Source organism: Lacerta agilis, chromosome 2 (assembly GCF_009819535.1).
Source record: "Lacerta agilis isolate rLacAgi1 chromosome 2, rLacAgi1.pri, whole genome shotgun sequence".
In the NCBI taxonomy this organism is placed as follows: domain Eukaryota; kingdom Metazoa; phylum Chordata; class Lepidosauria; order Squamata; family Lacertidae; genus Lacerta; species Lacerta agilis.
Window position 1 is genome coordinate 39,124,351 of NC_046313.1, and position 132,981 is coordinate 39,257,331.

Below are 132,981 nucleotides of genomic sequence, written 5' to 3' on the forward strand. Positions count from 1 at the left end.
GTGCAACCGGGCAGAGTGAAGCGCCACAGAATTCCCAGCCCCGAGGAATAATAATTTTTTATTATTATTATCGAGCACCAACAGCCTTAGAGCTCAAAAGTAACACGGTCAGTGGATTAACAGGCAGTAGAGCTAAATGCTTTCGCGGGCAATTAATTGCCTGACTGTTGGCAGTAGCAAATTTATCCACGGGGTCGGATTGGACCCTCTAGCGAGATCAGAAACGGGGATGTGGTGCATTCTAACGAGCCAAGTTTGTTCTGTCACGTTTCCGGGAATTTGTGCTGTGCGCGCGACGGAATGGGCGCGCGACGGAAAGGACTGGAGACAAGAGCGGCAGTTCCTACGTTCTTCAAAGAGCAAGCAGCACCTTTGTGGGGCAATAAGCCCCATCTCCCAAGCACCATTATTCGCTTGCGAGGCGTCAGCGGCGGCGGCGACGCAGCTTCCTTCCCTCTCCCGCTTGCCTTACGACAACCCTCACGCGCCGTCTCCCTCGCGGGACTGAGAAGAGCTCCTCCTCGCGCCCACTCACTCGAAGGGGCGTGGCCGTGAGGTAAGGGAACCTTGGATTCGAAGTCCTGTGCCCTGCGCGAGGCGTGGCTTGTTGCGTGGTGACGTAACGCGCTGCGTGGTGAGGTCAGTGCAGCCCCGCCGTTGCTGGTCCCGCTGCCCGTCGCTCTCTGCCCTGGTCTGTTCGCTGTGGTCCCCGACCCTCCCTACGGAGTGCGGCGCTTCCCCTTCACTCAGGGCTTTGCTGGATTTGGTCTGGTAGGAGGCTGGTGACAACGCGGCCTTCTCCGGCTCTCCGCCCGCCGTCAGGTAAGAGCTGGGCCGGGCCGGGAGAGGCTGCGGGGGTTGGTATTCTCCTTGTTCAGTTACGTTGTCTTGTCGGCGTAACCCGCATTGCGTAATGTGACCGTTGCGTCAGGCGACTTACGCTTTTTGCGTCGAGGCCTATTGCGCAAAGGTTTTACGCGAGCCTACGCTGCCTGGGGTCTCTGGTTTCCCGTGCCCGCGTGAGCAGGGCAACTTCTCCCACCCCACTCCCCTCTGCATTTTCGCGGTGGACGGCAAAGTTTCACGGTGGGTTAATCGGGAACAAGATGTGGCTCGCTATTTCGCACGTTTACGCGGATTGCGGTAGGTGGTGTGGAAGGCTTATGGTGGCTACGGCGTTTCCGTAAGCGCTGCTTCGCTGCTCCCTTTAAGGGTACGTGATTGCCGTAAGTATGTCCGTGCCCTCCGCCTGTACCGCTATGAGGCCGGGGTGCGTTGTGGGTGGCCCCCGCGCCGCCCTTGCACATCGGGCCTTCCGCTCGCTGGGGTGCCTTTTCGAAGCGGCGGAGGGCCTTCCCGCTGAGGGCGCCTGGATCCCGTGCGCGGGTGGCGCAGTAAGCGAACCTGGGCGGGGCGGGTGCTGATGGTACTTCCTGCCGCCGCCATTTTGTCATCGAGCAGGAGGGGGAAGCGGCGGTAGTGGCGGCCGCGGCTCCGGTAGGGAGAGCGGCGGGGCGGGCGAGAGGGAAGCGGCGGCGCTAGCGGAGGCTCCGCTGCGAGAGGGCGCCGGTCTGACCGGCTCCTCGGAGCAGGGCGCGCGCGAAGCAGGCAGCTCCGCCTCTCCGCTCTGTGCCCTGCCTGCCAAAGGTTGCGGTTCCTGTAGGCCTGGCTCGACCGCTACTCCTGCCCGGCGCCGCCCCCACCTGGCTTCCCCCGTGAGCGGGTCTGGCCGTGCCTTGGCCCCCTGCGAGTTGGGGGGTCTGTACCGGCTGGTCTCCTGGCTCGGGACCGGCACGTTTATTGGCTTCCTGTTGTGTAGCCTGATAGCGAAAGGCCCGGAGGATGCGCGGCAAGCGGCGTCCCGCCTAACAAGGCCGCAGTTGGCAACGGTGTGCAGAGGCAGCAGCGGATCTTTCGCTTGCGACCCGATTCGGAGCGTTGCCGGGGGCCGATTCCTTAACTGCCCGATTTAAGTACGTACAAACGGCTACGCGCTGTTTGTGCCTCTGTGAGGACCACACGTAATGGCTCTTTCTCCCTTCCCAACCTTTGCCCCCGCAGTCAACAAATCAACAAAAGCCTTAAAGCGGTGCCATGTAGTTCAGTGGGATCTAACGGTAGATGTGGATTATAACGCAGATATCTGACGGGTAGTCCAGTAGAAAGCCTTCACTTAATATGAGGAGCCTTTAGTGGGGTGGGGTTTGAGGGCTGCATTCTTAGCAGGTCTGGAAGCTTCACTAGGTAGAAGTGGATCATGATTAGAACAGACTACCGTTTGTTAGAACAACTGCAAAACTGAAAATTTTTATTTAGTCGACAGAGAGTGGCCACTTGGCAGTAACATAAGTGAATATTTAGTGATTGTATGTGTTGATAATGGTTTTTGTATAGCTGGGTCCTTACGTAATGTTGGGTGCTTTTTGTAAGTGTTCATATACATAGTGCGTGTTATGATAAAATCAGTGGTCATCCTTGCTTTCTTTCAGCTGAATGCTTGTCTTACTGCGTTTTTAATTAAAGCTAATAAAGTTCATAATAATTTCCAAAATATTTTGATCAACGTCGCTAGTAGGCTTCTTTGGGGGCAAAGTGATTATTCACCTTAAGTTATACAGTTGCAGTAGTGAAATAGGGACTAAGTCTGAAAATGCTAAATTGCGCATTTCAAGGTTAAGGGTGCAGTCCAAACTCAACGTACTTGGGAGTAAATCACACTGAATTCATTGGAACTTCTGAATAAACAAGCTTAGAATTGTGCTGTACAGTAAATCAGTGTGGATATAGCATGCAACCTATTACGTAGGCAGAGTCTCACACCAACCTGACCTGCAGTTGTTGTTTTTATTACTCTGTAATGATGGTAATTTCCCCTCTTGGTTTCTTGCAGAGGATTTTTTTTCCTGAGAAGGCATTTGCCACTGCTTTAGTAAAGTTGGAACTGAACAAGAACAGTTTATCACAATTTAATTAATATCCCTCTGGTCCCAACAGCTGCAATAGTCCCAACTCTATGAAGACTGGGCTCAGATATGTTATTGAAGCAGACAGTTATCCCTGGCTCTTGTTACCTCCTGGCTCTTGTGTAGTGCTTCCTGATTCTTCTTTATCCCTTCTCTCACCTGCAGCAGATTATAATACTTGTGGGGTGAATTAGTATCTATGGGACAGTCAAATAAGTTTGTTTGCTTTCAGGGGTATCTTTTATGCCTTGCGTTATACCAGTAGTTGTAGGCTACTGAAAGTGAACCTGCTGCCCCAGGACCATGTAATGATGATGTGGAAGGAAATTACCTGCTTCTATGGAGGGGAAAATATTTATGGAGTGTTTGGATTGGCCACTAGCCATTTTTGTTTATGGTTGTTAGACTTTAAAATTGCATCTGAACTCCATGGAGCATGCAGGTATGCATGAGAAACAGCTTAAACTAGCATTACAGTAGAACATTTCTTATGGTCACAGTTTGTTTCACAGTACATGAAATTTCACTATGGCTTTGCCTACACAAGATGTTCACTTGTACAGGTACAGAATTCCAGCTAATCAAAGGTGGTATTGCCTTTGATATTATTGTGCATCAGCCAAAGGCTGCTTCATACACGTTTTTTCCTGTAGAAGTGTAGAAATGGGATACATTTTCTTGTTTAAAAAATGCCCATTTTGCTTCATAAACACTTGCTTATAATTTTTTGTATATTTTCAAGAATGCATAAAGCCGTGACTTGTGAAAGTCAAAAGTGTACGTGTATTGTCAGTATGTCCATGTAGGAAAAATATAATGCACGAAGTGGACATGATGAAGCAGTGTTTGAAACTCCCATTGTTCTAGGCACATTTTGCGATGGAATTTCATTAGTGCAAGCAGTTTCTGAGCTCTGGGTGCAGTACTGTGCCTGAGATTTCAAATTAAAACTACAGAGTGGAAGAAAAGGAGGACCTTTTTCTGCCTCCCCACTTCCAGCTACTCTATGAAGACTAGAAAAGAGACCCTCTTAAGAATATTAGGGGGGTGAGCAGGGGGAGGACTAGACTGTGAAATATGAACACAATATTTTAGCTGAAGTTCATTCATTTTAGCTTTGTATTCTTGTTATAAAAAAGCATGCCTAGACATTCCGTTGTTGCGCCCATAACCTCGGTTTAAGGGGCCTTTTAGTTCCTAGCTTTCATATCTCAGTTTGTAACTCTGAGGTGAAGGGATGCTTGCCAGTGTACAATGTGATTCAAATCTACAAATTCTTGTATTTCCCACCTCCCCAGGTTAAATCATTTAGTTATTATTTCCTTTATTTATTTGAGGTTTCGCTTGGTTACATTAGCCACAATAAAAATGTCTAATGGTCAGCAATGGGGGTTGTAGTTCAACAATATATGGAGGGCATCACGTTGGCTATCTTTGTTGTTGTGGTTGTTGTTCAGTCGTTCATTCGTGTCCAACTCTTCGTGACCCCATGGACCAGAGCACGCCTATCTTTCACTGCCTCCCGCAGTTTGGCCAAACTCATGCTAGCCGCTTCGAGAACACTGTCCAACCATCTCATCCTCTGTCATCCTATTCTCCTTGTGCCCTCCATCTTTCCCAACATCAGGGTCTCATGAGGTGGCCACAGTACTGGAGCCTCAACTTCAGGATCTGTCCTTCCAGTGAGCACTCAGGGCTGATTTCTTTAAGGATGGATAAGTTTGATCTTTTTGCAGTCCATGGGACTCTCAAGAGTCTCCTCCAGCACCATAATTCAAAACCATCAGTCGCCTGGCTATCTTTAGTTTATTGCAAAGGGCTGGTAGTGAGGCAGTGATACAGTTGAAGCTCTTTTGAGTTCTTATATGCAGGTAGGGATGTAGTTCAGTCTGTATTAGCATTCTAGGAATTTGCTGGTGTGTGGAAGTGTGTCTAAAGTGCATCCTTTTGACATGCCAATTTATTATGGAATTTGTTACTTAAGAGCAGGCACCCCCAAACTCAGCCCTCCAGATGTTTTGGGACTACAACTCCCACCATCCCTAGCTAACAGGACCAATGGTCAGGGATGATGGGAGTTGTAGTCCTAAAACATCTGGAGGGCCGAGTTTGGGGACGCCTGCTTAAGAGTGTAAATCCATCTTTAGTTCCTACCAGTTGTATATCTTTATGTGGAACTTAGTGGTGGTCTTAGGAATATGGATTTTTGACTTAATGTATTTGAGATTGTCAAACTCTATGCACTAGACCTGCAACTTACATGTGATTTACTTATGATTGCAGCTTTGTGTGGGTGCTGGGTAAATAAAATGTCCCAGTCTGGTATGATCATGAGAACTAAGCATGGTACATTCCCACACAAGGCATTTCCACCCAGTTCTCCTGTTTTTTGTTTTTTGTTTTTTCAAGTTGTTCCCAATATTATCAGGTTGTTTTTTTAATGAGTGAAATGTGTTTTAAGACAAATATTTTCTCAATTTGTATTATGAAGACACATTTCTGCATAGGGTGTGCTACACTTTCATGTACTACAAATGGTCGTATTTGCTTGTGAAATGCTGCTTTTGGTAACCTTTGAAATAGTGTGGAGATAAGTAGAAGCAAGTATCCTGCAGCAGCTTTCTTTTTAACATGGCCTCTGCCTTATGACTGTCCTTTTCACTTCTCACAAACTGTCACTCCAGATGTTTGGGACTACAATTCCCATCACCCCTGACCACTGGTCCTGTTAGCTAGGGATGATGGGAATTGTAGTAACAAACATCTGGAGGGCCAGAGTTTGCCTATGCCTGCTTCAGACCAGAAAGGTGTGTTCACACCTAATGTTAAACCTTAGTAAATGTTTAACTGTGGTTTAATGTATGTCTGTGTAGGGGTATGGGTGGTGTTGGGGGAGGAGTACCTCTGTTGGGAGACATGTCGTCCTCCTCCTGGGGTAGTTTGTCCACCTTTGGTCTTCACCCTGCACTCAGTTTTCACCAGTGGCTCCTAGAAGCTGTCAGCATGCGGCAGCAGCTGCTTCCTGGGAACTGCTTTGACTGGCTGGCTAAACCTGGTGAGGGTAGCTGGTGAGTCTCAACCCTTAGGTGAATTAGGGGCTTCCCCTACATGTGAATTGAATGGACAAAATCAGTAGTGGGTACAGTGGTCAAGAATGCAGTTTCTACACCTGCTGTAGAGGGGAGTGAGGGGCAGATGGGGCTTTTCAACCTGGGAAGGTAGCCTGTCTCAGAGAAGTAAAACTCTGATCATAAATCTCTGCTTTCCTGTGGACCACATCAGCAAGGCTGCAAATGGGGGGGGGGCGTCTTTTCTTCTAGGCAGCCCAGCCCAGGATTTCCATACACACTGCCCAGGCTTGCACCCTGAGGAGATCACTTTGGTGTTGCTAACAAAGCGGTTTGATGTCACTAGTAGCATGCTAGTGGAGACAGTTTGCTCTCATGTTCCTGTTCATGACTCTGGGAGCAATAAAAACAAGCTTTTGCTTCTTGTGTTGTCTAAACCCGCAGTCTTAGTTTGTTTCCCCAAAACACACCATGAACAGTAAGCTAGGAACAAACTGCTATCACTTGTACTTTGTGCAAACCACAAGCTCTGGATTAGACAATACAATAGGCCAATATTTGTGGTTGTTCCTAGTGTGGGGAAGAGCAAAATAGCATGCACCATAATGTGAAACACAAACCAGGTCATACACTGCTACAAAACTCGTAGTATTTATCTTTTTGAGGCTCCAATCTTGTGTGTACTTACCTGGAAGCAAGCCGTAATCAAATGGCGGTCTTAATTCTGAGTAATCTTGTTTGCCTAGTAATTTTTTTCAGTATACATTTCTAGGAAGGAAAAGTAGAGGTGGAAATGAGAACGAGGAAAGCATCAGGAAGCAACCTCAGTCTAGGTTAGTAGTCAGCAGAAATAGAAGATGAGGAGAACTGGGAAAGGAAAGTGGAAGAGACTGGCTGAGCAGTCATTCAAAGGTTTGAGCAGTAAGTTGTTCCAGGAATTGTGGGGGGAAGCTTAGACTATCCCAGTTACCAAGCACTATAATTGAGAGTTGTAGGGGCTGAGGTGGGTTTCAGCCCTGCCAGTTTATTTTCCATGCCAGAGTTTCTCCTGTAGCAACTGTTAACTACACATGTAGAACCCAGCCAAGCTACTTGACCACTTCCTTCAGTCTCACCCCCTGACAGTATTGGCTCAGAAGTAAAATGAAGGCCACATGAATGAGAAAAGTGCCAGTATTGCCCAAAGTAGTACTAAGGGAAGCTTAGCTGGACACTATGCCTCTCTGAGGCAGTAACCACTTTTTTGAGATCCTGGGATTTAGAGGAACTCTATCCCTTAATTGTTTGGACTTACATTGTTCATCAGCTGCTCCAGTGTTGTAAATATATAACCAATATTTCCATTACCGTGATGAGTTCAGGGTCAATGAATGACTACATTTCTATCTTACAACTATCTCAAAAGTAGCTTTTCCCATACTTTCAAGCATCTGCCCATAATTTTTCTTAAACAGTCCCTGCACAGAGAGTCTATCATATCACTAAGAACTTCCACCAAAATTGTAAGGTTGGTGGGTTGTTGTAGTATATAAAGTGCAGCTGGTAAGCAGTGTTTGAAATTAGCCAGATGCCAGGCACATTTTGCACTTGACTATTGACCATTTGCGACCAACCAGATGCCAGGCACATTTTGCACTTGACTATTTTTTATTTTTTTTTGCACTTGACTATTGACCATTTGCGACCAACTATTGCCCAAGTGCCAGGATGGTTCCTGACATCTCCACCATCTGGAGGTACATGCCTGGGGATCACTGGATCCAGACTGTTTTCACACACTAATACCCCATCCTGCAGAATTCTATCACTTATATCTGCACAATCAGAATGAATTTATGGAACCAAAATGCTTTTTCTGTGCAGCCTGGGCAGGAGCTGTGAACAACGTTACACTTAATTGTTGTAGATTGTCTTCACTTACCCCACCCCACTGCCCTGCTCACAGTTGTGAAGAATATTTTTACATTATGAATAGTCTGTCAACATTAAGAAAAATAGGTATCAGTCCATATATGTGGACTGTCTCTGGATAAAGTAACATCTTTCAGTCCTCAAAGTTCTTAACCTAGTGCAAGATTGTCATCTGAACTAGCCAGATGTTTAACAGATAATAACAGTCAATCCATCATTTGAAAAAGAAAAGAAAAAAGACTTCAGAGCCACCTTGGCCAAAAATGGCACCTAGACATTTCATTTTGGCAACTGAAATTGAAGCTTTGGTTTAATGAGCTTATATACCTGAGTTTCTAACACTGCTGGTAAGATCCAGCATACCTCTTCAGTTGTTATCTGCTTTGTCGTCTGTACAGTGAGATAAATGATCAGTTTGACTCCAAAAGAGTTACCGGTAGTATTTGTGCTTTCTTAATCTGCATTTAGTCTATAGGAATTGCTTATCTTTGACCTCCATGCAGGAAGCCTTGGCATAGAATCAGAGGAATGCGACCAAAATCAGTATAATTTATTTCAATAAGTTAGTTTTAAGGAGATTGCTTTCAATTTTGTCTATATATGGCAAGAGTAATTAAATCTGTTAGGTAGAAGTTCATTCAAATGCAGTCTTGGAAAAAGTGGTTCTTACTGTACTTACATATTTCAATTTGTGATTGTGTTATAGTGTAGTTTGTTAAAGTAGAAGGTAAATACATAAAAGATTCCCATTAATATGGTTTCCACTATTCAGCTTCTTGAGAAGTGCCGTCTTGCTTTGCTGCTGTCTCCATACCTGCTGCTGCCAGCGCCACTTTTCTGCCCTTCTTGCAGCTACTGTCACTGGCAGAGGAAGTTGTGTTAGAAACTAGCCAGGCACCAGGTGCATTTTGCTACTGGTGCATTTCCAATTGCGACCATATGGAGATCTTTGGATGTCAAGTTGGTGACTGTCATACCCATCTGGCTGGCCTCTCCAGCTTTCCTAAGCAGAAGAGCTTATTTATTGCCTATATATCCCACCTTTTTTCTCCAAGGAGTCCATGTTTCAGTGTGTTGTAAACCGCCTTGAGATTTTTTTCTTTAAAATATAAAATGGCATACAAATGAAACAAATAATAATAACAAGCACCATTGAGAGAGCAGTCAAAATCAGTACAGTATTAGAAACTCAGATATATAAGTTAATTGCTAAATGCACCTTAAACCTAGGTTATGGTCCCCACAGCGGAATGTTTACATGCCTTCCTTTTCCTGGTGGGATTTATTATTATTATTAGTAATATTAATATTTTTCATTTCAATTTTGCTTCATATTTTAAAGAACAAAAACATTAAAATAAAAAATAAAAAAATCCAGAATAAAACATAATTCAAGCTTCAAGGAAAATATTTCAGATCCTTCTCTAAGTGACATTTTCCTTTCCCCATTTGCCCATCTGACATCCAGAGATCTCCACATGGTCGCAATTGGACACAACACAAGTCGCAAAACTCACCTGGCTCATTTCTAACACTAGTTTAAAAGTATAAAATAGTAGGAACACCATAAGACCCTGTTGGATTAGGCCAGTGGTCCATCCAGCATCCTGTTCTCACAGTAACCGTATCAGATGCCTGTAGCCCACAAGCAAGATTTGAGCACAAGAATACTCTCCCCTTCCAAGGTTTCTAGCAACTGGTATTTGGAAGCAAATGGAGGCAAAACAGGGGCTAGAATCTTAAGTTATGGGGCCTAGTTATTTTAAAACCTGTGTTTGCCAATATATTTTAAAACCGGGGTGCAAAGTATTTCTGATGCTTTCTGTTCAAGTCCTTTCTTTCACTGTGAAATCAGAGTGCAAGGTCCTTTACTGATGGAGACGCTATGTCCAGAAAGCAAAGAAATGTGATGGAATGCAGCTTTACAGAGAACCGAAGCATGACTTAGAAAGACGTGAGAATCGTGTAATAAAAATAACAACAATGCTTGTCTTCCTTGCAGGCAGCTGAATCTGGTTTTATACTCATATTATCAAGTCATCTACTGAATGTGTTTGGGATTGTAGCAGGGTAGGCTAGCAGCTACTATTGTTTTTCCCTGTTTATAAATGGTTTTGTGCTACCTGTCTTTATTTGCGTCTTCTTCTGCAGCCTTACCTCAGAAACCTACATCCTTTGCTTTCTTCTGTTCAGATGTAATCCATCCCTGTGGCCATGTTAATGAAATGCTCATCAAATAGTTACAGACTATTGCATAATTTTTGCTTTGAGATAAATGAATCCTTGTATAATGAGCAGAGTTTTTGTTGCTGCTTGCCAAGAAGTATAGAGAACATGTCCATGCTTCTCAGAGTTCTGCACCATCACTCAGTAGCTTTTTCCAGCCAGTATCCATGCTGTTTGTTTATTTCCATGTCCACATTCATTCTTGAGTAGTTGTTAAGCATATTGGTATCAGTTCCCAATATAAAGCATACTGGTTTGATGCGAGAGTGAAATTTGGATTAATTTTACATTCACACCACAAATCTCAGTGGTATTTAAAGCCTGCTATACTAGCTGCTGTGAAGTGGCTTATATCTATGCAGCTCTACAGGGCTGGGCATGTCTTGTGCTTCCATGCTGCTGCACAAATCATGGACCCCTTGCTGAGGTCCTCAATCGTCACGGCTATAGGTATATTTCACTTTGCTGCAGCCTTTCCACAGGCCACCCAAATGGTACTCACAGACCATGGTTTAAAAACCTCTACCTTAGTCCATAGTTAATACCATTTCCACTGTGTGTGTTTCTCATTCTTGCACACTGGGATAAGTGAATTGTTGTAAAAGGCAAGCAGTGTAAGTGACATCATAGAATCGTAAGAATTGTAGTGCTGGTAGGGAGTCCAGTGTTCGAAATTAGGCAGGCACATTTTGCAACTGGTGCGAGTCCAGTTGCAACCATATGGAGTTCTCTGGATGTCAGGTTGACGACTGGGGAAAGCAAAATATCACTTAGAGAAGGACCTACATTGGCTCCCAGTACATTTCCAAGCAAAATTCAAAGTGTTGGTGCTGACCTTTAAAGCCCTAAATGGCCTTGGCCCAGCATACCTGAAGGAGCGTCTCCATTCCCATTGTTCAATCCAGACACTGAGGTCCAGCATGAAGGCCTTCTGGCGGTTCCCTCACTGCGAGAAGTGAAGTTACAGGGAAGCAGGCAGAGGGCCTTCTCAGTAGTGGTGCCTGCCCTGTGGAACTCCCTCCCATCAGATGTCAAAGAAATAAACTATATGACATTTAGAAGACATCTGAAGGCAGCCCTGTTTAGGGAAGTTTTTAATGTCTAATGTTTTAATGTATTTTTAATTTTTTGTTGAAAGCTGCCCAGAGTGGCTGGGGAAACCCAGCCAGATGAGCGGAGTAGAAATAATACTTTATTTATTTATTTTCCTTGGAGGTTGAGTTAGTTTTATTCCAGATTGTTTTATTCAATTTTTTAATATGTTGTAAACCACTTTGAGATTTGTTCTTCAAAATACAAAGCAGTATGGAAATGGAATTAATCAAAATCATCATCCCATCGAGGGGGAACAGCGTCTAGACATTCCATTGTGGTGACTACAGCCAAGGTTTAAGGTGCCTTTTGGCAATTAGGTTATATATCTGAGTTTCTAACACTGGAAGGGACCCCAAGGGCCATCTAATTCAATCCTCTGGTGAATAGACCATTGTGGCAACTAAGCTAGATTTAAGGTGCCATTTGGTGCCTAGCTTATATATCTGAGTTTCTAACACTGGCAGCAGCCCACTTTTACCTTCTCCCAGAGCTTGATTGGGCACCCTCTTTGTCCGCATGCATACCGGTATTTCCATTTCAGAATTATAAGGAATAATGTCAAGTTGCTGAATATTTTTTGTTTTGAATGGGGTAAATGGTCAAAATTTAATCTTGTTACATGAGCAAGTTAATAAATTGTGTGTTTTAGTGGCATATTGTGTATCTGATTAGTGCTTTAATACATACTTCAGTTGCCTTTAGGCATGGGTCTAAAAAGTATGGCTGAATCTTGTAGGCAAGTGTTAGTTTCCACCAGCCAGCTGTGAAGTTGAGTCCCACCATGCTAGCACACCAATAGCATTGTTACTACATACACAGCATTCTATACTTGTTTTAGAACTATAGGGAAATGAAGTGTTAAGATGACAATATTAGCACTATCTTTAGCTATTTGTGATACCATACTTGTAAGCATAATGTTGGATTTTCATTGTGTAGGTAGTGATGCAATCTATTCATTTTTGTTGCAAACATTTCCTCCCCTCCTGCTACAGATTATTGCTGCTTGAAGAGCCACACGGCCCTATTTGGTGGAAAGTATTTGAGTTTGACTTTTGCATGGCCAGTTTATCTAAAACTTGTGCTATGATTTCTTTTATGGAAGTAGCTAACATACAACATAGTACATTGAGAGGAAGGGACAGTTCAGATGTATCACTGCTTATTACTTTAAAAAAATTAAAAATTTAAAAAAAATCCTTCCAGTAGCACCTTAGAGACCAACTGAGTTTGTTCTTGGTATGAGCTTGCACACGAAAGCTCCACACCCCATGTTAGAAACCACAGGAGGCATGACTGTTCTGACAGGAAGAGCTGTTTGGCAGTGGAACAGACTCCCACAAGAGGTGGTAGACTCTCTTTCCTTGGAGGTTTTTAAGCAGAGGTTGGATGGCCATCTGTCATGGATGCTTTAGATTCCTGCATTCCAGGGTGTTGGACTAGATGACCCTTGGATCCCTACCAACTCTTAAGATTCTATGATTCTTGTGCTCAGATTGTCATTGTGGGTTTCCCACAGGCCTTTGTTTGGCCACAGGAAGCTGGACTAGATGGGTAATTGACCTCATTCAGCAGGCTCTTCTTATGTTCCAATGTTCAAGTAAGGCTACTGTGTTCATTATTTGGGGTGTCGATGCATATAGCTGGCCCCCGTTATTAATGAATAAAAAAGAATGGGTGACTCAAGTAAGGATTTTGCTCATTGTGTGAGCAGAATGGCTTTTGCTCATGTGATGGAACTCCCCCCCCCCAGTTTCCAGATGTGCTCTTGAGGGTTGGGAAACCTCCGGAGCACTAAGAGCACATTTTGAGGGTGTGGAAGCATGGGGGGGGGAATGGGAAGGAAAGTTCCTAATGGGAGCAGAAGTTGTTCTGTTTGCACAATAGCTAGGTAACCACCCTAGAATTTTTCCACAGAACTCTTGGTTTGGGGGCATTTTCAGGTTTATGCATATTGTTGATTAAAAATGTGAATATTTATAGATTTAAATTTCTTTGAGTTGATGTCATACCGTTTTTTCTTGAGTCTAATGTGCTATTGAATCTAATGTGCACCTTAATTTTCGGAACGTAATTTGGCCAAAAAAGTGAGCATTAGATTTGATTAAATATTACCCAATTTGTAACCTAATTCTTGCTTCCAGTAAGTTCATTTGTCATTAATATCCATCGGTGAGTTTTGCATTGGGGTAAATGTTGATGATATGTTCCTGTAAAATGGGGGGAAAGCCTGGGGTTTTGAGTCGAGTCATATTTTAATAAATAGTGTGTATTCTTTCTCACACAATCACAGTGGAGGTATCTCTGAAGGGCGTAATAGAATTCTGCTTTACATCTTTCCTTTTTAATGTGTACAAGCAGAAGTCTTTGTGTGCCACTGTTAAGGAATTCAAGTAGATGAGTGAAGGAGTGGACAGGACATAGGAGGCACACACAGAGACCTCTCATTGACTGTAATGCTTAGCACCTCTCTTCCATTGTGTATGGAAGTGTGGGCAGGCAGAACACTCTGTTACAGCCTGTGGATATTTCACCCATGCAGGGTTGGAGCTTGCCCTCTGTTTCTGAAAGTCCATACAGGCTTTTTAAAAAACAAACAAACAAAACCCTTAGTATTCCCTTTCTTTTGTAAAACAGTACAGCTTTGGGTTTCTTAGTTGTCCCCTTAATGTGCAGCATTGTACTGAAACGGTTGACATTGAAGAGATGATGAAATGTGCAGCAATAGTACTGGTAAGGAAAACAAGTAGAACAACATTCATTCTGCCAGTAAGCTTGGACTGATAAGCAGTGCAAATATTAATTTGCAAGAAATCGAATTTTTCTACTACATCTTTAAAATTCCACTAACTTCCTTTGAGTAATATGACCTATTAGTTGGCAAGCTATTGAAAACTTGAAACATTGGATGCCAAGAAATTACTTTTAAAATCTGCAACTTCTATGGTGAGATACAAATCTTGGAAATAAGTGTCTTTCAAATAGAGCAACACAATTCAGTAACCTTGCACTTCTTTATCTTCTCTCTGGAATCACTGTAAGACTGACTTGGATTTATCTGTGAACTCTTTTAAACTTTTTCCATTGGTAGATATACTTGGTGTATTTCAACCTTAAAGATTGTTCCTAAGTGAAAGGCTGAACTATAGTTAACATTTTACAATTTATTTACATAACAGACTGGAGTTTCAGAGTAAATACAGAATGTATTTATATGACTAAAAAAATTAATACAGTACTTGAGGTTTTTCTAATCTGATTAAATTTAATATTTGTGTATTCCTTTTGAATGGGTTGCATCTTTTGTGGCGCTGAACATTCAGAATTGGAAAGAAAATTTAAAAATACAGGCAACTCCCTGTTTGTGTGAGGGTGGTGTTCTGGGTCAATGCATGCACAAGCCCGTTCTGCCTCCTTCCAGGACTGAAAACGGCACGTGTGTTGGTGGTCGTGCATGCCTTGGTCTTGAGCAAAATGGTAGTTTGCTGTGTTGTCGTATATGAAACATGTAAAGTAGTAAATCAAACACAGAAAGTGAGTTTACATATGCGGAGCTGTGGCTAGCTGTTAAAGGGATAAGTTCTCTTTCTCAGCACAGCCCACTTACTGAATTTCTTCCTGATTTGTAGAAAATCAGTTCATTGTTACAAGGAACTAACAAAACATGGCCTACATTTGCCCTGCAGACCAGGATCAGACCTCAGTTTACAATCATTTGCAGGACCAGCCCAAACCATGGTGGGTAACAGAAGTGTGTTGGGGAGTGGGCTAGCAGACTTTGTTTTCAGTCTTGTGAAGTGTTTACATGAGGTAGTGTAGTAATTGGTTCCCTTGTTTCCCTTGTTTATTCACTTAACTGATAAAATCAGTGAGATAACTAACTTCATCAGGATCATTGCCAATAAATGGTTAACTCAAGGAAAGTTTGTAACTGGTTCAGATACATGGAGACACAGTTGTGTGTAAAAATTATTAAAGAAAGGTGTTGATGAAAGAGTTTACTAGATCATTGTGATATGATGTTTGATTTCCTCCTTAAATAGAAGTCATTCACTATTGGCAGTTGAATAACTTTTATCCCAGGGCATGTGGTATACTTCTATAGGTCATTCATTGCCATGTTTGACAGCTCTGTTGAAAGCTGTTAATGGTGCTGCTCAACACAGCCATGATCGCCCAAATCATGTGTTTTCAATGCAGAAATAGTATTATCACCTAACAGACTCTGGGATAGGTCAGTCAGTAGAGCACGAGTTTCTTAATCTTAAGAGCCATAGGTTCAAGCCCACATTGGGTAAAAGATTCCTGTATTGCAGTGAGTTGGACTAGATGACTCATGTTCCTTTCCAACTCTACAATTCTATGGTCTTATGATTCTAGGAACATAAGAAATGGCATGCTGCATCAGGCCAAAAGTCCATCTTGTACAGCATTCTGTTCTCACCATAGCCAACCAGGTGCCTCTGGGAAGTTGCTGCTGCTGCTGCTGCTGCTGTTGTTGTTAATATTTATACCCCACTGATCTGACTGGGTTTCTCCAGCCATTCTGGGCTGCTTCTAGCAAAAGAAAAATAATAATAAAATGTCAAACATCAAAAAGTTCCCAATACAGGAACTTCAGATGTCTCCTAAAACTTGTGTAGTTCTTTATCTCCATCTCCTTGACATCTGGTTGGAGGGTGTTCCACAGGGAGGGTACCATTACTAAGAAGGCCCTCTGCCTGGTTCTCCAGTAAGGGAACTGCCAGAAGATCCTCGGAAGTGGACCTCAGGTTGAATGATTGGGGTGGAGACTCTTTCAGGTATACTAGCCTGAGGCCTTTTAGGGCTTTAAAGGTCAGGCACCAACAAGCAGGACCTGAGTACAATAGCATTATCTCGATTTGTGATTCCTAGCAATTGGTATTCAAAGGCACAGTGCCTCCAAGAGGGGAAGTAAAATACAGCTGTGGTGCGTGGTTGCTATTGTTAGTCTTATTCTCCATGACTTTGGCTAATGCTCTTTTAAAGCCATGTTGGTGGCCATCGCTAAATCTTGTGGGAGCAATTCCATAGTTCTAATATGTGCTGTGTGAAGAAGTTCTGTTTGTTCCAACATTCAACTTCATAGGATGGCATCAAGTTCTAGTGTTATGAGAGTGGGAGAAAAGGCAGCCAAAAATATCAAGTGGATGGAGAAACTCCCCTATGAGCAAAGGGGATAACATCTGGGGCTTTTTAGTTTAGAGAAAAGATGAGTAAGAAGTGTATAAAATCATGCACAGTGTGGAGAAGGTGAATAGACAAGAGCTTCAACATAAATGTTCAGGCCTCCCTTTCTGCTGTTAAGTAGAAACATGGGAGAAAAAAATGCTAATGATTTCCTCTTTGCTATATTTTCTCCAGCTCTGATCTGTTTGGTATTGGAGGAGTAAATCCGTTTTTTAAGCCTTTACCCTTGGTAGTTGTGTTTAATGTGTCAAATGGTGGTAACTGCAGGTGAACCGTAACTTCTAAGACAACACAAATAACCACAATGGTCAACATAGGATTGTCCTGCACAGAGGTTACATCCATCTACAGCTGCCTGCCAAAACAGCTATAACTCTTAATGCTGGGGGCAAAAATCAAGATATTGTGAATGTGTTCCTACCTTGCTTATAAGCTTTTCTAAAGGCATTTCACTGGCTGTTGATGGAACCAGAACACTTTTGGGCTGCCATAGCAAGGCAGTTCTCATCTTCATAACATCCCTTTTCAAGATAGTAAAAAACATGGAAATTACATGGCTGGATTTGAGCTTAAAGATGCCTCACAAGTTCATAAGCTAAACTTGAAATATTAAACTGTATTTTTGTTTCTTGATATTTTTTGTTTTATACTAATCTAATATTTTATTCTTTGTGCAGATTTACACTTCATAGTTAAGTGTCAAAAATGGAGATTAGAGAGTGAAAACAGGAGAGAAATCAGACAAGACAAGGATAAACTCTGCCTCAAGGTAATGTGTATTTTTTTGTATATATGTTACTTAATGTGTTTTTGTATATGAAAATTGGTATTCTGCTTTTGCGTGTCCACTCTGGGTTATCTTGTGAGGCAAGACTCGTGTATGTTAATGGTATTGGATGACTGATAGTTTAAAAGAGTTAAAAATAATTTTAGATTTGGTACTAGTACAATGACAGCTGAGTGAGTCATCTTGTACTGATTATTTACAGTAAAATGTTGTTTTGTTGTGTGAGATTCTAATGTTTCTGGGATTTAGCAAGCTGAGTGGAAACGAGCCAATCTTGGAAACATCCTGGGACATCTCTACCAAAAAAAACCTAAACAAAAATGGCCTCATAAATGCTCCAACTAATGTTAATATCCAACAGAACAAATTCCAACGGGGAAGATGATTGCATAGAACTCTAAACCAGCAAAAATTACATAATTAACCCCAAAGGCCTTTCGAAAGAGCCAGGTCTTCACCAACCACTTAAAGCAATATAATGAAGGGCCTGGGAGATCCCATTTGGCAAGACATTCCACAGAGTAGGTTCTTCTTTGTCAGGAAGAGATGTAATGTAGTTGACGTGCCAGCTAATGCTGAAAAAAACACACCTTACAGCCACCACCTGCACATCAAACATGAGTGCCAGATCAACAAGTACTCCCAAACTACCACCTGCAAGCATTTAAAAGCTTCATACAAAATATGAATATATTTGCATAGCTTCCCACAGCAACAGCTAAATATTAGGAAACATAAATTCACCCAGGTGGTTAAACAACCACCAGTGGTATCCAATTAGCGTGTTCCATCAGAACAAGCATTTCTGCTTGCACAACAGATCCCCCCCCCCCAATCTCTCCACAACTCCTAGGAGTTAAGGAAAACTCCTAGGAAAGACTAAGAGCACACATGAGGGAAAGAGGGGGAGGAAGTTCCATTGGCCAAACAAAAATCCTTGCAGTGGCAGGGCACAATAGTTGGATGCTGCGCCGTGTTTTACTTGCAGTTTAGCTACAGTTTTGTTTTTTAAAAAAATAAGAATCTTGTTGCAGGGCATTAATACTTTTTTTCTAGGGCTTCTTTTAAGCAGAAATCTAGGTTCCCTACCACTGACTGCATTGACACTAGGACAGTGTTTTTCCTCCAGCTAATGCAGGAACTACAGCAGTGTAACAATGACTGTTCAAGTGTCACTGTCACTTATAGTGTAATGGACTCACATTACAGGCAGCAAGTAATATAACTCTCCCTTTCTCTCACTTGCCTCATCTTTTACAAAAAAATAATTTTAATAATTACTTCCTTACAGGCTGAGCACTGTTCCACTGTATAACCCCAGTAAGGAAGGCCCTTTATCAGAGTAGCCACTCATCTAGTCACCTGTGGTGTGTAAGAATTTTCTTTGGGCTACCAGGCTTGGCAACATTACAAATGTTGGTTCTTCCTCCTCCACCCGTTTTATTTTACAACTAGCATGAGTTTGTGTAGGCAGGAATGCTAGTTATTTTTTATTGACACATCTGGCTGTGCCTGTGTTCCTAACTAGGTAGACGTCTTTTGAGGGAAGTGCCAAAGAGTGTTTCCAGTTAAGCTATTCTTGAATAAATTTTGGTCACTAACTCAGCACCAGTACATGGCACACTTGAGTGAATGATGGAACCCCAACAGGGGTCACTTCTACCACCATAGCATCATCTTTACTCACCACAACCTTGTTCATTATTCTAGTGCCATTCCCAACACATGTATGTTAGGGCCAGTGTAATTAGCATGGTGGTGGCTAGAAGGGAATGGAGGTGCAGCCTATTGGTGTTGCTGAGTGAAGCTCCTGGTCCATGCACCTGTCCTCCCCAGCACTACCCCAATGTAATCAACATTATGGCATGGGCAAGTTAATGTGTGCCGTGTGACCCTGGTACTTGTTTGATGCACCACCTGGGGCAGGCATGCACCTGTCCTCCAATTAGCAGGTGCAGGGGGTGGGCATCATTGAGAGGGAAACACTGAGGGTAGCTTGCCCTGGATCTCCCAAACTGGCCCCTGTTTGGTCAACTGGCCTACTGTCGAACATCCGCAGTATGTGCCTAGTTAGTGAATGTAGTTAAGAGGTAAGCATCTTGCTGTTCCTTAAGTTATTTGATCAGTATCAGGCAAGCTATGTAATGAACTGGAACAACTTGGAATGTGTACAGAAAAAGTTCCAAATTACTGCTTTCATCCTGGATGTTAATTGCCTCATGGTTCATTTTGTTCTGTAGTTCTCTTATTTGGATTCCACATTATCTGAACACTTGATTGTGATAGCTGTATTCCTGATTAGTCTTCCTGGAGGTGCTCCATTTTCTCCCTCATTATTACTTTCAGTCTTCACTCCTCCTCATCCCAGATGAAATATTTTCTGTATCTTCCAAGTTGTTGACTCATTCCATTCTTGTCTCCCCCTGGCTTGATTTACAATCTTAATGTATTATAGTAACCCTGATCTCTGCTGATTTTTGTCGTATTAGGCTTGCTTTTACATTTCAGCCACACAAAAACTCAGGCAACCTAGAGTCATTATCATAACTCAAAGACACTTTCAACTAAGTAAAAGTACTCAAGGAGGGTGCAGAGCACAGCCAGCAAGGGGTGTAGCCTGAAAAGGACTATGGCCTAGAGATAATCCTGTGGAGCGAATAGAGCAGCCTGGAAGGCCTCATTTGGCTATGGCCTGTATCCAGAGAAGTTATGCCATTGGCCCAAGTACTTCCACCTGTGCAATGGGACTTCTTCCCCTGCGGCATCCACAGATCTGCTCTGGAGTTTTCTCAAAACCTCTGGCTTCAAGGTCTCTCATTGCCCATTTTTTAAGGAAGTAAAATATCATTGTTAGAGATCACAGTTGTCAACAATTTATGCCCATTTATACAGTTTTGAGAACTTTTTCTAAAGGGAGCCATTCTTCTTTCTACTCTTCCTTTTTCATCCAGTAGTTGTAATCAGTTATGCACAAGCGCTTTTTGAATCAATGATGTACCATTGCACAGTTTGGATTAGCATTATTATGAAGCCATCCTCTTTTGGGGTTAAAAACTACACTGTGTGGTAGTGTCACATCATGGTCCAGGCTAGTTTCATCCTTGAGCAAGGATTTTTTTTTTTTTTTTTGCAGAATATATGACTAAGGGAATAAAAATAAAAGCTGATAATACTTAGGGTAGGCTAGGTGTTGCTGGTCAGATGTTTGGCTATAACCCCTGTCATTCCTGACCATTGGCCATGCTGGCTGGGTTGGATCAGTAGAGTCCAATAACATCTCAAGAGATCATGCTGGTAGCTGTTTAACTATAACACCTCTTCCATTTCTGATTTACAAATTCTGTGTTTTAACTGTTTTTCATGCTACACAGCCTCTGCTTAGTGTAGTGGTTTTTTGATGCCTGGGACATAATATAGAGATGCCCCTCTAGATGTTTTGGACCTGCTTCCTGAAGCTGATGGGAGGATGGCAGGTTTGGGAAGGCTGGTAGGAAGATGGCAGGTTTGGGAAGATCTTTGGATAGGTGTTTCGTGTATTAACAATTTTGGCATGTATCTAGGAGTTTTGTGGCTGGTGGGCAAGGGTCCTTAAGTTGGCACATTAATACTACCAGGAAGGTTATCCAGTAGAAAAACACTGGCCTAGAAGCACCAGAAAGGGCAGAACATTCTTATATATCTCTTTCTACTGGATTCCGGCAATTCAAGACTTAGCAGCTACCCTGTAACCTGCTAGACATTGTTTAACCACATGTGAGTTTGATATCAAGGATTACACTAGAAACCAATTAGTTGGAGTACAGTACTGTAATAGCATATATAGGGTTGTATCCGAAGTTAGTCTTACTTAGAGTAGGTCCATTGACATTAATGAACATAGCTTACTTAGATCCATTAATTTCTATGGAATGATGATATGTTTTATTGAATTAAGCTAAAGGTCAATCTAGCATTCAGGTTGTATGGGGGGGGAGGAAGCAGAAATCTTGTTGCACAAGTGGGAATCTGCTTGCATGATGCCTCGCTAGACGAAAAACTCGCTAGATGAAGGCATTCATCTAGCGGGAGGCTGCCCCGCTAGACGAAAAAGTCTATGGGGCTGCCTCACAAGACGAATTTTTTTCGTCTTTTTTTTCTTCCGTCTAGCGAAAGTGCAGCTGTCATTGCCGCTTCGCTAGACGAAAAACCCGCTAGATGAAAAAATTGTAGAACGAATTATTTTCGTCCAGCGGGGCACCACTATATTTGATTGAGAACTCCATAGAGCAGCTGATCCAAGTGGGGCTTGCTGTCAGCACCAAATTAGCATTTACAGCAAACCTCACTTGCAGAGGAACTATCAGGAGCACACCTTTAAGGCTCTCAATTGTTTCTTTTTAGCCTTGCTTTCACCTGCCCCTACACCTGAAATCACAGGTGTGGGGCTGGGGCAAATAGGCATTATTTCAAGGAGACAGCCTTATAGACCACATTAAGATTCCTGCAGCGCCTTGTCTGTGGGCTGGACCTCACTGCTGTGCTGTGTGGAGCCCATTGGAGGACCAAAGTGGCTTGTGCTAAGTGAGGACGTTCAGTACTTGACCGTTGTAATCACCCTTACTTTCTGTGTGTTTATAAGAGATTGCCAATCCATTTTCTTTTGGGGGCAGGAGATGTATTTGTAATCATGTAGGCTTTAAGAGACAATGGTTTGATTTCAAACTACAAATCAAGATCTGAAATCATTAAATCAGGATTAAACTACAGTCTCGACTTGGATATAACAGGAAATGTCATGGTACCCCTCCTTTTGTAACAATAAGAATGTCATGTTAGTCTGAAGTATTGATTTTCTTGATGGCCATGAAATCAGCACATAGGGGATGAATCAGCTTGTTAATTGTATGCACTTACTCCAGGGATAGTTAAGGAAAACAGGATTCTATAGAGGAGCCATGTAGTTTGACCGGGCAGAGAATCTGCGGTCGAGTATATCTCAAACTCTATATTTTAACAAGAAAAATTGGGGGTCGTCTTATACACCCAGTTGTCTTATACACCGGACAATACGGTAGTAATTATTCAGTCAACTCTTCTTTCTTGGCCTGGACCAGTGATCGCCAACTTCTGCATTTTCTGGTGCTGCTGTGTGTTCACAGTTAATGATTATGTGTGTTTGTGTTGGAATCATTACATACAAAGCCAAAGAAGAGATGCTACAGCAATAGTGTCAAATATACGTAACATGCATTGATTTAAAATGGATTGAAGCTGACAAAGGTTAAATAAAATAGTATAGTTGCTATCATTTCAGGTATGGAGCTAAGTAGACGAAAATAAAGGGGTGGAAGCAGGATCTTGTCACATAGAAAGATTTACCGGTAAAAGTTCCAAGAAGAAAGCAATATGATGAAAAAATAAGGAGCTTTTAGTCAAAGCTAAACCACTGAACACACACAGTGCATTGGTTTAGGGGACAGAGTGTAGAAACTTTCCATCCTTAAAACTTGTCTCAGAAGGCCTTCTCCTGCTTTGAGAACCATAATGCATTAATCAAAACAAAATCGAAAAGCTCATACCAGGAACAAACTCAGTTGGTCTCTAAGGTGCTACTAGAAAGAATTTTCGATTTTGTTTTGACTATGGCAGACCAACACGGCTACCCACCTGTAACTGGAATAATGCATTAATGATACTTGTACCTTATATAATTTGAACCTCCTATTTGTAAATTATTCACTCTCTGCTAAAAGTAGTTAATTCTGTAAGGCAGGGGTTCTTAACATGTGGTTCATGAATGAGCTTCAGGGGGTCTGTAAACTAGGTACAATTCCCCCCCCCCCCAATTGCAATTAAAGAAATGGTATGCAATATTTTGTGTTTATGTGCATTTTTCTGGGGTCCATAGCTTTAATCAGATTCTCAAAGGTGCCTGTGACCCTAAAAAGGTTAAGAACCACTGCTGTAAAGCTATAAGGCTGTGCCCACTTAGCTGAGAATAAGTTGTATTGAAAACTGTGAGTCATGCTTCCAAGTAAATAAACATAAAATTGCACTGTAGCTTCAACTCCCAGTGTTGTATTGTGGCCACAGGCCAAGCATCAAACTAAAAACAAGGAACAAGCACCTTGGCTTCACAAGCCTGATGTAGGCGGTCATAAGGAAACAGAAAGCTTGCAAAAGATAGAGTTGAGCCTCAGTACTGATAATAATGGTTTAGTGGTTTGTGCACAAGCTGGAATGAAGCCTCAGGCTTGTTTTGAAACTGAGTGTGATAAACCATAGTCCTGGTTGTAAGACAACATGATGAGAACGTAAAACTCAATGCTAGCAAAACCACCTAGCCATATGGGAGGATGGAGTGTGTAAACCTGAGGTTGAGCTCATTCCAGTTTACACATGTAGCACTAAACCATGCTTTGGAGCTATGTGCACAGGTCAGAGTAATCCATGGTTTAGCCTGTCAGGAACGAGCTTAGACAAGCTTTAGGTTCAATCACTTCCTTCCTCTTTTCATGTGGCATGGTTGCAAGTAGGAATTCAAAAGCTTCCGTTTTACTCTTTATTAACCACCCCTTGTCATATTGTCAAACCTGACAAAGGCCCAGTTCGCATGCAGTGCTGAACCATGATTTAGTACTATGTTCATGAGCAGAAAGCAGTTTGACCAAAGTTTGACCGAAGTCGCAGGCTCACATACTTCCTCATCACCCCAGGCCAGGAGGAGAAGTTAGCTAGCATTTAATTTATTTCCCAAAATCTTGGCATAGTGTTATACAGATAAACCAGAGATATAGACCACCATGGGCTCATTGGGAGGAAATTTAATAAATGAAACTGGATAGTTAAACTTCATAACCCATTATTTGAAGTTGGCTGATCATATTATTGAGCTCAGACATAACGCAAAACTGTGAGTTGTTGAATTTGGAAGCAAAAGTTTATTATCTTGTAAGCTACACCAGAGGAGAGGGAAGGGGCATAATTGGATCCCAACACTCAACTATGCTTGGCCCTGTCACACTGAAGCATAGTTTGATGTCTGAATGTAGCTGCGGCTCATGGTTTAAAGCAGGGGTAGGCAACCTAAGGCCCGTGGGCCGGATGTGGCCCAATCACCTTCTAAATGGTCTGGGAATCAGTGTGTTTTTACATGAGCAGAATGTGTGCTTTTATTTAAAATGCACCTCTGCATTATTTGTGGGGCATAGGAATTTGTTCATTCCGCCACCCCCCACCCCCCAAAAAATATAGTCCGGCCCACCACGTGGTCTGAGAGATGGTGGACCAGCCCATGGCTGAAAAAGGTTGCTGACCCCTGGTTTAGAGTAAGAGTGGCTAACTTGTTGCCATTCGATTCCCTTCAGCTGCAGCCAGCATGACAGGGATAATGGGAGTTGTAGTCCAACGACATTCGGAGAGCCATAGGTTAGCCACCCATGGTTTTGAGATCAAGAAGGCTTGGTGCTTCCCTGCTGCAAACGTCTCCTTTGGCATACAGGATTTCACTGATCAGTACACATCCACTTAGGGCACTGCTTCAGTTTCTTTCATTTCAAGTAATTTGAATAACCAATTCACAGTTGTCATTTATTAAAAATTACGTGTTCTTTATGGGAGGGCAGTTATGGCCCTAACAGCCTAGAAATAATAACTCAAATGCACAAATGATACACATAGCTTTTATAGCTTGTGTATATGAGATAAGAGACTTTGGAAATTTGGGCTAGGTTATCCTTTATGTGTTCCAGTATTTTAGCACCCTCTCCTGACTCTCCTTGTGTATTGCACTGGTTTTCGAGGCATTTCCTAAAAGAACATAAAAAAAGAGTTAAGTAGCATTTTTAAAAATTTGAGATAGTATTTGAAGAATTTTTCTGTTTAAGACTGAAAGTTGAAATTTTCCTTATTGCTTTTTGATAAAAGAATTGCAATGGTGTTATCAGATTATTTCTGAAATTTCATCATCACTTTACTAAAATGTAATCATGTTGTTTTACAAATGTTAAAACAATAATAAGGTAACAAATAAAAAAACAAAAATAGAAAACAGACAGCAATTATACATCCTTAAAAGCAATGTCTTGCAGAAACCTGTTGAACAAAAACAGTTTTTGCTTCTTCCCTAAAAGCAAATGGATACTGATTTAATTTTATTACTCGATTTCTTACCCACCCTTCATTATGAAGGAAGAATTTAAAAATATAAGTCAGGCCATTCCTTGAAGTGTTCTGCAGCGCCAGGTGAAGTTATTCACAGGGTGGAAGAGTGGGAAGCAATACTTCTGTTACCTTTTTCACCACTGATGCCACTTTTTGATATGACAGTAATAGCTGCTGAACTTTCCAACTGGTTCATGCTGATTGAAGGTATGGTAAGGGAAAGGGAGTAGAGTGAGAATCCTGCTCAATCAGACCAAGGATCTATCTGATCCAGCTCCTGTTTCCAACAGCAGCCAGCAACATCATTTTCTTTCTTTCTTTCTTTCTTTCTTTCTTTCTTTCTTTCTTTCTTTCTTTCTCTCTCTCTCTCTCTCTCTCTTTCTTTCTTTCTTTCTTTCTTTCGTGAAAACTCAAAAGCAGCACATGAAGGCAACAGCTCTCCACTATTGTTTGTTTCCCATAACTGCTATTTAATGACATGTGCAGTGTTTCTCAAACTTGGGCCCCCAGCTGTTGTTGGACAACAACTAGCTAGCATAATCCCTAGCTAGCAGAACCAGTAGTCGGGGATAATGGGAGTTGTAGTCCAACAACAGCTGGGGACCCAAGTTTGATAATTTTTTGTGGCAGAAAAATATATACATTAAATGTCATGTGAATAAGTGCTTTTAAAAAAACCCACAACCATTTTGAATCTGCTGCCATTTTAACCTAATGACCCTATTCTGGATTTTGAGAGGAGGAAAAACATCATTTTACATAGTGAAAGCTTTTATAAACCTGTTCCACTGTAGCCATCCAAAAAGCCTGAAGCATTTTAGCCTTTCCTTGTAAGTGAGGGTATTTTAACCTCCTATTCATTTTATTGCTTTTTCTTCATCTTTTCCAGTTCTAACTCTTTTGAGATGTGTTAACCAGAACTGAATACAATGTTCCGAATATGGCCAGTTTAACTTTAATGAACAATAGCTAAGTTTCCATTGTACAGGAGAAAATTTGAGATTTTGCCATGAGTAAACAACAGTCCAGAAATGCAAAACCAGCTATACATGGCAGTAGCAGTAAGAAAAAAGGGAAGCAGGGGCACTTCATTGGCTCCACTGAAAGACAAGTTCCATCGGATTCCTCCTTTTCTCAACTTCTTCTGCCAGCAGCCATTCCATAAATTTTCTGCAGAGGGAGAGATGAAAAGCAGGACCACTCAGTCGATTCTGCTAAGACCAGTTCAGTTTGGCTCCCTCTGTTTCTGAATTGTTTCCATTCCAGTTGGTCATTAAGGACTATTATGCAACTTTAAAAATTGTTTCCTGAATATGCTTGCCTTCCTCTTCCCTCCTCATTGCTTTCCTTTTGTGTCATTTCTTGACACAAGATTGCATGCCTGTGAGCAGAGACTGCCTTTTTTATTGATCTTATGTAAGCTACTCTGAAAGTCTTTTCATTTGAGGAGTGGGGTAAACATGCTTTAAAGGCATTTTTTAATGAAAGAGTTTTAACATCCAGCTATGGCATCCTGCTGGTGCTGTGAACTTGTGTAAAAGAACTTCCCTTTCTTTTGCTGCTTTCTGTAGCCCCTTGTATGCTGCCAAAATCTGTTTCTGGGGTTGGGGGAGTGGAAAGGAAGATCCTGGCATGCCTGTTAGCACAGTGTTGGATCTTGTTCATAGGGAAAACGTTTAGTAAAGTTTGGTGAAGAGAAAAGATGGATTATACTAGAAGACTCCACACCTGCTTTGTTCAGGGTGCTCTGATGGTTCGGTTGCTTGCCTAGTGTAGGATTTTACAAATTAAGAGTGTGAACCAAGCTACATACTTGAATGGGTGCATTTTTTTTTTTACTCTGTGCAAATGGAAGCACACACAAAAAATATGTTTTGTGCACAAATGTATAATTAACCTTATCTGACCCATGTTTAATATTGTTGCATTTGCTTTACAGAGTGCCTAGTGGAGAATGCAATGGGAACAATAGCATGTCTGCGGAGAGTGGCCCTGGGACAAGACTGAGAAATTTACCAGTAATGGGGGATGGACTAGAAGCTACACAAATGTCTACAACACAGGCACAGGGCCAACCCCAACAAGGCAATACTGCATCTAATAACCCACCTCCACCAGAGACCTCAAATCCTAACAAACCCAAGCGTATGACCAACCAACTGCAGTATCTGCTCAAAGTGGTGCTCAAGACACTATGGAAACATCAGTTTTCATGGCCGTTCCAGCAGCCTGTGGATGCTGTCAAATTAAACCTCCCTGTAAGTATAGACTTAAGAGAATTAAAGAAGCAGCAATGTATCATCATTTAGTGGTGTGAGAGAGCAAGGGGTGGGATGCTTGTGGAAGATGGGAGGTGAGGAGCAACCCAAAGGTGGAAAAAATGTGTGTGGCTGGGGAATTGGGTAGGGGGTCAACAGGAGAGGAATAGAAATGTAGTTTCATGAGGACTGAAATAAACATAAACGTTAGAGTTTCTTCAGAAGAGTTGAAGGGACTGGGAACAGGAATAAAGAAAGCATGCAGTCAGCTGAGATTCTAAAGTACTGAACATTATAGGACAAGGGGGCATCAAATGGGCCTGCAGTAAAGTTGAGGGAAATAAGGCAGATAATATGTAGTAAGGAGTAGGCATGGGGGAGAAAATGAAGCATGAGAGCAGCATATGTTATGCTCAGTGAACTAAATTTCATAGGAAGGATGCTTTATACAGCTGGAAGATGAAGAAGGGCTATCATCTGATGTGCCCATCCATATTTTCAGTTGCCATTGCTGGTCCCCAACATCTCTCCCCATATTGTGTATCTAATGTAGACATAATTTCCCTGGGTAGGAGTTGTATCACTTTGGGCTCTGTATAGCAGATATCACAGCATTTGCTTTTAATTAATTAATAGTGGCAGCAACATTTATTTGTATGGTAAGGTTATTTTATAATTATTGTATAGGACTATTTTTATTTGCTTGATGCTTAGCTTTCCTTGTATCAGACCTAAATAATTGCTTTGGTTGGCAAATGGGAGGTTTTATTTTCATATTTAGTTTTTGAGAAAGTACCTTACTCCTTCTGATAGCTTGTTAATACTTGGCTTAGATTAGCCATGCCTCCATGATTTATCTTGTTAGTTATCCAAAGGGTTCTTCTGTGGAAAATCTGAAAATAAGACCTCAAAGTGTACTCACTTGGTAACCAACAGGCCATAGTAATGTGAACAGTGATATGCTGCTGTCCCACCACTCTGGGACCATTTTATTCAGCTGTATTACTTAGGCAGTGTGACAGAAAACTTGCAAGCTGTTTGAAACAACATTCCTTTGTTGGAGCACTCCTAAATAGATTTCTCTGCATGCTTGGTCAGTGGTCAGCTTGTATTCTTCCTAGTCAGGATACCATGTTTCTCCTAAAATAAACCATAGCCATAAAATAAGCCATAGCAGGATTTCTATGCATTTGCGAAATATAAGCCGTTCCCCAAAAATAAGCCATACCCCAAAAATAAGCCATAGTGACGCGGCACCTCCCATTAAAACAGCCTGGAGAGGCGTGGCTACGCAGCGTACCGATGCAACGTGGTTAAAATAAAACATCTCCTGAAAATAAGCCATGCTGCGTTTTGTTGAGGGAAAAAAAATATAAGACGGTGTCTTATTTTAGGAGAAACACGGTATTAGGTTCATTTTAAGAACTGTGATGCCCAGTGTACCTATCTTGATTTCATGGGCCTGATCCACATCATTCCTGTGCTATATAGCACTGCATGGTGCTACAGGGATGCTTCTGACCATGAAATTTTTGAAAAATTTGTGTTGCCAAAGAAAGAACAATTAAATGGCTACCAGTGCCCATTGCAAATGTTACAGAGCATGCTTACAGGGCTACTTCATTCCCTGACTACTAAAGCTATATATGCAATTCAGGCAAATCCTTGTCTTTCAGTATGTCCTGTTGTTGTTAAAGACTAGCTAACTGAACTGGTGGTCTGAAAAGAGAGCTATTGAAAGGAATTGTGAGCTGCAGCCACAGAATCCTTCCCAACATTAGAAATGTTGTTTTAAAAGTTCTGGTTTACATTGTTTACTGGGTGCAGGTACCTTACTTTGTTTGAGCAGTCAGCTGATGGTTTTCTGTATTAATTGTTGTGAAATTTGGGCTCTATCAGCCATTAGGTGTGCGTCTGTCATTTGCATTAAAAATATGTTTTAAACCCAGTATCGCAGAGGAACTGAGGGTTGAACTAGATAGGACTATGTCTTGCCTTTGGTTAAAAGTAGCTGTGGAGGGATAAGATTTGAAATGGGTTTTTTTTTTACCCATGTGCCCCCACACAAGTCCCCCAGTGGATGTTGCATCTGAAGTTGCTATTACCCACAAAGGGTGTAAAAGATGTGAATAATACAGCACTAATGTGTCTCACAGTGTAGAAGCAGTTATAAATAGATATTACAATAGCTAAGGATCAAATGTTGAATGATTTCCCTCTTTGTCACTTGTTTTGATAAGACTGAATGCTTCTAGGTTTGTAATTATTTTATCTTCTAGACATTGTTACCAAATATGTTGACATTTTAATTAGTAGAATTGGGACAGAGAGAAATTATATTATTTAATCTTTTCTACCTGAAAGGCTTGAATGCAGTATGCCTGGTAAAATTTTCAGTTATAATAATTAATCCTCTCTGTTCCCACAGGATTATTATAAAATTATTAAAACTCCTATGGATATGGGAACAATAAGGAAACGCTTGGAGAACAACTACTACTGGAATGCTCAAGAATGTATCCAGGACTTCAATACAATGTTTACAAACTGTTATATCTATAATAAGGTATGTTGTCTTCATATATTTGGGCTTTTAAATGATGTGTCTGTGACATTGCATGAGACTTTCTCTCTCTCATGCAACAGTACTTTCCTCCTACCTGCCTAGAAGCAACATTTCTTTTAAAATATATTCTTTATTTAGAGAAGATAAGAATTTTCACTTTTGAACAGTTTTCAGAATTCAGATTTAGAACAAGCAGGTTCCAAATGTTTAACTCTGAGAAACTTGTCTGCCTTGAGATTTTTTTTAAACAACAACAAAAAGAAACAAGATATAAATCTCTACAACAAAAAATATGATTGAATCCATTTCAAAAGCATAAATAAGTATGTATGTTACTTTAGTTATATAATGAAATACAGTGAGTTGGGGGGCAAGAGCTGTATGCTGGCAAATACTTTAAATGGCCACATTTGATTTGGAAAAAGTCAAGTAGAACCCAGAAGTGACTACATTAGACACAGTGTAGAATATGAAGTGGTTAAAGGGAACCTGAAGCCACAGGGCTTTTAATGAAAGCATACAGCTTAGAAATTGCATGCTAAAAGCTCTGCATTATGTCACATCGCAGTAAATACATCCTTATCAAGGGCAGCATCCAGCCTTCATCTTAGGCAGAATAGACCTGTTGAAATTTATAGACATGATTAACTTAGGTCCATTAATTTCAGTGGGGTTGCTTCAAGTAGAATTTGGAAACAACCCCAGAACAAACATGGCATCCAACACATCCTGGTGTCATTGATACCAATTAGGCAGATTTATTGCCACGTCATTCTGTTATTTTCATGGTATCACAGAGTTATGAATGTGTGTAACCGCTTACATTTTTTGTTTGTTCAGCCAGGGGATGATATTGTTTTAATGGCAGAGGCTCTAGAAAAACTTTTTCTGCAGAAAATATCTGAAATGACGCAGGAAGAAACTGAAATTGTTATAGTCCAGACAAAAGGAAGAGGACGGGGGAGGAAGGAAACAGGTACTGATATTGGGACTGCCCATTCAAGGATTTTTTTTTCTTTTGGACTAGCCAATGCTCACTGTCATTACTTGTGTATTTCAGTAGGGTGGATGAACTTGTACTTGAAAGGAACTTGAATTTGTGTGTGTGTGTGTGTGTGTGTTTCATATAAGTTTAGTATCCATGTCGGGGAGAGAGAATTACCTAGTGTCAGCAAGTAACAATGCAGAAACATCTCTTAAACAAAGCATTGACATCAATCACTCCCTTTGTCTTGGGGCGGGGGGCAGAACCTATCCCTGCTAATAGGCTCTCAGCCTGGGAAAGTGGAGTACAGAAATCACTTTCTTTAGTTTTCCGATATACTGGGTAACATTACTTCCCATGCCTCTCACCCAACAAACCAAAAACTATCCAAATAAAAGGTGCTCACTTTAAGAAGAGGTAGGAATCAGTGTCTCCAAATTCATGTACTGTACAGCTTAGCCACAGAACATCACAATCTCTATAAAGAAAGGAAAAACAGTAACACGGGTAAGCAAAAATTCATTATTTTTGTGGGGGGTTATGCCCTGCACCCCAAAGGCAATCCCAGAAATAGCCACAGCAGTCACTCTGTTGCTCAGCTGATGATAATGAGCCAGGTAATTAGGCTCCCAGTCATATAGACAGTCTGTTTGCCCACCTCTCCAGCACCTGCAAGGCATAGCAATGGTTTCTCCTGGAGGGGGACAGGCAAAAGGCCTCCAACAGCCTCCACCTTTGTGCACACTCAACCAGTCATGCTCAAAGTCCTTGAGGAGCCCACAGCAGGTCTAGCTTAAAAAAAACAACAAACCAGTTCTGGAAGCAACACTGAGAATGGTCAGCCTGTTGCACAGCCAGCTGAAGATAATGAGCCAGGTAACGAGGCTTTCAGCCAGCTGAAGATAATGAGCCTGGTAACAAGGCTCTTAATTTCACAGCCTCTTGATTTGCCTACATCTCTCCAGCATTTCCATGGCATAGTGATTTCTCCTGCAGGGGTTGGGGCTATTTGAACTACGTTTTTGCATGTGTTGAGTTTGCTGTACAGCATATGATGATGCTTCCTTTTCTAACAGTTACATCCAAGGCTGGAGCATCAACGGTACAGAATACAACTCAAGCATCATCCCCACCACAGACGCAGGCTTCACAGCCAAATCCTCAGCCGGTGCAAACGACTCATTCCTTTCCTTCTGTGACCCCTGACCTTATTGTCCAGACGCCAGTAACGACGGTGGTGCCTCCCCAGCCTCCCCCACCACCACCTCCCCAGCCTCCCCCTCCCCCTCCTTCAGCTTCTGCCCCCCAACCCATTCAAACACACCAACCAATTATCCCAACTGCTGCACAGCCCATGAAGGTGAGTAAATTACAGCTTTGCTCTTTTGTTTCATTATGGCAAATGGCAGTTTTAGATGAATAGGTGAAATGGCTTGCCAATGATCCAGGGCCTATTTCTGCTTATGGTTCTCTCACTACATTCTTGCAGAGTAAGGACTTCCCCCGTTTAAATTTTGTCTTCCTGTAATCTACTTCTGAAGGTTAGAGAGCAGAGTTATATTAGAATATATGCTGTGATTTTAGAAGACCCAAGTTCTATCCTTGGTATGTCTCATTTGGGTCGGGAAAGAATTCTGCATGAGACCAATGGGAGCGGTTGAATCTCAGTGGTAGAGCCCACCCTTTGCATTCAGAAGGTTCCGGGTTCAGTTCCTGGTATCTCTAGGTAGGCCTGGGAAAGACTCTTGACAGAAACCCTGGAGAGCTTCTGCCAGACAGTGTGGACAATACTTGGCTAGATGGTCCAATAGTATGACTCCTATGTTCCTAAATGGAGGCATGAATAATTGTCAGTGCTGGGCTGGATGAATCATTGTACTGACTAGGTAAAAGAGAAAACTTATATTATTATATATCTTTTTCTTAAAGTTGATTTCCCCTTCCCCCCAATAGTGTACCCATGCTGAGAGTCACTTCACAATTCTCATTTTACACAAACTAGTAAGCTGCAATTGGCTGGGCATTTCTACTACGTGCACACATTCTTAAAATTGTGTGACTCCTGTATAAAGCGTGAAGGAGCCTTGAGCTTTCCCTGGAAATAGTGTTTGAAATGCCTTCTGCTACCCTCCTAGAACATCTTTTAAAAATCTTTGAGAGAAATGTGTAACTGTGCAGTCTCACTGTACCAGGTAAGTCAGCTTGAGCTAAGTAATGCGACACCCATGAACCAGGTGCAATATGTACTCCCTTGTGTGGAAGCCATGCTTTGTACCACGAGGAACCGAAAAGCAACAGAGAGAAAAGCAAAAGTGGTGTGAAGTCCAATTAATACAGCCACTAGATGATGTATTTGATGGCTAAATGTTGACATTATTGATGTTAATGGTTAGCACAGGTTTTCTGTTTAAACTTGCATTGGTGTGGTCGTTCCATGGGAAATTGCCCCTCTTTAGTGTGATACAGTTTTAGCCTCTCCAGTGCAGATTCTTGGATATTTGATTTCTATCATTGGTCAGGTCAGTACTGAGGTTTGACCCTTGTTTTTCACCTCTCTCTTTTACATGGAGCTTGCAAGTGAAAACCAGATCTTCCTACTATAGATAACAATTACAACATTTCTAAATGTATTTATTAGGGAATAAGCTCTATTGAGCACAGTAGGACTTCTGAGTAAACTTGGATAGGGTTGTGGTGAGTGTTTTGTAAAGGTAGATATAGGTAATTTGATTTTTAGACAACTAAGCTTTCTCAGTTTCAAAATTGTCTGGGTATTCAAAATTTTCAATTTGAACAGCACCATTCCAAACAGCATTCAAGAGAAATGAACCTCTAATGAATTCAGTTCTCAAAATGTGATGTTTTCATGTCATCAGTTCAGGAACTCTTATCATGTAAATTTAGTACCATTGGGGAAGAAATTAAAACATTCATTTTAAGTGGGCAGCATAGGCTATATGTTTAATAATAATTCATGGCAAGTATGTAGCACTTTAGAGTGTTTGCATTGTTTCACATGCATTATCTAAGTCAGGGGTCCTCAAACTACGGTCCACGGACCAAATCCAGCCTGCTGGGGTCTTGAATCCAGCCCGGCCGGCCATTGCAGAACCCGCCACTGCCTTAATTTTTTTATAGCCATAAAACCAACTTATCGCCTCAATGGGGCATCCGCACATTGCAAGCACCCAACCTAAAATGGAGGTCCCTTTGAGGCAACCAAACCAAACCAAATAATAAAATAAAGATGCAACAGCAATGGCAGGAATGCAATGCGCGAGGCAGTGATGGCGAGGGGTCTTCCGCCCGGCTCGGCCGCCCTCTTCCTTCTGGCCGACGAGACCCAGAAATGCCATGCCCACTGCACAGGAAGCAAGAGGCACACCGCCCTGGATCCAGCTGCAGCTCCCTTAGTTCCCACTCCTAGGTGCGGCCAGCCTTGAGTTGCGTGCAATTAACGCTTCCCCACGTTCCTCTTGGACTGCGTGTCTCCCTGCCTTGTGAGTGCTGCAGGGGGGCTCCTTGTAGGCAGCGGACGAAACCCATCAGCATACAGGTTTCTCCCTTTGCTGCCCCTCCCAGACATTTGTGTGGGAAGAGGTATGCACAGATAGATCTGTTCTGTAACAATCCTGCCTCCTTTGTTTTTCCTGTTTTTTGTGCACTACAAATAAAATGTGTGCATAGGAATTCGTTCATATTTTTTTTCAAACTATAGTCCGGCCACCAGCAGTGTCTAAGGGACGGTGAACTGGCCCCCTGTTTAAAAGTTTGAGGACCCCTGATCTAAGTAATCATTACCACTATCTCACAAAGAACAAGGTATTACAACCACCTAATTACAGATGAGAAGCAGAGACTACAGTGCAAGTGTGGGGAATCTTTTTCAGCCCAAGGACTGCATTTCTCATGAGCAATCTTCTGGGGGCCATATGGTGGTGGTAGATGGGGCCAAGGAAAAGGTGGGCATAGCAACGGACATAACTCTAAACTTTGTATAATGGGCTACATTCCAGCCAAAAGCTTCTACACACAAACACATGTTGTCCTTCCAGGCAAGCATAGTCCAAGGACATTCCACACAAACAAAAGCTGAAAAGGGTGCAGAGTAAGGCCAGTGAGGAGGTGTGGCCTGGGAAAGTCCCACAGTCCAGATAGAGAGGCCAGGAGGGCCTTACATTCCCCACACCTCATGTAATAGCTTACTAAAGGCCACCTAGTGAATTCATGGCTAAGGCAAGATTTGAACCAGGGGCTTCATGGCACACAACTTCACTGCTGGCCCCCATATTTCACTACACTGGTTATTAAGATTTTTATGTGATTTTTAACTGTTTCTCTCTTTTTCATAAACTTGATACTTACATTGAATTATATACTTGGCCTAAGTATAGTTAAGCAGACATATTTTCTAGAAATCAAAAGTGAAGCAAGGGTTAAGAGCTACCTTTTAGAGAGGACTCTGCATGTTCTTTTCTCTTTCTCCGTTTTTCTTTTTATTTAGCTTTTATCTTACTGTATCATAAAAAGCTTTATTAAATTCTTATGGGGAAAAGTGAACCTAGTCCAATGCCATTTTTGTGGGAAGTGTTTGTGATGGTGTTTTCCCCTTCTTAAGCGGAGTATTTACTCAGTTGTGAGGATTTCACTTGGTCCTATCTAGCCAATACAAGTAACAAGAGGCTACATAGAGTGTCTGCTTGCTTTTGCAGACAAAAAAAGGCGTGAAGAGGAAAGCAGACACTACAACTCCAACAACAATAGACCCGGTTCATGAGTCCTCATCACTGCCCACAGAACCCAAGGCTGCCAAGACAGGTCCACGAAGAGAAAGCCGGCCAGTGAAGCCGCCTAAGAAGGATGTTCCAGACTCTCAGCAGCATGTAGTAGAGAAGAGTAGCAGTAATAAAGTGTCAGAGCAATTAAAATATTGTAGTGGCATCATAAAAGAGATGTTTGCTAAGAAGCATGCTGCCTACGCATGGCCCTTCTACAAACCTGTGGATGTGGAAGCACTTGGGCTTCATGATTACCGTGATATCATTAAGCATCCCATGGATCTGAGCACAATTAAAGTAAGTATAATTTTATGCTGTGCATGTAGTCTTCTCTGAAAGCCAATACCCACACATTTACATTTATGCACCTTGTAAGTTATGAAGGAACTGTACCTGTGTTTGCTTGTGCAAGCATGTGCTTGTTTACTGTGTAACTTTAAAATGTTGCTAGACTCCCAGCTCCAATCATCCCTAACCCTTGGCTTTGCTGGTTGAGACTGACAGGAGTTTGATTTCAGCAACATCTGGAATGTGAGGGAATATCATCTGTTTATATTATTCTTTGTGGATAGGGAGGCTTGATTTCTGATTTTGTAGTTCCTCTGGTTTAGACAAGTATTCTTGGCCCCTTTGTCCAGTTATTTTCAACTTAATTTCCACTGGAAGGGGGGAGGGTTTGATCTTGGTAGTTGGATGCAAAAACAACTGTGTATGCTGATCTGAGAAAAATCTAGGTGCAGTTAGATGCACAAATCTTGCTCAACCTTGGTTATCGACAAAGGCTGCAAAAAGTAGCAGTGAAAGTGACTAGCTTTTCTTCTCCCTCTTCAGCAAGTCCAAAGTACTATCTTTACTGTGGAGGTGACAGTAGCAAGTGATTAAGAAACCATTGGCAGTTTTCATCTTACAGTGAAAGAGCTTCTCCCTATAGTCAGACTTCTCAGCTTCACCACAGTCCCACCTTGAAGGGACTTCTCCAATTTGTAGCCTTTGCTCAGAGTTACTATGCTGCTACCATAGGACTTTCCAGAACCAGCAGCAAATTGCAAGCAATTGTACTACCAGGGTGGAGTTGGGGGACAGTTTTCTTGGCAGGGAGAGCACAGATGCTCAGAAGGTTTTTCCAGAGCTCACCATCAATTAATATATAATGTCATGGGGTAGCACAGTGGGAAAACTAGTTAGAAATCAACAAAACAGGTTTTGTGCAGAAAATAATGACAACTTTCTCGATGGAATAGAAAAGGGAAAAGTAGAAGGATAATAAGGAGATGATGTCTCGCTAATGAGTTGAAAGGCCGAATAGGATTTAAAGCTGTATAGGACTTGGATGACACATGTTCAGTATTCATCAATACATAATAATAAGACTTGCAACAAAACGTTGCCATGTAGAATGCTCCTTTTTAGGGTTCCAGCCATGCTTTCTATGATAGAGCACAACTATGGTTCAAGTAGTCACCATCCCCATCTAATGGGTATACCACATTGTCACATACTCAAAGGGTACGTACCAAGGCAAGTATGGGTTAAGTCCAAAAGCAGAAACTACAAGTCTGAATAGCCATAGGCATGTAATGTGATCAAATACAGGTAGATGGTTGAATTTTAAGCATTAGAGGGCCAGAAGCAGAGTTAAATGGTCAAAGCCATTCAGAGAGTCAATTTCTGAAGAATAATATAGGTGAGGCACAGGAGGTTGTTCTTAGCAGAGTTGCTCAGACTGTGGAGCCATACATAAGGTCTTATTTAATACCAGTAGCACCATTATTGGCTTCCAAGCTCAGCTATTTCATCTGCAGTTTCTCTTTCTGATGCTATCAGGGTAACACTGCAGCAACTAAGTTTGACAGTAATTTCATCCATAAGAATTGGGGGGTGGGGTTCGTTTTGGTTACTCCACTGACCTTCATTGGCTGTGCTACTTATATAAAAATTAATACAGGAAGAAATTCTTCTGGCTTTTTCTTTGTCAGGTTCAGCTTAGGGCTGTGGAGTTCCTAGTTGGTCACCTTGTCTGTGCCTAAGGCTTTGCTGTGTGGAAGTGGGGAATGAGGATGAACTACAGAGAAGTAAACATTTTCTGTTTTTGTAAACAAGGCTTCTTGTCAGAGCTACAGGTCTGCTTTTAAAAGTGATTATTAAGACAGATTTGATGTGGAGAGGGGGAATAAATTAATTGAATGTTGTTAATAATTTTGGTGCAAAAAGGATAGGTAGGTGGAGGAATAAATTTGCTAAAGGGAAAAGAGGATGGATTGATGCAAATATGAGTCTCTTCATAAGTTAGACTTCTGGGGGGGGCACCAACATGGTCAAGAATGCACTGGCTGGCTGTATAAATGTGGCTATCCAGTACATTGGAGGCATTGTGGACCAAATTTCCCCAAGATGTCATGTGTAGTTTTATTTGTCAAATGTGCTGTGTTCATATCAGGGCTGGTGCAAGAGATTGCGTCACCCAAGCTGCTGTTGCCCCTTCTCTTCATTGCTGTGCTGGCTATAGCTCCCCTCCCCGGCTTTCTGTCTGTCTGTTTTGCTGCTACTTCAGAGTGTATTGTTCTGACATACACACATTCACACACGTGATTACATTATGTTGCAGCGCCAACAAGGCTTCCACCTCTTACCTCCTTCCTCCCTGCCTAGTTCTAGGAATGACCTGGAGGGATCCTTACCTCCAAATAATGAATCCGAGATTGGGGTGGGGACCATGAAAACACATGTGGTGCTGCAGCTTGCTGCAGTGCTTAATGATACTAAAAATGGAATCGGGGAGCTTAAAGTTACTGCAACTCCCTCCGGTCTTAGGCATTAGTAGCTGCCACCACAAACCATGGCAGCACATGCACTTTCATGGCTCCTCTGCCCAAAATGCTTTGCTCTGATAAATGGAACTCCGCCCCCCTCCATTAGTGTTTCCTGGAGGGAGGAGAGAGCTTCAGCGAACAGGCAGCAGCAGGGCCAGCCAAGAGAGGTAAGCAATGGGCTTCAGGTGGTGTAATTTGCAGTTGCCTCAGTTTATCTAATGGAAGGGCCAACCCGTATCTTCACTGACCTTCCCTTATAGTGGTAACAGCCATCTTATTAGCATAGTAAAGAACTTAACATGCAGCTGTAGTGCAAGTACTATTCAAGTAATCTACTCCTGTAGGAGAGGGAAGATGTGATCTTATTCTATTTCTTATCCCTATTTGTTTCTTGCAATAGCTACCCCTTCTGGCTGCTGGAAAGAGGCAGTTCTCCTGAGTCTTGCCCTGTGCTACTCAATGCATCTGGCCTGCTTTCCAAAGACAGTGAGGATATAAAACTATGGGATTTTTAAAACTATTACTTAAAAGATTTCTATGTTTCTGCAGTAGGAACACCAACATTCTATGAATTGCTTTTTAGACTTCTTTTCAGACTGGGCAAGTACCTATCAAGGATCTACTGTGCCAATGCATATGTCCTATAATAGATTGCTCCCCACAACATTGAATGTTGTGAGAAATTTCAGAATATTTAAAAAGTAGTTTACTGTACGGTACTGCAAACATCTCTAAAGTACAGTATAACCATTGCCTGTAATAAATCTTGCTGTAGCTTCCTTGTGCATATACCCACAGACAGACAGGTGATAGAAGTGCAAAAATATTGGTTTCATTGCTCCATATTCTTCATGTATTGTATTTGAAATATTAATGGCAGAATTTTAATTTTTTACATTTGTAGTCGAAACTGGAGAACCGGGATTATAGAGATGCTCAGGAATTTGCAGCTGATGTCAGATTGATGTTTTCCAATTGTTACAAGTATAATCCTCCTGATCATGAGGTGGTTGCTATGGCACGGAAACTGCAGGTAAAGAAAACATTTCTTTAAAATTAAGTTCTGTATTAAAATGTTACTTTTAAGAGTTCAACAAAATTAATCAGAAGAAAATACTGAAATATTAAACTAACACAAAACATGCAACTATAAGCACCAAATATATACATTACTCTAGGCAAAAAATAGATCTGTAAAATATGCGTACACCATTTATTTTTCAGTAAGGTCTTAGACATGAGGCCTAGTTTTGAGAAAAGCTCAAAACCTGGTTGACAAACTTTGCTGGGAAAGAGACAGGAGGAATGTGATTCTATGGAGTCTTCTGGCTAGTATCCACTGAGCATGGTATCCTACTGGACTTCCCCTCTGGGTTTGGAACTAGGGATACCACTGGTGATTCCGTTTTGGTGGAAGAAGCATCCTAAAGGTGGTTGCCGAGTGGGGATTAATGTATATATTGCTTATTGTATTTCTCCAGGATGTATTCGAGATGCGTTTTGCTAAAATGCCAGATGATCCTGAAGAACCTGTGATTCCAGCTTCCTCTCCAGTAGTGGTGCAGCCTCCACCCAAAGTGCCCCCACCTTCATCCAGTGATAGCAGTAGTGACAGCTCCTCTGATAGTGACAGTTCATCCGATGATTCTGAAGAAGAACGAGCTCAGCGGCTAGCAGAGCTCCAGGAACAGGTAGTCTATTTATGCTTCAGAATCTGTATCACCTTTGGTCCACTTAACTGCAGTTTTCAGGTTTGGAGTAAGGATCTGTTCAGTTCCCTGTATACCCAACCATATGCAAAGTCTTGGTCTTCTGGCCCACATTGGAGTTCATTATTTTGCAAGCCTGCAACTTGAGACTTCAAAGGAGGAAGAGAACCCAAAGTTCTCAGATCTGTAGCAGGTGAGAAGGGAGAAAAGTGAACATATGTTCTTTGTAGCCAGTTATCATAAGTTTTTTTTATCCCAGGACTTACAATTTTACTTGAAAAGAATCAGGCAGAGTTTACTTTCACACATTCCTCTTGTATGTACTATTGAATTCTAGTGTGAAAAGAGTCTGGAATCGCTTTGGGTCTATAATTTTTGAGTGGCCTGTTTGAGTCTTCCTCCCAACTTTGGAGCTAGAAAGGTGATGAGTATCATTATGCAACTGCTGGGACAATCTCTGCCCAACTTTTTAGCTTCAAAGTTGAAAGGCAGGATTGGTTGCTGACAATGGACAGCACTGCACTTTGCTTTGTGAGTGAAATTGTTGAAGCCTGAGAGTCACACTCTTTGCACTATTGATACGATGTGAGAAGAGAAGAAGCATGGGCTAAAGGAGAATCTTGACCTTCCATGCCTGTCTTAATTGCTTTAGCAACTAGAGTTAAACACTTCATTGTTTCTTCCCTTCCTGCTCAATAGGCAATACAGTCGTACCTTGTGTTGCGTTTGCTGCGGGTTGCAAACGGCACGGGATACGAATGCGCTGAACCCGGAAGTAATGGAACGGAGTACTTCCGGGTTCGGCGGGTCATGCATGTGCAGACGCGCGCAGTGACGTCACACACAGATGTTCCAAATCGCAACCCGCGTTTGCGTAGAAGTGGTGCTGCGGGTTGCGGACTTCTCAGGATACAAACGGGGCTCCGGAATGGATCCCGTTTGTATCTAGAGGTACCACTGTATTGCTCATGTAGAATGGGTGATCTTGATAACATTACACACACAACTCTTAGTTAAAAAAAAGCAGTTAGATGGCACCAAAGTAAGCAGAGGGATCAGCACTCCCCCCCTTTTTTTTTGCAAGGGGAGATTAAAATGAAGAGATCAGAACAAAATTGTATTGATCTTTATGTCCACTCCTTAGCTTAAAGCAGTGCATGAGCAGTTGGCTGCCCTGTCCCAGCCACAGCAGAACAAACCAAAGAAGAAGGAGAAAGACAAGAAAGAAAAGAAAAAGGAGAAGCACAAAAAGAAAGAAGAAGTAGAAGAGAATAAAAAAAATAAAACCAAGGATCCACCACCTAAGAAGGCCAAGAAAAATAATGGCAGTAACAGTAACTCAAGGTCAGCCTTCTGTGTTCAAATCTAAGTTTATTTGATTTGTTTGGACTGAAGAACAAGTGTGTTGTCAGGATTATGGCAAAACTTCTAATACTTCAAATATCTAAAACCTCTAGTTGAATTCACATTATTTTCAACCATATAGTATTATGAAAGTAAAACTCTAGTTATACAGCACTACCATTTATTTACACCTGGGACGTGGGTGGCACTGTGGGTTAAACCACAGAACCTAGGGCTTGCCAATCAGAAGGTTGGCGGTTCGAATCCCCGCGATGGGGTGAGCTCCTGTTGCTCAGTCCCTGCTCCTGCCAACCTAGCAGTTCGAAAGCACGTCAAAGTGCAAGTAGATAAATAGGTACCACTCCAGCGGGAAGGTAAACGGCATTTCTGTGCACTGCTCTGGTTCACCAGAAGCGGCTTTGTCATGCTGGCCACATGACCTGGAAGCTGTACGCCGGCTCCCTCAGCCAATAAAGTGAGATAAGCGCCGCAACCCCAGAGTCATTCGGGACTGGACCTAATGGTCATGGGTACCGGTACCTTTACCATTTGTGGTATCTGAAGAAGTGTGCATACACACGAAAGCTCATACCAAGAACAAACTTGGTTGGCCTCTAAGGTGCTACTGGAAGGAATTTTTTATTTTGTTTAGACTTTACCAGTTATTTGAGCTTTTTTGGCTTTTAGGAAAACTAAGTATGTACAGTGGTGCCTCACAAGACGAAATTAATTCGTTCCGTGAGTCGTTTCGTATTGCGAAAATTCCATCTTGCGAAGCACGGGTTCCAATAGGAATGCATTGAAATTTAATTCCCATAGGAATGCATTGAAATTTTTGTCTTGCGAAGCATGACCATAGAAAAATTCGTCTTGTGAGTCACCTAAAAAATTGCAAAACCCTTTCGTCTATCTAGCGAGTTTTTCGTTGCGCGAGGCATTCGTCTTGCGAGGTACCACTGTACAGGATTTTGGTTTTAGCAGATCCTTTACAAAGGCTTACTCCAGCAGTCTCCGGTTTGCGCTCTAGATTTTGAGGAGCAATTGAGGACTTTTTGCATGTTAGAAAACCTTAGTATCAGTAAAATCATTTCAAGCAGTCCTTGAACAGACTGCTGTGTTGGGAAGTTGTAATTATGAGGCTGTATCCAACTTAAGTTGTGCTTGAGTACACATTGAAATTAATCTACCTAATTTACATGTCCATTAATTTCTATGGGTCTATTTCAGTGGATCTATTCTGAGCATAACAAACATTGGATGCAACCCATGATTTATATTGATATCTTTGTTTTATATAAGGCCCATATTTTAAGATGCAGAGATCATCACTTAAGTGAGAATTGCATGCCTTTCCATTTTAGAGTGAAGACATAAATTTCTCTAAACTGGCTCCTGGAGTTTTGTCAAATGTGTGTGTTCACTGTGGAATAGGACTACATGGTGTTTTTTTTAAAAAAAAAAAACAGAAACAAAGTTTAGGTTTAAATATAACGTAACAATCAGTTAGCTTTTTAAAAATAATAATAATAATAATGTTGAGCTGCCAACTGCTGTGAGGAGCAAATGGAAGTATAGAGAGTAATTAGGCATGGAGCAAATTCTTTCCCACTAAGTGGTTCTTTTGGGTCTGTGCAGTCCCACTCATGGGGTTCTACACCTGCACAGAGCCCACTCCAGAACATTCTAGACCTCAAGGCAGGGAGCTGGCATTCTTGCCCCTCCCTTTGGGGGGGATATTTTTGAACTATCTGGATATCTATCAGGTGATGACCTAATTTCCATACTCAGTTTAAGTCATCTCCTTAATGTGCTGTGGCACCTTCAAGAGTGTAGTCTCTATTGCAAATATAGCAAATCATTATCTATGCTATTCCTCCCTTACCCAATTTCATAACAAACTAAGATTGTATTTGCATTCTGCAAATACATGTTGCTCCCCTGTGATTTTCTTCTTCTTTTGCTATATGTCATTTTATATGTACTGGGTTGGGTTTTGTTGTTGTTGTTGTTTTTTGTTTTGTTTTTGTTTTGCTGAAACAGTAATACTTTGCATTTATATAGCCCCCTTAGTATTCAGTGATTTTCATATATATTATCTTGGCAATCCTTACTTTACTCTGGAAAAGAGGTCAGTATTATTGTTTCCAAATTCCAAGTGGGTTGAGGGTATGAGGTGATGTCTTGGCTAAGGCCACCTAGTAAGGCTATATGACTAAGATAAGATTTGAACTGTAAAGTTCTTGATTTTCAGCTCAGATTATTAGGCATTTGACTATACCAGATTTCAGAATGTAGTAGACAATGCTAACAAATTGCAAACATAATTAACAACACACTTTAGAATAGCATTTTGCTGTCTGTCTAAAATCATTGTTTTGTAAAATAATGCATTAATAATTGTTCTTTAAGTAGTAAGAAGGAGCCCGTGACTCTGAAGAACACCAAGCCACCTCCTGCTTATGAATCTGAGGAGGAGGAGAAATGTAAACCAATGTCTTATGAAGAAAAGAGACAGTTGAGTCTGGACATTAACAAACTCCCTGGCGAAAAACTAGGCCGGGTTGTCCATATCATCCAGTCAAGAGAACCCACGCTGAAAAACTCCAATCCTGATGAGATTGAAATTGACTTTGAGACATTAAAGGCATCCACATTGCGGGAGCTGGAAAGATATGTAACATCTTGTTTACGGAAAAAGAGGAAACCTCAAGGTACCTTTCAAGCTCAGAGCAGTTGTGTTACATTCCAGCGCTGTGTATTAAATCTCTTGCCACTGTATAGAGAGATGGGGGAACATATTAATATTCAGGCACTATAAATTCATGTAGGGAAAAAGAATCCCCCATTCCAGTAAATGATGAATTAGATTAATCATAAAGAACAGATCTATTAGATATAATCACTGGACTTTCTTGATGGCCTATGATACAGGCCATTGGATCATAGTGTTATACTGTATATTCTGGCATATAAGACTACTTTGTAATCCAGGAAAATCTTCTCAAAAGTGGGGGGTTGTCTTATACGGTGGAGGTGGAGAATCTGCGGTCGAGTATATTTCCAACTATATTTTAACTGGAAAAGTTGGGGGTCGTCTTATACGCCGGAAAATACAGTAACTACATTACAAATATTTTCTCTTCAAACAGCTATAAAACACACCATATTTCTCTTTTATGCCATTGTAGCCTATTTTAACTGTTTTGTAAAACTTATGAATGTTCTATTTATTATGAAACTGTTCACCACAACCAGACACAAAACTTTTTTTTAGTTGCAGATAATATTTCTAAGACCATAGGCTGGTATCTTATAAAGCAACGAACAAAGTCTCTATGATACATCTCCACTGCTGGAAATTATTAAAAGTTTTATTATAAATAATTGACTACTTTCACATACACATTATTCAAAGGAAGGACAAACTTTTTAAAAGAGGTGCACAGCAGAAAATAAATGCATTTTGAAGTAGTTATTACTATTTGAGAAATCTGACAGATCTTAAAATGTTTCCTTTTTTGTATGTAGAGTCCCATTAATTCTGCATTGTTTTTAAAGGACTATATAACAATGCAAACTTTTCTTCTACATGTTTTATGTTGAAGCCTTAGAAAGAAAAAGAACAGCATGGCAGCACATTCTCCCTGCCCTTTTGAAAGTATTACTTCATTTGGCCCAGTTAAAAACGTATCAGTATGCACAAATCTTCCACAGGGAAAAGAGTAGCAAGGCCATAGTGTTTAACGGGAATACTGCATAGCACAAGAATGGGTTCTGGATTATATTCTTATCCAATGACAATATTGTGCTATTATCTTGTTGCAGCAGAGAAAGTGGATGTAATTGCTGGTTCCTCTAAAATGAAGGGGTTCTCCTCCTCAGAGTCTGAGAGCACCAGTGAGTCCAGCTCCTCCGACAGTGAAGATTCAGAAACAGGTTAGATGCAGATTATTTATAGACTCAGTCCTATACCTGTTTCCTGTATAAATAAATATGTTTTTAGTATGGCTTCGTCTTCTTAATTTTTTTTATTTTTTATTTGGTCTTTATAAAGCAGTATATACAGTATATTTTCTGTATATGAAGCTTACCCAGTTTGGATCCAACATTATAAAGAGGGTATCACAACTGATTGCTTCAAAATGCACTGAACAATGCTTTATTAATTTAGTATGGCAGGGCCACTTTATAATTCGTGCTATGGTACCATTTTATGTGTCTGGTGGTTCAGATTCACAGCTTTAAAAAAAGAATATTTTCTAAACTGGCTTCTCATCTAATGGAGAGTAAGATACACTTTTATTAGTGAATGTTCAGTCAGCTTGCCAGAAGGTAGATACAGTGTATGATCGTGTATTGGAAAGATGGCATTGAGAAGTTATTGGAAAAAATAGACTGAACATAGGGCAATCATCGTACTGAAAAGCTTTGTTATTAATTAACAATGCCTCAGTATATTTTTGTTGTTAACTTTGAGAGCTCTTCATTTGATACTTCTCATGTGACCCTAAAGTTGCTGTTTTTTATTTAAATGATGCACTTAGTTTCATGCGAACAATCAATATTTTAAAATTAATAAATATGGCAGAATAAAATTCTGTGCACTCTTTGCATTAGACCTGCAGTTCTCGCATGAACTGCAAAAGCATTTTACAGTAAGTTCTTCAAAGATTGACTTACCTTAAGGTTTTATTCATCAAAACCATAGGCTGGATCCAGACTTTGGATCCAGCAGTGGGTTCCTTCTGGTGGAGAGCCGGGAGGTGATTTTTGTCAATTACATCCTTCTCACTGTAGTCCCCAATGCCACTTGCCTGTGGAATTGTGTGGGATGTGGTGCTGGGGACTGCAGGGGAAGGTGTAATCATATTTCAGGATAGGCTTGCACTTTAGTGTGCTGGAGGTGGGTGGGTGGGGAAATCAACATTTTCAATTAGTTATAAGCAGTAATAGTTTCACTGACCTTTTCCTATGTTTTAAATGGTAAACTGTGTTCAACTGAAGTTCTAGAAGAGACTGTTCTGTGTCGCAAAAGGAGCTTCTATAGACTGCAAGAGGCCCATTCCTAGTACAGTGGACGCTCGGGTTGCAAACATGATCTGTGCGGGAGGCACATTCGCAACTCGCAGTGCCGCGTCTGCGCATGCGTGGGTCACGACCCTTATGCGCAAAGCGCGATTTAGTGCTTCTGCGCATGCGCAAGCACCGAAACCTGGAAGTAACCCGTTCCGGTACTTCTGGTGCGCAACCTGAAGAGGAATGACTGTATCTATATACATATGTGAAAAGTCCCTTGAGTTTGTTTAGAGATAAAGATGGAAGAACAAGAACAAGAAGATGATGATTCCTAGGGTGTGTTTTTCCCCTACGTTGGCAGGAATGATAGGAATTTGGCTATGCAGATAATAGGACAGCCAGATGCAAAAGAGGACAAAGGCTCCTTCCTGCATTTTTAACAATTGCATAGAAGGAATTTTAATTGGTGTACCTTATCATGTAATCTACACCTGCAGAACTTCTCTTCTGCAAAACTATTAAAGGTGCATGAACTGTATTCTCTCTTGCATCTGGTTGCTCTAGCAGGTACTTTTCAGAAGATGCTTTTAAATTAAAAATTATTTTCAGATTTATTTGATCTTCCATGTTTTGTTTTTTACTCTGTTCCTTGGACTGTCTTGAATTTCAATAGCAAGCTTCTTTAAAATGGCAATTGGACTAGGTTTTCTGTGAAACAAAAATGTTCTGCCAGTTTATATGTGAGCAAGGTATTTTACAGTATAAGTTTGATTAAATACTTTGTGTTGTTCTTAAAACATAAATTTATATGATTTAAATGCTTTTCTTCATATTGATCAGAAATGGGTACCAGGAGATGTTCTCCAGCTCTTGATCAGTCCTAACAAAGGTCCGTGACTGGTAGAAGAAGAAGGTCTCATTTTAACTTATACAGTTTGTTTTCTCAAAGCAAGTTTGATCTCATTAAAGTGAATTTAACTTAAGAATTCTCAGTGTTCATAGTAGACATAAGAGTAAATTGAGGTGCAAGACATATTTTCCCCAGAACATTCATTTTAATCCGGGGGGGGGGGGGGGGCTTGGTCTTCATTTTACTATCAGGTCACAAACCTTGCTAGCAATGCTTGTATACAAGAATGTATTTAGTTATCCAATTTGAATGATATTTATGCCTACCCAGCTGCCTAATAAGCATAATATATATGAATGACTCAGAAAAAGAGTGGCAGATTCCTGCTTTTCTCTCACCAGTTGTTAGATAATGCTTATAAAAACAAGTGGCATGAACTCTTTTAATTTAAAAAGCAGTTTGGAAACCTGGTGAAAGCATTTCAAAAAGCATCTATCTGTGATGTATACTTGGTATTTTCCCTCGGGTTCCCTTTTTAAAAATCATCTGCAAAATTCTTGTTGCTTTTTAAACTCGGGGGGATGTTAAAAAGTTTGGGGTTCTCTTGGACAAGTGCAAAGAAGAGTTGGGTATGTGCAGGTGCTACAGATATCATGACCAAAGCAGGCAGTAAAAAGAGGAACTTCTCCACAGTGGAACACAAATTACAGTGGTACCTCGGGTTATGTACGCTTTGGGTTGTGTAGTTTTTGGGTTACGAACTCCGCTAACCCGGAAGCGCAACTCCACGCAGCGCGATCTGCGCAGAGCGTTTTCGCGGTTTTTTCAGTCTGCGCATGCGCAGAACGAATTTTTCAGGTTACGTACTGTAACCCGGAACGAATTAAGTACATAATCCGGGGTACCACTGTATGGACATTCCATCCTAGATACATCTTCCCCATTTTCATTTATTTGAAACAGTTTGGCTCACTGTGTTGGTTGCTTTAATCCGCTATGAATTGTTTTTTACAGTTGTACCTCTGCTTACGTATCCCTCTGGATACGTAAACTTCGGGTTGTGAACGCGGCAAACCCAGAAGTGTATATTTCTGGATTTTGCTGTGCATGCATTCGCAGAAGGGCGCCTCCAGTTATGAAGTTTTTGGGATGCACCTGGGCCTCCAGAATGGATCCCGTTTGTAACCAGAGATACCACTGTATAAGCAACCTTAAAGATGTCATTAGTGTGGGGGCAGGGTTATCCTGGGATGCCTCCAGTGTATTACATAATATTTTAATTCTGCCTGTTTTTATACCTGTTTTATACCAATTTCACATTAAAATACTGTAGTGCAAGATTATTTCAGAAATAACATCTGATTTTGAGGTTGAAGTCCACTTCAGGGGATTTAAGTTTAGTTTTGTAATACATTGATTGCCTACACATGTTCTTTGCACATGTTTGGTTATATGCAGTGTGTCATATACTGAATATAAAGGAAGTGTGGATTGTGTCCAATTAAATCATTGCACATACTGTATGACTTCTGTGACTACAAATGAACCTCCCCCCCCCCCCGCACTCCCAGTCAGCTCCAGGGGTTCCCCCAGGCCTTCAGAGCAGATTGGGAGGAGGGAGAGGGAAGGGAAGTTCCATTATTTTCATGGAAGTCATTGTGCATGTGCAGTCATTTACTTGGATATAACCCATTGATTTCTTCCACAATCATCCAAATCAATAGAGCACTTTATACTTAGGGAGGGAAATGGATCTAAAGTGTTGGGGAATCCCGGTCTGCACAGAAGAATCGTATAAGCCATAGGAAACAAATTTATTTAGTGGAATCAATTAGCCATCATTCATATAGGTGAATCCAACTAAACTCATTTAGGATTTTTGCTGCATTAGAAAGGTTCAAAGAGTCTAATAATAAGATAGACCTTTCTTACCAATATTTGAATTGTTTTAAAATTTTATTTATAAGGCTTGTGAATTCTATCCAACAGTGTTGCTCTGATGACGATGTCTGTCAACAGAATAGGAAACGGAGCAATGTTCATCAATTCTCCTTCAATCTTTGCTGATCCCTCCACAAATGTAAATCTGTTCTGTCCAAAGGATTTCCCAACCCTCTGGGACAGGTTTTGGGAAGGCAGTTGCAGGGATGGATCCAGAGTGTCCCATCCGCAGAAAGAACTGAGTGGGGAGGAGGCAGCTTATGCTGATCCCTCCTTCAGCCCCTGCCTCACCTCCTATGCTGTTCTGGTAACCCTGTGGAGCAGCTTACAGGGGGCTGGCTGCAGGAGGGAGGAGAAATTTGCAAACCTTGCCTCATGCCCAGAGGGAGTGTCCCATGAATACAACTCCACTCACAGGAACTCTAGGTCCAAGTGTATATGTATGATTTTAAATCAGATATAAAACAAGGCAATATTACCTTGGGTTTGATTGTTGTAAATGGCTTGTAGAGGTATCTTAACCTCTTGATCTGTGCTGCTGGTGACAGTTAGATGCCCATCTGCTGCCCTTGCTGCCCTCCACCTGTGGAAAACTTGGCAAATGGAAAGCTAGCACGGTGGTGGCCTCGATGGCGGTAGAAAGCATAGGGCCCTGAAATGTGGGGGCAGAGCAGAGTTAGCCATAGATCTGCTTAGATTCAAAGCTGCTTCATTTTTCTGAGAGGGACCTCATCTAGGCCCCTTACCTATATCAGTCTGGAGCTGGCATAACTAACGCCTCATTATCAAAACAGGGCTATTGAAATAATTAAAGCACTTTCAATTTTAGCTGGACTTTGATATGTTGGTGCTTTTTTAATTGTAGTGAATTCTTCCTTCTTCTCTTGTCTTGACTTGCAAGCAATAGACTCTTGTTACATGAGCCTAGTTCTCAAGACCCAGCAGGTGAGGATCTAAGAGCAGGTTCAGACTTCAGCTGAAGCGTAGAGTCAGTTTTGAATTCACCCCATGTGTCGTAAGTGGTCTCAGTCCACAAGAGAAGCAAACTTAACTATGAGATACTCCATCATAGTTTAGACTAGTGCTTATCTGAACATGAGGAAGAAGAAAGAGGATTGTATCCAAGTAAACTCTACTGTGAGTAGAGCTACTGAAATGATTAGCTCTAAGTTAGTATGAACTTGGTTGGCTACAACCCAGAGTTTGCCGTGTCCTTGCAAGTAGAGTATGCTCTTAAATAAGCCATCAGTGTTCTACAGTAGCGTTTGGTACCTTGGAATAAATTTAGAGCACCTTCACCAAATGAATTTACAGTAATACTTTCAGTATGACCCCATCTGACAGCTTTCTCAAACTTGCTTTTTAATTCTAGAACCTGTGCTACAGGAAATGAGAAGCATTTCCAGTTAAATATGTTGAACTGTGAAATTTTAAACAACAGATAAACTTCCAAATGTCATGCATTGTGGCTGGCTAAATCTTAGCATATGGTAGACAAGTATCTTTTTGCAGTTTGCTTATTTCTCATCAAGCTGCCTTTGATTTGGATTGAGTACAATATTAGTCCCTTTTACTGGTTGTCATGTAGCTTGTGGTCTGTTGCAGACTTTTTCTGTGTCTGAAATCCTATGACTTCAGTTTCTTACATACATTTATGACCTCTCAGCATGTTACTTAAGAGTTATCTAGACTGATGGAGACCTTTGAAAAAAAATTAGATCCCTGTTTTGGTTTATACCCACAGAGATGTCTGTTACATGAGAAGCCTCTTCTATGAGTAAACATTCTTATATGCTTATGACCATGATCTAGAGGTATGTGCGCAACAGAGTTTTCTTGTCTGTTTCCCTTCCAGCAGCTCCTTCTACTGAACCTCCTCCAAACTACTTTTTTAAAACCTTCTAATTTTAAAAAGCAGTTTAGTGGTTTGGCATGAAAGCTGCTGGAGGATTGGCTTCACTGGATGATAGCCAATATAAATTGGGTTGTCTGGTTTCATTCTGAATTGCCCCCACTTTGATCATACCTCTCCTAGTAGTAGGAAGGTGGAAGCTCTCTTTTCATGCTGCAGGTTGGAGCAGGCTAGTAACCCTCATTTAGGAGAAGTGATATTTCGGGTAGGAAATCCTTTTTTATATAAAAAAGTGTTTAATGTTAGTTTGCTACTGCAAAACTTCACAGGTCTTTGTTGCATCTACAGAGCTTCCATGTGAAAAAGGATTCGCTATTCTGATCCATATCAGGTACAGCTCTGCACATGTTCTGTGGAAGCCCATCTACATGGGAGCTCTGTTTGATAAGCAGCTGCTGGGTTGTCTTTTAAGATTATAACATAACCATTAAGTGTATTTAATTTCAACAAGGGTACTTTATACTTACTGTCCTCTAACCTTCCCCCCTACAAACCAGAATTTTTTAATTCTTAGAAACTAAGCACCAGCATTATAAATAGTTGCCTTAAAAGTATATTTTCAGTATGGTTGCGTATATGCATACCTGAAGGCAGAACAAGCAATATCTAAAATTTTAATCTTTTTGGTACTAATGACTTGTAATAGAATTATTCAGTGTACATACTGTCAGTGGCAAGAAACACTATGTATAAAGTTCATCTAATCTAAGCTTTTAGGATTAGGAAGGCTACATATTGAAATGATTGCCTTTGTGCATACAACACTACAGCACAGTGCTTTCTAACATTTCAGTAAAGGTTCTTCATCTATAAAAACTATATTCAGGGCTTTTGAAATATATTGTCCTTATTAGTATTGTTAAATTGTTTTTTCGATTTTGCATTTGTTTCTGTCATTTGTTTTATAATTTTTCTGAAGGGATAGATACGATAAAGGCTTGATTTTTTTATTGGAATGTATAAATGCATGTTTTTAGCAAAGCTGTAATTCTGCTTTCCCTTATGCACAAGTGTGAACTGTTCAAAGTGCATTTGATAACAAATTGACTGTCTGCTGTCATTTTTATTCAGCTGTTCAGTTATTTTACCTTTACAAATAATAATAATTTATCAGTAATTTATATAATCTGTTTTTCTATTTTATCTGCATGCTTATGATTTAACAATGATGTAATCACAATAATTTTAAAATAAGTTGTATAGTATCTCTTTTTGTTCTAAAATAATAAAAATAAATAAAGAATTTGGTTTGCTACAGAAAATGTACCTGTTGTAAGATAACTAAAATTGTAGTTTTTAACCTGTCATTTCAAAATGGGGAAAATTACTTTTCACATTCTATACTAGTACCAGTCACTGTTGCTACTTCTCCTAAGGAAATCAAATAAACATATAAGATGACATATAAACTAGTTGGACCTTGATGCTTTTGAGAAAGCACTCACTAGCTTACCTGGAAAATAAAACAACTTTTCTTTTCTGTTTTTTTAACACACCAGGCTTATTTTACTGAAAATCCCTTGTAGGATCTGATGACCAAAATAGGACCTTCTCAATGAACTCTGATTTTCATTCTGCGGGACTGAAAAGTGCAAATACCAAAGCCTCTCCAAACTACTCTGTGCATGTGTGAAAGACACTTCTGCACACACAAGGCAGGAAGTTTGATCATTTTTCCACCCTGCCCTACAAACTTTGGGGCCCCCTGAAAGCTATTCCAGAGGGTCCACCAGCCTTTGGGTGGAGCCTTTCAGCTTGTATGGGAGCTGCCACTGGAACAGGGGAGAAGATAAGCCCCCTTAGCACAAGCAGAAGCAACCTTGTGATACTTGGAATGCTGGCCAAGGTCTATAGAGGAAGTTAATCAGGTTTTGTATACATGTGGGAACTGGGGCTTTTGAATTACTTTATGGTCATTCTAACAGTTTTAAATAAGCTGAAAACTGTATTAAAATTCAGAGAGAGCAGTTCATAAAATCTGTGTTGTGTTTGGATGTTTTTGTATTGTTTAAAATTAAGCATTATCTTACCTAAACTAGTGTGCTCTAGTTTTATTATTTTAATAACTCTTTCAGTTGAAACAAACAAAGAAAACCTTCACTTCTGCCTCTGCTTGTCCTTATTTTGAATAGTAAAATGCTGATGGTGCTACTTGATGATCCAGCTTCTTTTCACCTATGTGACGGTGAACATCTTGTGCACAAATTCATTAGTTTGTCACACATTTGTGTAATTCTACTGAAGGATGTACTAAATATTTAAATCACAGCATGAAACACTGACACATAAAGTATCCATTGGACCCCCAGAAGAAAGCTACATTTCAGGAATAGATAGCTGTGGTCACCAGTGGAAATTAAGTCAACCAAGTGATCTGGCTCAAGCGATGCCAGAAATAATTTAAATAGCCATGTCAGGTTTTTTTCAGGTTGCTTAAGTTGAATGCTTGCCCTTAACAACCCCCGCCCCTTCTCGTATTATTTACACACAAAGCTAAATTATATGGGAGCTGCAGAGTATGGGACCAAGAAAATAAAGCACAAAGAAGAATGCGCAGCTCATAACCTTGTATATTTAGAACTTAACTCTGCTTTATCAAACTAAATTATGTTTTTCATATAAAAATAATCTCCCAGATTTACAGGAATTAAATTGTCTGATCTGACAATTCATTTAAATAATGCCCTCATCGAAAATATATCGAAACCACTCTTGAGGCCGAATTCATACATTATCTCAGGAGTATGTATGCGGCCCAAAATAATGTCTTGAGTTTTCATGCAGTTGCCAAGTTAAAGCGTAAATAAATACCTATGTCAGTACAGCGGCAGATATTTATCATGTAATCTTCCCATATAGAAAAGTGTTATCACAAGCTCATGAAACTTTGGCCACAGTGAACTGACTTAACAGCAACCATATTGCTGAAATAACATTTAAAATTAGTTTTAGAAGTATCTTACAATAGTGCAGTTAGTTGGAGTATAATATAGACAGATGAGTGCAGTCAGCTCAACGTGTTGTGAAAATTTCATTATGACAGGCTTGTCATTGACTAAAAAGCTATTTTAAAAATCCAAGGTGGAGCACCTTTCTGAGAAACTCAGCACTGAACAATATTTGCAAGCCAGGTTCCATGGATGCCCCCAACAAGGATTCTAGCTGGATTTGACAATGTGTTAGACCTGCGATGTTATGGTTACTCCTAGGGGAATAAAAGAAGGCTGCTTCCTTACAGAAGCACCATATTGAATATTCAGGTACATTTACACAAGCTCAGTTCTGAAGGCCCAGGTCTTTCAAATTAAAGGCTAGAAAATCCTTGCTCCTGGTATACAAATAAATATACAAAACCGTGTTGCATTACAATATTGCATTACAATATTGTCAGTTTAGTTTTCATATTTATGCCATTCCTCCAGTTATTTACACGGTTTTGTATATTTATATATATATTTATTTGTAGTACAGATACCGTGACTGTCTGTTGTTGTTTCTACTCTTTTTGCTCCTGGTATAGGCTGTGTTTGCAAACTTCACACATGCACCCAGGCTTTCTCCATTGGAGCCCTTGGAAGTAGCTACCTGTGTGGCTTGCATACTCAGGAAAGGATTTTAAGTGATTTCCTTAACTCATTCATTGATTAGCTCATTCTTATAAGGAAGCTGATATTGCCACAGACAACTATAGAGAGATGTAAGCACAAATACAAACACAAGACATCAGTATCAAAACCATAGCTATTTTGCCCTTTAGTCAGCTTAGTCCCTCATTTATTAAAATGGAATCCCAATATTTATAGTTCTTGTTTAAAATAGAATATTGTATAATAATGGCAAAAGAGGCCAGTGTTTTGCAACAGATCACACATTTTCATATATGCATGTGTGCATCATTTACCCTTTATTCTATCTGCTCCGTAGCAATGTGTAGCATGTGCTTTTTAGAACGTGCATATGGTGGTAAAGCACTGAGATGTCACTGATAAACTGAAAACTTGACAGCACTGTCCAGTTTCTCAAACAGCTTTATTCTCCAGGTGTCACTTTTAAAAAAGAATTACAGCAGCTAACGTGATCTTCTGTAGCTGGTGCCAACGAGCTGTCTTCTAGGGGTCATTCTACCTATTTTTCATACTATTCACATTCTAACCTACATCAAGGAGCCTCTGACTGCTACGCTTTCCCCATTGCACAGAAATGCTCTAAATCATTAAATTGCAACATGGAATTTCCATCAAATTATGATTGCATGGAAAGTAGAAATCAGTAGCTGGCACAGTAAAGGTATTTCTCTAATAAAACATATGATACTTAGAAACCTTTTGGATACTTGCAACCAAATAGGGAAAGCTGAAGGAGTTCCATTGACTGCTTTTTCCCTGCTGGTAAATTTGTAGGTTGTTTTCAAGAAGGATATTGGTACAACTGATAGTAGTGGTAGAATATTGAGAAGAACATGATATTCATTAGTTGCTGTTCGTGAGGAAGGCTATGTGGTTCTGTTTTAAGAGCAGTAAAGGGGTACTTCATATGCTGTCTTTATTAGACTGTGGCTGGTGGCAAGTTTTGAAAGGCACCTTAATTTTCCAGAGTTGTAGCCAACAAAGTCCCATTAGCGCAAGGATTTCCACCTGCTCAGCGAGACTTGCTCTCCCCTCAACACACCCCAAATCTGCTCTAGAGAGTTGGGGGGAACTCCCAGAGCAGTTTGTGGGTGTGAGGAGAGGGGTAGAAAGTCTTGTGACTCTTGTTCAGGCAGAGGTCCTTGTCCTATAGGACAATTTACTCTTTCCCAGATGGTGGGCTGTATCTATCTCTGACCTTTTCTGTTCTTTAAGTTGGTAGATCTGAGCCAACTTCCTTTCAACAGAGACTGTTTGGGCTTTTTATAGAGAGTAGGAAAACACTTTCCCTCATTAAAGTGCCTTCTACAGTTGTCTCTATCCAATTGTACACGTGTGTCATAAGAAACTCTCTCACACACTCACATGCACCCCATTGCCAGCATGCAAGGGATGAATCCTACCCAGATGGTTACCTTAGCTTTCTAATTTTTCTGGGATAGCCTTAAGAACCAAAAAGCCACCAAGCTCAAAAAGGCAGAGCATAGTCTTCGTGTGAGGACATTTCTGTAGCAATTTTACTATGTAATGCAAAGCTTAAATGAATGTTGTAGTAAAAACCCTAGAGCAGTGTTCCTCAACCTTAGGTCCCCAGATGTTTTTGACCTACAACTCCCATCATCCATAGCTAGCAGGACCAGTGGTCATGGATGATGGGAGTTGTAGGCCAAAAACATCTGGGGACCCAAGGTTGAGGAAAACTGCCCTAGAGCAAACTGTTGCTCCTAGGCTACATAGGAAACAGGCCTACGTGGGATGGTAATGACAGTTAATTCAATACAGTAGTGAAGTGGCACAGGTGGGGCTGCGTTGCTCACTTGGATTCCCAATGCCAGTTGCTGAGAGGGGTAGGACAGCAGTGAGCCTACACCAGGCCAAGCTCCCCATTCCTTTGCCCCTCCTTTCTTGATAACTGGCAGTGATGTGCAGCATTGGGAAGCCAGGAGAGCAATGCAGCCCCACCCACACCTCTGGCCACAGCTGATTCAGCTGCTGCTATTCTTTAGTATTGAAAGTACAGAGGAAAGCTGTAGTAAAATTTATGCATGCAATTGAGTTGTTGGAGGAAGATGCTCACAAAAGTGAATTGCTAAGTCCAGGGGTTGCTTTCTTTCTCCTGAGTCTTTGACTCAACAGCTTACATTAGTTGTAATGGCATCTTTATAAAATAGAAGTGGTTAATTCATTGGGCTTGTTCTGGGCATGTAAAGAGATAGAGAACATTTTTCTCTATGCACCTACATACGGGGGGGGGGGGGGGATCAGGCAATTTTCTATGGATTCCAGAAATGATTTCTGCGCCTTTTGATTTGAATTTCATAGTCATAACTTATATTAAAGAGCATTACATAAAAACAAGTTATGAAAAAACACTGTAATTCTTTGTTGTTCTTTTCCCCCAGAAATGCCTCCAAAACTTAAGAAAAAAGGACATTCTGGACGAGAACAGAAGAAGGTATGTTGTTGTATAGGGGAAGATATTTTAATGTGATGTTTCTCTGACATTGTTAATTTTGCACAAAGAAGCCCACTCCACCTCCAAGAGAATAGCCAAAGCTTTGTTCATCTCAGCTCCCTAGACCTGTCTCACATGGGAAGGCAATACAGGATATGAAATCCTACAATACAGAATATGGAGCCAGTGTTCAAGATTTATTCATCTCTGCCCCTAGCATTAATCAAGGTTTGGAATTTGTGGAAGATAGAGTCCAGAATGGACAAGGAATTATCATTGGCTCCAGCTCTCAGGTTTCCTCAGAGGCTTAATGCTTTTTGCCAGTTGAAGGAAACGTTTGATGATTTAGGAAATGCAACTCAAACAAGAGAGGCTGTTATAAAAGTTTTTAAATTGTCTTTTGAAGATTTTTTTAGTGAAATTCTTAGTATTTCAGTTAGTTCCGTTACATAAGTATAGTTTGGGAGCAACAAGCTAAGTATTGAACTTACCTTGCTCTTTGCACAGTGCTATCTTTCCTGGCAGAATACTTTTATAAATTTGCTGACTGCTGAAGCTAGCATTAAGTATGGGGCTGGGACAACACTAAACTTAAAAATACAGGGGGTTTTTACTTTCTAAAAGAGTACTTTATTTGTTGCATATTTTTCTTCATAAGACTCTGTGGTCTGCTATACTCTTATTAATGTACACACTTCGCACAAGTGCATGTACAAAGTTTCAACAACCAGTTTTTGTAAGCACAAGCAACTTTGGGAGAAGATGTTTTTATGTGGAGAATTGTCATTGGAAAGCTAACACACTTCCCACAGTTTTTCCACTGCAGCTCCCCTTCTCCATGCTGTTTTTCTCCATCCTAGCAATTCAGTTGAGTGAATGCTGGGAAGGAGAAACTAGGGGCAGGGCGGTTTGAAGAAAGGGGTAGCACTCCCTCCCTGTTGTTTCCCATGCAGAAAACTTGATTGTATATTCTGTTTCTTTCCTACAGCATCACCATCACCACCATCAGCAGACGCAGCAGCAGCAGCAACAGCCACAGTTGCAACCACAGCAGCTACCCCCACCACCTCCTTCAGCCCCTCAACAAGCAGCCCCTCCAGTCAAATCCTCTCCTCCAGCTTTTGTTCCAGTGCAGATCCCAGTTATGGAGCATCCGCTCCCAGGGAATATGTTTGACACTATTTCACATTTCACTCAACCGATTATACACCTCCCTCAGCCAGAGATGCCGCCCCATCTCCCTCAGCAGCCTGAGCACAGCACTCCTCCTCACTTGAATCAGCATACAGTAGTTTCTCCTCCAGGTGAGTGCTGTTTCTTGGATGTATAACAATGTGCACTGTAGTTTTTTAAGTTCCTCATAGGACATTGTGGACATTTGAGCAATATTGCAGCCCAAGGCAGTACTAATCAAGGGGAAGTTTCTCTTAAAATCAAAGGGATATTTTAGACATAACATTCCTAGTTTGCCTAAATCATTGGGTTGTATCCAATGAAATCATTCAGTACATTTCCGAGCACAATTCAGAAGTTACAGGGAACCAGGCAGAGGGCTTTCTCGGTAGTGGCGCCCGCCCTGTGAAATGCCCTCCCTTCAGATGTCATGGAGCTAAATAATTACACAAATTTTAGAAGACATCTGAAGGCAGCCCTGTATCGGGAGGTTTTAGCGCTTGATGTTTTATGTTTTTAGATATGCTGTAAGCCACCCAGAGTGTGTGTTCTCAGTGTGTGAAGTTGAGGAGGCATGGGGAGGGGAATGTCGTTCAGTCCCAGTTCTTGTTCCCAGCTTGCTAAACTGTGGTTTACAAACACATGAACATTGTATCAACATTGGGTCATAGTTGAAGGGTCAGGATTTTGAGTTAAAAGAGAGCTGGTTTTCTATGCCATAATGTGCAGGATCCTTTCTCAGTTGATCTCTTTTACACAGAAAAAGTTGTGTGGGTCTTTTTTGTGTGTGGTGGTGGTAAAAAAAAAAAGGTGATCTTTCACCTGAAACCTGTAGTAGTACACTCCATTCTACCGTATCAGAGCTCGGCAACCTTATTCCCATTCAGCTGCATGCATAGACCTGACCTTAATCTGTGAGAATAATACAACTGTTTTCCGTGTCACAGTGGTTGATGTAATGTATTCCTGCTTTCTCTTCCGCAGCTTTGCACAATGCTCTGCCTCAGCAACCCTCAAGACCTAGTAATCGAGCTGCAGCACTCCCCCCTAAACCTGCTCGGCCTCCCGCAGTGTCACCAGCTCTTAACCAGCAACCCATGCTTCCGCAGCCCCCGCTTCCCCAGCCTCCCCAGGAGCTTTTAGAGGATGAAGAACCTCCTGCTCCTCACCACAACCTGCTGAGTAGCCAGATGCAGCTGTACATTCAGCAGCTGCAGAAAGTGCAGCCACAGACTTCTCTCCTCCCTTCAGTGAAGGTCCAGTCGCAGCCTCCGCCATCCCTGCAACCTCCCCCTCATGCTCCAGTGCAACAGATGCAGCATCAGCCACAGCAGAGGCCAGTACATATGCAACCAATGCAGTTCCCTCCCCATATCCCTCAGCCTCAGCCACCTCCACAGCAGCACCTACTCCCACAGCAGCAACAGCCGCCTCCGCCGCCACAGCCGTCAAAACCCCAGCAAGTCATCCAACACCATCCATCGCCGCGACATCACAAGCCAGATCCCTATTCAGCTGGTGAGTAATGTGAATACAATAAACGCCTGAAACGTACCAGGGGGTGGGGTGGCGTGAATTGCTTTGCTTCCAAAATCTTCCACGTTTTACTGATGTTATTTATGATAAAAATCAATGGAGGCTATCATACTACTTAAAAGTCATGAATTGAAGAGAACACAAGAAAGGAAAAGGGGGTTTTCTAACTGGAATTATTGTGGGTTTTTAAATCAAATTTATCTCTGATATATTTTTGTTTGACAACGTTATACTATTGTATCCATTTAGTAAAGACAGTTTCATTTTGACAAAACATTGACTCTTCAGTAGCCAACAGTTTTTCCTTCGCATCTGTACTCTGTTCAGTTAGTGCCATGCATAGTGCTTCTTTTCAGAATGTCCCTTGCTCATTCAATACCTCCCCTAGACTTCAGTTGCCCTTGCTTAAAAGACAATACTATAAGGTGAAGCAATCCATTGTCTTAGATTATCTGAGCTATTAGGTAAAATGTATTTGACTCAGGTTTTCTGTTTTTGGATTAAAAAATCCCATGTGTCCTGCTGCATCATTCTGTATTCATATCTCATACATACATACATACATACTATGTTATGATCAGTGTTAGAAACTAAGATATGAAAGCTAGGAGCTAAATGGCACCTTAAACCTAGGTTATGGCGCAACAAAAGAATGTCTAGGCGTGTTTTTTTATAACAAGAATACAAAGATGAAAAGGAATGAACTTCAGCTAAAATATTATGTTCATTTTTCACATGGTCGAGTCGTTCTCTTGCCCACCCCCCTAATATTCTTAAGAGGGTCTTTTCTTCAGTCTTCTGAGAGTAGCTGGAAGTGGGAAGGCACTTCCTTTCCTTCCATTCTGCTGTTTTAATCTGAAATCTTAGGTGCAGTACTGCGCCCAGAGCTTAGAAACTGCTCAAACTGCTCACACAAATTAAATTCCCTGTCGCAAAATATGCCTAGCCTAGAATACTGAGAGTTTTGGACACTGGTTATGATATCTCAAAAGGGCTAATATAGTGTAAAAGGTGCCCCATCTGTAATAAACCAAAAGTCTGCTGCTGAATGATGACACCTTGGAAAAAATATAGCACATTACTCATTGTTCCTGCAGGCACTGTAGAAGCAAAGGTTAAGGTGCTATAATGTGCTCACTGTAGGACAGAAGAACCAAAAAATGTTTTCACAGTCATAGTGCTGGATTTCTTAATAGGTCATGAGGCATAGCGAAGTGTTTTGTCTGGGTCTTCACTTTTTCCTCTTTATAACTAAACATTCATTTAGCACTTATGATGTGCTAGGTGCTGTATATAATATTAATTCTTCCCAAGGAGCTTGCAGTGTACAATAAACAGACAAAATTGAGATGGAAGAAGGGTACAGTCAAGTATTAACTCATATGTAGTTTATGGGAAAGGAGAGTCACATAGTGATGGAGGACTAGGTAAGTGAAGTCTGCGTGGCTTTGCAAAAATAAAATAGTCTTGAACAGGGGTTGGCAACATTTTTTGAGGCCAGGCTGGTCCACTCCCCGCAGACCTCTCAGAGCACCCATGCACATGCGCGCACACTATTTCCAGCACTCTTCCGGAAGTCGTCCCCATGGCAAGGGAAAAAATGGCGCCGTGGGGGGGAGGGAGCACGGAATCTCCACTCTGATCCACAGAACAGCTGTGGGCCGGTTCCAGGAAGCTCATGGGCCAGAATCAGCCCATGCTTAGGTTGCCGACATCTGGTCTTAAAGAACAATTTAAAGGCATCAAGGAAGGTAACTTAATTGATTGGCAGATACTGATCAAGGCATAGGTAGCATGCAGAAGTCACTGACATGGAACTGAGGGGGGGAAATGAGAGTGGAGATAGGGAACTTTAAAAGTGAAAACATTCAGAATCCACATACATAGGTTATAGCTAGACCACATAGTGGTGCAGACATTGAAAGATCATCCCATCATATAGCGTCTCTGTTCATCCCAATCTCTAGTTTGCACATTGCTTCATTGGGCTGATTCCTGCAAGGGTATGCAGCAAGACACATCTATTCTCCATTCATTGATGAGCATATGATAATCTGAACATGCTTGAGAAATATTAGAGGGTAAAAATGCTTTAATGAACCCATGTTTGTTAAATAGCTATAATTTAGTAACGGCGTTCCCCAACCCCAGTTGTAATACATTCTGGTCAGAACTACTGCAGATCATAAGCCCATTATCTCAGAACTTTCAGTTAATGGCTGAGACTGAACTGTGATAAGAAGCTGACGGACTGGTGCTGAATTGTTACAGGTCATTTGAGAGAAGCACCTTCTCCTCTCATGATGCATTCCCCACAGATGCCACAGTTCCAGGGGCTGCAACATCAGTCTCCACCGCAACCAAATGTCCAGCCAAAAAAACAGGTAAAGACATAGTGTGAATGTAAAGGACTTTCCAGAATTCAGTTTGCACATGAACCTTGAAAACATTATCAAGGTGAGAAAACAGGTATTTGTAGTGCAAGATGGGGTGGGCTTACACAGGGAAAGCTATGTTAGGAAATTGTGATTGACATGCATTTCTCCTACTGTGACAGGAACTGAGAGCCGCATCCGTGGTTCAATCACAGCCTATGGTAAAAGAAGAAAAGATGCAATCCCCAGTCATCCGAAATGAGACTTTCAGCCCAGCCTTGCGGCAGGATCCTCCCAAACACCCAGAGAGCATCAAGCCACCTACACATATCCAACAACGTGAGTGACAATTGAAATCTGTTTGTTGAGTGTGATGTTTCATTGTAGATTTGTCCACATAAAAGAGGCAAGGCTAAATTTCTCATATTGATCCATGATCAATCCTTCTATAGTGCCGACCAACAGGAGTAGGTTTTTACAGTGATTATTGTTGTTTCAGGAACAGAGATGAAGCCAGTGGACAGTGGGCGGCCTGTTATAAGACCCCCAGAGCAAAATCCACCACCTGGAGTCCAGGACAAAGAGAGACTGAAGCAGGAACCAAAAACACCAGTTGCCCCTAAAAAGGTAACAGTCCCATTATCAGCAGGTGTCTCTAAAAATGAATCAAGAGTATTATAACTATCCTTGGAAAATGTGATTTTAGCGATCTGGGCTGAATTGCTGACACTCCCGCTAGGCATTGTTTCTTAGCGGAACAGAGAATTATGGTTATAAGCTGTAATGTACTTCTTCTTTTTCCTCCTCAGGATTTGAAATTAAAGAATATGGGCTCCTGGGCAAGCTTAGTGCAGAAGCACCCCACTGCACCATCCTCTACAGTGAAATCCAGTAGCGACAGCTTTGAGCACTTCAAGAGGGCAGCCCGGGAAAAGGAGGAGCGTGAGAAGGCTTTGAAGGCTCAGGCAGAACAAGCAGAAAAGGAGAAGGAGCGGCAGAGACGGGAGCAAGAGAGAATGAGGTGAGAGGAACCTGTACTGCTAACCCATTTACTTGCAAGTAAGGAGCAAGCACATGCTTCATTGTGTTTATATAATTTTATGATCATAGGTGCTGTAATTTGGCATAAGTGTGCTAGGACTTGTTTTTGCTATGCCAACCTGCTGTTAGGTAGGTTGAAGTCAAGCTATAGCAGAAATCCTATACCCCCATTGTATTGTATTTTCATGGTTAACAAGCTGTTCATCAGTGCCTTCAAATCAGCATGTTATTCCTGGACGCTGTTAGTACTTTCCTAGATGTGAAGGAAAAGATGCAAAGAGGAGCCTATGGTTTTAATGGTACTTCTGGTCTTGGGCAGGAGTCGTGAAGAGGAGGATACTCTGGAACAAGCTCGTCGAGTTCATGAAGAAGTCCGACGGCGCCAGGAGCAGCCACCACAGCATCATCAACCACCACCACCACCACCGCAGCAGCAGCAGCAGCAGCAACAGCAGCAGCAGGTGTCAGCAGCAGCCTCTGCTCCCCAAGCACAGAGCTCTCAGCCGCAGACTTCTCAGTCCATGCTGGACCAACAGAGAGAGATGCTCAGAAAACGAGAGCAGGAACGAAGGCGCAGGGAGGCAGTAAGTGAGGGAGAAAGGGATGATTGGGGTTTGAATGAGGAGCTATTTCGACAACAAGCTAAACAACAGAGGGCCACTTTGCTGGTATAATTTTTAATTTGCTCACTACATGCCAGAGATCCTCAGAGAGTCTACTCAGAGTAAAACCTAGTTGAATACCACCTTGTGGTTTGGGTTTGTATATTCAAACTATAGTTAGACTAACCAAACTATGGCTTGGTGTTATGTGTGAACCAGGCCACTGAGGTTTAATCAGATTTGTCTTTAGCACAAGGGGGACCTTTATTCCCCCTAACATTTCATACACACAACTTGCTCTTCTTAGGGCCAAGCCATAGGTGTCTGCTTTGAAGTTAAATTATACTTCCTTCTTGTCCCACTCTCTCATCCTTCATTCTCTCTCTTCCTTTTCCTCTCCCATACACACACACATTTCTCAGCATCATGTCCTTGACACTGTCACTCTATCCTGTTTCTTTTATAAGGCAGTGGTGTAATAGATAACAGAAAAGAACGCTGCCATCTGCCTGAGCCCTTTTAATGTTGTCTGGTATGATTTCCTTAGAGCTGGCCAAACATACTGTGCTGTTCACTAGGCTTTCTGGAGTTGAGAACTCAGCCTGCCCCTTTATGGAAGAGACAGTGCGCCTGGCCAAGCAGGCCAGTGATTGCCGCTGCCTGGTGGGTTCTGCATCAGAAAGCCCCCTTTTCTACTGGATGAAAATAACCTTTCCTGCAAACCTGGATGACTGTTGCCTTCTCTCTTCTTTTCCAGATGGCAGCTACTATCGACATGAATTTCCAGAGTGATTTGTTGGCAATATTTGAAGAGAATCTTTTCTAATAGCGCCTGGTTATCTTTGCCTGACTCCTTAATTTCCTGGCAAATCTTTGACTCTCCATGGTGTTGTTGGCGGCTGGGAGGAGAGCATTCCTGCAGCCTTTCTGCATGTGTGACAGATGCGGCCTCAGAAGGATCAGCAGAGTCTGCCTTACAATGTGACTTTCTTCCCCACCCCGCCTCACTGAAGAAAGAAAGACCAAGACAAGCCAACTCTGTACTAGGTTTGAGTCAGTGGACATGCAGTTACTGGGAAGGGTGCCCCTGATCACTTGATATTCTCTATGCCAAACTTACTTGCAGTATATCCAGGACTTAATGCTGTTCACCCCTTTTCTATTAAGAGTTCTGAGTTACAGAATGTCTTTGATTCTACAATGCTGTGTGCTGGCAGCACAAGACACTCTGCATTGAGAGGCTGTGTACAAGAAGACATACAAGCTGTTTCTGAGTCCTGTCATCACTGGCTTTGCCTTTAACTAAACTTCCCACAAGCCTGTAGCTGGGAGCCATTCTCTGTAAGTGTTCGCTTGTGAAAAAGGGAATAATTTAGCGGAGGTGTCAAGTGTACCTGGCGATTTGAGTGAGGTTTCTGTTTTTAGCATTGTGTGGAGGTCCAGGAATCTGAGCTAGACTACCAACCAAAGTCAGTTTCTTTCAATCTGTTTATTTTCCTCCAGACAAATTGGCACTGCTCAGCTCTTGAGCGGGTATTCTTGTCTCTTCATTATGGAATGGAGTGGGGAAAACATTAGCACCAGGGGTATCTCCCACCCTGTCAATAGTGTTTGACTGTGGCTGTATTGTATAGTGAATATAGTTGGCATATATTTGTTTGAGTTTTATTGGTGAGCCCACCAAGCTCTGTAAAGACACTGCTTATATTTTGCTCAGTTCCAGACTTTTCATCTATATTTTTAACTGTAATGCCAGAAAGATACATTTTGGGTTTTAAATGTCATGGAGTCTGTTAAATTAGTTTTTATACAGCAAAGGAGCAGCTCCAAGGAGGGAGTGGGAGTGGACTTGGATAAGCAGGAAGGCCTGCTCCTCTTGCCTTCAGTTGAGTTCTCTCACACTCTAGCAGTGATCGTTTTCCCAGCACCTTTAGTGTTGTTTTTTTCATTTTACTCTTTGAATTGTTCCAAGTTTATGTGCCATAAATACCCACTATACAGTACAATACTGGTGTGTCAGTATTGGCCAATCTCTGGAGTAATTAATTGGTTTTACTTTAATACGGTGAATATGCATTTGGTCTGTACTGATCATGGAATAAACTCATCTCTTTTTTTTTAAAGTTGGTGTCGTACTGACATTTCTTTTAAATCCTGCTTGTGGTGAAATTGCTTAAGGGGGTAAAGCTGCAAAAGGACAGCTTGCCCCCCTCACCTGTCTTGCTTCAGCAGAGAAGGGAATTCTCCAGCCACAATTAGCAGGGTTTCTGTCTTGTCACAAACCTGGGAAAACCTTTCCCTGAGAGCAATCCTAAAGCAACAGAATTCCATAGAAACTGTAGGAAGACAAAGTATCAAGCAGTTGGTGCCTTCTCAGAAGAGACTTTCCCAGAAGGCATCTTACCCCATGGCTGGTTTCATGCTGTAGACCTAAACCCAAAGTTGGAGAAGACCATGCAGTGATTGCTCTCAGTTACTTCCTCTTCCTGCAGTGGACAAATCTTAGCAAATGTATGATGTAGCTTCCAGCAGCGAAAATTGGTCCACTTCAGTTGCAATGAGAAAGAGGCAAGGTTTGTCTGCTTATGGACAATGGTCCTCCAAGCCTTGGACAAGTCCCATGTTGTCAGTGAAATACTTTCTTTTAAATTAGGCTGCCTGAAAAGTGCTTAGGTATGGTGCATTTGGACTGGCTGCAGCTGACCCCTTGAGGATCCAGTGAAAGGAGAGGAAGGAATAGATAGTTCACCTTTCTGTACTCTTCCTCCAAACAAGTGTTCTCGTAGGAACTCCTGGCCCCAGAATTTGACAGTGTAGAGCTTGTGTTGATATCTCTCTTGACAAAATGTGACTGTTCTGACAGAAACAGTCCTGAGACTGGGTCAGTGGGGTTGGGATATCAAAAAATGTTATTCAGTGTGCTTATTCCTGGCAGCTCAGGCCCTCCCTGGCTAGCTGCTGTAGAGGATGCTATCACTTGGCGTGAACACCTCAAACCAACCTCACTTCTGCACGTTCAGCCAAAGACATCCCTATTTTCCCATATGACAGAAGTTTTGAAAGACAGTTTGCATAATTTGCCATCATCTCTTCACTCATATGAGATGCATTGCCCAACTAGATTATAACTGGCCAAATGGGAGAGAAACTCAGCCTTGTATTATATGTATGTTGTGAAGAGGGTGGTGTCCAAAATGACATAAATATAGGTAGCTACTTATGCTAGGCTACCTCCATGTCTCCAGACCTGGAAAAGACTGTACTACCCTTACTCCTCATGTGATTGTCCATAGTGTATTGGGAGGAGTGGGAAAGGCGATACCTAAGGTAGCTCTCAACTGCCTCTGATTAATATTGCCCTTGCATCTTTCGGTCCTTTTCAGCATCAATCTCAGGTCTTTTTGCAACAGGTGTGTATTGTGGCCTGCTGCACAGCTCCAAGACCAGGCTATAGGCTACCACTGTCAGATGGCATGGCAGACCATGTGTCACCCATTCCCAGCCTAACTTTGGACTTGACTTGGCCTTTCAATGAACAATTAAATCTCTATGCCCTTAGTTGTCAGAGGTGCATGGAGCAGTAGCCATGTACTGAAGGGAACAGAATGAATTTAGGGGCCAGTGATTCTTTAGTATTCTTGTGAGCTGTTGGTCTTCACACTGAATTTTTACCTAAAGGTGCCTTTTTAACTCTACATCATTAGAAGATCTCCATGCTTTTCTGTGTAGAGTACCAGACAGTTGGGTACTTTGAGGAAGTGAAGGGGTGTCTAAAGAAGAGATGCTCCCAAGATAGCCTCTGTGAAGGCTATTTGAGTATTACCTTGCTGAAAGGATGTGCAAGTAGGTGTTGGTCAAGCTTTCTGCCACCATGAGTTGCTTAAAGCAAGCAAAATGTTGTCTGTGTTCTCCTTCTTCCTGGTAGTTGCCAGTCTTGAGAAGGCCAAGGGGGTGTTTGCATTTCCATCTCCAAGCCCAGCAGATCTGTATTAGGAGTGGGCTGGACTTCTGGCCAATAATTACCCTTAGCTTTAAAATGCAACTGTGTGGTCCAAAGGATGCTGGGTTTCTGAGGACTGCACTGGCCGGGGGGGGGGGGTCACTATGCTTGGGAACGTGTAGCTGTTCATTTTTTTGGACCAACATAAAGGTAGTCACAGTACGCTGGAATGTACACAAAACTAGCTTCCACCCTTTAACTGCTGACATGTGAGCATTACTACTTCAGAATGAACGAGATGCTGAATCTCTCGCTCACGCAGATTCTTTGTGAAGGTTTAATTGATGGATTAGCCCTTGGTTTTAAATTGTATCCCAGAAATTGTCAGGGAAAGGGGGCTCATATTACTGTGGCTACGGCTCAGAATTAAGTAGAAATAGCCTCTTGCATCCCCTCCTCTTCCCTGTGCCACTGGCGCATCCTATTTACCACAAGTTCATTAACTGGCCTTAATCTTCTCTTCTTGGCTCTTTTTGTGCAGATCTTTGATGGGGAAGTAGGAACTTTGGCTTCCCTTCCTAACGTTGTTCTGATCTTTTCATTTCCATTGCCAGTCCTTTCTCACAGTATTCCTTGCCCCTTGTGTCCCCCACCCCCACTTGCCCTTTTTACGAAGCACTTTGGATGATCATCTCCCTCCTTTAATTTTAAGCTCAGGGTTTTTGGGGTACTTTTAGTGCACATCCGCTGTAAGAGTTGATCACAGATGAGCTCACATCCACTGTAAGAGTTGGTCACACATGAGCTCATCACAATTGTACATAATAAAACCACACCATACTGACAAAAATAAAGGCATAACAAAATGGAGATGCTGGAACTTCTACCAAGAGAGCACCCTCAGCTGTAAAAATTTAAAAATATATAATTTATATGTATGCAAAGAACAACACCCCTTGTATCTAGTCAGTAGTGAGGTTAGTCCTTTTTTAATGTTAACCCCTCTTTTTGCATTTGACATTTGCCAAACCTTGTCGGTAGTTGAGAGTTCCAAGTAGTGATAGTTTTTTAGATTGGTGGCTTACTCAGCTGTCTCGTTCTTCCTCACTCTCCTCCCGTCCTTTCTATCTTTTGCAAACTTCTTGAAATGTTTACAGGCTTGCACCTATCTACTTTAATTTTTTAAAAGCTGTACTTGGTATTTTATTTTTACACATTTCTGAATGATGAACATAGGGCGATATCGTTAGTCGGGACATGATTCTTTTTTTTTCTGCCAAAGGTATTTTTTGCTATTCTTGTGTTTTATTTTTACAGAATGTTTGTGTTTATAATTTGGTTGTCATTCAGACTGAGACATATTTAATTTCCCTTTCTTCCCCCAACCCCATGTATGATTTTAACAATTACAGACATTAGATGTAGGAGTCTAGCCTAAATGATGTAATCTTGTTTATTTTTTCCCCTTCTTCAGTCTTGTACAAATGAATAAGAGAAATGTACAATCCCACTGTACTTAATGCACGGAACGCTTGGCAAATAATTATGTCAGTGAATTTGAAACTTGTATTAAACACTTTAGACATTTGTAGAAGGGAATTCATAGAATTTTCACTTATATACTAAAGGTTTTTTGTGCAGTTCTCATTGCAAAAAATAAACATTTGTACTGAAGATATGAAGTACACTTTTTTCTTTGATCTTTTGCTCTTATACAGGTCCCAGCTCATCAACTGGTTTCCCTCACAGTTCAAATTTCAGTTCCATATTGTACAAGCTCAGTTCTCTGAAAGCCCTCCCCAGTACAGAAATTGCCACTGCAATTAGTTTTCTAATAATATTTCAAATCTACCTCATACCAAATGCTAAAATATCAGCACTGCAAACTATATATGCTCTAATGAATAAATTAATTTGTTCTGTATTTAATAATTTAATAATTTCATGATGTTTTAATTATTATTTTTTGTAAGTTGATGGTATATAAATGATTATTTTAAAAAATAGTCTGTCCCATACCAAATGTTGAAATATCAGCACTGCAACCCATTAAAATAGGAGACGACAGTCAAAATCCAAAGCTGCAAGACAATACTAAAAACAGGATGTTTTGTTTTGTTTGTTTGTTTATTTATATTAAATTTGTATAGATCTCAGGGTGGTTCACAGCATAAAAATACAAGATGAAAGCACAAAATATATAATAAAAATAAGCACAAAACCAAAACACCAGTAACCTCTGTTCCTCCTGCCCAACACATTTTAAAGGATAAAGGGACCTCTGACCATTAGGTCCAGTCGCGGATGACTCTGGGGTTGCGGCACTCATCTCGCTTTACTGGCTGAGGGAGCTGGCGTACAGCTTCTGGGTCATGTGGCCAGCATGACTAAGCCACTTCTGGCGAACCAGAGCAGCGCACGGAAACACCGTTTACCTTCCCGCTGTGCTTTCAAACTGCTACGTGGGCAGCAGCAGAGACCGAGCAACGGGAGCTCACCCTGTTGCGAGGATTCGAACCGCCGACCTGATCGGCAAGCCCTAGGCTCAGTGGTTTAACCCACAGTGCCACCCATGTCCCTCAAAAGGGTATAGGATGTCTATTAGCCCAAGGCCTGGTTGAAGAGGAACATATTTGCCAGGCAGCTAAACGTGGATAATGAAGGCACCAGCTGGACCTTCCTGGGGAGAGCACTCCACAAATGGGGATCCACTGCAGAAAATGCTCCTTCTGTTGCCACCCTCTCATGGAGGAAGCGCATGAAAAAGGGCTCGTATGATGATTGCAGATTCCAGGTCAATTGCAGTCCTGAGCTATTAAAGGCTTTATAGGTCAAAACCAGCACTTTGAATTGGGCCTGGAAGCTAATTGGCAGCTAGTGAAGTCAGGCCAGGATCAGTGTAATATGCTCAAACCGGCTTGCCCCCATGAGCAAACTGGCCACTGAATTCTGCACCAACTGAAGTTTCCAAACTGACTTCAGAGGCAGCCCTACATATAATGCATGTCAGTAATCTAACCTAGAAGTAGACCACAGAAGTTAGGCTATCCCTGCCCAGATAGGGTCACAGCTGGGCCACCAGCTGAAGCTGATGAAAAGCACTCCGTGCCACTGAGGCCACTTCAGCCTCAAGCGACAGCAAAGGATCAAGAAGTACCCACCCCCCAAGCTACATACCTTCTCGTTCACAGGGAGTGTAACCCCACCAACAGCAGACAACCTCCCATCCACCCAGTCTAAAGAACCACTTCAGTCTTACCTGGATTGAAATTACCTGGATTCAGTCTTACCTGGATTGAAATTTGTTCTCATCCAGTTAATTACCAAGGCAAGACAACATTCCAGCACACCCACTGCCATACCTGTAGATGTAAAGGAAAAGTAGAGCTGAGTGTCATCAGCATATTGCTGACAACGTACTCAACTTCTGCATAACCCCGCTCAGCAGTTTCATGTAAATATTAAGCAGCATAGGGGGTACAATCAAATCCTGAAGAACCCCACACTGAAGGCTCCATGGTGCCAAAAAACACACTCAAGCATTATCCTCCGGAAATGTCCATCCAAGTAGGACTGGAACCACTGCAAAACAGTGCCACCCATCTTTAATTTGGACAGCCGCTCCAGAAGGATACCATGGTTGATGATATTGAAAGCTGCTAAGAAGTTGAAGATAATTAACAGATACACATTTCCCGTCTCCTGACAGAGATCCTCAAACTGGGCAACCAAAGCAGTGTCTGTGCCAAACTTGGGCCTAAACCCTGACTGAAATGGATCTAGAAAATCAGTTTCCTCCAAGAGCACCTGAATATGATCCACAACCACCCACTCAAGAACCTTGCAGTTAGCAACTGGCTGGTAGTTGTTAGATTTTCTGAATTGAAGAAGGGTTTCTTGAGGAGTGATTTTACCACTGCCTCCTTCAAGCAGGCAGGAACCACCCCTGCTAGTTTTTATCAGCCAAGAGGGCAAAGATCCAGAGGATGTTATAAGGTCATGGTATCTGAAGAAGTGTGCATGCACACGAAAGCTCATACCAGAAACAAACTCAGTTGGTCTCTAAGGTGCTACTAGAAAGAATTTTCGATTTTGTTTTGACTATGGCAGACCAACACGGCTACCCACCTGTAATAAGGTCAGCAGTGTGCCATAACCCCCATAATCTACTTGCCTCCTTGAATGAGTGAATTGTGTAAGTCCTGCCTTTAAACAATATGATTTTGATTTTTTCTCTATTTCATTTTATGCTAGTTTTAATGTATGTCATTCATTCATTCATTCATTCATTTGCTGTTGTTAATTCACTTTGAGTGAACTTTTGTAAAAAAAAATACCAATCTTGAGTTGAATTGTATCCAGAAATCACGGAGGAGCAAAAGGGCTGTAACATGTTCCTTCCAATCTGCCCCTGCCAGGAGATACACTCCTGCATTCTGCTCAAAGTTTAAAACCCTAGAACAGCTGGTATTTTGGCAAAGATGAATTATAATGATGGGCAGTCCATTGCTACAGAAATGATAAAAACAGTAGTCATGTGACAACCGTATGAACATGCTATGTGACTGATTACATCAAATATCAGAGCAATAGTAATAGGGTTGCATGGCCAGAATATAAAGTGAGGATCAGTGTTGCTCAGTGTGCAGGTTCCTACAAAACCGCTAGTAGAAGGAAGAACGGTATTACATTCAAGTCTTTTTTCTGTGTGATCTCCCCAATTCGCAGTTTTAAAGGGCATTTTAATCAGATGACCCCTCTTTCAAGGGAAGCATTACAAATTGGAAAAATCTCTGCTCTTAGTCCCACTTTACAACAGACTGACTTAATCAAATATACTTTTTACTACAAATAGTTTTGTATGTAGTATAGGCAGCAGCAGGCAATACTGGCAGCAGCTGCAGTGGAGTGCTCTTCCCACTGCTGCCCGCTACTGCTAATTTCTCCACGATTCATGGACACAGTTGGTGTTGCTGAGGGGGGAGAGCAAAGCACCACCCTGCCTGCCTTCCCCCTAGAATGGAGAGGGCGTGGTTGCCTACCCTAGGTGAGCTTCTGCTGCAATTGCTGATTCCCCACTCCACCAGACCTTGCTTGTGAGGCAGAGTAAGTCCCAGTATGCCGATGAGCTTGCTTTTTATGGGTTTATGTATGACAGCAGACGGGGTACCTCTCCTCAATCTTGGAAGGTGAACATACTTCAAAACTCTTCTGACAAAGGTGGGAAATTAAAGCTGACATTGAAACAAACACATGAGCTGATTTTCACACACACACAATACCAATTTTCATTATTATTACCATAGGGTACACACAATGATACAATTCTGTTCATAGTGGCGGAATTATTACACCTCCTATAATCAAATTGGTTATTGACAGGCTCTCTTACTAGAGGGTATTGTTAAATTTCTGTAACATCCATTTGAAGATCACAGGGCAGTTTACAATATAAAACCACAGAAATGCATGCCATAATAACAAACAAAACCATTAACCGCACACACATAGTTTAAGAGGCCATTTTTTGTTATTTATAACAGTACTGTATAGAAGCAAGCACATTATTATTCATATCAGATGCACATCAGTATTGGTTTGCATATAGTAGTATACAGGGGGGGTTCTAGAAAAAGAAGTGGAACTTGCTGAGCATCCACCCAAATTTTTTGAGCTGAAAGGCTGCCAGAATGCACCTAAGAGGTTCTGCTGAGTTCCAGCTTTAAAAAAGCCCTGGTATTATATAACGGTACCCATTCCTAGTAATGGCAAGCTCTGGAAACGTTCCCATGTCCCAAAAGTAATTATTGCCAGTAAGTCTGCAATCCTTAATTGAGGATACATTCATTATAGCTGCTAATAACGTGAGTGACATGTTCTTAGCCACACTAGCAGCAATATTCCTCTTAAGCCTATAGATAGCACATTTGTGTTCATCCGTGCACACCAAGGAAGGTATCAGCTGGCATGGAGGAAGTACAAGAAATATGTGGGATGTTGGGAGAAACACAGTTCAATAAGACTGAGCATGCTCAGTGGCCACAGAACGCTGTGTTTTAAGTTTGGGGATAAGAACACATGGAGGGATGATGGATAAGAGAGCACTCCATACTGCAACATTTTGTTGCACATATAATAAGCAACTTTGTTTTATTATTGAATCGTCCAAAGTGCTGAAGAGCTGGTTTGAATGGTGACACCTAGGACTATTCCTAGAGCTGCAAGTATCCCTAACACAACTGTGCAGTCTTGTGTTTCTTACCTGTTTTGCACTGGGAGCTGAGTATACTCCTGGAAAAACTGACATCTGAAGCTGTCATCTGAAGGGTGACACAAATAGATAAGGTCAGGCATATAAGCAGCAGGATGGCCTAGGCCTGCAACTTAACTTCTGAGCAGATGGATGTCTCAGTAATCAGGATTTTGACCATGTTTTATCAAATGTCTACTTTCTACAACATTGCAAGTATTTGAACAATTGTGATACCCCAGTGGCAGGCCCATGTAGAGCTTGTCTGAAGCCTGGGAAGTGTCTTGTTAGAATAAAGTTATAAACTCAAACAAAAAACCAGTGGTCCATGGAGGCCCCCTCTCCCATCATCCGGTAGTCCTCCGAGGCCCAGGGCAAGTATACCTGGCTGCCCACCCACTTTTGCAGGAACATGCCACTGAAAGAGGGAGTCCCTATTTTCTGACAAATTTCAGTCCCCAAGATTGCATGGGAATAGCTCAGTAATGTAAGGGTTCACTTAATGCCACCCATTAAGTTGGATAATTATGGTGTGGTTGGTACCAATCATTGAAACAAATAGTTCTTATACCCGGGAGGTGCAGTGGGTGAAGCCCTGTGGTTTCTGATGGTACTGAGGCCAGAGCCAGATGTAAAACACTGGTTTCTGGCATGTGCAAGGGTGGAATTCAACTTTTAAAAGCTTTCTGTTCACCAATGATGTACAGCTGAAAGCACCTTGGGGAGGGGAAGCAATAACTCTGCTTTGTCCCTTGCTCTTTTTTACAACAGGAAATCTGGGGAAGCAATGTGTGTTTGGGGGGGAATAGCTTGAAAACATTCCTTTTTAAACAATAAGTTTTGTATTCTTTTTCTCTTTATTATAGTTAGTGCTGGCTCTTGGCATTTTTGCTTCTGTTTTTAGTTCAGTAATTTGTTGTGTGTGTGTGTGTATGTATATGTATATGTATGTATGTACAGTATAATGAATTTTCAGATTTCTCCCTTCCGAGTAAAATGGGTTTTTTGAACTACATGCATACCACATATCAGGACTCCACTTCATTGGCAATTTCACAACCTTCATGAGCCAGTGACGTCCAAATCAACTTATCTAACAAGCGATACTATTTACATATGAGCTAAGCAGAGGATTTAGTTTCCTCCACCCATTATGTGACGCTTAATGTGTCCTGAGAATGAGGATGTGCATCCTGATATTTTCACCAGCTATAATTGCTGATCTTTTTTCCAAATCATGTTTATTAGGGTTTCCAATACAACAGAATCACATGAAACATTCCAAATTACATTCCAAATTATTTATCCAATTATCAATAAAAAAAGAAAAGTTCCAAATCAACCGAATTATTATTTTAATTTTGTTTAATGACTTCCCATGCTTCAAATTTCATAGGTGTCTCATCTTAACTATTGTCCTTTGTTTTCGTATTCCAGTATTTTCACAGCCTCTGATATATTCCGACAGGCAAGAAAAATCAAAGCAAACAGTGTCTCTGTGTGGATTTAAGTCCATATTTCGCCAGTATACAGTTCCTTCCCCTTGACAAACTGACTCCAAAAGCCACCCACCTTTTTTGTATTCCAAATATTTTTCCACATTTATTATACACCCGTCTGCACCCACTTACATCTTTTAGGAGAATTAGCCAGTCATAATTGAAGATTCATATATTAAAGAATATTTGACGTCCCTCTCCTTCCGATTTCATGATTATGCAGTCCGGGCAGCAATTCCAATTGCGTCATTTCTGGGCAGTCGACCAAATTCCTCCAATTAAAATCAGTCAGTGTCCGAGGGGTTCTCTCTTTGCCAAAATCAACATACAAAAAACGCCTTTTATCCCTTTCCAGATGTTAACGATCACTTTCTCCTCTCATTAGGACAGCGTGTTTACTTTTCATTTAGTCCCGCACAGTTCTTGTATATAATTTCAAATCTTCTCCACCAAAATCGAATTATCAGTCTTTCATATCTCACTTGTTATATATAATAAAGTTGGGTCTTCTGGGAGGGGTATTTGCCCGTTATATAAAATGCTAAAGCAAATTGCAATCACAGAGTCCAAGGCTCCCCCGCTTTCTGTCCCGCTTCACATACCGATACAGTGATAAAATCTTCTCTTCTTAGCTGTTCAGTGGCTGAGTTTTTTTAACAAAATACTTTTTCCTCCCTCGTTTGAAGCATGCCCAAGACTTCTCACTAATTTATATTTTAAAGCGTTGGGAATCTTGCACGATCGGGCCAGCCGCAGGAGTTCCTCTCCCCTGGGTGCTCTCTGCCCTGGCCCCCCTGCTCATTTTCCCAAAGGGTCAGAGCAGGTTTAAGGGGCATCTGTGGGCAAGGCAGTCCTTCCCACAATCCTGGGAAGGTCGGGAGGCTGCATACTCCCATTCAGGGCCGTCTCGTCCATTGGGGCTGGTGGCGCCCAGCGGAACAAGGGAGCTGGCAGGAGCGAGCGGGTTTGATTGCGAGGGCAGGAGCGGTGAGTTTGAGAGTGTGGGAGATCGATGGGGGGCATGCTGGGGGCGCCGGAGGGATCGCTGCGCCACAGCGGCCGATCTCCTTAAGACGGCCTTGTTCCCATTACAACCTCAAAATTCCCCATGAGGATCTGGAGTGATGGTATCACAGCCATTCCTCGTCCGTGCAGAGACCAGAAGCCTATCATTGCTGATCTTAACTCTTGAAAAGCCCACAAGGACAGCATTGCCATGACAGCACTCTGCTGCTGTTACCAAGGAACTAGAATTCAGAGGTAGACTGAAGGTAGCAAGTAGCTACCATGGCCTTGATAACCCTACCCTCCAGGAATTATCTAATCCCATTTTAGGTAAAGGTAAAGGGACCCCTGACCATTAGGTCCAGTTGCAGATGACTCTGGGGTTGCGGCGCTCATCTCGCTTTACTGGCCATGGGAGCCGGCGTACAGCTTCCGGGGTCATGTGGCCAGCATGACTATGCCGCTTCTGGTGAACCAGAGCAGCACACGGAAACGCCGTTTATCTTCCCACCAGAGCGGTACCTATTTATCTACTTGCACTTTGACGTGCTTTCAAACTGCTAGGTTGGCAGGAGCTGGGACCGAGCAACGGAAGCTCACTCCATCACGGGGATTCGAACCGCAGACCGGCAAGCCCTTCAGCTGTTTTTGGCCTACAACTCCCATCATCCCTGACCACTGGCCTTGCTAGCTAGGGATGATGGGAGCTGTAGTCCAAAAACAGCTGGAGGCCCAAGGTTGTGGAACACTGGTTTAGACCACAGTGCCACCCGCATCCCTAATCCCATTTTAAAGCTGTCTAAATTGGTGGCTATCACCATTTCCTGCGGTAACAACTTCCGCATTTACTATGCATTGTGTGAAGAAGTACTTTTGAGTCTCCCACCGTTTAACAGGTTATAGCATTATACAGTATGAAGGAGAAACCTTCCCTATTGTCCCTTTCTCTATACCATGCATAATTTTATACATTTTATTATATTCCCCCTCCCCAGCTCCTTTCCCCCTAAGCTATAAAGCCCCAAATGAGTAGGACCCAGCATTTTACACCTATTGTAAAACACACAGCTAGTTGGGAATGAACATTTTGTTTAATATCAAACTACATTTCTGTTATTATGTTCTGTTACTAATAATATGCTTCAGCCCCAATCCACCTCTGGTGGTATGTGGGTGGTTACTTTTAACTCGCCCAGGTTGAATTCCTGTCTTTTCCTGTTTATATTCCAAAGTACACCTGCCAGGACGCACCTATGTTGACGTGTTAATCTCCTTCACCATTAATTTTAATTACCGGTATGTTTAAATGTCTTAATTGCTTTGTTTTTATTGGCAATTTTAATATTTATGGCAAACCGTTTGGGGGTAGTTCTGTTAGATATAGAAACAAAACTAAAGCAAACTTGTTCAGTCTCTGGGCTCGCGAGAGCTAAAAAAACAACACACTTATATTTGGATCTGCTCAGAGTCTAACAACGGAGTCGGTTACTCCGGGGATTGAGGTGGGGTTTGAACCATGGGCGTAGCCAGGATTTTTGTTAAGGGGGGAAGGCTTTTGTTGGGGGGGCAGAACCTCAGATCTCTGTGGATTATGGGGGGCTTGGCTACGCCCACGGTTTGAACCCGAGTGGAGCCCTTCAGCTAAATGAAAGAAAGGGCCATTTGTGCGTCGGGCGGGGTACCACTTCCCCTACTTGAATCCCTGCGAGGTTCCTGGGAGTTAAGCGGGCCTTAACAGGTGGGGGTTTTCTTGAGGAAAAAGAACTCTACCAATACCCGGCTTTCTCTTGCCAGCCACCATGCTAGAAACGGAGTCTCCTTCGGGGGAGGTCAGGGCCCTCTCGGCGGGCGCGGAGTGGAAGCGGCGCCCTGAGCTCCAGCACCCCCACCCCGCGGGCTTTGCCCTCGTGGTCACTCTGACGGGGCGGAGCTCTGCGCCCGACGCTGCGAGCCCCCGAGGCGAGCAGTTCCTTCGCCTTCCCCGCCCTCGGGTGCACAGCTTCTTCCCACAAGCGCAAAGATAGCGGCCTTCGTAGGGGGGAGGAGCTGGAGAGGCGCCTTTTTAAACGTAGGCAGGAGCGAGCGGGTTTGATTGCGAGGGCAGGAGCGGCGAGGTTGAGAGTGTGGGAGATCGATGGGGGAGCAGGCAGAGCTGCTTCCGGGGCTCACCTTTTCGAGGAGCTGAATTCGAGGCACCGTCTACCAAAGGATTGTTTGGCGCCAGAATTTGAGTGGCTTTTCTCACTGATTGCAGGTAGGAAAAGTGGCAAGACGGGTTAGGATTAGCACTTTTCTGACTGGCAGGAAGAATTGCATGGACTACGCCACCTGAGTCAGCGTGGCTATCATCGGACGTGGGTTTGGGGGACATTGCCGACGGGAGACTTTCTGTGGAAACGGCCTCCCAGCCTTTGGCCCCAGGGCAGGACTTCGTTTATAACAAGCCTGGCAGGAAGATAAGATAGCGACCCATCTCATCCAGCCTCGCTGGAAGGAGGCGCTATTGTTAACTATGTCTACTCAGAAGGAAGTCCTATTGATTTCACTTGGGTTGCCCCCATCTTAGTGGGGTTAGGATTGCAGGCTTAGTGCACTTGGTTTGAGTTTGTTGTTGATTCCCACCCCCACCCCTACGATAATGTCTGCTGGACAGGGGTGGAGCAAGAGGGCGGGGGGGGGGCAAGAAAGCCGCTGAAAGGGGAAAAGCCGCTGGGCTCCCTGAGTGGAGCCAGGGTATGGAGATGGGCGGGCCAGCGAGAAGGGGTGTCACCCCTTCTCGCTGGCCCGCCCCTCTCCCTGCCCAGCCAGCGGCGAAGAAAGCTTTCTTTGCCGCTGGCTGGGCTCCGGGGGAATGGAGAGGGGCGGGCCAGCAAGAAGGGGTGATACCCCTTCTCACTGGCCTGCCCCTTTCCCTGCCCAGCCAGTGGCGAAGAAAGCTTTCTTCTCTATAGGCTCTTCTCTATACTGGCACACACTCTGAGAGAAACTAGTCACCACAGCACTGAAAAACAGTTACAGACTAGAATGGCAGTTATGGCAGTTAGACTCCAACAGCTGTTCCTGCTCTCATGCATCTTTGTGCCATGACAATTTCTGCCTAGGCAACCTGTACCATCCTTGAAACTAGAATACTGTTTTGTTAGTTACTTAAACTGCTACAGGTCATATGTGTGTTTGAGTGTGGCAAATAGCATCTAAAAGAATAATCCTTCTGTTAGAAACTACCTTATGCCAGGCATTGAACCTGAGACCCTTGACATACAAAGCATGTTCTCTACCCCTGAGCTGTGGCCTCTCTTGCAGCGCTGGACATCAGGAGGAGATGGCATCTCTCTCACATTTCTTACTGGTCCCCACACGCCTGATGCTGAAGGTCTTTAATGTTAGGTCCCGGCTGTCTATATATAGTGCTGCTTCCCTTGCTGCTGTCTTCTACTGTTGGTGGGCCCTATGGCAGGTGGTGTCTAGGGGCCCTTTCCAGGCGCTCCGCAAGAAGAGGCGGGCGACTCCACCAAGATGCCTCACTGATGCCTCGCATGGGGAGCACAGCTTTGTGACGCTAAAAGTGAGTACAATGGCAGGAAAGTGGAGGGGGGAGGCCATAGTCAGGTGCTCACAGCAGCTGAAGCAGGAGGGGAAGGCAGGATTCTGGGCTGCTGGTGTATTTGATAGACTGGGAGTAATGTAGGAAACAGCCAGGGCCATCTTAAGCATATCCGGCGCCGTGGTTCAAAGATCCCTCCAGCACACACATACACACCCCGTTTTCCAGAGTTGCTGGCCTTTTTATAACGCTGCCGGCAGCTTTGCAGGGCTTGAGGAGGCGGGCAGTGGCTGGAGGGCGGCTCCTCTGGCGGGGAAGAGGTGGAGTCTCCGGGCGTGGCGCTGCTTCCATGCGGCAGGCGAGGGCGCTGCGCCCAGCCTCCGCCTCTTCCCTGGCGCCCATGCAGCTGTGGCCACAGCAGGCGGAGGCTCTGGGCGCGGTGCTGCTTCGGTAGGCGAGGGCAGTGAGCTGGTGCCAGGTGGTGCAGCGTCCAGCCTCCGCCTCTTCCTAGGCACCCTCCAGAACTCAGCGTGAACTTGGCACCCTGGCGCCCCGCGCCACTTGCCTCTGTGGGCAAGATGCCCCTGGAAACAGCCTATTGCCATGTGAAACTATTTGTCCCTCTAGCCTATTTTCAATAGTGACTGACAGCTGTTCTTCGAAGTCTTAGGGGCAAAGAGTCTTTCTTATCAGCTGAATCTTAACAGGAGATGTCACAGATTGTGAACCTGTTACTCTGTGCATGCAAAACTCTGAGCTATTGTCACTGAGCTCTTGTCTGTGTCTGTGTGTAACTGTCCCATTTCTCTGTCCTTTGGGGGCTCAAGAACTCAGGGGTGCGTCTCCACTGTGTTGCTGCTGGCGAGGAAGGAGCCCAGCTGATGCTTTTCTTGCATGGATTTCCCCAGAACTGGTAAGTGTCACTGTGCTGTGTGGTAGTTGGAAGAAGTGCAGTGCCTGGAGCTGATATCAATTTACTGCAGGTGTGGCTCATGCAGGAAGTCAGCCTACAGATCTGACAGCCATTGTGTTAGAGGAGTTTACTGCAAAGTTAAGGAGAAGGTGTTGAACAGAAGGATTAACCTCCCTAAGGAAATTACCTAGAGGAGATGATGTTACTCAGCTACATGCTATCAAGCTTCTGTGATGCACAGTGAATAACCATCAGGTGTTCACCCCTAGTATTGCTATTATTATTATATATTTATTTATACCTTGCCTTTTTTCCTGACAAGACGAAAGGTGGCTTTCGGATTAAAAACAAGAATAGCTTAAAACATAGGGGGGAAACTATCATTAAAAACAAATATATCTTAATAGAATTAAAACTATATACATATATAAAATCTATTTAAAGCATACAAATAAGTACAATAAAAACAACACCCGTCCTTTCATTAAAAGTAGTCAATAATAATAATAATATAATAATAAACTTTATTACGGTCATAGACCAGCAAAAAAAGTAGTCAATTCCCCAAAGCCTGTTGGACCAGAAGAACAACAAGGCAGAAGCCATTGTTCAAAACATATATATATATACAACAAATGGAGAAGCAAAAACTATTAAAGCTGCAGAGCAGGGAAGCCCTCCTCTCTACTTAATCTCATTGTAATTTGGCTGTATTTCAACAGGTTTGCATGGCGCCATCAATTGCAGGAGTTTAAGCGGGCATTTAAGGTGGTGGCCCTCGATTTGCGGGGCTATGGCTTTTCCGATGCACCAGCTGGTTCTGAGCACTATCAGAGGGAAGCTCTGCTGGCAGATGTACATGGTGTCATTGACGCTCTGAGCCCCAGTGAGAAGAATGGTGAGAGTGGAAATTGTTGTTTTGGAGGAAGGGTCTGGTTTGCCACTGCAGTGGCTTTGCTACTGGCAATGGGAGGAGAGTGCCATGCATTCAACCTACTTAAGCTTTCAAGTATTATATGGATGCTTAATGGGCTTCCTGGAAATGAATTGGTTTTGGGTTGGGGAATTGTCAAGCAGGCTGGTACTTGTCCACATTGTCTCTGTTCTGATGTCTTCTATTTGTCTTTTAGAGATTTCTAAGTGCATCCTGGTGGGGCATGACTGGGGTGGATCCATAGCTTCTGAGTTTGCTGCCTGTTACCCCAATTTGGTGGAGAAGCTTATTATTATGAATGCTGTTCAACCACATGTCTTAGCAGGTGAGGCTTGTGCTATTGGCATTTGGTACTCAATACAGTTGTGTGCAGCTTTTGACATTCACTAATTCTAAGCAGGATTGGAAAAGGGAGAGAGGAACCTGAATCTGCTAGGGACTAGTCCCTGTGCACAGTTAAATGGTCACTGTGACTGCATTGCCTTTAGGATGCACAGCCTGCATAAGCCATCACTGTTACACTACAGCTCTTTTTGGAGGAAGAGGAAGGGAGGTTGTCTGATCTATCCAAGTGCCTGACACCAACACACCAACACAGCTTATGATTAGATGGAAGCCTTGTACCAAGAGTACATTAAAAAAAACACAGCCACCAAGCTTTTTCCCCACCCACTGCTTGGACTGCAAGTTGACCAATATGTTAAAGGGAAATAGATGAGAGCAATCTCAGTTGAGCCCTCTACTTTATTTTGAAGATAGTTTTCTGGTTGTGGTGATTTTTTATTTCTTTTTTTATAAAGTATTTTCATTCCAGTTATGCACAAAATATCGGTAGATGCAAAAGCAAATAAAAAGAAGAAAAAACAAAGGGCCATATATTGATTCTCTTGATGAATAGTTCTGGTGATATTTAATGTGTGGCAGTGCAAATTATTTTCCCTTCCACCTTGCAGAATATTTTTCACAATATCCCACCCAGCTGCTGCGATCCAATTACATGTTCCTGTTCCAGTTGCCAAAGCTGCCAGAGCTCCTGTGGTCCTTAGATGACTTCTATGTGAGTGCAGGGTGGGGAGTTTGCCTCACCATTCATGCCTTCTTGCATTAGGAATGTAAATACAGCAAATCTCTTTTCCAAGCTGTCTTTATTTTTTGCTGGTGACTGTTCATTCTCTTCAGTGCTGAGCTACAAATCTCAAATGTGTTTCATGGGCATATCCCAAGCTCTTCTGCCAGGCTGCTTTCAGCTGTGCATGAAGGGTGATTCTCTCTGCTTTGGTTTGTAAGAAGCATAGCCCTGTCTCTTCTGCCCCCTCCACCACAGCCTCACTCCATATAGAGAGTGCCTTGTGTTTAAAGCTCACTTGTAATAAATTTGATAGGGTGGTGGTACAGTTGTACCTTGGTTCTCAAACACCTTGGTACTTGTACATTTTGGCTCCCAAATGCCGAAAACCCGGAAGTAAGTGTTCAAGTTTTCAAACGTTCTTTGGAACTTGAACTTTCAACACGGCTTCTGCAGCTTCCAATTGAGTGCAGGAAGCTCCTGCAGCCAATCAGAAGCCACGCCTTGGTTTTCGAACGTTTTCAGAAGTTGAACGGACTTCTGGAATGGATTACATTCGAGAACCAAGGTACAATTGTATTTATGCTAAACAAGGGGCAGTCATAACCTATTCAGACATTGCATACTATGAACAAGTGGGATATGTGAACAGGCACAAGTACATTTGCTTTGCCACCCTCTCTGGATTATTTGGAGGGTGACAATCTGTGACAGGGAGGCTGCTCTTTATGTAGGCTCCTCTTGTGATGTAGAGCCCTGGAAAATCTACATTGCCTGGGAGGCCTACCTGAATCAAGTAGAAATGTCTTCCTGCTGCAGATGGTTACCCTCCAGCTTGTGGACATAGGATGGAGCTAGTGCATTTCTCTTCACTCATGTGAATAGGGCAGATGATCAGTATCAGATTAACTTTGTGTGGATAGTAGAGGCAGGCAGGCTGGGAAAAGCTTTAAATACTACTGAGCTGATCTATCAGGTAAAGACATATGGACAGGGGCAGTTTTGTTTTTAAAAGGAAGCAGCACTGCTTACTTCATTACCCTGCCCAAGGTGGTTTAAGCAAATGTTTTTACAAATCTTTCTAGTATCATGAGCTGCCTCTGGCTTATTGAGAAGACTGTATTGTACAGGATGAGGAGGTGTGCATTCAGTTAGCTTCTACATGCTGCTGTGTCTTTTTCTCTACAGCTAATAAAGTCTGTTATGAGTAGCAAGAATCATTTGACAGAGGAGGAGTTGGAGGCTTATCTGTATGGCCTTTCGAAGGACAGTGGTCTAGAACCCTCCATGAATTACTACAGGAACATGTCCACGTGAGAGCCCATATTTTCCCAGCTTTGATAATGGGTGGGATTGGCATTTTTTCACAGAGGAAGAAACTGCTTGGCAGCAGTAGCCTTCTGGTCCTAATATTTGGAGGGTACCAAATTCTTTGTTGGATCATGTGATGCTGAGGGGCAGAACACTCTTCCTCCTCCACAAATCTGTATTTAAAATTCAGAAAAGGGGATGAGAAAATCCTGTGACCATTCTGAGATACTTTAATTTCTAAAAGAATGTTCATTTATAGAATTGCAGCTAAAGTGTGGGTGTGCTGCCTTTCCAGATTTATGTCATGGCTGCAGTGCATGAGTCTCCCTAGGGTGGAAAGTGACACAACTCTGACAAGTGGCGCAAAATGGGGAACTGATTTCTGTCCAATGCCAATTTGCAGGTTTCTTTTCTGTGTATCTTCTCCTACAGTTGGGTTCGTGCAAAGTGCAATGATATTGTGGTGCCCACCCTGCTGATCTGGGGAGAAAAGGATGTATTCTTGGAACAAGGGCTTATCATACCTATGGAGCAGAATGTGTGCAAGAACATCAAGGTGCAGCTCATCCCTGAAGCTGGCCACTGGGTCAATGAGGAGCAACCTAAGAAAGTCAATCAACTGATGTGGGCTTTCCTGCTTCAGAGAGACTGAGATGGAAAGAGGGAGTGACTGCTTTGTGCACTACAAGCATCCCTCCCACCCAGCATGCAGGAAATTACAAGAACAGCCATTTGACCTGACACTGGAGACATGGTCCTTCTCTGTGTCCGGTGGAATGTTTCTACCCTCTATTGGTCCATGAGTCCCATGCAGCTTTTAACTGGTTTTGCTACAAGTCTGTGTTCCTTTGCACTACAATAAAAAGGATTTGCTTCAGGGTTTCTGATACGGGCTTCCTGGTGGTGAAACTGCACAGCTGTTGCATTCAGCAGAAGGTCTTCCAGCTCCCTCCCTCTGTAGCATACAGGCATTAATACTCACAGAAGACCACAGCTTTTCCTTCTATATTGATTTTTGTTGAGTGTGCCTTAGCACAGCAGAATCCGGAGCTAAGCTATGTTCCCTGTTGCTGTTTCACACCCATTTTCATTGGCAAACTACATAGGAAAGCAACCCTTGGCATGGATCACATTGAAATAAACATTTTCAGCCTTCTTACTTCACTGTCTACCTGGAATGAGTTAATGACACATTAGGAGGAAGCTGCTTCTTAACATGTGTTATTACCTGGGAAAATGACTGTGCCTGAGAACATCCTGGTAACACTTAGGGCAATTAGTTGGATGTCTTGAGAAGAGGCTTTAATTAATCCAATGCTCTTGCCAAAGAGAGTGTGTAGTGATTGATCTCATAGTGTGTGCCTTGTCCCGCATGCATGGTAGACGAGAAACGACAAGACCACCACCGGTGGGTGTGTACATATGTGCAAAAGGAACATATATAGGTGACTTATAGGAACACAATTGGGTGGAAGCTTCACATCTGCCAGGACTAAAGCTAGTCATTGCTCTGGGAGAGAATGTCTGCCCATGAAGCAGCCTCCATAATAAAGAGGAGTTTTGATACTTCATGTATTGTTCCCCAGTGTTGTGGACCTGATGCTCCAAATGGTGGCAGTCTGAAGTTGGTACAAAGCAGATGTGCCCTTTGGGCATATTCTCTAGAATTGTAAGTTAAAGGTAAAGAGCTGCTAGTGTGAATTGTGCCGCCAGCTATGCTGCTGCTGTACAGAGGCGGGAATTGAGTCAGGGATGGATTGGCAGTTCCTAATACTACTCTGGGCCAAATTACCTGTGACGCTACGTGTTTAAACAAGTGTACTTGACTTGCCAACTTCTACTTTGGTGGAAAGTAGCCACAAGGAACTAATCTGTAATGTGCTTCCTGGTTTTCTGCTGAACATTACTCCCGCCAAGCTGCTTTGTGCCCTTGAAAGTTGCATGTAGTTTTGACCCTTGGTGGACACCTGCTAGTTCAGAAGCACCAGGATCTCAGGGCCAGGTTAGGCTCAAGGCTGTTGTTCAGTCGTGTCCGACTCTTCGTGACCCCATGGACCAGAGCTTGCCAGGCACCTCAATCCTCCACTGCCTCCCGCAGTTTGGCCAAACTCTTGTTAGTAGCATCGAGAACACTGTCCAACCATCTCATCCTCTGTCGTCCCCTTCTCCTTGTGCCCTCCCTCTTTCCCAACATCAGGACCTTTTCCAGGGAGTCTTCTCATGAGGTGGCCAAAGTACTGGATCCTCAGCTTCAGGATCTGCCCTTCCAGTGAGCACTCAGCCCTGAGGCTCAAGGCTACCTGCAGCCAAAGCACAATCAGCAAGTGCTAGCGGATGAGGAAAGGCTTCTGCCTTTCCACCTGTCTGTTTCTGCAGACCAAGCTTCAATAAGTCTTAACAGGCCGCACACGAGTACGGCCTGTTCAGACTTATTGAAGCTTACTTGTGTGCGGCCGCTAGAATGTTAATTGGACAACACTGGAAAGGGGAAGAAGTTCCAAAATTACAGGAATGGCACTTAAGATTGGTAGAGTTTATGAATTTGGCAAGAATGACAGCAGCTATTAGAAATATTTCAAATCAAAAAGTGACAGGAGAATGGAAATATGTAGAAGAATATATGAAAAAAGAAGGAGTTGAAACAAGATTGCTGATCTGTTTGGAATGATTCACTCACAGGAGTTAAGAAAATGTAGATATAAATAATAGTACTTGGATATAAGCCCAATTGGGAAAAACAAACAGCATTGACTAGAAGATCTGTAAGGAACACGAAGTAGAGCTTTAGGAAGTCTTTATTTTATATCTTTAACTTTTATCTCTAATTTCTGTTATTATTTGTAATTCCTTTTTCTTTTCTTTTTTTGTAACTGGATGTGAGCTGTGTGTGTAACTTACCTTTATGTTTTGGTGTTTTTTTTTCTTATTTTCATTTTTTTGTAATTCTTTAAGTTCAATGTAACACTGTATGATTTGTGCATGTAACTCACCTCTTTTTTTGGCTTTTGTTCTTTTTGTAACTTTTTGAGTTGGAATGCAATACTGCAGTGTTCCCCAACCTTGGGCCTCCAGCTGTTTTCAGACTACAATTCCCATCATCCCTGACCACTGGTCTTGCTAGCTAGGGATGATGGGAGTTGTAGTCCAAAAACATCTGGAGGCCCAAGGTTGGGGAACACTGCAATACTGTATGAATATTGGATTTTATTTTTAAGCATATTTCAATAAAATTGTTTTTAAAGAAAAAAATAAAAAATAAGTCTTAACAGGCTATCTTGTTTGACCTTCAGCTTTCTGTAACTGGGGTTTATGTTGGCATTCAGTTGTTGTGGTTAATGCCGCATATTATCAAATAATGATAATATGGTCTCTAGGATCATCATTGTATAGCTCCCACTGTTATACTGAAGAAACAACTGCATTGTTCTTGTTTCGACAGGTCTGCCATCCTGGACTCCTTTGGAGAAAGGGTGGAATATAAATATGTTACTTAAATATATAAGACAATAAATATATAAATAAAACATGGGGCAGAATGGCGCTAATGTTAACACACGTTTTAAAATGTAGTCAGCAGAGCATCTTTTGCTTCAGCTTAGGGTACAGTGTTTTAGCAAATATGAAACTCTTGCTATTTTCCATTCCAGAATCACTATTTTCTGCTAGGCATGTGATCAGAGGTGCTAATGAATCATCTGCAGTGAAGCTATGAGGCCTCATCATGGGACTGAAACTGCATTGGTCGCTCTGGTCAATGATCTCCGGCAGGCTAGGGACAAAGGTGAGAGCTGTTTCCTGGTTCTGCTGGATCTCTCAGCGGCCTTTGACACCATCGACCATAACATCCTTCTGGACCGTCTAGAGGGGTTGGGAGCTGGGGGCACTGTTATATAGTGGTTCCGCTCCTTCCTCCTGGGCCGTGTTCAGAAAGTGGAGGTGGTGGGGATGAGTGTTCAGACCCCTGGGCTCTTACTTGTGGAGTGCCGCAGGGTTCCGTCCTCTCCCCCATGCTTTTTAATATCTATATGAAGCTGCTGGGAGAGATCATCAGGGGGTTTGGGCTGGGTATTCTTCAGTATGCGGATGATACCCAGCTCCACCTCTCTTTCAATCAGAACCAGTGAAGGTCCTGTGTGAGTGCCTGGAGGCGGTTGGAGGATGGATGGTGGCTAACAGATTGAGGTTGAATCCTGACAAGACAGAAGTACTGTTTTTGGGGGACTGGGTGTGGGGGACTCCCTGGTCCTGAATGGGGTAACTGTGCCCCTGAAGGACCAGGTGCGCAGCCTGGGAGTCATTTTGGACTCACAGCAGTCCATGGAGGCGCAGGTTAATTCTTATGTCCAGGGCAGCTGTCTACCAGCTCCATCTGGTACGCAGGCTGAGACCCTACCTGCCTGCAGACTGTCTTGCCAAAGTGGTGCATGCTCTGGTTATCACCCGCTTGGACTACTGCAATGCGCTCTACATGGGGCTACCCTTGAAGGTGACCCGGAAACCAATTAATCCAGAATGCGGCAGCTAGCCTGGTGACTGGGAGTGGCCGCCAGGACCACATAACACCGGTCCTGAGAGATCTACATTGGCTCCCAGTATGTTTCCGAGCACAATTCAAAGTGTTGGTGCTGACCTTTAAAGCCCTAAACGGCCTCGGTCCTGTATACCTGAAGGAGCGTCTCCGCCCCCATCGTTCTGCCCAGACACTGAGATCCAGCGCAAAGGGCCTTCTGGTGGTTCCCTCACTGTGAGAAGCAAAGCTACAGGGAACCAGGCAGAGGGCCTTCTTGGTAGTGGTGCCCGCCCTGTGGAATGCCCTCCCATCAGAGGCCAAATAGATAAACAACTCTCTGACATTTAGAAAATACCTGAAGGCAGCCCTGTTTAGGGAAGTTTTTAATCTGTGATATTCTAATGTAATTTAACATTCGTTGGAAGCCGCTCAGAGTTGCCAGGGAGACCCAGCCAGATGGATGAGGTACAAATAATAAATGATTATTATTATATCAAGTGAGCACATGTGTGTGTGTCGAAACCTGGAACATGTAAAGTTAAATGTCAAGGAGAGGGGTTATTGATTAGCCTTTTTCCCAGACATGCTTTTTAATTTTCTGTGCCAGGTAATTATTTTTTAAATGGGGGAGCATTCAATTCAAGAACCATATATATCAGGCCTTGGAATCTTGATGAAAATATTGCTGTCTTGCAGCTCCACCACCAAAATCTCCTACCTCCTTTATGGAAATCTGTAAGGGCAGCATTGAGGAAGGGGCAGTTAAGGCTGGGTAGGACACAAGGCTGGTTAAGTTATTGTAGCATTAGAAGCAGAGGAAATCCCACCATGCTTCTACCCCTCTCTGGCATTAAAAATACAATGAGAATAAAGTAACAAAACATTTGCCTCCCCTCTCATGACACTCAAATCACACTGCCTGTCATTGTTACTGGATCTCCTTGTGTACCAGTTCACACTTGCCCATGATCCGTATCTTACACATATATTTACAGAAAAGCCAATAATGGGGAAAGAGCAATATCTTTTGGAATCTTTAGTTGAGACTGTTGTGAGCTACAGACTTTCTTGCAATGGACCTGATTATCCAGCTTAAGTTTGGGGGAAATTGAAATAAAACAATAGCATAGCTCACTTGGGGAAACTAGCAATAACCACACCAATGCTACAATCATATGTATGAACAAAATACGTTAAGGCCCACGACAGCAACTGCTGGCAAAGTTATACAGTGCATGCTTGGTTTCACTCTGAAGCTAGAATGCAATTAGTACTGTACTGTACTGCACTGCACTTCATTGTGTGCAGGGGGAGCCACCTTGTGGATTCTGTGTGCAACAACTACTCCTTTAGTTCTGGAAAGTGACATTACAGCGAACGGGGAAAATTAAAGTTCCCAGGTAGGGAGAGGGGACTCGGGGAGTGATCAGGTTCTAATGTCATTTTGCCTTCAGAAAGGGGTGGTAGTGCTAGTGGGACAGGGAAAAGCACAAAAGGGGCCCAAGAGTAGAGCAGCTTAGTTGATGCCCCTTCCAACTTGACCCTCTAGGTACTTGCTTGGCGTGCCATAATTGAAAGTCCCATGGGGAGAAGTGGTTGAAGAGGGAGAAGAAGAAAGGAGATGGTGAAGAAAGCATAAAGATAACAGAAATAAAAAAAGACTAGAGGAGTCCTCTGTACAGAGATTGCTTCCTTAGCAGATGGAACATGAGTGAAAAGAGAGTAAGTGTGGCACAGTGAGTAGAGGAGCAAAGGTTGCAAACGTATTTTGGCCCATGGGCACATTCTGAATTTTGAGAGTGAGTGCTGTGGGGCACCTGTCAGAAAATGAGTGCCGTGGAGGCATGGTATAACACAAAGCTAGAGAGAGAAACATTTATTTATTACATTTATATCCCATCTCTAAGGAACTCAATGGCATGGTGAAGCTTTTCCCAGTACTGTTATTTACATACGAAAAAGACAACCTGCTGAGTTTTTGCTTGCTATATAGTTGTTAAAATAAAACAAATCCCTGTACCCCACCCCCAGTACCAACCCTAAACCAAAGCCTAGGTTGCTATCCTTTGCCCACTTAGGCCAGCAGGGTCGTCTTCTGTTCACTTATCACCATTTTTAAATGCACCACCAGACCACCTAACCCATTGTTTCCCAAGCGCCTCAGCTTCCAAAGTAATCTCAGTTGTCTTGCAGCTTGCCTGCAGAAAATCTCAGCTAGCATACAGTTTAGAGAAGAAAGTTTTGTTTATTGTCAAGCTGTAGTTTGGTGTTCTTATATTCTATTACCAATAAAATACTTTGGTACCAATTCAGCTGTAGATGTAGGTGGCTGTGACTACCACCCACTATAACTTTAAAGCACATTCAAAGCACATCCTTTCCCTCAGAGCATTCTGGGTACTGTAGTTTACTCAATCCAGAGTTACAATTCCCAGCGGCCCTTAACAAACTACAGTGCCCAGAATTCTTTCAGGTGGGAGGGAAATAATCTGTTCCAAAGGTACCTACCCGAAAAGCGGGCTGTTCCCTTGCCTCATCATGGGTAGTTCAAAGAGACTCTGATGATCTGGTGCGTGAATATGTGGGGTGGTAAGCATAGCTCTGCAGCCGAGTTAAAAGATAAGAACATTTATGTGTCAGGGGCAGGGGCCATCTCGCCTTGCTCTGACTGTCCGAGATTTCCAAAAGCCAAAGCGGGCGTTAGCTGATCGTGGTGCGGAGAGTCTCGGCACGAGACTCTTAATCTCAAGGCTGTGGGTTCGAGCAGCACATTGGGCAAAATATTCCTACATGGCGGGTGTGTGGGGGGGACTAGATGACCCTCGTGATCCCTTCCATCTCTATGATTCTTGCCGCCGTGCCTGACTTGTAGGAGGCGGGGTCTCCTTTGGGTGAGATCCGCCCCTGCGACCGGGCTCTCCAGGCCCTCGAGATCAAGCAGGCGACGGGGGGTGGGAGCAGCTGTGGACGAGAGCCGCCCCTGTCCCCTGAGCGGGCTCAGTGCAGGCAGTCGTCCCTCCACCGGAGAGAGGCCTGGTCGGCCGAAGCCCGTTCGCCCTCCTGGTTGCTCCGACGGGGCGGAGCTCTGCGCCCAACACAGCCGCGGAAAGAACGTGAGGCCCCGAGAGGCGGGGAAGGAAGCGCTGCTGCTCCCTCGCCTTGCCGTCGCTGCTTCTTCCCTTGGCGGGCGGGGAGGAGCTGGAGGGGCGGCGCTGCCTTTATAAAACGGAAGCCGGAGCGAGTGGGTCGCGGGAGCAGGGGGATATTGAACGTGCCCGGGCGGCGTCGAGTGACTCCCCGCTCCTTGAGGTACCGACCACCGAGAGGGAGAGTTTCGGTTGCCCGCGCCACTGACTATCTCAGCTTGGGAGCCCCACCGCTTTATCCGAAGGCAGCCAGGAACGCCAAGAACCCAGCCGTGTTAGCAGGCGAGCACCCCCGCTTGGGTTTGCTGGATACCGAGAGTTTGCTCGGTTGAGTTCCTATGGACACGCGTGCGCGTCGTGCCTCCTGTGGCAGGAGTACTCCCGTTTGTAACGCGGCTCAGTCCGAGTTTCTGGTCTTCTGAGAAAGGACTTGCAACCGGTAGTGTCGTGGCAGATCCCGAAGTGCAGGTCCTCATAACAGCCACGCCCTAGGTTCTAAGATTATACAGTAACTGAAAATATATATACAAGAATCATTATTAGGGTGCGTTGTAACAATGAATGCAGATCCCAACGTGTTGCCTTTCAGCTAGATCTTCTATTTTATGTCCACACACATGGGCAAATGTTTTGGAGTGCAGTTTAAAGTGGGTTCAGTGTATCCCATGTGTGCATAATTGTCACATTTGCACAATGTTGTCCTCATCCAAGTGGCAACGTGCAATCCCCACCCCCCACCCTTTAGTTCAGATTTATCCATTCTGTGGATAATGCAGTAAGGGTGGGGATCCAACATAGACCTGTATGATCCCAGCCCTAGATGTACTGACTGAAGCACATTGTATAGGCATTTTTTAAAAGGTGTGTGGTAACTTTTGCTGGGTGCCATCTATCATAGCGCCCTCCCTTTACTTCAATTAGTGAGAGGTGCTTCTTGGTGGGCTGCTGGTGGGGCTGTTTGGGAACACACTTCTTTTTACATTTTTCCAACAGTGTTTTGTGCAAGTCTGGTATATCCGAAAGCTTGTATCTAAAAATAAACAAATACTTGCATGTATGCCCACAACTAGGGACGCGGGTGGCACTGTGGGTTAAACCACAGAGCCTAGGGTTTGATGGTCAGAAGGTCGGCGGTTCGAATCCCCGCAACGGGGTGAGCTCCCGTTGCTCAGTCCCTGCTCCTGCCCACCTAGCAGTTCAAAAGCACATCAAAGTTCAAGTAGATAAATAGGTACCGCTCCGGCGGGAAGGTAAACGGCGTTTCCGTGTGCTGCTCTGGTTTGCCAGAAGTGGCTTAGTCATGCTGGCCACATGACACGGAAGCTGTATGCCGGCTCCCTCGGCCAGCAATGCAAGATGAGCGCCGCAACCCCACAGTTGGACACGACTGGACCTAATGGTCAGGGGTCCCTTTGCCCACAATGGACCTCAGGCTTCCACAACTCAGGGAAAGAGGGTAGGGAAGTACTAATTAAGAGGAGGGGACAACAGCAGTGCAAATATATTCCATCAAGTACTGCCCACTATTGGTGATGGTAAACGCTGAGCTGAAGTTCACTTAAAAGCACAGGGGAAAAAATAGGATCTGTGCATTCCATGCATGCATTAACACTCTGGTCAGAGCATTGTCAGAGCAAGTTAGAGCATTGGTTTATCTGCCTAAGCACTGACTACAGCAGCAAGTAACCTTTCTTAGGCTGCATAACAGTGGTGCTTACAGAAGAGGGAAAAGGTTGCATTCTAATCATGCAAAAGTAAAAAGTTTCTACAGACAATTCTACACACCAAGAAAAGTGGCAGTGGCCCAGGAAAGTCTCACAGGGCTTTTGCCCAGTGGACCTGAGGTTCCCCACCCCTGATCTATATTAACTAGAAGCAGCTCTTGGGCAGGGTTCTTGTCCAGCTCTACTTGTAAATACCAGGCATTCAATTTGGGATGCAAAGCATGTTCTTACTTCTGAACTGCAGCCTCTCTCTTGCAGCCCCGAACAACAGGAGGGGATGGCCTCTCTCTATCGCCTCTTACTGGTCCCCACACGCCTGATGCTGAAGGTCTCTAATGCCGTGTCCTGGCTGGTTGTGTATAGTGCCTCTTGCCTTGCTGCTGCCTTCTACTGTTGGTGGGCCCTATCGGTAGTGGTGTCTAGGGGCCCTTTCCAGGCGCTCCGCAAGAAGAGGCGGGAGACTCCACCAAGATGCCTCACTGATGCCTCGCATGGGAAGCACGGCTTTGTGACACTAGAAGTGAGTCCAGTGGAGGGGAAGGGGGAGGCTTCCAGCCATAGTCAGGCGCTCAAAGACAGCTGCTGAAGGCAGGACCCTGGTCATGTATTTTACAGGTTGGGAGGAACAAAGGAAGCTGCTTATTACCAGGTCAAACTATTTGTCCCTCTACCCTGATACTTTCAAAGGTGACTGGTAGCTGTTCTTCAAAGTATTAGGTGCAAAGTGTCTTTCCCCCAGCAGCCTCTTAAGAGGAGGTGTCACAGATTGTGAATGTGTCACTATCACTGAGCTCTTGTTTGTGTCTGTGTGTAACTTTCCTATTTCTCTGTCTTTTGGGGTATCAAGAATTCAGGGCTGCGTCTCCATTATGTTGCTGCTGGCAAGGAAGGAGCTCAGCTGATGCTTTTCTTGCATGGATTTCCCCAGAACTGGTAAGTGTCACTATGCTGTGCGGCAGTAGGACGAAGTGCAATGCCTGGAGCTGATGTCAATTTACTCCAGGTGTGGTTCATGAAGGAAGTGATAGGGCACAGATCTGTCAGCCCATGTGTCATGTGATATCTTTCTGGCCAGCAAATTCCTGGAAAGTTGGGGCAAAGGTCTTGGACAGAAATATTAACTTCCCAAAGGAAGGGACTTGATTGCTGCTATCCTCTCATGGTGAATGACAATAAGGCCTTCATCATTAAATTGTAATTAATACAACTTTTTTTTAGTGTTGACCTTATGCTACATAGAATCAGAAGCAATATGACTTACAGTAGACTTACAGTTTTAACAAATGAAGAACAAATGTAAAAGAGGTCATGATAAATTAAGGGACTAAAGCAACACAACAAAAGTACAGTGGTACCTCTGGATACACACACCTCCGGTTGCGTATCCTTCAGGATGCGAACGCGGCAAACCCGGAAGTATTTTTCTGGGTTTTGCCGTGTGCGCATGTGCAGAAGCGCTCTACCGCCGTGTGTGCATGTGCAGAAGCAGTCCCTCCGGGATCTGACCAGAGCTCCAGAATGGATCCCGTCTGCAACCGGAGGTACCATTGTAGGCACTGATGTCCTGGAATTTTCAGGTAGAAAAGCCCTCCTCTCTACTTACCCCTTTATGGTTTGGATGTATTTCAACAGGTTTGCATGGCGCCATCAATTGCAGGAATTTAAGTGGGCCTATAAGGTGGTGGCCCTCGATTTACGGGGCTATGGATTTTCTGACGCACCAGCTGGTTGTGAGCACTATCAGAGGGATGCTCTGCTGGCAGATGTACGTGGTGTCATTGAAGCTCTGAGCCCCAATAAGAAGAATGGTAAGAGTGGAAATGGTTGTTTTGGAGGAAGGGTCTGGCTTGCAATTGCAGTGGCTTGGCTTGTAGCAATGGGAGGAGAATGTCTTCTGCTCAGTCTGGTGTGTGAGCTTGGGAAATTATCTAGCAGGCTTGTAGCCTCCCACAGGCAGATACTTACTTGCCCATGATTGGTTGTGTCCAACTCAAAGTAGACCCACTGAAATTATGAACCTAAGTTACTCATGTCCATAAACTTCACTTGGTCTATTTTGAGTATGATAAGCACTGAATACAGCCCATTGTCTCTGTTTCATTGCTTTCTATTTGTTTTTTTTAATAGAGATTCCTAAGTGCATCCTGGTGGGGCATAACTGGGGAGGAATCATAGCTTTTGCATTTGCTGCCAGTTACCCCAATATGCTGGAGAAGCTGATTGTCATGGATGCTGTTCAACCACATGTTTTATTAGGTAAGTCTTGTACTGCCCCATGGTTTTGGTTCTCACCATGGCTATTGGCATTTTCTAGCTCTAAACAGGATTGAGGATGGAAGAGAGAAGCCTGCAGAACTGTAAATGGTCACCATGACTGCATTGCCCTTAGGATGCAGAGTCAGGGTGGGCCATCATTTCACACCACAGATCTTTCGGGAGGAAGTGGGAAGGAGGTTGTCTGCTTTGCTCAAGTGCCCAGCCACAACACACAAGCATTGGTTGTGAGTAAATGGGAGCCTGGCAGCAGGGCTTTCTAAAAAAATATATTTAAAAATGACCCCCCCCCCGCCCTCATTTTTTGGACTGGAAACTGACGCAGATGTTAGTGGAAAATAGGAAGCAACTCCAGTTGACATCTTTCACTTTATTTTGAAGATTGGTTTCTGAGAGTGGCATTCAGCTAAGTTTTACATAGAGTACACCTTTTGAAATGAATGGAACTAACTTATTCACATTCACTAATTTCAGTGGGTTTGCTCTAACTCAGGCATCTCCAAACTCAGCTCTCCAGATGTTTTGGGACTACAACTCCCATCATCCCTAGCTAACAGGACCAGTGGTCAGGGATGATGGGAATTGTAGTCAAAAAACATCTGGAGGGCCGAGTTTGGGGGTGCCTGCTCTAACTGAAACATAGTTGAATACCACCATTTCATGGTATTTCATGTGTGGAGAAATTGGCACTGCCCTGACACACAACTTATTTTCCCTTCAACCTTGCAGAATATTTTCCACGACATCCCACCCAGCTGCTGCGATCCAACCACATGTTTCTATTCCAGCTCCCAAAGCTACCAGAGTTCCTGTGGTCCTTAAATGACTTCTATGTGAGTTGAGGGAACGGTTGGGGAGTGGGTTCAAAAGCTCATGTTCTTTCATACTTGGAAGTAAGCTCATGCAGATCAACCAAAGGGTCCAATCGTTTTATTCTGCTTTGGGGACTGATGGTTCTCTTCCACAATCCTAAAACACAGTTCTCAATTGTGTTTTATGTATTCGCCCCACATGTCTCTGTCAGTCTCCTTTCAGCTCTGGGTGCATGGTTATTACTATTATTTCCAATAGTTTTTATTGATTTTAATATACACATATAATTACATATAATTACATCTGGTAGTTACATAAAGTAACTTATATTCTGTATCTAATATCGACTTCCAATCTTCCATATTCTGTCTTCTTTAAATCAATCTTTAAATTTCACATTCTTATCCCATATTACTATTATTTCTAAAAATGTTATACTGCCCTTCATCCAAGGTCATGCACTGGGCTCTCTGTCTTGTTTCATAAAATGCATAATCCTGTGTCTTCTCCCACCTGCCTACCTTTATGTACACATGTCCTGGCTTTTAAAGTTTACTTCTAAGGTATTGACAGTGCTTCCCCCCCCCCTAAAAACGTTTTTAGGGGTACTCTCATTTTGACTCAAGAAAATCACTATTTTATAGTTCAAATTGGGAGAAGTAAATGCAGTAAATGGACAAAAGTACAAAGATTCACAAAATGTTTGGGGTATGTGTACCCCTGCATCCCCCCAGAAGAAAAGCACTGAGTATTGATGTGTTGAGATTATTACCTAGAGTCTGGGATGAAGAGGCCATGGCAAGCTATGACATGTTCTAGTGCTGCCAGAGGGAGAGAGGACTATGGCCGTCTTTGCTTATTCCTTCACTTCCCCATCTCCCCCCCCACCGCTTGGCATACAAAAATGTACCATACAAAGTTTTTTAGTCAGCTTGGAGATGAGTGCTGGGAAACGCTTAAACTCTAGTCCAAAACACAGTCCTGCATCCTGTTCTCACAGTGACCAACCATGTGCCTATGCAAAGCCCCAAAGCAGAACCTAAGCACAATAGCACTATTCTCCCCTCCTGCAGTTTCCAGCATCTGGCATCCAGAGGCATGCTTCCTCCAGCTGTGGAGACAGAGAATAGCCATAATGGCTCCTAACCATTCAAAAGCCTTACCCTCAATGTCAATGCATATGTCTAATCCTCTTTTAGGATCAGGGCCAGTTCAAAGGGAAAGGGGGGGGGAAGAGACAATGCTGCTTCCTCCTTTTCCCAGCAAAAGTACTTTGTGGAAGACTAAGGGAGAGTAAATATATAAAAATGGCGTGAGCTGCCTCTGGGTCAGAAAATGGGGTGTGCATTTAATCAGCTTCCACATGGTGCTGTGTCTTTTTTTCTACAGTTAATAAAATTCATTATGACTGGCAAGAAGACAGGAGCCCAGAACCCAGCACGCCGTTTGACAGATGAGGAGCTAGAGGCTTACCTGTACAGCCTGTCAAAGTGTGGAGGTTTAACACCAGTCCTGAATTACTACAGGAACCTGTCCACGTGAGAACCCTTTCCTCCCCAGATTTGCTCACGTGTGGTATTGGCACTGTATGCTTTTCCCTCAGTTGTGGTGCACCAGTGCATCAGGCTTTTCCCTTGGAGGTGGATGGGACTTGTTCGGCAGCAGGAATTTTCTAGTCATAATATTTGGAGAGGTCACAACATTCTTCACTGGATTATGTGGTGCTGGGGACAAAACACTCTTCCTCCCCAAAATATATGTCTAAATGGTGGGAAAAGGGGATAAGGAAATCCTCTGACTGTTCTGAAGGGGATTCTGAGATATTTTAATTTATGATGAAATGGGAAAGGTTGGGTTCTAGAATTGGAACTGAAGTGTGGGCATGATGTCTTTCTGGATTTCTATTTATTTTTCTCATCACTGCTGTGCATGAGGCCTGCTAGGGTAGAAAGTGGTAGGGTTGGCCGCAGCTTGGGTAAGTGGCCAAAGTGGTGAGTTGCCTGCTGTCCAGTACAGATTTGCAGGTGTCTTCTCTGTGGCTGCATTCAGATGTGGGGTTTATTGTGTTTGTTTTGCTGGATATAATGCTAGTGCTTCTCTCCTAATTGCTAATGATCCTTTTACACTGCAGTATCTCTGTTGCATTATGGAACTGTGGCTTTTTGAGTGATATGCCACCATGTCACGCTACATTTTAAATTGTGGAGGGAAACTGTACGCCAGGATAGCACCCCAGATTTTATCAATGCAAAACTCCTAGTGGTCTTCTTAGTTAACAGGGTTGCAAATAGGTTTCGTTTGGGGTATTTTTTGGAAAACATTAAAATGGAAATGAGCTCTAAACTTCTGCTAGAGTGCACTAGATGTCCAGCAGTAGCTTTCATGTCATGTGGAACATCACAAAACACACAAAAATAAACAGGTAAGTAAACATTGTGAAGAGGGATGCGGGTGGCGCTGTGGTCTAAACCACAGAGCCTAGGACTTGCCGATCAGAAGGTTGGCGGTTCGAATCCCCGTGACGGGGTGAGCTTCTGTTGCTCGGTCCCTTCTCCTGTCAACCTAGCAGTTCAAAAGCACGTCAAAGTGCAAGTAGATAAATAGGTACCGCTCCAGCAGGAAGGAAAACGGCATTTCCGTGCACTGCTCTGGTTTGTCAGAAGTGGCTTAGTCATGCTGGCCACATGACCCGGAAGCTGTATGTTGGCTCCCTCGGCCAATAAAGCGCCGCAACCCCAGAGTTGTCTGCAACTGGATGTAATGGTTAGGGGTCCCTTTACCTTTACCTTTAAACATTGTGAAGACTGAACAAAGTGCCATCTGAATGTGGCCTGTGTATCTATATCCCTACAGTTGGGTTCCTGCAAAGTGCAAGGATATTCTAGTGCCCACCCTGCTGATCTGGGGAGAAAAGGATGGATTCCTGGAACAAGGGCTTATCCCATGTATTGAGCAGAATGTGCGGAAGAGCATCAAGGTGCAGCTCATCCCTGAAGCCAGCCACTGGGTTAGTGAGGAGCAACCTGAAAAAGTCAATCAACTGATGTGGGCTTTCCTCCATAAAAGAGACTGAGATGGAAAGAGGGAGTAACAGCATTCTGCACCACAAGCATTCCTCCCACCCAGGAAAAGACAACAGCAGGCTTTTGACCTGACGCTGGAGAGCTGATCCTACCCTGTGTCCTGTGGAATGTTTCTACACCATATTGGAACATGAGTTCCATGCAGCCTTTAACTGGTTTTGCTGCAAGTCTATGTTCTTTGCACTACAATAAAAAGGATTTGATTCAGGGTTTTTGAAATGGGCTTCCTGATGGTGAAACTGCACAGCTGTTGCATTCAGCAGAAAATCTTTTATCTATCTCTGTAGCATGCAGGCATTAATACTCACGGAAGACCACAGCTTTTCCTTCTGTATTGCTTTTTGTTGAGTGTACCTTAGCACAGCAGAATCCAGAACTAAGCTGTGTTCCCAGTTACTGTTTCACACCCATTTTCACTGGCATCTTACTACCTTGGCAAATGGTACTACACAGGAAAGCGACCCTTCACGTGGATCACATTGAAATGTTTTCAGCCTTCTTACTTCACTGTCTACCTGGAATGAGTTAGACACATTAGGAGGAAGCTTTTTCTTAACATGTGATATTGCCTGGGAGTGTGACTCTCCCTGCGAAAGCATGTCAGTTGGTTCATGAGGCAGCCTCCATGGTAAAGAGGGGTTTTGATACTGTTCCGTTATTGCTCATCCCATTGTTTTGGATCTGATGATGCTCCAAACACCTGCAGTCTGTGAAAGTAGGTAGAAAGTACAATTGCCCTCTGGGCATATTGCCTAATATTGCAAGTTAAAGATGGAAGAGGGTTTCTAGTGTGGATTGTGCTGCTGTTGTGCAGCTGCTGTGCAGAAGCGGGAAATGAGTCGGGGATGGAGTGGCAGGAGCTAGTATTACTCAGGGTCAAACTACCTGTGATGTTAGCTGTGTGTTTAAACAAGTGTTGATTTATCTTTGCTCTTTCTGATCACCTTTATCATTGAGGAAAAAGCAGCCATGGGGCTCAATCTGGAACATCCTTCTGCATCACAGCCTGCCCCTGGTTTTCTGCTGAACATTGCTGTTTGTCCTTGAAAAGATCATGTAGATTTGGCCCTTGGTGAACTTCTAATAGTCCAGGAGGACCAGGATCTGAGTGTCTAATAAACAAACCAATGTGGGTTTTCCTTGGGCCAGTAATTCAGTTAGATTGCGGTTCAGCTGGAGCCACCATAGTGCACCACCTCAGTGCCTTGGCTAGCCTAGCTCTTACTGCTTTGTGCTTTTTCACAAACCATTGTGTAAAGGCTGCCATAGTTGCTTGGACCATTATTAGGTGAGGGCATATGTTGAGCTGATTTGCTTCTCCAGTGTGTGTCCCTTTCAGGCTAACATACTCTTGTTTCCATCCACCCAATTTTCTTTTTAAGTTCAGGGTTAGTTTAGTACCATATCAGAATATATACTTGCGTCCCTAAAACAGAGGTAAGATCATATTAGTATAAGTCAGGGAGCCTGGAAGTGGTGTGCCGATATTTCAGGATTCCAGGCAGCTTTTTTACTGAACACAAACTACAGCTGGTTAGTCTTAGATGTGACAACAGCTGTCTTCATTGTGAAATGTCACATCAGCTGTCATTTTTCTGTTCCAGTCAAGCATGTTTCTTCCTCTGTTTCTTGGTGAGGAAACCATGTGATGCCTCACAGACATTTAAGCAAGGGTCTGAGAACCTGTGTTTTTCTAGATTTTATTTGATGACAACTCTTCTCATCCCTGACCATTGGCCACGCTGGCTTGGGCTGAAACTGGAGTGCCACAGCATCCTCATCTCTGAACTAAAAAATAATAATCACCTTGCTTATATGTCCCTTTATATGTACTGATGAAGCAGAAAGCATCTCTTATTAGACCATAACCTTTGGCTCTCCAGCAAGCATGGCTGATGCCTAGGGATGATGGGGGTTGTAGTTCAGCAACATCTGGAGGGCCAAAGGTTCCCCACTGATATTTTAGACTTTATTTCTGTCATATTATCTTCCCTGTAATATGCTGCTCATAGAAAATGATGCTTTTAAGCTTAAAATGCTATGCTATGCCATTCCACTTTTCAACCAGACTGATCATGGCTTTAATTTGCTGTGCTTTTGAAATGCCACTAGGGGATGTTGTTGCAACAGAATTCCTGCTCAAGCCCATTTACATACAGTATTGGGAACTAGCAGAGAGAGAGCCTAGGAACTCAAAAGAGCCCTGCAAAAATGCAGGGAGAAAAACAACTGAAGGGAGCAAAAGAATTAAGTTTAGTTGAACTTCTGTTTCAAAAATCACAGGTGGTGTTCAATCTCATTTTTACGTGAGCGCACATGCAAGGAGATTTATCTTCCTTCTCCTGCACGAGCCCAGCGCCATCTCCAAATCTTCTGGAGAATTGGGGGAACTTTCACAACAGATTTAGGAGGCGCCCAGTAGGAGGAGAAGGGGAGATCAATCCATTGCACAAAGAGAAATCCTTGCACTATTAGAGCAGTATGCTTAGCACTATATGAAATACAACCCAATATTTTTTTATTTTTTAAAAAAATATATAGGTAGGCTACAGGAAAAATACAAAGTAATAATAATGGTTACTTCCTTCTTCCAGCAAATAACCTATTTGAGCATATGATTTTCCTCAAGAACACTGGTAGACAGTGTTTTTTTGTTGTTGTAAATAACGAATTGGCTGTAGTTACTCAAATCATAAAACGCCTGTCCCACCCCTAACCGCTTTCTGTGGCACCCTTCCCCTTTTCTGTTGAAATCATGATGAACTTTTCATTTTAAAAATTGTTAATAATAAAAAAGTTTGATATTGTTATAGATGCTGCTTATTACTTTGAGTTTTAAAGAATAAAAAATGAAGATTGCTGCAAGGACACCAGTCACAAAATGGCCACTGTGGTGTGAGTGGCATAGCACAAAATGGCTGCCATGAGGGCAAGGCATAGCACAAAATTAGAGTAGGGTTGCTGCTGCTCCCCTCCCCCCCAGTCCCCCCCCCCCCCGCTTACTGTGGGAAGTCCTACTGGCCCTGGTTGTGGAGATAACACAATATTGATTGCCCTCCTCTGCAAACAATTGTACTGTTGTTGTCTAATAACAACATGGTGAAGGCCACGCAACTTCCCCCCCAGAAAAGCAACTATGACAGCAGGGACTCCTCCTGAATCAAGTTAAGACACTTTTCTGTTTAGTTAGGTGCCAGTTATTTGTACAACTGCAAAGCTTAAGAGTCCACAATATTCCTGCAAGGAAGGAGGATTGAGAGAGAACCAAAACCACTTGGCTCCACCTTATATGATCTTGGCCACCAAGCCACCCCAACAAGTCCAGGGTCCACCAGCTGCCACTGATATTCTTTTACTCATTATAATGAGTAGCTAGAATAAAGAACACCAGGCTTAGCCTATCTGTCATGTGTGAAAGGGGAACAGGGGTGGCTGGAAATCATATACTCTCTTATGCTTGCTTTTATTATGTCACCTCTAACAAGCCATTAACAAATGGCTTTAACAAAAATTACAAGTGATAGCAAATTTGCCTGACGTGAATAGGTGGTTGTAAAATGATTCATGCTAGAGTGGGGAACATCTTCAGGAAGAGTTTATTTATGTCTGCAGAAATGGAAGTTAAGGATCTCAGCTTTTCAGAGCCATCATTATGTAATCCACACAAAGCCTTCCTAGAAATTTAGGGCAGAGTGAGACAGAAAACATCATTCTGGGTTGTCAAATACTCTCAGTGAATGCACAGCATATGCCAACAAACCACACACAGACCATGCCTGCTACAGAAAGAGCATGATTAGTGGTTTATCTGAATGGGGAATATTGTACAGCACCCCACTTGCTCACCCGTACTGCTTTTCTGCCAAGTTGTGTAAGCTGTATTACAGGACAGTGTCATCTGGGCATCATTTAAAAGGCAGTCCCTATACTTGTATATGGACCCAGACCATGTTCTAGAGCAATGATCCCCTGTGGTCTGCCCAGTAGATCAAAGACTGGCACTGAAACAGAACCAATTACCACATTTCTGGAGCAGTAGCAGTTCCAGCCCTTTGAAAAGAAGCATTAGCACAATGGGCGATACCTGCCCCTTTAGCAATGTCTATGAATGACCTCTTTTTGCTCCCTGAAACAGAACTACCGGTAAACCTATCCCTGATCCTATAAGCAAGAGAGGGAAGTTACCCTCCCAGCAAATCCTCTTTTTTGGAAGGGAACAGGGGGAGACTCTTTTCATCCTTTTTAGGGAGTATCTAATACAGTAAGCCCACAACTTAATGCTTTTTTATGGGACTGCAGCTTTAGGCAGATAGATGAATGGATGAATGAATGAAATGAGATCCTTGCTTACCAGGCTCTGGAGGCTCTCTTGAGATCTTCTGGAGCTGTCCAAAAGGTTTTCCCTCAAAGAAACAGCTTTTTAAGCCCTGCACCTTGCTTATAGGGCTCTGGGATAGTCACAATAGCTCCTGTCAAGATCTTGGATGGGGTTGGGGGGCGGGGGCGGGTCAGGTGAGTCGTTCTGACTTTGCCTGATGTTGCCTTTGGGTTTACACTGCAACCTCAGTGTAAATTATGGGACTGCTGTACTTCTGTAGCAGTGGGAGTATGGATCTGATCAGTATGCCTAGATAAAGGCCAAGGAAAATCTCTTGCTCACAGCTCTGAATTTTCTAAAGGAAGGACAAGGAGTTGCTTGTATTTGGTGTGTTCATGTAGAAGAGATGTTCTTGTGAATCTCATGGTCCTGCGTTTACTGCAGGAGTGTTAGTGCCATTTCAGATGCGGAGTGGAATTGCAGAACATTCTTTGGAGTTCCTACGAAAGCCTTTTGAAGCTGCAGTTGGGCTGCTGAGGACGGCTGGCTGAAGTAGGGCCAAGTCCCTCCAATGCACGGCCAAAGGGCATGGGCAGCTGTGACCCCGAAAGCAGATGAAATTTCTCCCTGAAGGAAGTGGTGCCCTCTGGCTAGGGAGCCGGGCCAGAGGTTGCTGTGAATGTGGCTCTGCCGAGACCTGGGACCAAGCCAGCTTGAGACTTATCTCCACACGTCTGGCTCTCAGCCAGCACCCTCCCCTTACCACGTTCTGCTGTGGGAACATTCTTCGTCAAGCACCAGAAACGCTTTGCTCTGCCTAATAGCTTGCACATGGTGGGCGGGCCTAGCCTTGGGAATGTGCAGCTTAGCTACTCTGTGCTAGTCACGTCACATCTCCCCCCTCCCGAGGCCTCGCTGCATTCTTGGGGGCTGGACATTAGTTACCCTGTTGTCTCAAGGGGGCGCAGGCTGGCTGCCACTGAGAGGATTCAGACTGTAAATCCATGGGCTGTTCGAGGAAAGGGAATGTGTGTCCCCAGCTCTGCTCTGCCTTTCAGAGTTATGAAACCCAGCATAGTAAAAGGGATGGAGGTGGTAGCCAGAGTCTCTGACCAACGGAAGTCAGCAGCAAGAGACTCCTCGCATTAAGCAGGGCCTGCCTCTGGGGTGGAGTAGCTTTCAATGTAAGAATCCCATACACAACAGCACTGAGGTGCCACTGCCTCTGCAGCTATACAGGGACCCCCTCGACAGCAAGGTGCAGAAGCAGCTAAGTGTGGTCACCATGGATACAGGAATGCACAGAAATGGGCCTGTTCAGTAATGTTTATAGCAGGAACTCTTGGGAGACTACTGTTTTCAGCTCGATGACTGATACATTTTCCAGCCTGATATTGAATTAGGAATTTGTGCACCGTAAGAGCTTACATATTTCTCCTGGTTCTTTCACACACTTTGCTATGGCATTGGTGTGCATATATGTTGTAGATCCATTTCATTTGGGGCCTAGACATGGTTTTCATTTACTTCTGTCAGGAGAGAAACAGGGGAGTGGGCCCCTGTTAATTCTCCTTGAACTCTCAGTGGCTTTCAATACCATTGACTGTGGTATTCTGCTAGAGCAGCTGTCCAGGTTGGGGATGGGTGGCACCTTGTTGCAGTGGCTCCAATCCTACTTGATCATTTTTAGAGGGTGGTAGTTGTGGAGTATTCAGCCCTGTGGGGTATCCAAGGTGACATTCTGCAGGGTTCGGCCATATCCCCCAAGTTGTTTAACAAGTTTAACATCTATATGAAACTACTGAATGAGGTCTTCATGAGTTTTGCAGAATGTTGTCTGCAATATGCTGATGACACACAGCTCTACCTCTGCATCTGCATGTGTGGCAGTGGATGTGTTAGATTGATGTTTTGCCTCAGTAATGGACTGGATGAGAGCCAATAAACCTAAGCTTAATCCAGACAAAACAAGACTGAAGCACTATTAGTGGGTGGTTTGCTAGACTAGATGGATGGAAGGTGATCCGCATACCCTCTGAAAGAGCATGTAGGTAGCCTGGGGCTTCTTCAGTTCTGACTGGTACTGTGGACAGGGGCAGCCAACTACTGTAGTCTGTGCTCTGGTAGCCTGTTGGACTACTGTAATGTTATACATTGGGGTGCCTTTGAAGGTGGTTCAAAAGCTGTAGCTGGTATTTTCATTTTGTATTCTTATGCTGTAATCTGCCCTGTGATCTTTTGATGAAATAATAGTAATATTAATTTTGGCACAACTGCACTAGTTACCAATTAGGTTCTGGCCCCAGTTCAAAGTGCTGGTTTTGACCTGTAAAGCTTTATGTGGCTCAGGACTCCATTACCTCAAGGACCACCTGTCCCCACATAAACTAACCTTGACCCTACGATCACCATCTGAGGCCCTTCTTCATGTGACCGCTCCCACAGGAAGTTCAGAGGGTGGCAGCATGAGAAAGGGTACCCCTGGTGTGCCAGCCTACATGGAGGTGAGGGTGAGAGCGACATGTTATCTGCATATTGATGACACAATGCTCTAAACTAGTAATTCTGGGTAGATGTTGAACAGCATGAGGGCAGAACTAATCCATGATGGACATCCTACACCAGTGGCAAATATGCTGAATAAGAACCCTCCATCACCACCTTCTGGGATGACCCATGAGGAAGGACCAGAACCACTGTGATAGAGTGCCCCTCAATGACACCCCGAATCAGAAGTTTAGAAAGATACCACAGCCAATGGTACTGAATACCACTAAGATGTTGAACACAACTGACGGGGACCATCTCCCCTATCTAGATCCCAGCACAAGTCATCTACCAAGGCAACCAAATGTGTTTTAGTCTCAAAACCAGGACTGAAGCTGCTGGAGTCCAGAAACAACTTTTTCAGTAGAGGTCTTACTATAGTCATCTTAAGGCTGGATGAAATTACATGGTCCTTCAAGAAGACATTCATTCAATTATTATCTGTTCTTTTCATTTAAAAATCTATCTACCTATCTGAATGAGAGAGACATTCATCCTGGAACAGGAGTGTTGTCATACCTGGCTCAGGTAACATACACTGTAGTTATAAGGTAACTGCAACATACTCTACATGGGGCTACCTTTGAGGAGTCTTCAGAAGCTACAGTTAGTCCAGTTCAGCAACAAAGATGTTAGTGGACACGCACCATAGACCATGTGGCACCTGTCCTGTAATTGGCTGCCATTTGGTTCCAGGCTCAGTTCAGGGTGTTAGGGAGCACATTTAAAGCCCTCAAAGAGCTTGAGTTATGGATACCTGGGGAAATTGCCTCCTCTCATTTCATCCTTCCCACCCTCTAAACTCAGACACAGGCATGACCGGAGATGACAAGTGATGAGTTCTTTTAAAAGGCTGCACTAACATTATGCGATGCTTTGCCCTGGGAAGCATTTGTGCTCCCCCTCTGTCTCTTGTTTGCTGGCTGGCAAAATAAAGTTTGATTCTAGCAGGCTGTCTCTTGAAACAGACAAATGCGAACAACAGCAACAAGCATTGCCTGCAAAGGTCATTTTTGCTTGTTATCTCTCTCTTTTTAAATTGTATTTAATGTTATTTGCTGTGTATTATATTATTTGCTGTGTATTTTAATGTGTCAGCATTGTTATATTTTGTCATTTTATAGTATTGTGTTTTTAAAGTGTTGTAAGTATGGGCACTAGAAGGGCAGGATGGATTTTTTCATATAAAACAAGCTAACTTTGTGCTGCCGATTCCACTTAGAAAAAAGGTACTGGGCTCTCCATGGGCCCAAATATGAATCCTTGGCACTGGGAACCTGCGACCTATGAGGCACCCTAGCAACATGGCCTGGCCCAAGGCCTCACTCCCCTTGAAGGAGCAAAGTAGGCTGATCCTAGGAATGTCATTGTAAATCAATGGAGTTTGCTAGGGTCAGCTCACTGGGGAGCACTTTGTGCCAGAGTGACGCTTGTGCTTCATAGGGCACAATCCATTGTTGGGAGTGAAGCATGGTTTGGGAAAGCCTAGTGCACATTTATTTTTCTTTATTTATAGCATTTATAGACCTCTTTCCACCATCATGATGTTGTCCCAAAGTGGTTCCCAACACAATATACGAAATACAAGTAAAAATCAACAAGCAGATGCAGGAGTGCAATAAAGAGAATATTGACCACCAGATCCTCCCAAGAGATGGGGAGAACAGTTTTGTTTTAACTAGGTGACAGAAGTTCATCAAAGATGTAGCCATCCGTACCTCCAGGGGGAGGGAAGTCTAGAGTTGGGGCACAATTACCAAGTGCAGCCTATTTTCACACAGCAAGCAACACTTGTTGGTGGAACAAATATAAGGGCTCCCTTTGCTGATCCAAGAAGCCAGAGTGGCTGTTAAGGAATAAGGCACCCCATCAAGTACCTAGATCCCAAGCTGTGTAGGGCTTTAGATGTTAACACCAGCATGTTAAATTGGACCCCGGTAACATCTAGGTAGTCAGTACAAAGTGCCTCCTCTTGCAGTTGCCTGTGAATATGACCCTACATTGACAGTATTCTACACTAGCTGCTGTTTCCAGACCATCTTCAAGGGCAGCCCCATGCAGACCATATTACAGTAATTAAGATGGGAGGTTACTAGTGTGCAAAACTGTGGTCAAGCTATCCTGATCCTAGAGTGACCAAAGATGACGACAAACCAGCAGGTGCTGGAAGGAGGCAGTCCTTGCCACTGAAGCCATGTGATACCTAGCAGTGGTGGATCTAGCAGCACCCTAGACTGTACTTGCCCCTCCAGGGAGAGTGCAGCTCTGTCCAGAACAGGTTGCACATCCAATTCCTTGACACAAGAGCTACATACCAACAGTGCCTCTGTCTTGCTGGGGTTCACTGTCAATTTGTTAGCCCTCATCTAGTCTATTACTACCTGCAGGCACCGGTTCAGAACTGACAAAGCTACATCTGCTTGAGATGGTATGTATATGTTCATCTGAGTGTTATCAGTGCTCCAAACCTGTGACAATGGTATCCAACAATTCCATATGATGTTAAAAAGCATTGGGGATAGCATAGAACCTTGGGGGCACCTACAGCATGTTACTACCTTGAAATAAAAAATCCATAGTTGAAAAATACAGAGGCAGTAAACCTGTATATATTTAATGCTACTGAACATTAGTCTTTCTTGCTTCTGAAGCTAGAGTGAAATGGGATCCCCCCCTTGCACTCATCGGTTCTTTTGTGGTCTGCAGAAAGGAAATCTGGTTAGCTGGAGGGGTGTGGTATGCATTGCTGAAGTTGTCAGTTATTACATTGCCTAGCTTCACTCTGCATTTTATTTATGGAAGGAGAGGAGGTGCTGGCGGATAAGGAAGGCAACAGTGGCAGAGGGACAATCTGGGCCTAATTTAGATTCTGCACTTTTCCTAGCTCTATTTCCGCTTCCAAAGTGTGTCTCCATGACAACCTCTCAAATGTGGGGCCTTGTGCACCCCTTGAGGAGAAATCCACTCAGGGAATCGTTCATACCCTCTCCCTCCAGAAATGTCTGCCGGTATTCTATGCCTTTCAGCCTGAGATACAGAAAAATTCCTGGCAAATTTGAGAGATTCACATGGAATAATCCTGAGCAGGCTTTAGGGATTAGTCCATGTGGACTTCTCGAGACACCATGCCTAACAAAGCCAGTGAATCCGGGGCATCGAAAACGCCTTCAAGCGGAAGACATGGGACCACTATGCCAACAAAACTAGGCTTACGTTCAAGAGGCAGTGGTAGCATCTCTTCCTGAGCCCTAAACTCATTTCAGAGAACTGGTTTCTTTGAATGCTTCTGCCTTTACTAAAGCTCTAATATAGGTCTTTGATTCTTTAAGGGCTGGTCCTGCCAACCTGCAGTGGCACCATGATTAGGCAATAGATGAAGGCAAGAATTCGTATCTGACAGGTTGTCAGCTCGAGACTCTTTGCTCTACAAGTTTCCTCACAGTAGTGCAGTGCTTGAAGAATCTACATGGCAATATTAAAAACCGGTGTGTGTGTGTGTGCCACATTTCAACCTTCCGACTGTGTAAATAATCTTAAGGAACCCATCCTGGAGCAAAAGAACTTCAAAGGGAAACTGCAGCAGGAAACTGCTGAATTAAAATGTATCGGGTGTTTCAATGCTATCATTTGTGGACTTAACTGAGACAAAGGGATTTTTAGCACATTGTATGTGTTAATTGACTTGCCGATGCCAGAATGTCTGAGTCACCAAAAACTGTTTTGTGAATTACCATGGTTAAGTACGGTACATAATCATGGCTGCCTGTACTTTTCTGTATTTCATTTCCCACAGCTTACTTTAACAATCCTTCATCCCAACCAAGTATATATGTTCCTGTAACTCAGGATGCATATGATGAAGTAGACTGTCCACAAAAGTTTATGACATAATGAATTTGTTATGGTTTTTAAGGTGCAATAATGCTCCAGTTGTTTTTGCTGCTTGACAATGGCACTGTGAGTCCAACAGGGGGAGCACTTGTCCCAGGGTCAGCTAGTCATCTGGAAATCTGTTTCTAGTTGTATTTAGCCCTATAGAATGAGATGCAAGTGAAAATAATCTTTTCATTTGAGCTAACTTGCTGGTCAAACGTACTACAATTTTTCAAACTATTGCCTTGCAGTTGGTTTTCTTCTTTCACTGTCATAAAATTTCTACAAAAGAATTAAGGTCAATAGAATTTGAATATCCATAGAAGATTGGAAGAAAGCTAGCTGCAAGTATAATTGCACTTTTCCTTTAAATGAACATCCATGCATAGGGAAGGTCCTCTGGGACTAAAGATCTCACATTTCAGAATTACTTTATGCATTGCTATTTCCTACAACTTTCTACATGGAATTACATCTTTGTATAGGAAAATTGTGTGTACAGTCACCTAAAGAAAGGAGTAAAGTTAGTTTAGAAACAAACTTTAACCCCCTGATGCAAAAGGTCAAAATGTCTCTGAATGATTGCTCAAAAGCTCATCTGGCTTGGGAAAATAGCAACAATTAAAACCAACGTAATACCAAAATCCTTATACCTCTTCCAAGTTCTTCCAGCTTATACTGTATTGAAGACTCTAAAATTAGCAGAGGACAAAATATGCTAAATCTGTTTATTCATGAGGAGAAGAGATCACAGATAATAATAGATATTCTGAACAAATTAATCAAAGAGAAGTGTGTATTCCCAATTTGGGATGGCGCTGCCAAGACTTTCAGGTAAAACAAATCCTAGGGTTAATTAAAAATGATAATACCAAACAGTGGAGGAAGATAGAAGTACAAAAGGTTAACATCAATAAAAGAAGGAGCGCGATGCCTTTCCAACACCCTCAAAATAATCATTTTTCAAACAACTCTGAAAATGTGGCAAAAAAGCATGAACCAGTGGGTCCCAGGAATTTCACCCTTAATGCATTATTTATGCCACCCTTTTTATCATTCTGATAAATATAATAAATTTAAATATTGAGAAATTAGAGATGTGAGCAAATTAAAATATTTCCATATCAGTACACAACAAAAATCAGGGCAACAAATTGAAACACATTTATGGGACATCTTAATTGGTATCAACGTCCATCAGCCTGGGAATGCTCTCATATCCACTGCTGTGCCCGAAATACCAGGAATGTATTATAGTCTTCCCATTGTGGGAAGACTAGGAACCTTACCTTTAAATTCAGGCAGAGGCATCTTAGCCATAGAGGCTACTGGCACAGGTCGCCACAGCCAGGAGGGTGCCTCTGCCATACCACGCCACGCCGAGCCACCCTCCAGCCCCACCAGCAGCGCCACCCGTCGGCGCAGCAGCCAGGGCTCCTCAACTTTGAGGCGGTGGCCGAGGACAGGCCTCCGCTGCCGCCTCCTCTCCCTTGGCTGCGGGAATCCCCTCATCCGCCGCCTGTGGCGGGAGCGGCTCCAGAGGGGCCTTGTCCTCTGCGTCACCGGAGCCCGCTGCCCCCAGTGGTGCAGCTAGCCGCTTGGGCTCCCTGTGTGCGGGGGCCAGGGCGCGGTGCCCTCGGGGCAGGACGGGCCAGGGCACACCAGAATTCCGGTGCCTGAGCTGTGTTCTGCTCCGTCGCCCTGCGGGCCCGCGTTGCTTTTCCAAGTGGCACAGAGCCTGCAGAGAGTCTGCTCGCCGCCTCCCGCTCAGCTCTAGGGCAGCAGCTTGAGGGAGAGGCAGCGGGCAAACGCAAGCGCCATGGTGCCCTCTTGGCTGCTGGGCAGGGAAAGGGACGGGGGCGCCGGAGGGATCTTGCACCACGGCGCCGGTTATGCTTAAGACGGTCCTGAATTCAGGGTTGTTGACGATCATGCATGTCATCATATCCTTGAGGCTAAACTGATGTGGAATACTCTACAAGGAGACGGGGTGGGTCGCCACTGATGTGTGTTGGGAAGCTTTAGCTGATTTGGAACATGGACAGGGTCCACATGAAGAGATTAGTGAGCTCTGTATGGACACACACCCCAGAGAGCTCTCACCCAGAGCAGTGTTGCAAGATCCGGGTGGTCAGGAGATGGCCAATGAGGCCAGACTGAGCAAACAAAAAGGCAGACAAGCCAGCATCCAGGGGCCATCCACACTGTCCTCTCAGTGAGGAGGAAGGATAGTTTCCACCCATACTATGGGACCCAGGGAAGGGAGGGGTCAGAGGCAAAACGTGGAGTGGGCCAAACAAGCATGCCCCCTAGACAGGGACAGGGCAGATCTATGTGTGTTTCCATGAAAGAAAAACAGATGGTATCTGAAGAAGTGTGCATGCACACGAAAGCTCATACCAAGAACAAACTTAGTTGGTCTCTAAGGTGCTACGGGAAGGAATTTTTTATTTTTTATTTTGTTTTGAGATGCACATGGAGTTAAACACAGAAGTTCCTGAGCGGGATGCAGGGGAAGGGTGTTTCTGGCACATCCAACGGCTTTTTCTGTAGCGCTGCCTAGATTTTGGAATGCCCTCCCCAAGGAGACATGTCTGGCATTGACTTTACACTTCTTCTTTTTACATCAGGTTAAGACCTTCATGTTTACCTAGGCATTTTAATTACATTTTAGTTGGAACTGTTTTTTTCTGCATTTTTGTTTTGTGATTTTAGCCTGCCTTTTTTGTATTGTGTGTGCATATATCTATAAAATTATTATATATTATACAGTTATACGTTGTGTGAATTCTTTTATTCACCCTTTTGTACACACCCCTCAAATGTTCTGATAAAGGGGGATTAAGAAATATGATAGATAGATAGATAGATAGATAGATAGATAGATAGATAGATAGATGATAGAATCTATCTATCATCTATCAGTAGATAGATGAATGAATCTTGGGTCCTCAGTGCTGGAAAGGCAATCCATGGGACCAGCTATCTTCCTTTGGGGATCTGATGCAGGGCAGGTGGTGCTGGCTTATCAGTGGGGCTTGAATATCTTCTCCCACCCACTTTCACCCTAGTGGGGCCATCTGGAAGAATGGATGGCTAGTAGCCATTAAGAGCCTTAGGCTCAACGATAAGCTATGGATAGTCTTATTCTCCATAGATAGCCTTATCCTCCATGAATTTGTCAATGGAAAATAACATCATCAGTGGCTTATCACCAGAAAGTATCACCAACAGGTCCATAGGAAATTCTGTTACCTGGATTAGTTGTCTGTGAACTTTTGTAATACTGTAATCACAGAATTTTGACTTGGACGTCATCCATCTAAAAAAACCTAACCTCTCCTTTGTCTTCTTGCAGCTAATCAAAGTGTCTCTAAACCTTCACCTGACTGTGCTTTCTGTTTAATGTATTTATGAAGAGGGTGTTCAGAGAAATGCTTTTGCCCAGTAGCCATTTCTGAGCATCATTCAAAAAATCTCTGATCATTTTGCTTGGCCTGAGCAGCCTAGGCCTAAAATAGTATTTGGGCGAAATGGATGTTATTCTGGGGACTTGATGAGAGTTTTATTTTGCTTCATGTGTTATATGTTGTAGGACTTTGCTTTAAAAAACAATAAAGTAATGTTTTAAAACAACCAGCAGTGGGAGAAGTGTGTGCACTTCATGGGAGCTGTGAATCAAGTTATGGGGTTTGCTCTAGGGCTGAAAACTCCACCCACACCCAGCTCTAGCAATGTAGTCACCTTGTGCTGAACCAGAAATCTGACAATGGCTTTGAAATTGAGGTCCCATTCAGAATTGCCTAGTTGAGCATAATGGGAGTTGGGAGTTTCTTCACCCACTCGTCGCCTGGAATTTGGCTTTGTTTACATCCCCTTGCACTGTGAGACCTGCCAGGGAGACCTTGTATTGCATACTGTAGGTCTAATTCTCTTGCCAAAGGTTAAAGGAATGCTGTTATTGAAGTTGTGCCATGGACTTGGCCTGGTGAGGTGCACTCGTTTGGGTTTAACAGGAAGCCTCCAGTAGCTGGGTACAGGAAAGGACCAAAATGCTGGGAACAGTCTGCATTTCAGGGCTATTTATACCAGTGCAAGTTGTTCCCTTACTGGTCCTCTCAGCTATTTGTGTCCCACGACTTGGAGCATTGCTCCTCTCCGACCTTTTCTTCCATTCTCCTTTATTTTTAACATCACCCTTTCCTTCATCTGGGTGGCTCTCATGAGGAAAGAGGGAATGGGTGGGTGGGAATCATTATGTATCTCTCCTGACCTGAGTTCTGGGTGAGGGCTGTGTTTTTAGTAGGGCAGGAAGTGCCGGAGTCCAGTTCTCTTGTTGTGGTGCAATTTAGTGAAGGCAGAGGGGTATAGCTTCCCAATCTGTTTTTCAGGCCACGTGCAATTAGGAAGCTGCCTTATATGAGGTCTGGGTATTTGTCCATCTTGCACATAGTTAAACTATAGAACCTGCAGCTGCAGGAGGCAGTGATGGCTTTAAAAGACGATTGGGCAGATTCATGGAGAAGGGTATCAATGGCTCCTAGCCATGATGTGTATGCTCTGCCTCCACAGCTGGAGGCAGCAATGCTTCTGAATACCAACTGCTGGAGAGCACAGGAAGGGTGAGCACTGTTTGGCTCAAACCCTGCTTGATGGCTTCCCACAGGCATCCAGTTGGCCACTATGAGAGCAGGATGCTGGACTAGATGGGCCATTGGCTTTAGCAGCAGGTGCTTCTTACGCTTAGCTTAGTATTGCCTCTTCTGACTGGCAACAACTCTCCAATAGCTCAGGCAGAGAAATTTCCCATCACCTTCTACTTTTTTAACTGGAGATCCTAGAGGTTGAACCTGGGGCCTGCTCCACCACTGGACTATGATCCCACCTGTTATGTCTGTCCATTAGGAGTAGATAGTTGTACACAAAACCTGCTCTTGAAGTATACTTTCATTTTTGCGATTTAATGCACTGGCTCTGAACCTTGCTGTGGTTTCCACACACACACACACACACACACACACACACACACACCCCTTACACTTTCTTACTCTCCCTCAGCCTTGAAGCAGCTTCTGGAATCAGATTCAAGCTCATTTATGGATCCATTTTAATAATTGTTTTGAGCAAAGCTGTCTGTGAACAAACACCAGCTCCCTCGGCCTAAAAAGCGAGATGAGCACCGCACCCCATAGTCGCCTTTGACTGGACTTAACTGCCCAGGGGTCCTTTACCTCTTTTTACCTCTGTCTCCCCTGTATGTGCTATTGAATTTCAAGGCAGAGATTCCCTATAAGTCGCTAGTAAGCACTGAGGCACAAAGCCTTTTAAATATGGTAGCGGTAGGAGAGAGAGAGAGAGACGCGTTGTTGCGGGGTGTCCCCGCGCCCTCTCAGCATCGGAGCTACCACGAGGAGGCTCTAGGCGGCTACCTAGGGCAGCCCAGCAAGCTGGGGAAGAGGCGCTCTGACCGCAGGAGAAGGGCAAAGACGTTCCCAACGCCAACGCCGCCATGGTGTGAGTATGTGCTTGAACCAGTGGCGTCGCTAGCCTCTGCGCTGCTGGGGGCGGCGGCAGCGCAGAGGCACCCCCTGGGGGAGGGGCACGACGCGCGCGCCGTGACGTCATCATGACGTCACGACGCACGTGTATACAGAAAGGGGGGATTTCCCCCTTTCCGAGGCTTTTTTTCGGCGGGGGGGGTGGTGACCAGCGAGGCGGGGGTGACGGGTGACCCCCACCTCGCTGGTCGCCCCCCCGCCGAAAAAAAGCGGCGGAAAGCGGAAAAAGAAGCAGAGCGGCGCTTAAACGCGCCTGCTCTGCTTCCTTTCCAGGCTTTCCCCGCCCCCCCCCGCGGTTTTTTCGGCGGGGGGGTGGTGACCAGCGAGGAGGGGGTGACGGGTGACCCCCACCTCGCTGGTCGCCCCCCACCGCCGAAAAAAAGCGGCGGAAAGCGGAAAAAGAAGCAGAGCGGCGCTTAAACGTGCCTGCTCTGCTTCCTTTCCAGGCTTTCCCCGCCCGCCCTCCCGCGGTTTTTTCGGCGCGGGGGGGGGGGTGACCAGCGAGGAGGGGGTGACAACCCCCCTCGCGGGTCGCCCCCCCCCGCCGAAAAAAAGCGGCAGAAGCACCCCATCCATGTGCTGCTGCTCCGGGGGTGACGGAGGGAGCGGCGGCGCGTGGGAGTGGCGGGAGGGGCCGCCGCTTGACACCCCCACCCGCCGCTGCTCACCCTGTCACTGGGGGCGTCCCGCCCCCACCGCCCCTCCCCAGCGACGCCCCTGGCTTGAACTCCTCAAACAGCAGAGGGCCGGAAAAGGCAGGAAGCTCCGATACAGGGAGGAGTAAGAGAACGGCTGAACAAGAGGGGTTGATCTCAGCGGCACTGGCGGTGGCGGCTCGGTGCAAACCGTACAGGAGGTGGCTGGCGAGTTCGCAGGGCTTTCCGTGGCCGGAGCAAACCGGCGCACTCGCCCAAAGTGGAGCAGAGGAGTGCCTCTTACGCGGAGAATGCAGCCGCGGACTGCTCTCCTCGCAGCGAACGCGCCGGCATAAGCCAAAGAAGTGAAGCTGGTAAAGGAGGAGGAGCAGCGTTTTTTCAAGCCGAAGTGTTGAGGCCGGTGCGGGGCGCAAGGTTGCAGCCAGTGTTAGGCGGCTTCTCCTTTGGTGGCGCTGAGGGGTCGGCCTCGTCTGGCGCTGTGGAGGACCGGGCTGCCCATAAGGTAGCGGTAGGAGTAACGACCCCCTCGGGGCCGAGGAGCTTTTCTGCTTTTGACCTCTGCATAATGGTGAAGAGACGCATTCACGCCATACAGTTGAAGTATACGGCTCACCCCTCCAATCTTGGGAACTGTAGTTTGCACCCACCCACCCGAGCTTCGGTTCCCAGCGCCCTTAAGGAACTACAGCTCCCCAGTTCTTTGGGGGTAGCCGTGTGATTAAATGTATGGCGTGTGTGTGACCATTATGAAGCAGGAAGCCCCTGATTCGTATCTCGCAAACCCGTTAAGCAGTACAGTATATAAATTGTATGAAATAAGAATAAATTAAAAATTCAGGAAAACCAGCAGAGTTTTGTGGAACCTTAACAACATAACAGTCCTAAAGCTTTTAAGAGCTACAGTCTACTTCATCAAATAGAAGTGAAGTTACAGGTAGGTAGCCGTGTTGGTCTGCCATAGTCAAAACAATTAAAATAAAATAATTCCTTCCAGTAGCACCTTAGAGACCAACTAAGTTTGTTCTTGGTATGAGCTTTCGTGTGCATGCACACTTCTTCAGATACCAGAAGTGTGCATGCACACGAAAGCTCATACCAAGAACAAACTTAGTTGGCCTCTAAGGTGCTACTGGAAGGAATTATTTTATTTTTTATTTTGTTTCAAATAGAAGTGAAGTTCATGAAAACATGATCCACATAGTAAACGTAAGTCTGTGAAGGTGCCACAAGCCTCCTCATTGCTTTTGCTGCAAGAGTCCTACAGTGCAATCCTAACCACTGTCAGAAGTAAATCTGAATTTAGCAGAGCTTTACTGTCTGAGGTAAGCAGAATTAAGATTGGAGCCTAAAAGGACTACCATTCTGGAAATCATTACCTTACAGGGTTGTTTGCGTGGATGACAACTAAAACACTTTGCAAATGTTAAGTATTATCACTATTGATGAGATCTCTCAGGAGGTGCTATATAAACCACAATCTCCCTGCTGGAAGTGGAACTTGCCCAGATTGGGAAGATACTAACAGCTCAAGACCAAAATATGGGGAAACACGAAATCTAATAAAAAATGGATTTTCTGGTGTCTGAACTGTACCAGCCCTATCTGGTAGTTATTTCCTATCCCCCCCATCACTTTCAGAGACTGGGAAGGATAGGATTATCTGTATGGAATAGAAACCCAGAAGGAGCAAGCAGCTTGCTCTATGAAAGCAAACTGAGGCCTTATCTGCTAGCTAGGACTTACTGGGGTTCTTGGGTTGCCATCTGGAGACATTTATTCTGGGTACAAGTAAGCTAATGGCTTTCATGAGAGCTTTGCTGCAGCTCTAGGGTGCATATGGGAGGTGGAGGGGTGGCTGGGAAGGACCTCTCAATGGGGGCCTGGGTTGCAGAATCTGGGGCTCAGATTAAAACACTGCACACACACACTCTTTCTCACACGCACACATACATTCTCTCACACTGTTTCCATGCCCTGGCAGTGCTCCAGTCTCACACTACAATGGGCTGCTGTTTTCAGTCTTCTGACACAGCTGGCAGCTTGATGGGAACAGCTGGTTGCCTGAAAGGGAATGTGGAGTGGTCCTTGGCTTTAGGTTGTGGGGCCCCCCAATAGGGGCTGAGCGACTGAGCTTCTCCACCTCTCTAGCCTAGCCGTTGTTGAGTGAAGCGGCAGCCAGTTCTGCACAGAACTGGAGAGGATGGAGGATTGCCCTAGCAAAGCTGTGCTCCCAGCACAGATCTTCCTGGTGTGGGGGGATCAGAGAGAAACAGAGGGGCCTTGAACAAAAAAAACTTACCATAACTGGGGGAAAAGGTCTTCCCAGGGCATGGTCTGAGAACGCACAATGCCACCATCTTGCTGAAGTTAACCAGGCCTGGTTCTGTGGAGTGCTTGAATGGGAGAGAGACTGCTTGGGAACCCCATGTACACTGCCTTGAGTTCTGTGATGGAAGAAAAGTGGGACATGTACTAAATAAAATAAATACTTTAAATAAAACTTCCATGTAGAATTCATGGGCATTTATCAGACTGCTGGACCACTTTTGTTTTCTTTGGCCCTCATTCCGGCATCCAAGGTCTGGTTTTTCTTGCTATGTGGTTGACTTCTTTTTCTCTTGCTTTTCTGAAATTGTATTTATCGTTTAGCAGTAGTTTCTTGCCCCTGCAGCGAAGGATTGCTGGTGAGGCTGGTGGGACCATAACCCTTTGCCAAACCAAGTGGGAGCTAGTGTGGAATATTGTGGTGGACAGAATGTTAGAGGTGAGGTGGAGGGGGGAAACTGGGTTGAAATCCCTGTTCAGCCATGAAGTTCATTGGTTCATCCAGTTATTTATTACAGTTTGGGGAATGGCTGACACTCAGTGAAAGAGCACACGGTTTGCATGCTGAAGATCCTGACTCTACTTCTCAGCATCTTCAGGAAGGTGTGGGAAAACCTCCCGTCTGAAATCATTAAAAATCACTGCTGGTCAGTGAATTTGTTACATTTATATCTCACCTTTCCAACAAGCTCAAATTGGCATATGTGGTTCTCTCCCTCCTCATTTAATCCTGGCAACAAACCTGTGACGTAAGTAAGGCTAAGAAGCAATGATTGGCCCAAGGTCATCCAGTGAGGTGCATGGCCAAGTGGGGATTTGAACCCTGGTCTCCCAGGTCCTAGTCTGTCACTGGCTACTGTACCACACTGGCTCAATGGACCAACCATTTGACTTGGCATGGCAGCTTCCTATGATATTGTAAGCTGCTTTTGTATCATGGCGTTGCTCTCAAAGCCACTAACAGACAATTCAAACTGCATTTAACTATTTAAATATTTTAAAAAATTAATATTTAATATTTTAAAAATCTCTGCATAATAAAAATACAAATCAGGTTATAAGAACACATAAACATCCAGAAGAAAATGAGAGCCATTTTTTTCTCATCCTAATCTACCTTGCAGAGTGATTGTGAACATCAAATGGGATAATATTCTATGTATGCAATTCAATGAGCTGCTTTGAGATAGGGTGAGGCATAAAACTAATCCCAAGTCAAAATTGTTTGGACTTGCATGAGCAGAAGACAGCTTACACAACTGACCTTTCTTTTCCTCCTCCCCCCCCCGAAAAGGTACTCTGGAGGGTTAAAGAGGGACCTACCTTCTGTACATTGTGGGGTGTGTCATATGGGGCTGCAATGGGAGGAAGCTGAAATCTGAAATCAGGTGGATGATCCCTGCATCAGCGAGTGTCGCCTCCAGATTGTCAGGCAAATACCGATAAATTTAGCTTTGTGCCACTAAAGTGGATTAAAGTGCTCTGGCACTCTACTGGAACAAATCCACTTGAAACATGGACTTTTTGCAGTTAAAAAAGTATTACCTTGAAAAGTGTGGGATGAATGATGATTAACAGGTAGATCGATGAACACTGCAATAAGAAATTGGGGTGAATGCTCATTATTGTATACCACAAACAAAATGATATGAATGCTCAATAAAGACTGGACATAGAGTCTAAACTCCATATAAACGTTGTGCAAGTGAATCTGGATGAATGCTCAACAAACTGGCTGTCTAGAGAAGCACAAGTACTGTGTAGCACCTCTCTTGTTTTCTGACTATTTCTAAACCCAACTTTGAAGCAGGAATGTGACCATTAGAAGAGCCTAGGCTGATCAGACCATAGAGATTAAAAAGCTCAGCATCCTGTTTGCCACAGAGGCCAACTAGATGCCCCTGGGAAGCCCTCAAGCAGGACACAAAGGCAATAGCCCTCTCCTGCCAAGGCACGCTACCTCTGCTCAGGGAGACAGCATATCTCCTAACTAGACAGCATGAGTAGCCACCATTGATAGAGTGGGTGCCCAAATGTGCTTCCAGACTACCCACTTTCTCTGGAATTGACATGCTTTTATTTACTCCATTGTTAAAGGATCCACCAGGGTTGCTGCGAAACTCTTTGCATTTTAGTGTTTTCCCTGTTGCTCTCCTCCTCCTACCTTTTTACAGGCCTGGTTTGTGGTCGGTTTTTCTGACTTTCAGTGCCAACTTTTCATGTCTGGACTAGCAGTTGCTACTGATGCACCTGGTGAGAGGAAGGGTGCATGAGATAGTTGGTGACATGGTTTTAATGGGGCCTTGCCTTGCTGCCTTTTTTGCCCTACATTTCCAGGATACAGTACTACCACCACCATCACCAGTCCTGGGCCCAGGAAGGGATTTCGAAAAGGCAAACCTCTGCAAATCAGCTCTCTGGGAATGGGAGTAGGAACAAAGGAAGCAGGGCCGTCTTAAGGAGATCTGCCGCCCTGGTGCGGCGATCCCTCTGGCGCCCCCAGCATGTTGCCTCTCTGCCGCCTCCCTCCCGCACTTGCCGCCCCTTGAGAGGGGGGGTGGGTGAGCAGGGGATGAAGGATGTGGAGCTGGAGCGGCACAGGGCTCTGCGCACCCTTCCAGTGCTTCCGTTTCTTTCGCAGAATCGAGAGATGGGAGGGTCGGCGAGTGTGGAGCTGACTCTCTTGCCCTGGCGAGGAAGGACCCGCTTCCCCTCTCCGCCCGTGCCCCGTGCGCGCACACAAGAGTGGGAAGCGGAGCCTCGCCAGGTCCCCCGAGTCCTCTGCGCCCGAAGTCTCCTCTTCTTAACGACCTGCTAATTTTATGGAGCCGAGAGTTTGTCGTCCTCTGGGGACTTGCCGCTTCCCAGCCCAGTTTGGGTGCTCTGCCAGGCAGCCGGAGGGCGTGGCGTGGCCAGCCAGCTCCCTTGCTCCGCCGGGCAGCCAGCGGGCACTGCTGGTGGGTGCTGCCAGCGGGGCTGGAGGGCAGAGGCGCCCTCCAGGCCATTGCGCCCTGGCGCGGCGCGCCACCAGCCCCAATGGACGAGACGGCCCTGAAAGGAAGCCACCTTCGCCCAATTCAAGCCACCGGTCCCACTATCTCAGCACTGTCAACACTGACTGGCAACAGCTCTCAGACCAGGAATCTTTCCCAGACCTACCTGGAGATGCCAGGGATTGAACCTGGGATCTTCTGCATGCAAAGCAGATTCTCCAGCACTGAGCCACAGCCAGGACCTTGCAGAGCCAGGCAGAGGCCCGGGCCAGGTAGATCATGTGCCCCCCCTTTTTTTTTTTACCCTGGGGATCTCCGAAGTCTTATAAATAAGTAAGTATATAAATAATTTTCACAAAAGTTATGCTGGCAAATAATTTTATTTCAAGGCTTGAACCGTATCTGCATATAAAGACAAAATGGAAAATATAGATATACCGTACAATAGTGCTTTTTAAAAATAGGGAAAAGGATTATTTTAAGTATTTACATTTAAATAATGGTGAGCGATTGTGAATATGCAGGCCCCCTTTGGAATCGGAGGCCCGGGCCAAGTGGCCCATATGACCCCCCCCCCCTGTTTGGGCCTGGCCACAGCCCTTCCTGAATGAAATTGTACTTGGAATCTATGAGTAGGATTGGGTGGCATGAAGACATGGCCATCCCAAGACATTTTGCTACCTGGGGAAAAGGCGAAGGTGGCGCCATTCCCCACTCCATGGACAAAAGCCTACCAGACTGGCAGCTGAATCATACTTAAGCACAACACTCCCAAAAGACCCCAGGGCATATGATAAGGATTTTGTAACATTGGCCTTTTACCTTACTAGAAGAATGCATGTGAAACACTTTGAGCACTTAGAAAGAGTGTTGAATAAATACTAGAGTGATATAAATCATATTGTAGCCAAAACATCCAGCAAATACTTAAAGCACCCAGGAAGTAGACTGTGAGTCAGGGGACTCCAGGGTTGCTATAGTTCTTATTTTAAAGAGCAGCCTCTCACATTGCTGGAGAACCTGCCTAGAGACAATAACTAACACCTTCTGTTTCAGAACATTGCAGCTCTCTGGGTTAAATACCACAGTGCTGGCTTGTGGCTTGTTTTCTCACTGACACGTGCTCCTACAAGAGACATTAATCACACATCCCCTGGCTGCTATGGAGTTAGTAATGTGGGGCTAGATGCAAGTGAGCATGAATACAAAGGATTGGAGAGTGAGGTTGTCAGGATAGATCACGGCGTGTTGGCTTCACTGTTCACGTGTCTGATCTGGCGGAAGGCTAAGGGGAAACCCCTGGTCAACAGCTTAAACGGAAGGTATTTTGTGTGGCTTGGTGATTGGCTCCTTCTTTGCACCAGAGAAGCAGGACTGACCTTTGTTTTCACTAGCAGAAGGGAAAAGACTCAGTTGTCACTCTCCTTCCTATTCTGGGCCCCTCCAAGCTGTTGTGGTGGGAATGTATTCTGCAACATATCATTGATGCAATAATAGTGCATTAATGGGGTATATATACTGCACCACCTTCCAGTATATAACTCATTCCACTTTTTCCGTGATGCTTCCTCAGTGTTGCTGCCTTACTGCAGTCTGAAGGGACACACTTGCACTATCCTGCAACAAACGTGGGACTCAAAGAAAACCTGGAACATTTGCGGTGTAAAAGCGACAGGATTTCACCGGGACGTTCCATGCATTGATTTAGAAAGGAAGTGTGGCATGACTGTTCTGAAATTTTTACAGGCATGAATGGTACTGAAACGGGTCACATATGAAGTGCCCTGATCCAATCATGAACATAAATCATAACGAATGCACAATAAAAAGGAGGCCTCGAGGCCCCTGACCTTCCTCCCACCAGTTCCTCTTCTCTGCCCTCACAATACAAGCAAAACAAAAAAGGCAGAGAGCAGTGCAGGAAAGTGAGGGAAGGAGGAAAGGCAAGCCATAAGGAGGTACCCAAGAAGGCAATGTGTTTTTTTCTCTTAAAAAATGTTTAGGGGTACTCTCATTTTCCTACTCATATTGAAATACTGCCCCTCAATGAGGTCAAACTTAGATTCACAAAATGTTTTGGGGTATGCGTACCCCTGTGTCCCCGCAGAAAAAAGCACTGCAAAAAGGAATGAGAAGGAAAGTGGCCAGTGCATTTCGATAAAATGAAAGTGAGGCAACTATGCCCCGGACAAAGTTTCTTGAAATAGTTTCAGTAGAGAAAGGACATTAATGTTTATGTCCTCAAATAAGGTTTGTTTGTTTGTTTGTTTGTTGCTTTATTTATTTCATTTATACCGGTACATTGCTCATTCAACTAAGTTTTCTGGGCAGTTTAAATATTAATAAAACATGCAATAAATACTCTTACAAGATATTGGGATGTGAATAGATGCTAAGAGAGGATATATTTGTTAGATATACTTCCTTCCTCAGTAGAGTGCCATCCCTTTGCAGCTTAAAAAGGAAGCTTAGATAGGCTAGTTTTAAGTAATCCAGGATTTTAAAGTAGACTGGATTTTCCTGGTTTCCACCCCTTAAAACAATAATCACACAAAGTAGTCTTGTAAAAGATAAAAATAACATTGACTCACTCAGAATACTTGTTGAAGAGTAACAGATACAGCAGCTTTGTACAGGCAGACTTAAAATGGTAATTCAGTCTAGTTTAAAATGTAGTCTGATCTTGGAGCTCAGACATGCAGATGTTCTCACATTGCTGGTTTGCTAGGGAAGAGGGTGTGCCCAGGCAGGTGGGAGAATATATAACTATACAGTGGTACCTCTGGTACGAACTTAATTCGTTCCAGAGGTCCGTTCTTAACCTGAAACCGTTCTTAACCTGAGGTATCACTTTAGCTAATGGGGCCTCCCGCTGCCGCCGCACAATTTCTGTTCTCAATCCTGGAGGAAAGTTCTTAACCCGAGTTACTACTTCCAGGTTAGCGGAGTCTGTAACTCGAAGTGCTTGTAACCCAACTTAGCCGAGGTGTTTGTAACCCGAGGTACTACCGTACCTTCTCCCTGTTATGGCACAGTGGGAATGTCTCTCACAGAGTTCTCTTTAGCAAGTTAACAGGAAACCTCTGTGAGCTTCAGAGCTGTATGTATCTACAAAACATGAATTGTTGGTTTGACTGCACTTTAAGTATCCCACACAAGAATCAACAAAAAAGTCACAAACCAGAAAGCTCAGGAACACGCACCCCCCCCCCAAATTAAAACCAGCACCTGAAACAAATTAAAACTGGCATAAAGCACAGCAAGGGGGAGCTTGATGTGAAACCTGGAGCGCCCAAAGAATATGTCGTTAAAAGACCTGTGTTCACCTGTTATCTTAATAATAAAATAACTGCCCCAATTCTGCCCCCTCAAATAGCCAGTGGCTGTACATTATCTTCTGTGGAGAAGGGAATGTCATAGTGTAGGGCTGTAAGAGCTTGGTGCCTCCTTCCTGATAGAGGAAAAGAGTTTGCTTGTGACTGAGGCCTCCAAAGGGCATGGGAATTTGATGCCCAGGGAAAATGGGCAGGACAAGCAGTTATGTAGCACACACCTGTGGGTTGCGGGGGGTGTAGGATTGAAGAGGTAGCTGCAGAGAGCATGAGGAATACAATGGAAGATTTGAAAGGCAATGGAAACCCCAGCTATCCTTCTGTTAAGTGTAGCTGGAGAATGTTGTGTCTCACCCACAATAGGAATATCTAAAAGCAGAGGAGTTGCAATGAACGGATGGTTTTTGGGGTTTTTTGGCCTTCCCTTGACTTTCCCCAGGCTGATAAGTGCATGTCCTGTGGAAGGGACAAAGACATGACATCTTGCAGCTTTGCCCACATTATGCTGTTCTTTCCCACTGTGTATGTGTGTGGACAAGGAGTCTGTTTTCCTGTGTGTAGCAGAGAGAGAGAGATAAGAAGCAGTGCCTGCTTACAAGACAGCACAATTCTAAGAGTCAGCTGTGGGCTGAGCGAATTCTCCAGCTGCCTATTTATGCAGCTAAAGTGGCACTATCTTCCACAAGAGGAAGGTATTGATAGGCTCAAGGCTGGGCCTGGGAAGAAAGATGACTTAAAAAATAAGCAACAGACACTGTGTGATAAAAGCAACAGAAGCACCACTGCAGAACCGTGTAACACAATAGAACCAGGGGGTGGGCAGTGGGCTACTGAATCTGATTAGCAGGCTGGACCCACACGTGGCCCACCTCTGTGGGCTCATTTTGGCAGTTGGGTGGTGCCAGTCATCTGTCACTCAGTTGATGTCATATGATCACATGATGCCAGGCATTCGCACTTCCAAGGAAGAATGATGATCTCCTGCAAATTGCAGCTGCGAAAACCAAATCTCCTGCCGCTTTCTCTGCTGAAAGTGGGGCTTGCTTTCAGTGTTGAATTCAGCACCGACAGCAAGCCCAGCTTGTGGCAGGCGTTGACTGCAATCAGGAACTTCAGTGCTGAATTGAAAACTGATCCAAGTGTGTCTTTTATTCGGTGCCAGATTTAAAACCCTAAATGCAAGCGCTGCTTTCTGACTGATCCTTTGCTGCTGTGTCTGTATCTGCCTTACACATCATGTTGTATGACATGAGGTGTAGGGCAACTGGGAGAGGTTTGGGGGAAGAAGCCTCGTGGGCCCAATGTGACCCCTGGTGGGCCTAATTAGGCCTGCAGACTAGAAAGTTATTGCCCATGTTTTCAAGTAGTATGACCAATTCAGGTATGTAAGGTAGACACTTTGTTTCTCCACGCAGTCCCATCCTTGTGTGGGATTTAAATGAGGAGAAACCTGCATCTGCAGACAGGCTGGGCCCATGTGACATCCTCAATGCCACCATGGGCATGCATAGAAAATCAGGATAGCTTTGGAGGCCAGACAAATTACACTGAGGAGGATGATTGCATGATTTGGAAGGGCTGTATCTAGTTCTATCTTTACAGGATATCCTTTATTTGGAGGCCAAAACTACACCACAAGCAGTTTCATGATTCTTCCTCCTACTTGTTGTTGGGTTTTTAAAAAAAATAAATAAATGAGTAGGTTGAAGTAAAAGTAAGTTGAAATTGGGAGTGGAAGACTAGTGATGTGAAGGAGTTTGCATGTCTATGTGTATGTGTGTTACTTAATCCTTTCCCTTTCTTTCCCCTGTCTGCTCAAGGTCACCTGTTCCAAGCTGTTTTCAACCCAGTTAGGGAAAAGATAAAGGGTTGGGTATCTTTTCCTTTACTGGGAGAAAAGAACTGGGATGATTTTGAGTTGACAAATGACAGGAAAGAACCGATTAATTAGTCCCTCCTTTCCTATCCCATTCAATCGTTCCTTTTAGGGGTTGTTGTTTTTTAAATAAAAGCCAAAAGGAAGAAACACAAAAGTGTGCATCATGTATATCCCCCTTAGAGGTCTGCTCAACATTTCCTCAAGATTCTGCAACCTCCAGATAACTTATTTCATGCCTCAACTTCTTGTATTGTTATTGTTCCTATATTTAATGTCAAGTCAGCACAACTTGGTTTTCCAGTAAACTAAACACACCCCCAAACCTATCCATTCTCAAAGAAATCAGCCCTGAGTACTCACTAGAAGGACAGATCCTGAAGTTGAGGCTCCAGTACTTTGGCCACCTCATGAGAAGAGAAGAATCCCTAGAAAAGACCCTGATGTTGGGAAAGATGGAGGGCACAAGGAGAAGGGGACGACAGAGGATGAGATGGTTGGACAGTGTTCTTGAAGCTACTAACATGAGTTTGGCCAAACTGCGAGAGGCAGTGAAGGATAGGTGTGCCTGGCGTGCTCTGGTCCATGGGGTCACGAAGAGTCGGACACGACTGAACGACTGAACAACAACAAAACACACCCCACTAGAAATGACAAGCATGTGGCAGGTGGTTGTAATCCCAGGAAAGCAACAAAAAACAGGAGATTTCTTGAGCCCTTGGTGAGCCCCATATACATCTGGCAAGGGGTATTTGGCATGGTGGGTAATCATGTGGTTAGAATGTTGGATCAAATCCCCACTCAGCCACAAAGTTGACTGCATGATATTGATCCTGACCTACCTTACAAGACTGTTGTCAGGATAAAAAGGGAGGGGGGAAACCATGGACGCCACACCACCTCTTGCACCTTGGAGGAAAAGTGGGGTATAAATGTAATGAATGGGACGCGGGTAGCACTGTGGTCTAAACCACTGAGCCTAGGGCTTGCCAATCAGAAGGTCGGTGGTTCGAATCCCCGTGACGGGGTGAGCTCCCGTTGCTCGGTCCCTGCTCCTGCCACCTAGCAGTTCGAAAGCACGTCAAAGTGCAAGTAGATAAATAGGTACTGCTCCGGTGGGAAGGTAAACGGCGTTTACGTGTGCTGCTGTGGTTTGCCAGAAGCGGCTTAGTCATGCTGGCCACATGACCCAGAAGCTGTACATCGGCTCACTCGGCCAGTAAAGTGAGATGAGCGCCGCAACCCCAGAGTCATTTGCGACTGGACCTAACAGTCAGGGGTCCCTTTACCTTTACCTAAATGTAATGACTGGAAGGACAGATCCTGAAATTGGGGCTCCAGTACTTTGGCCACCTCATGAGAAGAGAAGACTCCCTAGAAAAGACCCTGATGTTGGGAAAGATGGAGGAGGGCACAAGGAGAAGGGGACGACAGAGGATGAGATAGTTGGACAGTGTTCTTGAAGCTACCAACATGAGTCTGACCAAACTGTGGGAGGCAGTGAAAGATAGGCATGCTCTGGTCCATGGGGTCACGAAGAGTCGGACACGACTGAACAACTGAACAACAACAACAACAAATGTAATGAATGAATGAATAAATAAATAAATAGTTGGAAACTCTTGGTTCTTGTGGATAGCAGGAATTGCCCTACTTTGTGCAAAGGTAAAGGTAAAGGGACCCCTCACAATTAGGTCCAGTCGCGGATGACTCTGGGGTTGCGGAGCTCATCTCGCTTTACTAGCCGAGGGAGACAGCATACAGCTTCCACCATCCATGACCATTGGCCATCCTGGCTGGGGCTGAAGTGAATTGGAGCCAAACAACTTCTGGAGGGTCACAGGTTCACCATCCCCTGGTCTGAACTCCTCCAGCCTTAGGACAGACCAACATATTACAAGGGAAGTGCAGGGTTTTGAACCCATCACACTATTGGGTGGCTGGGGGCATCTGCAGATGATTAGTGAGTGAGAGGGGAGATGCTTTAATCTTCCTCCAAATTCTAACTCTCCCTTGCAAATGGCCCCTCCCTAGGTTTTTAACTATTTTCAAAAATCATTTCCCTGAAACCAGAAATAAGCCTGGTTAGGGAGATAAATAGCTTTGGGGGTGGGGTGTTTGCTGAGGAGAATAGGGATGAAGGATTCAGCTTCTTCCTGCTGCCTACCAGATTCGCCCACAAGTCCTTCCCCTTGCCCACACATCATCTTGGCAATTTACAGTTTGCCAAGATTATTTGTACTTCCAACCTCCCTCCAGATAGATTACATCCTGATGGATTGCCTCCTGTGGTGAATTGGACAAAGGAATTGATTCCAAGATTTAGAACCCTGCTTCCTTCGATAGTTAGAGGGGTCAGTCTGTCCCTGTGTGCTTTGCCAAATCGTAGGTAAGTTATCTTGCCACTAAACTGCCATTGATTTGGGAAAGAGTTGAATAGTTTCACAAGTATGCATGCTGGAAGTGGAGGGGAGGGATTCAGGCGTTGCTTGGGCTAGAAGCCAGGCGTGGTGGGGAGGGGAGTGCATCTAAAGTTGAAAGATGCATCTTTTTCATCCATGTCGAAATGGGAAACAGCTGCAGTGGCTCCAGCCAAAACCCTGCTGAGCTGGGACCACCATGTGGGGGAGAGGGTGTTAGATGCAATACCAGGCATCAGGAGAACTTGAATGGGGCCTCGAAAACTTCCCTGCCTCAAGTCTGCTGTACCTTGCCTGACACCTGGCATAGTATGCCTGGAAACCGTTGACAAAGCCTCTTTCCTTACCACCAGGTCTTGCTTGGGACTAAGCGTCATTCGGGGTGAGTCCTAGCACCTATTAATTGCAATGCTAGGACTCACTCCTGGAGGATGGGAAGCAAATCACAGAGGGTTCCTGGTCATGGACAAAGTGTCCTGTCCCCCCAATATGAAGAGCTGAACCACAAATACTTTGTGATTAGAAAGCTGAAGGCATCCCCCCCCCAAGAGATGGGCTTTTAGGCAGGTTTGGGTTCATTGGGGCATGTGCACACATGCGCACAAACAGACTGAATACAGCTTGTACCTGACTCACTTGTTTTGAGCACTTAGAGGAACCTGTTCATGGCCTCAGTCTGCCTCCATCATGTACTCTAGCCATGATAACCTGCCACACCCATGCTGTGCCCAGGCTTGCCACTGCTGTGACCAGACCCTCTTATCCACAAGTGCCTGCCCTTTGGAGCCCTCCTAGGTACTCCACACACAAACTCAGATGCTCATGTTCTCCTTTTCTATGCCATTTCTAGCCATGATAGGTGCTTCCCCCCCCCACTACCTGCACTCCCTTCCTCCACTGAGAAGCTGGTCGCTTGTTGGTACAAATGGCAAAGAAAATAAACAGATGCATCTGAGCTGGAAGCCTGGGGGAAGCAGAGGGCAGCGACTGAGCTGGAAAGAAGCGGAGAGAGAAGGCAGTGACGCAAGTGGATGACAGGCCTTCCCAAAATTCTCAGAACGCTGCATGACCATCTTGAGTTCAGTGATGACTGTGTGCTATAAAACAAGGACTCCGTCAATTTTGACCTGCTTCTGCTCACTTTTAACCACCGAAGGAAAAGAATTGTGAGTCGGTTGGTTTGCAGCTAGGAATTCAGGAGGTGAGATTGATGGGAGAGGCTGTCAATGGTCTTGAGAGCCTGCAAGGAGCCGAAAGGGAAGGGTGCCCCCTGAGGCTGGTCAGCATACGCAGCTCATGCTATAGCAGCAGGGTGTCAAGGGACAGGATGTGGGTTTGCCCAGGACAAAAGCTGGCACGGGTGGCCATTATGGAACACCTGCCATAAGGAAGGGTAGCAAGGTAAAGCTGGGCACCTTTACTGTGTTTATTCTCCTGTGGTTTTGTATATCCTCTTCTGTGAAGCTTTGAATCTAGAATCTGGCAGAGGGCTGGGATTCCAGAGAATCAGCTTTCAGTTAAAACAACAAAAAAAAAGTTTCTAGCCTTCATGATTGCGAAGGAAGAAAAGGAATGCCTGCTAAAAGCTCAGGGAAACAGAAGAGTTTCGATGGCATTTCTGAATGGCCACAACTTCCTGAATCCCCCGCCGTGGACTTGTTCCTCTGCCACGCGCCTGCATTGCCCACTCCATGCGCTCCTGCTTCTTCCCTGCCGCAAGAGGTTGAAAGGGGTGGTGGTGGTTTGCAATAATCCAAGCATTGCAATCAAAATAAACAAGTATGCAAATAAAGTAACTATGTAAACTTTATTGATATACACAATATATCACAAATGTAGAATAAGAATAAACTTGGTTCAGAATTTGTATTTTTAGAGGCAAACCATGTACAGTAAAGTGTCTTAAATCACTCCAGTGTATACCAGATGAACTGTCTGCCAAGGAGCCCAGTTCAAGGCCAATAGCTTATATGCTGACATACAGCATCTCTACTATCTCAGCAGTAAGCACCTGCCAGCTTAGCTATGCAAAACACACTTACACCAAAATAAAAACTTAGCATGATGGTTGTAGATACAGCCTGAAGTTTACCAAGTCCAAATTTCTTGCACTAATTTTCTAAGAGATAGTGTGAAACTTTGTCTTTCCACCTTGGGATCCTACTTAGTGGTAACAAGTACATATTTTAATGCTCAGGCTGGACCTTCCTTGCGCCACTGAGCCATCACAACCATTTGTTACCAATTTAGGGTTAGAGAGCAAGACTTTGATACATGTTTGACTCCAACATCTTTCTCTTTACAATGTGTGTGTCATGCAGAGAGAAGAAGAAAAAGAAAGACACACACTTGTGGCCATAGTATATGAGAAATAAACATTATCTAGATTAACTTGGTTGGGGTCAGTGTGCTCAAACCCTGGGAAGAGCAAGGGAGGGCTCACTCACACCCATCTGAAGGAGCAGTGGGGCTTTCCAGGTCCCAGAGCATATGTCATTTAATTTTTAATTTGTATACCGCCTTCCCATCTTGCTGTACTTAAGGTTGTTTCCAACCCACAGAAATGACAACATAATTTTCTTATCTATTTATGTGCCAAAAGGGAACATTGTAGATCTTCTCTTTTGACTATGTGTCAGGATATTTATTCTCCTGTTTTTATTATGCATTTTGTGTTTTTTATATTTGCAT

General features: G+C 43.6%; 3 protein-coding genes and 1 long non-coding RNA gene across 14 annotated transcripts; 3 read left to right on the top strand and 1 right to left on the bottom strand.

Moving 5' to 3' along the window:
• Positions 1-622: 622 nt before the first annotated feature.
• BRD4 (bromodomain containing 4) lies at positions 623-66,503 on the top strand. 6 transcript variants are annotated; one of them, XM_033139625.1, is made up of 21 exons: positions 624-822; positions 17,152-17,243; positions 27,343-27,661; positions 30,090-30,227; positions 31,068-31,203; positions 32,289-32,572; positions 35,925-36,287; positions 39,705-39,833; positions 40,282-40,491; positions 41,654-41,853; positions 44,263-44,564; positions 45,679-45,789; positions 57,601-57,653; positions 58,642-58,957; positions 59,811-60,344; positions 62,634-62,746; positions 62,920-63,076; positions 63,237-63,364; positions 63,547-63,758; positions 64,098-64,362; positions 65,138-66,503. In XM_033139625.1, exons 3-21 carry the CDS (start codon positions 27,377-27,379, stop codon positions 65,204-65,206), a joined length of 4,005 nt encoding a protein of 1,334 aa, XP_032995516.1. In that variant the 5' UTR covers positions 624-822; positions 17,152-17,243; positions 27,343-27,376; the 3' UTR covers positions 65,207-66,503. The 6 variants fall into 6 exon arrangements, with proteins under 6 accessions (XP_032995521.1, XP_032995516.1, XP_032995519.1 ...); XM_033139628.1 differs by having other exon boundaries at positions 44,266-44,564; XM_033139626.1 differs by lacking the exon at positions 624-822 and adding an exon at positions 1,764-1,973.
• Positions 39,613-78,967, bottom strand: LOC117041176. Of its 2 annotated transcripts, XR_004425940.1 has the most exons (5): positions 78,851-78,967; positions 74,583-74,640; positions 44,569-44,626; positions 40,524-40,693; positions 39,613-39,827 (listed from the first exon to the last, which is right to left on the bottom strand). It is a non-coding gene; the product is annotated as an uncharacterized LOC117041176 (long non-coding RNA). The 2 variants fall into 2 exon arrangements; XR_004425941.1 differs by lacking the exons at positions 74,583-74,640; positions 78,851-78,967 and adding an exon at positions 46,534-46,735.
• Positions 78,968-79,161: 194 nt separating this feature from the next.
• On the top strand, positions 79,162-86,410 carry LOC117041175 (epoxide hydrolase 3-like). The gene is made up of 8 exons (XM_033139636.1): positions 79,162-79,328; positions 80,378-80,639; positions 81,446-81,531; positions 82,254-82,429; positions 82,662-82,790; positions 83,419-83,522; positions 84,720-84,844; positions 85,275-86,410. Exons 2-8 carry the CDS (start codon positions 80,397-80,399, stop codon positions 85,492-85,494), a joined length of 1,083 nt encoding a protein of 360 aa, XP_032995527.1. The 5' UTR covers positions 79,162-79,328; positions 80,378-80,396; the 3' UTR covers positions 85,495-86,410.
• A 5,436-nt stretch (positions 86,411-91,846) lies between these two features.
• Positions 91,847-102,188, top strand: LOC117041173 (epoxide hydrolase 3-like). 5 transcript variants are annotated; one of them, XM_033139631.1, is made up of 8 exons: positions 91,847-91,921; positions 94,481-94,742; positions 95,070-95,155; positions 95,855-96,030; positions 96,350-96,478; positions 97,226-97,329; positions 98,699-98,847; positions 100,163-102,188. In XM_033139631.1, exons 1-8 carry the CDS (start codon positions 91,914-91,916, stop codon positions 100,380-100,382), a joined length of 1,134 nt encoding a protein of 377 aa, XP_032995522.1. In that variant the 5' UTR covers positions 91,847-91,913; the 3' UTR covers positions 100,383-102,188. The 5 variants fall into 5 exon arrangements, with proteins under 5 accessions (XP_032995522.1, XP_032995523.1, XP_032995526.1 ...); XM_033139632.1 differs by lacking the exon at positions 91,847-91,921 and adding an exon at positions 92,474-92,661; XM_033139635.1 differs by lacking the exon at positions 91,847-91,921 and adding an exon at positions 92,668-92,780.
• The last annotated feature ends 30,793 nt before the right edge of the window (positions 102,189-132,981 follow it).

Excerpts from the sequence above, each read along its gene's own strand:
- LOC117041173 (XM_033139631.1), top strand. Across the intron at positions 95,156-95,854 it reads CATGGATTTCCCCAGAACTG|GTTTGCATGGCGCCATCAAT; the intron begins GTAAGTGTCACT and ends GTATTTCAACAG. Across the intron at positions 97,330-98,698 it reads GGTCCTTAAATGACTTCTAT|TTAATAAAATTCATTATGAC; the intron begins GTGAGTTGAGGG and ends TTTTTTCTACAG.
- BRD4 (XM_033139625.1), top strand. The coding sequence starts at position 27,377 with ATGTCTGCGGAGAGTGGCCCTGGGACAAGACTGAGAAATTTACCAGTA. Across the intron at positions 36,288-39,704 it reads TGGATCTGAGCACAATTAAA|TCGAAACTGGAGAACCGGGA; the intron begins GTAAGTATAATT and ends TTACATTTGTAG. Across the intron at positions 58,958-59,810 it reads TACAGTAGTTTCTCCTCCAG|CTTTGCACAATGCTCTGCCT; the intron begins GTGAGTGCTGTT and ends TCTCTTCCGCAG.
- LOC117041175 (XM_033139636.1), top strand. The coding sequence starts at position 80,397 with ATGGCATCTCTCTCACATTTCTTACTGGTCCCCACACGCCTGATGCTG. Across the intron at positions 82,791-83,418 it reads TCAACCACATGTCTTAGCAG|AATATTTTTCACAATATCCC; the intron begins GTGAGGCTTGTG and ends TCCACCTTGCAG. Across the intron at positions 84,845-85,274 it reads TACTACAGGAACATGTCCAC|TTGGGTTCGTGCAAAGTGCA; the intron begins GTGAGAGCCCAT and ends CTTCTCCTACAG.